The following is a 108806-nucleotide window of genomic DNA, read 5'->3' on the forward strand; positions in this document are numbered from 1 at the left end:
AAAGGTATAGAGAGGAATATAATGCACCCCCAGATCCGGTAATTATTTCACTATATTTTCTTCAGTTCTGTTTTCTCAAAGAAATAGAGGATATCAGAAGCAGTGGATGCCCACCCTTCTGCCCCCTCCCACCTCCACCCTGGAGCTGTGGTGGCCCCTTCCCATCTGTTTCCATGGCCTTTGTTCCTACCTACATGTCCCTAAACGATAAATGGGAGTGTCCTGTGTGCACATTCCTTTTTACAGCCTGTATTGGGGTGTAATTTACCTACAGTAGAGGTCACCAGCCTCGGGTGTACAGCTGGGTCCTGAGTGTACTGCAGTGGGGTCACCACAAATCAGCACACAGGACTTTTCCATCCCAGGATGGCTCCCCACGCACCGCCCCCCATAGCCTCCCCCCCACCATCCTGACTGCTGTCACCCTCAGTTAGCTTTGGCTGTAAGGGGCCTGAACCAGACGGCCTGCGGCTGCTCCATCTGGGTGCTTCTGGCTAGTTACTCCAGACTTTGCACGTATTTCATCCCATACCCTTCTTATCTATCCCTGCTCCTGAGGGCCGGTATTTTGGTGGTTTCACAAAGTGTTTTTACATTTTACAAACTCGACCTGACTGCCTTGCACTTTTCTCCCCGGGGCTTCGCTTAGATTGATCTGGGCAGTGACCTCGGCCTCCCTCGCAGGCATCTTCTGGAGGTCACCCTGCGGGGCCCAGGCGCCTGCCCGCCCCGGCGCCAGACTGTCCAGCAGCTCCGGGGTTAAAGCGCCGCAGACCGACTTGGCTGGGGGCGGGGCGGTGGCGTCCGCGGCGGGTCCCCAGCCCGGGACCCCCCAAGCCAAGCCTCCCAGCCTCCCCGAGGGCGCCCCCAGCCCGGGACCCCCAGGCCAAGCCTGCCAGCCTCCCCGAGGGCGTCCCACCCCAGGGCCCAGCCGCTGCCGGCCCTTTTGAGAAGCGCGTACGTTTCGAAAGGCGCAGCCGCACCTTGGACCCCTCCCGGGCCCCTCGGCACACGGGAAGTTCAGGGAGGAAGCTGAGCGCGGCGCGCGCCGGGCGGCCCGCGGGCCGGATGACTAAGTTTGGCCGCGCGCCCCGCCGCCGGTTGCCTTTTATGGCGGACTCGCCGGCAGCGGACGTGGCCTCCCGGGCCCCCCCACCCACCCCCGGCCAAGGGGCTGAGGGCACGACTGCGAGGGGCCGGGCGGCGGCGGGGGGTTGCGGGCGCTTCCCCGAGGGCCGCCCATCCTCTCCCCCCACCTCCCCCACCCCACCCCTACCCCCGGCTGGCCAGGCCCAGCCTCCCAGATTTACCGAGAGGGAAACTGAGGTCCGGGGAGGGGCGGAGCCCTGCCAAGGTCACATCGCACCACGGCGGGGTGGCACCCGATGACACCCAAAGGCCCTGCTTCCCAGCCCAGGGCCGGGACAAAGATGACACACTCCCAAGGGCGCGCAGCTGCATTTATTGAGCACCCACTGTTTGTCTCCCGGCCTCCAGATTTCTCGGCTTCACAGCAGTCCTTTGAGAGCGGGTTTGGGTCCGCGAACCACAGCCCGACGCGGGCTCTCCCCGGAGGGGAGAAGCAGCTCCCCCTTGGTCCTCCCCCTCACCTGCCCCTGGCTGGCTGTTGTACTTTACGTTTGCGGGGAGATGAAAATCATCTCCCCATTTAACAGATGGTAGACTGAAGCTGTGAGTCCCAGGTCAGGGAGCTAAGTGGCAATGCGAGGGGCCTAACATAAGTATGTCTGGGAGCAGGTACCCCAATCCTAGGGGCGTCAGAACTCACATACGCCCCACACGGAATAGAATTCCTGTGCGTCTGTGCGGAGCTGAGTCGCACCGCGACCCTCGGGGCACGTGTATGGTTTCCTGCTGGTCTTCAGTCCCCGCCCCCGGCCCTGCCACGCTGTGGGCCTCCGTTTGTTCAAACGCAAAATGCGGGGAGTACAGGGGGTCCGGTTTGGAGTGGGGAGCGCGCTCGGGGTGATGGTCTGGGAGGAGAGAGTCAGGGATTTAGAACACCCGGGCGCTGGGCTATGCCCCCCTCCCAACCCAGGGCGCTCAGGCCCGCGACAGCTCCCTGGGGGGAGGGGCATGGGGGGGCGGCCCAGGCAAACCTCGGCGGGGGCCGGGCCTGTGAGGCCAGCGCCCCCTCCCCGGGCGCTCCCAAACCTCGCCTTTTATGGAGAGGAAGTTGGGCCAAGTGGGCCGGGCCGGCCCGAGGGGCGGGGTGGGGACCTGGAGCTCCGGCCCGGCCCGCGCTGGACGCGCACTGGGAGCACCAGGCTTATCTCCGAGCGGCCCTGGGACGCGGGAGGCCCCGAGCCACGGCCACGTGAGCCGCGCGGGCCTGGCAACGCCAGATAATAAACCCCCCACCCCGGCCCCCAGCGGGCCGAGCCCAGGGGAGGCGGAGCCTCCACCTCTGCCGGCCAAGCCTGGCCCTGGCCTTGGGCTCCTACGACCTGCCTGGGGATGGGTCTGCGCACGCTCACCTTGGGACCCCAGACAGTTACCTACCTGAGGTGTCCAGATGGGCTCCCACCCTCTGATTTGACTTAGACACACCCCCTCCCCGCTCCCCTGACCTGGGAGAGTCAGGGCCTCTGTCCTGCAGCTCAGTGTCTCCCGGTCCAGACTCCCAACAAAGCTCTCCTCCACCTTCAACAGCCACCAGCTCCAGCCCTGGCCACTGTACGGGAGGAGGGCCGGGATGGGCTGTGGGATTCTGGGAACCCAGTATTCCACCACATCCGTGTGGTCCAGAGTCCAGCTGGGACCCTGCAAGGCTGGTTTGAGGCCACTGGGCTCCATTTTGCAGGTGGGCACACTGAGGCCCAGAGACAGCAGGGTGTGATTCAGGGTGCTGCGAAGGTTCTGCTCTTCTGTCGTGGGGCCTCATGAACCCCAGCCAGAGGGTCTGGACACGGGGAATGCTGTCCCAGCTATGCCCGAAGAGATTCTCCTGAGTCCCCCCCCAGAAATCGCCAGGCCTTGGAGGGAGTTCACAGGCCCGAGGAGCTGAGCGGCAGAAGATGGGGCTGCCGCAGGGCCTGAAGACCCTGGTCCAGCCCTGCTGCAAATGCTCCGCGACACCCGCACAATCCCCTCCCTCCTCCGGGGTCAGCAAGACCTGGCCAGGAGTCCTGGCGCTGCCCTTCCTAAGGGTGGGGGCCCCTAAGGTCTCTAGGCCCATAGTGGATACTGCCCCTGCCCCCAGGCCTGGGGTGACATTTCAGTGGAGGATAGGGACAGGTGGGCGGAGGTGTGCACGTATATTTTCAGATTCCTGAGCTGGAAGCCTGGCGTCACACCCCGTACACCCTCCGGGAAAGGTGACTGTCATGACTAAGCCTACATATGCCTACAAGTGCCCCTGGATGACAGGGCGAGGCCAGATTCCAGCCCCTGCACTTTGTCCTTTGCTCTCCGCTCATAAGGACCCTGGGAGTGGGCTAGGGCAGAACCAGGAAGCTTAGCTTATCTGCTGATACATGAACACCTTTCTCCTCCTCCCTACACCCCCCCACCCCCTCCCCCAAAACCAACCATGAGCAGGTACCACAGAGAGGCCACTGGCCCCCGGTTCTTCCCTGGAAACAAGAGCAGTTGTAACCACAGCCCAGCAACTCCGTGTCTTTTTTGGGTTTTTTTGGCTGCGCTTACATGGCATGCAGGATCTTCCCGGACCAGTGATCGAACCCGTGCCCCCTGCCTTGGGAAAGCGGAGTCTTAACCACTAGACCACCAAGGAAGTCCAGCTCCGTGGTTGTTTTCGTTTTTTGTTTATTTGAATTAATTAATTAATTAATTTTTGGCTGCGTTGGGTCTTCGTTGCTGCGCGTGGGCTTTCTCTAGCTGTGGCGAGCAGGGGCTGCTCTTCGTTGCGGTGTACGGACTTCTCACTGCGGTGGCTTCTCTTGCTGCGGAGCACGGGCTCTAGGCGCACAGGCTTCAGTAGCTGTGGCACGTGGGCTCAGTAGTTGTGGCTCGTGGGCTCCAGAGCACAGGCTCAGTAGTTGTGGCGCACGGGCCTAGTTGCTCCACAGCATGTGGGATGTTCCCGGACCGGGGCTGGAACCCATGTCGCCTGCATCGGCAGGCAGATACTTTTTTTTTTTTAATAATTTTTTTTTAAAAAATATTTTCTTTATTTATTTTTGGCCGTGTTGGGTCTTCGTTGCTGCGCGGGCTTTCTCTAGTTGCAGCGAGCGGGGGCTACTCTTCGTTGCAGTGCGCGGGCTTCTCATTGCAGTGGCTTCTCTTGTTGCGGAGCACAGGCTCTAGGTGCGCGGGCTTCAGTAGTTGTGGCACGTGGGCTCAGTAGTTGTGACTCGTGGGCTCCAGAGTGCGGGCTCAGTAGTTGTGGCGCACGAGCTTAGTTGCTCTGCAGCATGTGGGATCTTCCCAGACCAGGGCTCAAACCCGTGTCCCCTGCATTGGCAGGCGGATTCTTAACCACTGTGACACCAGGGAAGTCCTCTCCCCCATTTTACAAGTGAGAAAACTGAGGGCCTTTGCAAGTAAAGTGACTTGCCCAGAGTCACAGAGATGGCAGATATTCCCCCTCTTGCCATCTTTCCCTGGCTGTGTGTGACCTTGGGCATGTCCCCTCACTCCTCTGGGCTTCACCTGGATTTGGGGAAACATCAAGGCCCCTGCCTCATGGGGCAGTTAATGGGTAGTGAGCAGGACAGGGCCTGCCTCCTAGAGGCTCATGAAGGGCATCTGGGCATGTAGCGACAGTCGGTCCCAGCTGGGGGCTCACCACCTCACCTCATCCAGGTAAGCGTGGCCCTGCATGAACGTGAGTGAGCTGCGTGCTCCCCATACCCCAGGCAGGTCCCCAACCTCGACTGTCAGCTTTGCTACCCACAACTTAAAACATCATGATGAAAGCTGCCCTTCCTGCCTCTTGGGGTTGCCATGGGATAAAATCAAATTATAGAACATCAGAAAAATGAAAGAGTATCACAGACGCATAGGTTATTATTCTCATTACTATTATTATAATTATTTGTATAGTGCTAGTATTTCTAATACAAACTTCTACTTGGCCAGAGACAGACAGAAATCTGAAATCTGAGGCTACAGAGTTAGTTTTGGAGCCTCCTGGGCCCTTTCATAATGGAGAGCCATCTGCTGAAACATCAGACATGGCCCTCCCCTCTCCCGCTCCCCCACCCTCTATAGCTCCCCATTACCATTGCGGACAAAGTCCCAGCTCCTGAGTTCACGCCAGTCCTCTGAGAACACACCCACCCCAGGCATCCTGGGCGCCAGCAAATCTCCAGACCTGGGAAGCACTTTCCCACCTCCTGGCTGAGTTCCAAGGCTACATTCTTGCTGTGTGGCCCTGCATCTTGCTTTCCTTCTCTGGGCCAAGGTTGAGGCTGACTAGGAGAGGAAGGGGCACCTGACAGCTTTGGGGGAGGGCAGCACAGAGGCCCTGCAGCTGTCACCTGTTGCAGAGTTCTAGTTCCTTGTTTCCAGCCAGTTCTTTGGTGAGTGTCATGGTTCCCCCAGCGCTGGACCCCAGAGGCTGGCCCCGTAAACTTGCGTCTGCAGGGTGTCCAACTTCCAGGAGGGCCTGTTTCTTGCCCTTATGGGCTCCAGAACCCAAGCTTAACCCAGCTATTCGAGCCTACCTCTGACCCTGCCTACCTCAGTCTCCCCACCTGTACAATGGGACCTGAATTCAAGGCCCAGTACATTCCTTCCAAGGGGTAAGGACTCACAGCCCCCGCTGAGCTGTGCTAAGAGGGCTCCACCAACCCCATGCCCACCCCAATCCTGCTCACCCAGTTGGGGTCTTTCTCAGATGGGGCCTCCATGTACTCTACTGAGTGTTGGCCAGAACAAAAATGGTGTTGAGCCCAGATCTCCCCATTAAGGTTTCTATGGACTCAATTTCCAAAGTTCCCAGCCACATCAGATATTTGCAGTTCTCCCAACATACCTTCTGTCAAGCCCCCTCTAAATTGTCTCCTTTGTGAACTCCTATTCATACTTCAAAGCCCAGCCAAAAAGACCCCTCCTGTGGAAAGCCTTGCTTGATCCTTGGGCTGGGTTTCTCTTCCTCCAGTTCAGCTCCTCACACGTTCAGGATATCAAACAGTTGTTTTCCCTGGAGACTTCCGGAGAACAAGGCTCAAGTCTGACCTGTGAGTGATATCAGACACTGGGTGAGTCAGCTGCAGCCCAGAGACCTGAGGACTTCTTGTGACACCCAGCCTCCCATACACCCCTCCCGTCAACATCCGCTGGAAGGTGTGAGCCCTGAGCTGGCCAAACCCCTTCCTCCCCAGGCCTGTTCCTCATCAGCTTTGGCAGTCCTGGGACATCATTCCTGCTAGGGCTGTGCCCACACCCTCCTGGCACAGGGTGTTCACACCCTTGAGAGCCAGTACATCCATTCCTGCGACCTCTGTCCCTTCTGTAGAGAACTGGATCCATCCATCTTCCCTTCCTCCCTTCCTTTCTTCCATCTGAAGATAGATGGCCAAAGCTGGGGTTTCCCTGGTAGAGCAGTGGTTAAGAATCCAGCTGCCAATGCAGGGGACATGGGCTTGAGCCCTGGTCCAGGAAGATCCCACATGCCGCAGAGCAACTATGCCCTTGCGCCACAACTACTGAGCCTGCGCTCTAGAGCCTGCGAGCCACAACTACTGAGCCTGCGCTCTAGAGCCTGCGAGCCACAACTACTGAGCCTGTGTGCCGCAACTACTGAAGCCCATGCACCTAGAGCCCATGCGCCACAACAAGAGAAGCCCCCGCAGTGAGAAGCCCGTGCACTGCAACGAAGAGTAGCCCCCGCTCACCGCAACTAGAGAAAGCCCGCACGCAGCAATGGAGACCCAAGAAAAGGAAAAAAAAAGAAGCCCAAAACTGTACTGACTATACACCCTGAGATGGGGATCCCACAGTGATCAAAACAAATGTGGTCCCTGCCTTTGCAGCATGGAGGGAGAGAATAAACCTATGATCACACAGATACACCCAAGAATCGGCTGTGACGAGCATGACAAAGAAGTGCAGGAGCCACAAGAACCCTGCCCTTGTCTAGGGATCCCCCTGGACCAGGTGATGTTTACACCGAGCCCTGAAGGATAAGCAGAACTTCAAGAAGCAGAAAGGATGTGTGTGGGAAGAAGGGTCCATTACAGACAGACAGAACAGCAAGTGCAAAGGCCCTGAGGCAGGCGGGAGTTTGGTGCTCTAAGGGCTAGAGGCCAGCATGTCTGGAGTGTAGAGTGAGGCTGGCGGGAGCGGGGGGTGGGGGGTGGGGTGGGGGGTGGACGGGCAGCCACACTTCCAAACTAGCTGCCGTCTGGGCAAGGACGCACATTATCATTGTGCAGCTACTTGAATTGCCACAAACTGAACACTCACACGTACCCAGCACCCAGATCAAGAGACATGTGCAGGTCCCTCCATCACATCCTTTCCAGTCGGTCCTCCCCAAAGGGCACCGTTGGCCTGACTTCTGCACACAGATGAACACAGGATCATAGAGAATCTGTTCTTGCGTGTGAAGTGGGATCTCACTGTGGTTTGCATTTGCATCTCCCGGATGACCCGTGATGTCAACACTCTTTTTATCTTTCCTGGCGATGTGGAGATTTGGGTGGCCTCTTGTTTAAAATACCCCTTCATGGGAATTCCCTGGTGGTCTAGCGGTTAGGACCCCGCACTTTCACTGCTGTGGCCTGGGTTCAATCCCTAGTCGGGGAACTGAGATCCCACAAGCCTTGTGGCATGGCTAAAAAAAATAAAATAAAATGCCCCTTCACTTCTTTTTCTCATTCCCCTCCCTGCCTTTCCCCTCTCTTTCTTGCCCAAAGGCTATACCGGTATTCTCTGGTGGAAGAACAATCCAGAAGGAGATGAAGGCTCCCTCCTCCCCACAACCCACCCCTCTTGGGCCCTGCTCTGTGTGTGACAGGCCCGGAGACCAGGGAGAGGCACAGCGCTGCACATGCGCACACATGTCCCCTGTTGGAGCCCCCGCCCTTCCTGCAGCCCCCCAGTAAGCCTGGGATGGATCAGATGCGGTACATGGCCTTCGTGTCACAGAGGCACAGTACGCCTGGTCCAAGTCGCCAGCAATGGCCACTCTGTACTGGCTCCGAGCAGGCCCAGCTCCAATGTGTCTGTTGGCTCACCTGTCCCCTCCCTACAGCTCTGCGATGTAGATGAGTGAGTTTGCCGAGGCCGCCAACACACAACCTGCTCAGCTGTGTCCCCAGAGCGGAGATTTCAGAGCTGGACACAGAACTTTCCACCCACTTCTGCAGTCCCCTGCCTACATGTCTGGGAACTAGGATGACCCAGCCCGGGCCCTGCCCTCCAGGGTCCCCCCACCCACAGAGAGGGAGCAACTAGGGGTAGACAGGAGGCCCCTGAGCCAGGGCCTTTGAGGGACCTGGAGTCCTTCTGACTCAGGGAGGGATGAGGGACCAGGCCCTCATCCTCGTCAGATGCACGTCAGCAGGGCTGCGTTTGGCCAGACCTGGACCACCAGGAAGGTGTGTGCTTCCTGCCAGAAGGAGTAGGTCTTGCACGGCTTCTGGGCTGTCTCAGCAGGTCGGCTTTAGAGCCATCTTGGCCGAGGGGAGCGGGGTCCTGCACCCATCCTGGACAGACCAGCCTGGTACTCCCGGCAGAAAACTTAGCATCCTCCTCGCCATCCTGGCAGCACACAAAATGCGAAGCCCCAGCCCTCCAGGCCTGGGCTCTGGCTTGCCCCATGTGCTGTGTGATGCTGGGTGAGACTCTGCCCATCTCTGGGCCTTGGTTTCCCCTTTGGTAAGTAGGCCGGTGATGGTCACCTTCCAGGCTGTCTGTGACAAGCCCCTGAAAGGTCAGGAAGGCCCACTCAGAGGGCACGATCCACACTCGGTCCTGCTGCCCCTGGTGGGCTCAGGGGTGCCGAGTCCCTTTCCGAGGACATCCAGGGGTGAGGGACAGAACTGAGTCCTACTTAACACAGAGCCTGAAAGTGGATCAGAAAAGGAAGGACCAGGGTCCCCAAAAGCCGGGACGCCGAGCTGACCGTTCTGTGGGGCCTCGCGGTGGGAAGAGGGTGCTATGTTCTTTCCTGGGGTCCCCAGCTGCTCTGGGGCTCCCTTCGCTCTGGCTTAGCTAGGAGGGCACAGCATGCAGCCCCCTGGCCCTGTGCACAGTGGGTTTATCGCTGAGTCCTACCTGGGTCTGGACCAACCCCCCAGCCTGGCCACTACGTGTTCTGGGTCATAGGTGTGGGCACACGTGTCCTCAGGTGCACCTGTGTGCCCCCAGTGCTGGGGTCTCAGCAGCCCAGATGACTCAGACAGCCCAAATTACTCACTGGGGACCTGGGAAGTGGAGGGAACAGGGCCCCTCTGGGGAGGGGGAACCCTGGTTACGGCCCCCGGCCCCCAACAGGGGCTGCTATGCCAGGGGAAACCCCTTCCCCGCCTGACCCATCACACCCAAGCCTGAGATGGGGCTTCTCTGGGCTCGTACAGAACCAGTCTCATGGGTTCAGGACTGTGTCCCAGTGGACAGTGCAGGCCAAGGGGAGGGGCTGGTCCCCTGTCTCCCCGGCAGCTGGCACAGGGCTGGGCGTAGGGGAGACATCAGGAAGCTCAGGCCACCGGGCCGGCTCAGGTTCCTGGCCAGCCCAGCCGGCGGCTGAGATTTCTGGCCGAGGAGGGCCTGGTTACACGGCTGCGCGGCCCAGCCGATTGGGTTTCCACTTGGATGGGCCCCAGGCCCCGGGCTGGAGGAGCCAGCGCTAGCTGAGGAGGGCCCCACGGGGGGCCCCAGGCGCGCCCCACGGCCAAGCAGGGAGCCCGCTCTGCACTGCCCACTGACCACCCTGAGCCTCAGTTTGCCCACCTGAGAACAGCAGCCCCCTGGAGGCTCAGGGACTCAGGGCGCCCCCTCGAGACTGGCTGTGGGCCTTTGCGCTGCTCCAGCCCAGACTCCTGGGTTCCGGTAATCAGTAATTGATTCTCGCTCTCACTGATCCCAGCTGGCTCCTCTGAGAAATGGGGAGATTCCTGCTTGGCCGGCAGGGGCGCGGTGAGCGTTCTGTGTGCGCAGGTGGGTCTGGCTCTGCTTCCGCGGGCCCTTGGGGACTCTGTCTTCCCTGTCCTGTCGCTGATGCGCTGCGGATGCGGGCTTCGCCCTGAGGTAGGTGAGCCTGAGGCTCCTGAGTCACCTCGGCCCCACCCACCCGCCTGCACTTTCCCAACGCCTCCCTTCCCCCTTCCTGTTCCCCTTTCACTTCCTCCGGCCCCTCCAGCTGGGGAGCTGTACCTCCGCTCCCCCAGCTCCCCCAGCTCCTAGGGCATTTCGGAGCCCCTGGCCCAGCCAGGAGGGGAGCCGGAACAAGGCCACCCAGCCAGGAAGGGGCTGAGCCCCCACCAGTGGCCCCAGGCGCCTGGCATGGGAGAGCCCACGTCACTGACTGCTTCTGGTCCCCCTGGGGCCAGACGCCCCCCTGCCCCTTTTCACAGCCCAGGGACAGAGGCCTGAGGCGCAGGGTCCCCTGGCCTCCTGTCTGTGCCATTCCCGTGGGCATGTTTGCCAGCACTCTGGGGCGTCAGGCCCAGGAGCTCCAGAACCCTGCTTGGCCTGAACTTGAAATTGCTGCTGACCCCACCCCACGTGGTCCAACCTGTCCCCCAGCTTCTCAGGCCTCTGTCTGGGGAACCAGAGGAACCTGGCATCTGAGGGATGTCTTGGTTGCCAGATGACTCGGAGCAGGTCACCACCCACTCCCGGTGGGCTGAGGTGGGCCCAGGTGAGAAGTGGACCTCAAAGGCCTCCTGGGACCACAACTGGGGCGGGGGGCATGAGGCCAGATGCCCCCTGTCTGTCTGGACGGCTGTCACCCCAAGGGGCCTCTGCCTCTCAGCACTCAGGGTCTGCCTGGGTCACCTCGGTTCTCATCTGGAGAACGGAGACAGCTAGCCCTCCCAGCAGAAGACTCCAGGGACCAGCAGAAGGGGCTCAGCTGGGTGTGTGTAGTGGGGGAAGCCCAGGGAAACTTACGTCTATTTCTGAAAAATTCAATCAAATAAGCAAGGCTGGGAACTCCCCAGGAGGGTGGCGTTTCTCTGGGTGCCCTGGGGGACAGGAAGAGAGAGGGTAGTTTTTAAGGATTTTTAAAAACACTCCCAAGAAGTGTTGGAAGTTCCCAGTTTCTCCGGAGCAGGGATCCCCCTCGGGCGGATAGCTCTGTCAGGGAGGACAGGAGGCCCAGGGCAGGCTGAGGGGCTGGAGGCTGCCCACTGACAGCCCTGGGAGAGACTCTGGCTAGAGGCCAGGCCAGGATGGGGACCAAGGCCCTGGCTGACGCCCAGGAGAGCACACAGGGCCCAGCCCATCCTTCCCGCCTCCGGGGCCCCCTTCAGCTGGCTGGGCACCTCCTCAGAGGGCCTTCCCTGACTCCCTCCTTCCTGAGAAAATCCGTTGCTTTCCTTCTTGGGCATCAGCACTTGTTCTCTTTGGCTCTCTTGTTTGAGGTCTGTCTCAGGGATCACACCTGCTTTATTCAGTGTGTTGTCTGGTGCTCTTCTTCTCTGGAAGCACGTCTGGCTGGTCGGTGCTGGTGTGTGGAATGCAGGAGCAGTGTGATCCAGGATGTTGAGCTGCTGCCTGTGCTCTTGCTGTGTAATCCTGACTGGGTCAGTTCCCCTCTCTGGGCAGGAAAGCTTACTGCTGTTATGGTAGAGGAGGGAGGAAGTCATAGGCGACTTCCTGGAGGTGGCAGCCCAGAGCTGGCCCTGGAGGCAGAGGCACCCCAAGCCCAGTCCCTCCCAGGACCTTAGGAATCCAGAAGTCCAGAATTGCCTCTTGAGACCATCCTGGGAGCAGGGGACGAGGGCAGGGGAAAGAGGTGGTGACAGCGTGCAGGCCTGGGGCTCAGGACCCCCTGTTGTGTAACCAAGGGCCAGTGGCTGTCTTCTCTGGGCCTCAGGAGATAAGCACTGAGGACAGAGGTGGGACCCAAGAATTTAGACTTTGGAACAGCCTTTGGTCCCAGTCCCTGAGGACACTGCAGGGGACACTGCAGAGGCAGTGAGAGGCCTCCAGGCCCTACACCTGGAATCCCTCACACCAGACTCCAAGCCCTTTTCCAGTCTGGCCTCAGTTTCCTCATCTGTAGCAAGAGGCGTATTTGCTAGAATGCTGCCCATCAGTTGCTCCTCAGTGAGGACCCACAGTGCGCAGGGGCTCTGCCCACCTGGAGCCAACAGTCTAAGGTCTTCCTAAGGTCTCCCCTTCTCTGTCCTGCCTCAGTTTCTTCCTCTGAAAAATGGAGCTTGGTTTCCCCGCGGGTCAGGGCAGCAGTGGGGTCCGAACACCCAGAGCAAGGCGGCCGGGTGGCCAGTTCTGGAGGAAGGTGGGGAGTGGTCCTTTGCTATGGGCTGTAAAGGTCGCCTGGCCTGGAGGCCTCTCAGGGAGGGGAACCGCAAGAGGAAAAAAAAAAAGCACCAGAAAGGCAAGTGAAGTCCCCATTGGCTGAGCCGGCTAAGGGCCCCGGGGGCTGTGTGCCTGCCCCGGTGACAGCTCTGAAAACTCCCTGCAAGGGCAAAGAACCTGTTCACTTCCTCTCCGGAGGTCTCCTCCCTCTTCCTCTGGCCCCTCCACTTCCTCTTTTCCTCCTCTGGCTGCTGTCTCTCTTCAGCTCCTTCTCTCCCGCTAGGCCTGCGGCCCCCACCCCCCACCCCTCCATCTTCCCAGGGTCCTTTCTCAGGGCCTAGGACACCCAAGCGGTCACTTATTCATTCAACAGATCAGAGCCCTGGGGAGGGTATGGTGGGTGGAGATGGACGGACCAGAGACCCGAAAGGGCTCACAGTCTGGTCGGGGAGGCCCAGTTATAAATGCCGGCCCTGTGCAGTGGTCTTGGGGGGAGGGGGGATATGCTGCAGATGCCAAAGGACTCCCTCAAGTAGGGGCCTACTGGGATGGGCCTTGAAGGATGCATAGGAGACTCCCAGCTGCCGCAGACAGAGGGCCGGGAGTAGTGCAGCCTGAGCTCGGTGCTTTTGCCCCTTGGCCGGCCCCTGGTTGAGAAGCGGCGAGGTGGCAGCACAGGTCCTGCTTGGGGACCAGCCTTGCTCTCCACCCCATGTAGCTGCCTGGAGCCACCAAAGTCTCCCACGCCTTGGCCTGCAGCCCTGGTCCCAGTCTGTCTGGCACCCACCAGGCTCAGTGAACAGCCTGGAGCAGCCCTCATCGGCCGGCAGCAAAGAGGGTCACCCACCCCCCCCCCAACCCCCCACCACAGCTCCTGAATCACAGGGTTGGCAGGTCCCAGGGTGGCTGGCCGGACGCCCGTGAATGAGACACACAAGGCCAGGGACAGGGCAGTCCGGCCCCTGGGAAGCAGGGAGTGGACGGGCTGGGAACTTTTGCCCAGGCCCGGGGCGGGGCTGGGGGAGCCACTGAGACCAGATCCCTGGGAATTCCGCTGGCAGGTGGCTCTGAGCCCGTGGGCTCTGCTGTGCGCTGGGAGACGGTCACCCTTTCTACCTGTTTGTGGCCTCTGCAACCTTCAAAGAGCCCTGCCAGCACTAGCCTCCTGCAGTGGGCTGGCCCAAGCTGCCTCTGCCCTGGCCAGATTCCACCTCCATATATGGACGAATCTTTTGCTGGTTTCAACACACGCTCAGTGAGCACCTACTGTGTGTAGCAAAGCCCTGGGCAGACCTGGGGTGCCTGGACACAGACCACGGGCAACAGGCCAGGGCCTCTACCTGGACCACCCTTCCCGTTTTCCCTTGTGTGAAAATTCAGCTTGTCACCACCTCTGAGAGGATGCGTGCTCCTCCAGGTTGGGCCAGATTCCCCTCTGGGGGTTCCATGGCCTCTGGGTTTCCTTTCACCACACAGTGACTACTGTCGGCCACCCTCTGGGTGGCAGGCTCTCCCTGCCGGCCTGACACTTCTCAGAGCAGGAACCACCCAGAACACTGTGGGGCACCCAGGTCTGCCCCAGGGTTTGGTGGAGAGACCCAGGGCAGGAGCAGGTGCAGTGGGAGGGTCTCCTCTGAGGGCAGCTGGCCTTCAGCTACTGTCACTGCCGCTCCACCCCTCACCCTCACTCCTCTCTGGCACATTGTGTGTCCTTCCCCAGTCCTTGGTGGCCTCCAGATGGTCCAGGAGGGCAGTTCAGCTGTGGCTGCACATGACAGACAGACGATGGACGGTGGGCCCCGGGCCCCAGAGCTGTGACAAATGGCCCTGCCTGCCTGCGCCCAGCAGTGGTTGGCAGCTGCCCGGGTCGCCGTCTAACAGCCCAGGCTTGGCCTTGGCTGGGTGTGACCAGGCAGCTCCGAGGCAGCCCAGCTCCATGGGAACAGTTTCTCTGCTCTACAGAGCCCACCACTCCCCAGGTCTGCAGCAGCGGAGGTTTGGAGCCCTTCTCACAGGGAACTTCTAGCCGCTGGCCCCTGGTGGTGTGTGTGTGTGTGTGTGGGGGGGGGCTGCCCTGTCCCTGGGGACTGTGGTCTTGAAGCCCCTGTTAAATGGCCACCAGCCCCCCTTACTCCCCCATGAAACACCATAGTCCTCAGCCCCAGGTCTCTTGAGTAGTAATGTGCCCCCATGGCACACGGAGACCCCCACTCAGCACGCTCAGCACCCCCAGAGGCCCCCCTGTAACCCAGGCTTTCTGGGCAGTGGAGCTAATGTGGACAAGGGGGGTGACTCGCTGCCCACCCCTCCCCCCCAACTGTTCCTTAAGTATGCGCCCACAGCAACCAGGCACCCTCGCATCTGTGCTGACCCTTGCCCACCGGGTCGCTCACTGCTCTGGGGCATCCACACCCGGAGGGTCCCGGGGTGGGGGGACCCGGAGTGACAGGCAGGCCGGGTGCAGGCCTGGCCACGCGGGGCCGGACCGGGCACTGCTCAGCTGGGCGGCGGCCCGGGGCTCGCACCCCACGACCCGCGGGCCCAGCACCCAAAGCCAAAACTCTCTCCCTCCTCCTCTTCCTCAATCTCGCTCTCGCTCTCTACCAGTCCATCTCTCTCTCTCTCTTTTTTTTTTTTTTTGCAAAAGGAGGGGAGAGGGGGTAAAAAAATGCTGCACTGTGCGGCGAGGCCGGTGAGTGAGCGGCGCGGGGCCAATCAGCGCTGGCCGTTTCGAAAGTTGCCTTTTATGGCTCGAGCGGCCGCGGCGGCGCCCTATAAAACCCGGCGGCGCAACGCGCAGCCACAGTCGAGACCGCGTCCACTCCGTCAGCACAGGCCCCTCGCCCTCGCCGCTCCGCCTTCGCCGCCGGTCTACACCGCTACCAGGTAGGGCCCCGCGCCGGCCGGGCCGCTAATGCGCTGGGCCCGCGCCTCCTCCGGGCAGGCAGCGCGCGATCCCGGCCCCGTGGACAGCCTCCTGGCTGCGGGGAGTGGACTCATGCGCTCCTCGCTCGGGGCCGGAGCTGCGCTCGGGGCGCGCTCCCAGAATGTTTCCGTTGGGACCGCGGGTCTTTGTCCGAGCGAGCGGCTCGCTCCGCCGGCGGGACGGCGGGACGGCGGGGCGGCGGGGCAGCGGGGCGGCGAGGCGGGAGGGTGGGTGGGCGCGGCGGGGCAGCAGGGCCGGGTGGGGGCTGGGGACACCAGTGCGCATGCGTGTGCGCGTTAGGCTCGGGAAGCGAGGGCGGGGCGGCCGGCCGGAAGGGGTGGGGTCGCCGCGGCGCGAGAGCGCCTGCGCGCACTTCCTTCTCGCGCCGCCGGCTCCCGCGGGTGTGGCTGCTGAGCGTTCGCCTGGTGGTGCCTTTTGGGCGGGGCGGGGTCGGCGCCCGGTGTAGGGGGGCGGAGGCCTGGCTTCCTGCCGCGAGCCGCGGGGCCGCCTCCAACCCGCGTTTGCCTTTTATGGTAATAACGCGGCCGGCCGGCTTTCTTTGTCCCCAATCTGGGCGCGCGCCGGCGCCCCCTGGCGGCTCGAAGGCGCGGTGCGCCGGAAGTGGGTAGGGCGGGGGCGGCCGCACGGCTCATGGTCCTGTTCTCTCCGCAGTTTGCCATGGATGACGATATTGCTGCGCTCGTGGTCGACAACGGCTCCGGCATGTGCAAGGCCGGCTTCGCGGGTGACGATGCTCCCCGGGCCGTCTTCCCCTCCATCGTGGGGCGCCCCCGGCACCAGGTAAGGCGCCCGCCTCGGGTCTGACTTGGTGGGTGGGGCTCCCCTCTCGGGAGCAGGCGGAGGGAGGGAGGGGGAGGCCTTCGGTTTACTGGGTGAGGGTCGGTGGGGCAGTGCCTGAGCTGAAGGCGCCTTGCTCCTCCCTCCGCAGGGCGTGATGGTGGGCATGGGGCAGAAGGACTCCTATGTGGGCGACGAGGCGCAGAGCAAGAGAGGCATCCTGACCCTCAAGTACCCCATCGAGCACGGCATCGTCACCAACTGGGACGACATGGAGAAGATCTGGCACCACACCTTCTACAACGAGCTGCGTGTGGCCCCCGAGGAGCACCCCGTTCTGCTGACCGAGGCCCCCCTGAACCCCAAGGCCAACCGTGAGAAGATGACCCAGGTCAGTGGCCCGCCGGCCTCGCCTGGGCGCCACCCCCGCACCCCGTTTCTTGCCCTTCTTTGTCACGCCCTTTTTCACTTGTTCTTTCTTCTGCCATTTTCCTAGGACTTTCTTCTCTGACCTGAGTCTCCTTTGGAACTCTGCAGGTTCTATTTGCTATTTCTCAGATGGAATCTTTTTCTCGTGTTTGGTTTTCTGACTAGGTGTTGAAAGCATAAAGTGCTGTGGGTGTAGGTACTAACACTGGCTCGTGTGACAAAGCTGACGTGGCCGCTGTAAAGTGGCCTTGGAGTGTGTATTCAGTAGGTGCACAATAGGTCTGAAGTGAATCCCCGTCCTGGGAGCCCCAGCACACTTAGTCATGTTCCTTGCACTCTTTGCATGTCCCCAGTCTGGCCTCACTGCTCCCGGTGGCTTCCCAAGTGTGACATGGTTCATCTCTCCGTGCAGATCATGTTCGAGACCTTCAACACCCCAGCCATGTACGTGGCCATCCAGGCTGTGCTGTCCTTGTACGCCTCTGGACGCACCACTGGCATCGTGATGGACTCCGGTGATGGGGTCACCCACACGGTGCCTATCTACGAGGGGTACGCCCTCCCCCATGCCATCCTGCGTCTGGACCTGGCTGGCCGGGACCTGACGGACTACCTCATGAAGATCCTCACGGAGCGTGGCTACAGCTTCACCACCACGGCCGAGCGGGAAATCGTACGTGACATCAAGGAGAAGCTCTGCTACGTCGCCCTGGACTTCGAGCAGGAGATGGCCACCGCGGCCTCCAGCTCCTCCCTGGAGAAGAGCTACGAGCTGCCCGATGGTCAGGTCATCACCATTGGCAACGAGCGGTTCCGCTGCCCTGAGGCTCTCTTCCAGCCTTCCTTCCTGGGTGAGTCAGGAGGTCTCATGCCCGCCCCACACGAGGGTCACTCTGGCCACACTGGAAGTTAAGTCTGGCTTCTCTTTCTCCTCAGGCATGGAATCTTGTGGCATCCACGAAACTACCTTCAATTCCATCATGAAGTGTGACGTCGACATCCGCAAGGACCTCTATGCCAACACGGTGCTGTCTGGCGGGACCACCATGTACCCAGGCATCGCTGACAGGATGCAGAAGGAGATCACCGCCCTGGCTCCCAGCACGATGAAGATCAAGGTGAGTGCCTGGCCTGAGCTGGCCTGGGCACTTGGGGGGTGAGATGTGGCTTTGGTGCAGGTGAGCGTGGTGGTCGTCAAGGCAGCTGCCTTGCTGTAGGCCCCTGGTGTACCAGGGCTGGGACCGCCAGAGCCCTCACTGCCTTTCTCTCCCCAGATCATCGCTCCCCCTGAACGCAAGTACTCCGTGTGGATCGGCGGCTCCATCCTGGCCTCGCTGTCCACCTTCCAGCAGATGTGGATCAGCAAGCAGGAGTACGACGAGTCTGGCCCCTCCATCGTCCACCGCAAGTGCTTCTAGGCGGACTCTTAGTTGCGTCACACCCTTTTCTCGACAAAACCTAACTTGTGCAGAAAACGAGATGAGATTGGCATGGCTTTATTTGGTTTTTTGTTTTTTTTTTTTTTTGGTCTTTTTTTATTTTTTTTTTTTTGTTTTGTTTTTTTTGCGCTTGACTCAGGATTTAAAAACTGGAACGGTGAAGGTGACAGCAGTCGGTTGGATGGAGCATCCCCAGAGTTCTACAATGTGGCCGAGGACTTTGATTGTACATTGTTTTTTTTTTTTTTTTTAAATAGTCATTCCAAATATTGTGAGATGCATTGTTACAGGAGGTCCCTTGCCTTCCCAAAAGCCGCCCCACTTCTCCCTTAGGAGAAGGGCCAGTCCTCGCCCGAGTCCACATAGGGGAGGGTGATAGCATTGCTTTCGTGTAAATTATGTACTCCAAATTTTTTTTTTAATCTTTGCCTTAATACTTGTTCTTTTTGTTTGTTTTATTTTGAATGGTCAGCCATCGTGGCCCCCCTTTTTGTCCCCCATCTTGAGATGTATGAAGGCTTTTGGTCCCCCTGGGAGTGGGTTGAGGTGCGGAGGTAGCCAGGGCTTACCTGTACACTGACTTGAGACCAGTTCAATAAAGTGCACACCTTATACACGTGGCTTGTGGCTGGCGTTGTTGGATGTTGGGGAGAAGGCTGGGGTGCTGGGGGTGCTTTGAGGTGCCTCTCACCCTGAAGGGTCTGGGATTGGGTTATGTGGGAGGAGTTAGGAATTCTGGCCTCTAATCCTGTTTAAGTGAATTCCCCGCCTGGCCCTTGTTCCCCTCGGTTTCTCGCTGGGTTCTGAGGTCCAGATGCTGGGAGAGTGGGGAGCTAAGGAGGTGTGGTCCCTGTACCCACCTCGTAGAACTGGGTGGGGACCTTCGTCTCTGTGGGTGCTGCTTCCTCACTGTTTTCTTGGGATAGTGGGGTCTCCCAGGCCACAGGCTTTGTCCTCGCCTTCTCTTCAGTACCTGCGGAGAACCAGGGGCTCTGAGGTTATGGGCGGGGCCTCAAGTTTAACACCTGCCCACTCACCTGGAGTGACCCCGGTGGAAGGGACAGCGCCACCCATCTGGGGCCTGTGGGCAAGGGGATGCGGGGTCGGCAGAGGTGACCTTAGTTGGAGGGTAGACTAGTTGGAGGGTAGACGTCATCCTTTATTGGTGCCCAGTTTCAAGTGCAGATCTGGCCCAGGGGGAAGCAGCCTGGGGGTTGCGGTCAGTTTGGGACTCTTCTCCAAGCCTGGCTGGCCTCCACTCTTGCTAGAAGCTGTGGTTGACATGGAGGGAAAGTGGGTGAGGCCTCTCCCACACTGCCAGAGGGAGTGAGATAAGGAAACTGGCCCCCAAGTCGATCCAGATTTGAGGCCTTGGGGGACCCTCTCCCCTCCATGAACCTGGGGCTTCCCCAGGGCTCCGCTGGGGACGGTGGGAGCTGTGGCCCGTGAGGATGGGGCGACCCACTGCCTCCCATCTTAGGGACAGTGCAGACCCTCAGGCACCTTTTGCGCAGCACCTTGGGGGTGTGTGGGGGGAAGAGGGCTGTTCGACCTCCTGGTGGCTTCAAAAACCAAAGGGGAGCCCACGGTCCCCGGGCTAACCTGGGCAGATTTTCCTAGGTCAGCACATGAAACAGCATGGCAGGTGCAGAATGTGATATCTGGAAGGTGTTCTGTTCCCCAGGGCGTTGCCCTCTATCACCTGGCCCAGAGGAAGAGCACCGAGGATCCTTCGCCCTGACCCTGTGCAGTCTTAGAGGCCTGCGAACCTGGAAGGGAAGTCCCTCCTGGGTCAGTTCCAGCTCTTTTGGTCTAATTCAGGGATGGTGGTCAGCCCTGGGCTCTGGGAGCTGAGAGTACCTACTCTGTGCTGATGTCTTGGACACAGAGCATGCCCTGGAGGAGCTGTCAGCCTGGAAACTCCCCTCTCTCCCTCCCTCCCTTTCTCTCTTCCCCGCTTCCTCCCTCACGCTATTTGTGCTAGGCATTGTGCCACGCTGTGGGATGCAGTGGAGAAGAAACCAGGTGTGTTTCCTGCCCTCACAAGGGGCCCAGCTTACTGGGCAAGACAGAATGAATAGGAATGTACAAGTACCAGTGGTGATAATGAGAAGAAAGAGTAGCGGCTGCGTGTGGTAAAGAACATAGGGTCGGTCTGGGAAAACGGAGACATTCATCACGTTGATGCGTGATGGTGTCACGGGTGTGGATAGACATCAAAGCTCATCAAAGTACCTCAGTGAAGCTGAAAAAAACCTAAGAAATACAGGTTAAAAAAAAAGGAAAAAAGCAATCATCATTTTTTTTTTTTTTTTTTTTTTTAGCAATCATCATTTTGCCTTTTTCCAATAAATAAGGTAATAAAGGACCATAAACCTGGCTGATGGGGGGATGGGGGCATCCGCGGCTCTTGATCAGGAGGCTTTTTCAGACGGCTTCCTGTGGGAGGGGTGCGGGAGCTGGCCACACGACAGTCGCTTGGGCAGGTGGAAGTGTGGGTGTGCATGTCTCAGGCAGAGGCCCGGGGATGAATGGGAGGGTGGATGGGGCTATGTGTCTTTTCTATGTGGCCCTGGGAAGTCACGTTACTGTCCACATGCCCATCTGAGAAATGGGAATGTCAGTAACAGCTGGAGGGGTGCTGTGAGCAGGTGCTCCCTCAGTCTTTTCCTTTGAAAGGAGACACACACTTGACCCTTTAGGTGCTGCTCCCTTCCTCCCGGGGCCACAGCTGGGCTGATCATCTGGGCTAAGCCAGAGGGTGCTGCATTACCTGCCGCCTTCCTCTCAGCACCCAACTTACAGATTAGGAAACTGAGGCTCAGGGAGGACAGGTGCGCTGGCCCCAGGTTACCCATCTTGTAAGTGAGGAAGCTGGAATTTGACCCTAATACCTGTGAAGCCCAACAGGGCAACGGGCCAGGAGAGGCAAGGTTCAGCCCAACACAACCGTCCTCTTGTTTTACAGAACTTCGGCTTCTCCACTCTGACCCTGAGCCACCTCAGCCCTGGGCCAGGAGGCTCCTTGCTTTCTCAGGTGGCTGGCTCCCCCGTGAGGCCGCTCTGACCGCCTGAGGTTCACCTTCTTAAGCAGCTGAAACGTCTCTCGCTGGAAGGTCGCTCCTCTGTGAAGCACCTCCTGCCTGGAGGCAACTGCACCCTAACAGGTGCCCTGAGGGGAGGGGAGTCTTGGTAAGTGCGGGGGCTCAGAACCCTGCGTCGTTCCCTTCATCCTGACGTGTCTTCCTGGATCCCAGCAGTGAGGACACAGGGAGGATGCTCGGATGCTCGTGGTGGCACTGTTGCAGGCCGGTCATCTTCTTTGGGGGGACCTGGGGCTGTGAGGCAGCGCTGAGGGGCCAGTGGCAGGATTGGAACTCACCCTCTAGCCTGGAATCACCCAAGGGACTCGGGATCATTCAGGGCCACGGTTGGCGCCTTCATTCACACATTCACCTTATTCATCATTCAACTTACATTTCAAGCGGCCACGCAGTTCTAGAGGGAGGGGGTTCAGCAGTAGTATTGCGACATTGTCCCTGCCCTCATAGGGCTGCCAGTCTTTTTTTTTTTTTTTCCCCACTGCATCACATGGCTTGTGGGATTTTAGTTCTCCAACTAGGATCCAATCTGGGCCCTCGGCAGTAAAAACGCAGAGCCCTAACCACTGGACTGCCCGGGGCTTCCCAGGGCTTCCCGTCTTGCTGCACTGTCCCCTAGGGGGCCACGAGCCACACATGGCTGTTTATATTTATGTTAATTACAATTAAGAATTCAGTTCTTCAGTTGCACAAGTCACATTTCAAGTGCCCATTGGACAGCACAGGTAAGGAACATTCTCAACCTTGTAGAAAATTCTAGTGGATGGCACCAGACTGGTGGGAGGACAGATGTGGACCAAAAACTCATACTGATGGCTCTTAATTATCCACTGGGATAAATGCCTTCAAGAAATACTTGGAGGAATGGTGACAGAGAATAATGGAACAGTGACCTGGTCAGGAGGAGGGGAAGGTTTTCTGTGGACGGGATGTTGAGAAATGAGTCAGAGTTGGGCTGAGAGCCACCTGACAGAGGCAACAGCACAGGCAAAGGCAGAGGGAGCGCCTTCAGGAGTGAGCAGGTCAGATGTACATATTTCAAAAGTAATAAAATTTAATTTTTAGAGCAGTTTTAGGTTCACAGCAAAATTGAGAGGAAGGTACTGAGATTTCCCATACATCCCCGGCTTGCATAACCTCCTCCACCATCAACATCCCCACTAGAGCCTGAGAGCAGAGTAGAGTGGTACATGTGTTACCGCTGATGAAACCTACATTGACACGTGGTATCACCTGTAATTTACCTTGGAGCTCACCCTTGGTGTTTACATTATACGGGTTTGGACAGGGATCCACCATTACAGTATCATACAGAGCAGTTTCACTGCCCTGAAAATCCTCTGTGCTCTGCCCATTCCTCCCTGGCCTGGTCTCCCTGAGTCCTGGCAACCGCTGACCTTCTTATTATCTCCATAATTTTTGCCTTTTCCAGAATGTCATGTAGTTGGGATCATACAGTCTGTAGCCTTTTCAGATTGGCTTCTTTCACTTAGTAATATGCATTTAAGTTTCCTCCATGTCTTTTTTAAAAAATTAATTTATTTTTTATTATTTTTAAATTTTTATTTATTTACTTACTTATTTTTGGCTGCGTTGGGTCTTCGTTGCTGCTCGCAGGCTTTCTCTAGTTGCAGCGAGCGGGGGCTGCTCTTCGTCGCAGTACGCGTGCTTCTCATTGCGGTGGCTTCTCGCTGCAGAACGTGGGCTCTAGGCACACGGGCTTCAGTAGTTGTGGCTCGTGGGCTGTAGAGCGCAGGCTCAGTAGTTGTGGCGCACAGGCTTAGTTGCTCCACAGCATGTGGGATCTTCCTGGACTGGGGCTTGAACCTGTGTCCCCTGCGTTGGCAGGGAGATTCTTACCACTGTGCCAACAGGGAAGTCCCTCCTCCATGTCTTTTCATGGCTTGATAGCCCATTTCTTTATAGTGTTGACTGCTATTCCACGGTTCAGATGGACTACAGTTCATTTATCCATTCACCTACACTTCTCGGTGGACGCTGTGAGGAAGTGTCACCGAAACCTGGAAAGGCTTGTGACAGAGTGAGAGCAGTGAGGCACTGGGGCTGACTCCCCAGCCCCACACTCAGTGATTTCCAACTCAAATGTTCCTCAGAATTGGGGATGCCCGGGACATGTGAGACTCCTTCCTCATTAGAAAGAGTAAGAGTGGTAGAGGTTACAGCTTCTGTGTATTGAATAAACTCCTCTCTGCTGGACAGTACCTGCATAATCTCATTTCATCAATAATCGATTTGACAAATGTTGATCAAGGGTCTGCTGCAGCCATGCCCTGTTCTAGTGGGGGAGGGAAAATAAACACATGTGCCACAATGAGAGACATACCTGATTATGGCTTATAGGGGAAGGAAAGGAAGGGGTCAGGGAGTCAGGAGAACCTGGGCCTCTGTGAAACCCCCAGATGCCAGCCTGAGTCAGAGTTGGGCTTCATTGTTGAGGTTTTGATAGTAAACAAAAAATAGTGGAAACCCCATTAACACGTGTTTGCCTCAAGTGGCTCCTAGCCTTTGACCTAACCATGAGCTGTGCCTGTTCCCATGGTGGTCCGCCCACAGTTGGAGCCACCAGAGTTCTCTGGACACAAACTGGCTCAACCTGGTGAGGTGGGAGGGAAATGAGGCCCAGGGAGAGTTTGATATGAAGCTTGATGTACTGGGTTGAATAGTGTCCCCCAAAGATTCAGGTTCACCTGGAATCTCAGAATGTGACCTTATTTGGAAACAAGATCTTTGCAGATGTCATTAGTTAAGATGAGGTCATACTGGCCTAGGGTGGATCTTAAATTCATCATGACTGGTGTCTTTATAAGAAGAGGAGCGGGAATTCCCTGGCAGTCCAGTGGTTAGGACTCAGTGCTTTAACTGCTGTGGGCCCAGGGTTCAGTCCCTGGTTGGGGAAGTAAGATCCCATAAGCCCCAGCGGCGTGGCCAAAAAAAAAAAAAAAAGAGGAGAGGAGAGGATACACACACGTGCAAAAGGTGAAGATGGCCCCAGAGGCAGAACTTGGAGTATGTGGCCACAAGCCAAGGAATTCCAAGCATTGCTGGCAACCTCCACAACCTCAAAGAATCAAGGAAGAGGGCTTCCCTGGTGGCACAGTGGTTAAGAATCTGCCTGCCAACGCAGGGTACGCGGGTTCGAGCCCTGGTCCGGGAAGACCCTACATGCTGAGGAGCAACTAAGCCTGTGCACCCCAACTACTGAGCCTGCGCTCTACAGCCCGCGAGCCACAACTACTGAGCCCTTGCACCACAACTACTGAAGCCCATGAGCCACAACTACTGAAGCCCACGTGCCTAGGGCCCCTGCTCTGCAACAAGAGAAGTCACCGCAATAAGCCTGTGCACCGCAACGAGAGTAGCCCCTGCTCACCGCAACTAGAGAAAGCCCGTGCACAGCGACAAAGACCCAACACAGCCAAAAATAAATAAATAAAATAAATAAATTTTAAAAATATGTAAAAAAAAATCAAGGAAGGATTCTTCCCTTGAGTCTTTGGTGGGAGCATGGCCCAGTCAACATCTTCTTCTTCTTTTTTTTTTTTTTTAATAAATTTAGTTAGCTTTAGCTGCGTTGGGTCTCCATTGCTGCGCAGGGGTTTTCTCTAGTTGCGGAGAGCTGGGGCTGCTTCTCATTGCGGTGGACGGGCTCTAGGCATGTGGGCTTCAGTAGTTGCAGCTCGCGGGCTCTAGAGCGCAGGCTCAGCACTCGTGGCGCACGGACTTAGTTGCTCCGCGGGCATGTGGGATCTTCCTGGACCAGGGCTCAAACCCGTGTTCCCTGCGTTGGCAGGCGGATTCCCAATCACTGCGCCACCAGGGAAGCCTCAACATCTTCATTTCTGACTTCTGGTATTCACATCCAGTTCTTTCTTCCCCACAAATTTTTATTAGTAAATGATTTATAAACGCAAAAGGTTACAGGTGAGAGCATATCATCCATACATTAATTTACCCAGAAAATATTTATTCAGCGCCCATGTCAGGGAGCTTTCTAGGTACAGGGCGTTTACAGTTTATTGGGGAGGACAGGAAAAAAAAAAAAAAGGTACAGTAGATCAGATAGTGCAAAGAGTTATGGAGAAAAATAACAGAGGATAAGGTTATTTGTTAGGTTAGGTGTGTGTTTGCGAGGATGGGGAGGGGGTGATGCTATTTTCTGCAAGGGGGTCAGGGACCGGCTCTCTGACAGGTGGTTTCTGAACATTGCAGGCACTGGGACCGGCAAATGCAAAGGCCTAGAGTCAGGAGAGTGCTGGGCCGGCAAGAGAGGGCCTGTGTGGCTGGAAAGGGGCGTGCAGAGAGCAGAGGAGCGGGACATGACTTCGGAGAACAAGTGCGGCCCCCCGGCCAGAATGCCCGCGCTCTACCCAGCCCTCCCGGGTCCTTGGCTGCGCGCCGCACCCAACATGGTGGCCGCGCGGGACTCGCCCGCGAGATAGCGGAAGTGCGTATCGGCGGGCGCCGGAAGTAGAGAGCGGCCCGCCCCTGCCCCGGGTCTCTGTGGAGCCTCTGACGCGCCGGCTTTGAGCATCCCTGGCCAGCCAGGCGGGAGGCCCCGGAGCTGTGGCTCCGGCGGCAGCGGCTCGTCCCGCCCTCGACATGGCCAGCATCGGAGAGGTACGGCAGGCGCCTGTCTCTACTCTCCTCCCTGCCCGGCGGCTTTGGTCCCGCTCGGTCCTCCCCACCCCGACTCCGGTTTCCCTGCGTCCTTTCCGTCTCGCTCCCTTTCCCGTTCCATCCTTCCCGTCCTGACCTCGGCTGGCTCTCAGCTTCCCATCCTGACCGCCGCCGCGGCCCTCACTCCGACCCTGGCGTCGGCCTGGCTTGGTCCTTCCTGCCCCGACCCTGGCCTTGGCCTCGCCCCGTCCTTCCCATCCCTGCTCTGGCCTTGCTACTTGCCCCTTGCCCCTTGCCCCTTACCCCATCCCCCCTCCTTGACCCATCCCGCCCCCTAGGACCTTATCCTGTATCCGAGGGCATAAGCTCTCTCAACTTTCGGTTTTCCATCCGTTTGCCGGTCCCGCATTCCTGATCGGCAGACTTCACCCCCTCTCCCGTCTTCCCCAGAGTTTCCAGCCCCTCTAGGTCTCCCAGGCCCTCTTCCCATGCCCCTGTGCCTTGGCTCAGCCCTTGGAGCTCTGAGACGTTCCTCCTCCCTGCCCACTTCCCTTCCCATCCCATCCCATCCCATCCTGTGTCGCTGAACGTTCGGTTTCAGTCCAGCCCACTTTCCTCTGAGCCTGCTTGTTGTGTGACTTGGGGGGTGGTGGAAGAAAATCCATTTCACCTGGGAGACTTGTGACTCACCCAGAATTTCTTCCCCAGTGCTCCACAAATCTGGGTCCGACGGAGAAACCCACCGAGTTCCTGTAATGGGGTGCAGGGTATTTTCTCTGTAGACCAGGAAATGGGGGATCCGGACAGTGACTAGGGTCTTTCCTTTTGTTGATTCCCAGCTACCTGTTTGTGTACCTGTGTGCACCTGTATTTATACCTGTGGTCCGGGACTCAGACCGTCGAGCGTATTCCCTAAGCCTTGCGGGCTTGCTCGTGCTCCGGCTAGCAGGAGCGGGTTCGGCAGGAGTGCGTGGGAGGCGGCTGGGGTTGCCGACAGCTGTTCTTCATTGGAAGCGGATTTGGCTCGGAAGTGGCCCCTTGATTGAGGGGGAAGGTGTGGGGCCCACCTGTTCGCTGGTAGTAGGATTGAAGGGCCAGAGAGTACCAGCTCCCCCAGGAAGAATCCTGGGGTTATAGCCTGGCTGTGTTAGCAGATTCCCGTTAGTCGCGTGTGCTTGGGCGGGGGGGCTGTCTGGCACCTTGGTCTTACGGGGTCCTGGCGCAAAGGCCCCTCTGTTCCTTGAATCAGATGTCGGGACCCTGCCCAGTGAGGCCTCTTGGCCCATCGTGAGGGTCTTTTGGCTTGAGAGGAGAGAGGGAGACTCTTGCTCTATCCTGGACATGATCAAGGTCCCTTTCTCTGGGACGGTCTAATTATTTAAAAATTTTTTTAATTTTTTATAGATTTATTTTTTAATTTTTGGTTGTGTTGGGTCTTTGTTGCTGCATGTGGCCTTTTCTCTAGTTGCGGTTACCGGGGGCTACTCTTCGTTGTGGTGCACGGGCTTCTCATTGTGGTGGCTTCTCTTGTTGCGGAGCACGGGCTCTAGGCGTGCGGTCTTCAGTAGTTGTGACACACAGGCTCAGTGGGTGTGGCTCGCGGGCTCTAGAGTGCAGGCTCAGTAGTTGTGGCACACAGGCTCAGTGGGTGTGGCTCGAGGGCTCTAGAACGCAGGCTCAGTAGTTGTGGCGCACGGGCTTAGTGGCTCCACGGCATGTGGGATCTTCCCAGACCAGGGCTTGAACCCGTGTCCCTTGCATTGGCAGGTGGATTTTTAACCTCTGTGCCACCAGGGAAGTCCCTGGGACAGTCTAATTATTGATTGATTGATTGACTGAGATACAGTTAACATACTGTAACATTTACACTTTTATTTTATTTTATTTTTTTCAGTTTTTTAAAATTTTTGGCTGCACCGTGTGGTATGCAGGATCTTAGTTCCTTGACCAGGGATCGAACCCACGCCCCTGGCAATGAATGGAAGCACGAAGTCATAACCACTGGGCTCCCAGGGAGGTCCCAAAGTTTACTTTTAAAGTGTATAATGCAGTGGTTTTAAAATATATTCACGAGGTTGTGCCACCATCCCCTCTCTGATTTCAGAGTGGGGGGGTCTAATTTTGAGGGTCCTTGCTGGGCTTAAAATGCAGATGTCTAGGACTGCTCCCTGAGTTTCTGAGGAGTCGGGCTCTGCGTTTTTAATAGCTCTTCAAAAGATTCTGAAGCCGTGGTTTGTTGACACCCAGTTCAATGGCTCTTTCCCTTGGGCATTAGAAAGTGATCCCTGTTCAGGAGCCATTCCTGGCCTAGGGAGGAGACGGGCAAGCAACAAACCAGTACAGTTCACCTGATGAGGCTGGAGGCTGGAGGGCGGCGGGGAGGGTAAGCTGCGGCGGCAGTGGAGGAGAAGGTGAGTTAAATGTGTCTGGGGGATGCTGGAAGGGCTTCCTGGGGACGGAGCCTTTGAGCTGAAGTTCCGTGGCACGTTGGGTGGAGGGGGCAGCTTGTGCAAAGGCTTGGAGGCCTGAGTGCCCTGGGACAGGGGACATTCCAGAAAATGCCAACTGGAGAAGCAGAGGCTTAAGAAGAGGGGCAATGTGAGAAGCATCCCTCAGGTCACTCCTGTGATCAAAAAAACCAAAAACAAAAGTAAAATGTAGGGCTTCCCTGGTGGCGCGGTGGTTGAGGGTCTGCCTGCTGGTGCAGGGGACGCGGGTTCATGCCCTGGTCCGGGAAGATCCCACGTGCCGCGGAGCGGCTGGGCCCGTGGGCCATGGCCGCTGGGCCTACGCGTCCGGAACCTGTGTTCTACAATGGGAGAGGCCACAACGGTGAGAGGCCCGCGTACCGCAAAAAAAAAAAAAAAAAGTAAAATGTAAAATTCCACACACTTGCAAAAGGATGTTGTAATGAACTTCCCTCTATGTACTCATTGCCCATTTTTTTTCTATTTCTTTTTTAAAAAAATCATTATTTATTTTATTTATTTATTTTTGGCTGCATCGTGTCTTTGTTGCTGTGCACCGGCTTTCTCTAGTTGTGGTGAGCGGGGGCTACTCACACACCCCCGCTCGGAGGTGAAGAAGCTCGGAGGCCTCCTCCTTCCCTTCTGGTGGCGGCCCCCTATTTGCTGTTACCTCTGCAGAATTCGCTGCCTTTCCTGAGGGGAAGGTACACGGACTTAGAAATGAAGCCTCCATTCCAGGGAAAAGACTCAACTGTTGCAAACCCAGCACGACTGGGCCTCCCAGGCTTGGCGGTCGGGAGACCGGGGCGAGGGGTGGGGGAACCAATCTGACCTGCTGCCCGGGCGGCTGCTCCTCTCGTCCAGGCCTGCTGCCCTGAACGCCTGTCCCAGGACAGGGGGTGCTGGCCTAAGGACAGCACTGGGGCACAGCATGTGGAGAAGGTGATCGCGTCGGGGGTGCTGAGACTGGACGGAGGAAGCTGCAGCTCACCTCCTGTTTTGTTTTGTTTTTTTTAATTCATGTAATTTCTAGGTGGTTTTGAGAGAAATTCAGTATTCCATACTGTAACTGGAAATGATATGATGCTGGAGTTTCTGGGAGTGTCTTGCCCTGTGTTCTCTTTGCTCTGCAGTGGCGTTCTTACTTTGATAAATCCGCGAATTGGGCATCAGAAGGGGTCAGCCTCAGGCTGCTCAGTGGAATTCAGGCCCAGCTCTTCCCACTTGTGCCCAGGAGCCCTGTATACCAAGCTTGCCTGATAAGGATTGCCCCTGGCCCAGCCTCTCTCTCAGGAGATAGAGTCCCTAGGTCTAGGATGTGGCCTGGGAAGCTGATTTTTTAACAGGTGTCTGGGATGATCCCAGATGATTGCGTCTGGGAAATTTGTCAGGAAAGTCACGTATGGTTCAAAACACTAGACCCCAGGATACAGTGACCCGGGGCAGCTATGGAGCTGGGTCTGATGGCTGCCTTCTGCCCCTGTAAAGGTGGGAGGAGGGAGACAGGATTGAGGGCACTTCGGAAGGAAGGAGGGAAGGGAAGGCAAGTCTGGCTACTGCCTCTCAGGAAGAAGGGTGAGTGGGAGGGGCCGATGCTGTTGAAAGGGTGGGCAGTAATCCGGGAAACCTTTCCCGTCCTGGCAAGGGCTCGGCCAGATGCAGAGGCTGGAGGGGTGTCGCAGTCATAGCTCCCGGGAAACCCCTGGTGCCTGTGTGGGGTGTGCAGACAGGCCCTTCCTCCCTGGACTTAACGGTTGCCATGGCAGCAGCAGGGCTTTCCAAGCCTGGAGGCTTCCATCCATGCAAATATGTATGGAAAAAGAGGGAGGACAGAGGAGGCGGGGCTCGTAGACAGAATCACTGGAAAAGGCAGTAGAAATAGTTCTGGGTGCTCTCCCTCCTGGGAGTTTCAGAGAGGCACCCCGTCAGTGAGGACGTTTAAGGCAGGAGGGGCCCTTCAGGAGGTGTTGGGAAGATACAGGGATTCCTGCCCACCATGGGCTTTTCTTAGAGCATCCCAGTTCCTTTGGCCTTGATTTGGGGATTTCACGGCACACTGACATAGGTCTATCCCCTCTTTGTCTTGGTTGTACAGGCACTGGTCAGTAAGATGGGAAGCCCACATTAGGGCAGAAAACCTTCTGTAGATATTTGCAAAAGCAGAATGAAACAGTAAGATGAGTGGACATCTTACTGGAAATACCAACATGGATTTCTTTCTTTTTTTTTTTCTTTTATTTATTTTATTTTTGGCTGTGTTGGGTCTTCATTGCTGCACGCGGGCTTCCTCTAGTTACGGTGAGCGGGGGCTACTCTTTGTTGCGGTGCGCAGGCTTCTCGTTGTGGTGGCTTCTTTTGTTGCAGAGCACAGTCTCTAGGTGCGGGGGCTTCAGTAGTTGTGGCTCGCGGGCTCTAGAGCGCAGGCTCAGTAGCTGTGGTGCACGGACTTAGTTGCTCCGTGGTATGTGAAATCTTCCCGGACCAGGGCTCGAACCCGTGTCCCCTGCACTGGCAGGCAGATTCTCAACCATTGCGCCACCAGGGAAGCCCCCAACGTGGATTTCTAACCAGGAAGTCTGATAAGTGGAGAGAAGTTGTGCCGTTCCTATTGTTTGTTACGAATCTTGAGATTTAAAAATGTTATTGGTCTGGTAGGTGCTGTTTCTTATTTATTAGGGCCTCATAGTTTCATTTTCTCATTTGCATCCAGCGCTGTCCTGAAGAGCTGATACACGTATCATACACATAATGGTAACTCATTACCCATCAGAGCAACCCTGGAGGTGAAGGCACCGTTGTTATTGGTGAAGACCAATTATCATTGTTTCTTGATGGAATTCACCAGCCCAAGGATGTTTTAATACAGCCTGCCATTAGGGGCAGAGCAGGTGGGGGCAGAACAGCAGCTTTTACAAATGGACAGCCTCGCCGATGGTCATGAGTTGAGTTGGAAACCTGCCAGACTTGTCTGGAGACCTTCAGTAGGAAAAATCTCTCTTAAATTTCGAATCTGTTACTTTTTTTTTGTGGTACGCGGGCCTCTCACTGTTGTGGCCTCTCCCGTTGTGGAGCACAGGCTCCGGACGCGCAGGCTCAGCGGCCGTGGCTCACGGGCCCAGCTGCTCCGCGGCATGTGGGATCCCCCCGGACCGGGGCACGAACCCGTGTCCCCTGCATCGGCAGGCGGACTCTCAACCACTGCGCCACCAGGGAAGCCCTCAAATCTGTCACTTTTGAAGGGCGATCCTGGTGTGCAGATTGAAAGGGGCTTTCGGAGAATGTTGGGGACACTTTTATCTGCAGTTAAGGTTTTTGGTAACAGCCTCTTCTTCCCCATGGACTGTGGTGAAGGCTTCCCTTGCCTGAGGGCCACCCTGGGGGATCCCGTGGAATTTGATGCCCCTTGTTTTCAGGACGCATCCAGCGCCGGCGATGTGCCCCCTGCAGCAGCCGCGGCGGCAGATGGTGCCCACCTCCTGGGCTTCTCGGACGAGATCCTCCTGCACATCCTGAGCCACGTCCCCAGCATAGACTTGATTCTGAACGTCCGGCGCACCTGCCGGAAGCTCGCAGCACTGTGCCTGGACAAGAGCCTCACCCACACGGTGCTGCTGCAGAAGGACTATGAGGTGAGGGGCTTGGGGGTGGCGCTTGGCATGCTGGGGGCAGAGATGGGGAACAACCGAGGTGCCCGACTGAGGCCCCGCACAGCCTGGCAGTGGTGGGGCACTTGCAGGGATGATATGGCAAAAGCCAGGGGCCCAAAAGTGCAGGTAGTGTGCCATCTGGGCCAGAGCACAGGTAGAGCAGGCGCTCTTCTGGAAGGGTCTTGGGCCTTGGCACTGGGCCAGGAGGGAGACTGACTTCCTGGTAGGTACCCAGGAGTGGACGTGCGTCAGTGTTGGGCTTTCCTGTGGAGTTAAGCACAGTTGGAGGCACCACCTCTCCCCACCAGTGGCATCCGAGAGTTCTGGTTGCTCTGCATCCTCGCCAACACTTGGTGGTGTCAGTCTCTTCAGTTTAGCCATTGTGATGCGTGGGAGGTGGTACCTCGTTGTAGTTTTAACTTGTATTCTTTGGTGGAGGATGCTGTCGATTATGCTTTCTTCAGGTGCGTGGGCCATTTGTATATCTTCTCAGAAGTGTCTGTGCAAGGCTTTTGCCCATTCATTATTGTCTATCTTTTTCTTAGTGAGTTTTGGGAGTTCCATATATATTCTGGTACAAGTCCTTTGTGGGGTGTGTTGTGAATATTTTCTCTTATAGTCTGTGGCTTGCCGTTTCATTTTAATTAATAGTGTCTTTTGAAGAGCATAAGTTTTTAATTTTGGTGAGGTCCAATTTATTGAATTTTTGAGTTCATGCTCTTTGTATTCCGTTGAAGAAATCTTTGTGAAACCTGAGGCCATGAAGATTTTCTCCTATGTTGTCTTTCTTCTTTTTAACTTTTTAGAAAATTTTAATTTATTTTTTTGGCTGTGTTGGGTCTTTGTTGCTGCACGCGGGCTTTTCTCTAGTTGCGGCGAGCAGGGGCTACTCTTCATTGTGGTGCACAGGCTTCTCTTGTTGCGGAGCACAGGCTCTAGGCGCGTGGGCTTCAGTAGTTGTGGCACGTAGGCTAATAGTTGTGGCTTGCGGGCTTAGTTGCTCCGCGGCATGTGGGATCTTCCCAGACCAGGGCTCGAACCCGTGTCCTCTGCACTGGCAGGTGGATTCCTAACCACTGCGCCACCAGGGAAGCCCCTCTATCTATTTTTTTAATAGGGTTGTTTCTTTGCTATTGAGTTGTATGAGTTCTCTGTGCATTTCGGATATTAACCCCTTATCAGATATATGATTTGCAGTATCTTTTCCCATTTAATAGGCTGCCTTTCATTTTGTTGCTGGTTCCCTCTGCTGTGCAGAAACTGCTCAGGTGATGCAGTTCCTCTTGTTTCTTTTTGCTTCTATTGTTTTTGGTGTCAGATTTCAAAAAATCATCACTAAGACTGATGTCAAGGAGCTTATTACTACTTATATTTTCTTCTAGGAGCTTTATGGTTCCTGGTCTTACGTTCAAGTGTTTAATCCATTTTGGGTTAATTTTGGTGTATGGTGTAGATAGTGGTCCAGTTTCATTCTTTTGCCTGTGGCTGTCCAGTATTCCCAGCACCCTTCTATGTTGTCTTATAGAAGTTTATAGGTTTAGCTCTTATGGCAGGTCTGTGATCCTTTTGTGTTCATCTCCACATATGCCGTGAGGTCAGGGTGAGGCTCACTGTTCTGCACACAGCTATTCACGCCTTCCACCACTACTTACTGAAAAGATTATCCTGTCCTCGCCGAATTGCCTGCAACCTGGAAAATCAGTTGATGACCTATTTTAAAGATAAACAGAGGCCTTGCTCTTAACTCAAATTTTAGGGGACTTGGAGGGGCTCCTACTGCTGTTGCTGGCTGGGCAGTGATGCCTTTGAAACCCAGAATGAGGTCCCTTAGAGCTCAGTCTCTTTCTGTGAGAGCACTGTGCTCCTCCCTGATGGAGAGCTGAACTTACTCCCCAAAGCGCTGAGGTCAGGCTTCCTGCCCACGAGGGTTCTTTACTGTAGAGGAAGGGCAGGTGCACAGTCTGTCTGGAGCGTTTAGAATGTGTGTCCTTCGTCTGCACAGTTCTGTGTGTGTGCATTTGCTGTAGAGAAGTGATCATGTGCACAAGCCTTGTGTACATGGATGCTGTGTTGTCTGAAGGCCTTGGTGGCCACTGGGCCCCCGACTGGACATACTGTGGCTCCCTAGGCCGTCCAGGCCAGGTTTTTGAGGAGCATATAATGATATGAAAGTGCACGTGACGTAAAGGAAAGTGACAGCGAAAGAACGCTTCCAGGGCGTGATTCCACTATGTGATTTCAAAAAACCCCACCTAACAGAAAACTTCCCATCCTAACCACTTTTTTTTTTTTTTTGGATATGTTAGGTCTTCGTTGCTGTGTGCAGGCTTCTCATTGCAGTGGCTTCTCTTGTTGCGGAGCACAGGCTATAGGTGCTCAGGCTTCAGTAGTTGTGGCACGTGGGCTCAGTAGTTGTGGCGCACGGGCTTAGTTGCTCCATGGCATGTGGGATCTTCCCGGACCAGGGCTCTAACCTGTGTCCTCTGCACTGGCAAGCGGATTCCTAACCACTGCACCACCAGGGAAGTCCTCTAACCACTTTTTTTTTTTTTTTTTTTTTTTTTTGTCGTACGCGGGCCTGTCACTGTTGTGGCCTCTCCGGTTGCGGAGCACAGGCTCCGGACACTCAGGCTCAGCGGCCATGGCTCACGGGCCCAGCCGCTCCGCGGCATGTGGGATCTTCCCGGACCAGGGCACGAACCCGTGTCCCCTGCATCGGCAGGCGGACTCTCAACCACTGCGCCACCAGGGAAGCCCCCCTAACCACTTTTAAGTGTACCATTTCGTTAGCCCTAAGTACATTCACAGTGTTACGCAACCATCATCACTCTTTCCGAAACTTTCTCATCGCCTTAAACAGAAACTCTGGAGCTATTAAGCAATAGCTCCCATGTCCCCTTTGCCCAGGCCTCTGGTAACCTCTGTTCTACTTTCTCTTCCTGGTTTTGCCTGTTCTGGATCTTTCATATAAGTGATCATACAACATGTGATCTTTATGACTGGCTTCTTTGGGCATCATGTCCTCAAGGTTCACTCATGCTGTAGCAGCGTCAGGATCTCATTCCTCTCCATGCCGAGTAGAATTCCACTGCATGGATGGACCCCATTGCCTTTACCTGTTCATCCGTTGATGGACGGCTGGGTTGTTGCCGCCTTCCGGTTGTTGTGAACAGTTCTCCGTGGACATGGGTGTGCAGGAGCCTGAGTCCCCGCTTTCAGTCCCCTTTGGGTGTACACCTGGCTGTGGAACTGTGGGTCACGTGGTAACTCTGTTTGGCTTTCGGAGGAGCCACCAGACTTTTCCACAGGGGCTGCCCCATTTTCCGTTCCCGCCTGGCTGAGGCTCCTGACTGTCGGTGGAAGGTAAGCATGCGGGGGGGGGGGGGGGGGGCGAGGCGCCAGCCCTGCCCTCATTGCCCCTCCTCAGCTGGAGCGGGGCCTCTGCTGCTCCCCCCGTGGCTCCCTGACTGTCACGGTGGAGAGCGCGGTCTGGGGGGCGAGGGTGGAGGAGACGCCGGTGCCTGCAACCCCTCTCTCCCCCCCTCCGCCCACCCACAGGCCAGCGAGGACAAGGTGAAGCAGCTGGTGACGGAGATCGGCTGGGAGATCCAGCAGCTCAGCATGGCCGGCTGCTACTGGCTGTCGGGCAGCACGGTGGAGCACGTGGCCCGCTGCCGCGGCCTGGTGAAGGTGAACCTCTCGGGCTGCCACCTGACCTCCCTGCGCCTCTCCAAGGTTCTGTCGGCCCTGCAGCGCCTGCGCTCCCTGGCCATTGACGTGAGCCCCGGCTTCGACGCCAGCCAGCTGAGCGGTGAGTGCAAGGCCACGCTGAGCCGTGTGCGGGAGCTCAAGCAGACGCTGTACACGCCCTCGTACGGCGTGGTGCCCTGCTGTACCAGCCTCGAGAAGCTGCTGCTGTACTTCGAGATCCTGGACCGCACGCGCGAGGGCGCCGTGCTCTCGGGCCAGCTCATGGTGGGCCAGAGCAACGTGCCGCGCTATCAGCACCTGCGTGTCTTCTACGCCCGCCTGGCCCCCGGCTACATCAACCAGGAGGTGGTGCGCCTTTACCTGGCTGTGCTCAGCGACCGCACGCCCGAGAACCTGCACGCCTTCCTCATCTCCGTGCCCGGCAGCTTTGCTGAGAGCGGGGCCACCAAGAACCTCCTGGAGTCCATGGCCCGCAACGTGGCGCTGGACGCGCTGCAGCTGCCCAAGTCCTGGCTCAACGGCTCGGCCCTCCTCCAGCACATGAAGTTCAGCAGCCCCTTCTACTTCAGCTTCAGCCGCTGTGCCCTGTCCGGCGGCCACCTGATCCGGCGCGTCATCGACGGCGGCAGGGACCTCCGGAGCCTGGCTGGCCTGAACCTCAGCGGCTGTGCGCACTGCCTGGCGCCCGACTCCCTGCTGCGCAAGGCAGAGGACGACATCGATAGTGGCATCCTGGAGACGCTGGTGGCAGCCTGCGGCAACCTGCGACACCTCAACCTCTCGGCTGCCCACCACCACAGCCCCGAGGGCCCCGGCCGGCACCTGTGCCAGCTGCTGGCACGGCTCTGCCACCTGCGCTCCCTGTCGCTGCCCGTCTGCGCCGTCGCTGACTCGGCGCCACGGGCCGACCGCGCGCCCGTCCAGCCTGCCACGCACGCTGTGCCCCGCGGCTTCGGCAAGAAGGTCCGCATCGGCGTGCCGTCCGGCCCCGACCCTTTCTCCGGGCAGGCGGGCCCCCTGCCGTCCTCTGTGTTCTGGTCGCTGCTGAAGAGCGTGCCCTTCCTGGACCGCCTCGAGCTGATTGGGTCCAACTTCTCGTCTGCCATGCCGCGCAACGAGCCCGCCATCCGCAACTCGCTCCCCCCCTGCGGCCGGGCACAGAGCGTGGGGGACTCGGAGGTGGCCGCCATCGGCCAGCTGGCCTTCCTGAGGCACCTGACGCTGGCCCAGCTGCCCAGCATCCTGACAGGCTCCGGGCTGGTCAGCATCGGCGTCCAGTGCCAGCAGCTCCAGTCCCTGTCCCTGGCCCACCTGGGCACGATGGGCAAGGTGGCCTACACTTCGGCCCTCGCGGACATGCTGAAGCACTGCAAGCGGCTGAAGGACCTCAGGTGAGGGCACCCGGCCGCCCCGCCGCGCCTCTGCCGGCCCCGTGGGGAGGCCGGAGGGGCGCACGGCCTTCTGCTCGGCAGTGTTGGCGTACCCGCCGCGCGCCTGCCGAGGCGAGCGGGGTGCAGGCCTGTCCTTCAGGGTCTGAGGGTCTTGGGGGGGTGCTGACAAGGGACCGTGCGCAGTGGTGGGGCTCGGGGGGCGCGGGGGCTCGGGAAGCGGCAGTTGGCGGTGCCCAGGGAGGGTGTGCAGGAGGCAGTGCCGCCCGAGCCTGGCACGTCGTCCTCGTTGCCTGGGCTCTAGGACGCTGCTGCGTACTTGATCTTATTAGTCCTCGTGCCCGTCCCACGAGGTGGACGCTGTTCTTGCCAGATAATGGAGCTGGTAAGTGGGGGGCCGGGAGTGGAGCCTAGCTTTGCGACTCTCGAAGGATGAGTCGGGGTTAGCCAGGAGGTGCAGGCGCAAGGCTTTCTGGGAAAGAAGGCAGCGTGTGTAGAAGCCCCAGAGGCTTACGAACAAGCAGCGCGCTCCGAAGCCAGATGATTCTGCTCGGGGGCACGGGGGCATCGGTGAGGCGAAGGTGCTGAAGGACTTCGGCCCGCAGAGGGAGGGGTCAGGTTCCAGCTTGGAGACGTCCCTCTGGCCTCCCACCTGGACTGGAGGGGCCAGGCGGGGGAGGGGAGATGGAGAGGCGGGCTCAGAAGGGCGCTGCACACTGTTGAGATGTGGCGGTGCCCGGAGCAGGACGGCCGGGCTGACCTGAGGGGCCGCCCCTGGAGAGTGCGGGGGGGTGGGACCCACGGACCTCGGCAGGGCTCCCCCCACCCAGGCAGTTGTCGGAGGGCCACTGGCGATTTCCTGGGCCCCGAAGCGGAGTGATCCCCGGCGACTCGTGCTGTAGAGTGAAGGCTGTTCTCGTGAGGGCCCAGCATTTAGACGGCCAGCCTTTGTTAACCTGAGCCGGATTTGAAAATGTCTACAGATCTGATCTTGAAAAACTGCAGTTTCCTAAACGTCGTGGTGGCCTCAGGCCTCAGCTCTGAGAGGGCTTCGGGTGGGGTAGGGAGTGGCCGCTGGGCTTGGTCTCCATGAGGCTGGAGCTGGTGGGGCAGCCGGGTGAGGGCGGCATTGGGGCACGGGGATGCGCGCGTGTCGTCATCGCCGCACCAGTGAGCACTCGCTGTGTGTCTTCGCTGCGGGCCGGGCACCAGGCTGGGGGCTCTGTGGCGCTGTCTGGCTTGATCTCCTCACTAGGCCCTTCGTCGTTCCTGCTTCATGGAGCGGCAGCGGACGCCTGAGGGAGGAGCTGAGGTCCGCCCGGGTCATCGAAGTCCAGTGCTCGACCTGGGCCCCCGAGCCACACAAAATGGAGACAAGCGTGTCCTTTTCGGACCTCCACTCTCCCCGTAGAAGGCAGGAAATGAACCGGATTTGAGGTGGAGCTTTGCTGCCCCAGCCCTGGAGCCTCCCAGAGCTTCTCTGCCAGGCTGCCTGCCACCCCCAGGGCAACACACGCTGCGGGCCCCCTGCCCAGTCCCTGCCAGCGTGAGGGCTGCGGCCCGGGGTCCAAGCCTGGCCTCCCACGTGGCTTGGCCCCCTCCTGCCCTGTGGGGCGGGGCGCCACCTGTGAGTGAGTGGGGAGGGGCCCTGGCCACAGCCCCTGCCCCTCGCCCTTCACAGGGTGAGCCTGGCTGCCATCTCAGACGATGCTGCCCCTCTTGCCCAGATCGCTCTCAGCTCCGTCCCTTTTCACTGGTTCATCTCCATCCAGTGCCTCCTCCCACCTTGTCCCCTCCTGTGCCTTCACTGTCACATCAGTGGCCTTTCCAGAAGGACTGTTGTGAAGTGAGTGGTCAGTGGGCCATGCGTAACTTGAAGCTGCAGGTGGACCACAAAATACATCCAACAAACGAAAAACCACCAGGTCTGCTGTCCTGTTACCCTGTTGGATTCTCGTGATCAGGAATTGAATGTCCCTTAGTTCGGGGAGCCTGAGGGAGCATTTGAGTTCTAATTTAACTAAACTCAGAACCAGAGAGTATTTCTGGATCTGTCATTTTTGTCCTCAGTGTTTTGGCTTTCTTGCTACCCTCTTAAACCTGGCGCCTTTTCTAACCACGCTGTGGTCAAACCACGTGCTCGTTATTGAGGAGTGTTTGATCAATAGAGAAATCAGTGAAAGTAAAATAAACTTATACATTCACGTAGTTTAAAAAGTCACAGGGCAAAAAAAAAAAAAAAAAGTCACAGGGCTTCCCTGGTGGTCCAGTGGTTAAGACTCCACGCTTCCACTGCAGGGGGTGCGGGTTCAATCCCTGGTTGAGGAACTAAGATCCCATGTGCCTGCGCGATGCGGCCAAAAAAATAAAAATAAGATAAAATAAAAAGTCACAGTGCTTCAAGGCAGGTAATGAAAACTGGCCTTCTCTCTCCAACATCCTTTCTGCCTCAGGTCCACAGTGTCATATTTTAAAATTAATTAATTAATTAATTTTGGCTGCGTTGGGTCTTCATTGCTGTGTACAGGCTTTCTTTCTAGTTGCGGTGAGCGGGGGCTACTCTTCGTCGCGGTGTGCGGGCTTCTCATTGCGGTGGCTTCTCTTGTTGCGGAGCACGGGCTCTAAGCACGCAGGCTTCAGTAGTTGTGGCACGCGGGCTCAGTAGTTGTGGCTCGCGGGCTCTAGAGCGCAAGCTCAGTAGTTGTGACACATGGGCTTAGTTGCTCCACGGCATGTGAGATCTTCCCGGACCAGGGCTCAAACCCGTGTCCCCTGCACTGGCAGGCGGATTCTTAACCACTGCGCCACCAGGGAAGTCCCACAGTGTCATATCAAATGTCTGCTGCCTGCATGGCCACCTGGAGACGGCAGGTGCTCCCAGCTCACCCGGGCTGCTGGATTCCCTGCACGAGGCCTGTGCTTGGCCCCTTCAGGGCTGCTCTGCCTGGAGGAGTGAGGAGTGGGCGTGGTGTCCAAGCTGGTCCCATGTCCCTGCATCTCCTCGTCCAGGAGATAGACCCTAGCCTTGGGTGGAGGCAGGCAGGACCCACGGCAGGGGCCTTAGAGTCAGAAGGCCTGGGTGGACCTTGGGCTGTCTGTGCCCAGGACCTTGTTCAGTAAAGTGGGGCTGTTCAGACCAAAGGGATTCATCCTTATAAGACACTTAGAACAGGACTTGGCACTTATAATACACGTTATGGTTCTTCATCCATTCAGCAAATACATGAGCATCTCTTATGCCAGGCACTGTTCCAGGCACCCAGGACACTGAACAGAACAAAGATCCTTGTCCTCGGGGAGCTTACGTTTTAGTGGGGAAAACAGACCAACAGTCAACGTAAAGGAAGCGTACGGTATGTTAGACGGTAACAGACGCCGGGGAGGAGAAGCAGAGCAGGGCGAGGGATGCCTGGGTGCAGGGATGGCATTTGGGGTACATTTCATGAAGGAGGTGAGCTTTGAGCAGAGAACCCAGGGAGGTGAGTTAGAAAGCAGAACCTGGGGGAAGAGTGCTCCGGGCCAGGCAGGTAGAGTCACATCAGCCGGTACGGTATCCACGGCCCACAGGGTGACTTACGTTTACATGAACTAAAATGAGATGAAACCAAGCATCGAGTTCCTTGGTGGCATCAGCCGTGTCTCAGGTGCTTAGTAACCACGTGTGCTGGTGGCCACTGTGCTGGACAGAGCACATACAGACACTCCCCTCTGCCCAGAAGGTTCTGTTGGACAGAGCTGAGAGCGCAGGGCCCGAGATGGGTGTGCCAGGGTCTCAGGAGCCAGAATGGAAGCAGGGCAGGTCTCGCTGCTGTGCCGCAAGTGGCCTGGGGGCAGCGGCAGGGCCACCGTCAGGGGCACGTCAGACATGCAGGGAGCAGCCAGGCGAGAACGGGGGTTGGGGCATGGCCAGAAATAGCCAGCTTCTGACTTCACGGGGAATCTGCTGATTGATTGGGTGCATGGGATGGGTGCTGAGGCTAGGGGGGTCCAGGCGGTGCCAGGGCTTCTGGCCTGAGCCGTTGAGCTGACGTGGCTGCCACGTGGCTGAGAGAGGAAGGCAGGGGTGAGGCTGCACACGTGTGGGTTGGAGAAGCCTGGACGCCCCCCGGCCCTCCCCCCCAACCCCCAGAGAGGAGGACCGTCCCCCAGGTCCCCCAGCTGGCGCTTGCACTGCAGAGACCGCCCAACAGGATCTGGTCAGGAGGATGAGGACTTGGTAGGAGCTGTCGGGGAGAGGAGGTGGGGGTGGGGATGTTCTGGAAGCTGAAGGGAGAGACTGCCCTTTAGGCTGCTGCAGACTGGCTGCCCCCATTGGCTTGTATTTGTACGTCCGCCACGTGCTCTCCCCGTGCTTACAGGTCTTTGACGTTTTAACAACCTTGGGAGTGTCGATATTATTGTCCCATTTTGCAGATGAGGAAAGTGGGGCCCAGAAGGTTAATGAACTTGCTCAGGAGACACGGCTGGTCTGTGGGCAGCTGGGAGCGGGTCCTGTCTCGTAGGGTCGCTGGATGTCAAATGGGGTAACCTGGTGTTTAGTGGTCACCAAGTGACTTCTGGGGCCTCGGACGTGATCCCTGTGGCCCAGACCTTCCCCCGGGGCAGGGCCGTGTGAGCAGTGTGGGTTTTGTGGGCCGACCTGAGGACCTGACCGCCTCTCATAATGGACTTTCTGTGCGCGCGGCTGCTGAGCCCACACCTCATCGGAGCTGGGTACTGCCTGTTCGGAACAAACACCAGTTTCTAGAACTTGGCCAAATGGCCCCGTTCCTCTGGATTCCTGCCTTCTGTGGCAAGCGGAGCCCGGGGGGATGGAGGGAAAGGAGCAGATGGTGCCTGCCTGTCACACCGCTCCCAGGGCGGCCTCCCGGACAGCTTCCGCACTTCCCTGGTTGGCCTCCGCCGTCCCCACCAGCGAGGTCTGTGAGCTGCAGCTCTTTGCCAGCTGGGGCCAGGGCCGCTCCTGCCGGAACACGTCGTCCCGCTGGGGCCTCACAGGCTCTGGATTTGTGGTGTACCTCGCCAGCGGGAGGATGCCAAGCTGGGCAGAGCAGGGCACCTGGTGAAGCCCTGCCTGGTGGAGAGGGGAAGGGAGAACGTCACCCTGAGTCACCCTGGGCTGCCCCTGACCTTGGAACTGGGGCGGCGTCTGGGCGTAAGCGAGAGGGCTTCTTGGAGCCAGGCCCTGGAGGCTATGGCAGGGCAACCCTCCAGGCCTGGGCGCTGCTCGGAGGGGGGCCTGAGAGGTGGACAGGCAGATGAGGGGCGGCCCGAGCGCCGGTCTGTGCCCACAGAGCCTCTCGGAGAGCAAGCATCGGAGGCCAGACCCTTTGAGGTCGGAAGCCTGAGGCCCGCCCCCCAGGGCGAAGCCAGTCACAGAGGCGCCCCTCTTCCTCTGCCCTGAGCAAAGACACTGCCCGTCCCTCGAGTCAGGTTAGCTCTGCCAGCCCACTGCCCGGAGGAGCGGGGCACGGTGTGGATGTGCCAGCCTCGCCCGCCCCACGAGGCCTGCCCGCCCTGAGCACCCGTGACGGGGGCTTCCTTCAGGGGGAGGAATCTGGAGTGGCTGGCAGGCCGAAAAATAGGTTCAAAAGCGTGTAGTACGCAGCTCCCTCTCTCTCTCCCCTCTGTCTGCTTGAGATCCCCAGCAGGTAGCGCAGACCCGCATCGCCACCTAGTGACCGAGGTGCCGCAGGCCTGTCCTTCCCGCCGCCCGCGGTCCAGCTTCCTCACTGCTGCAGGGACGACTCGTGGGTCAGGGCTTTTCTCCCCCCTCCAGTTTTCGCACTTCCAGATCTGCACAGTATGCTTACCTTAGGATCTTTTAAAAAGATAGAACCAAATAATATGTTCAGACATTTTCTTAAGAGACATAAGCTTCTTGGAACATTCACACCCGTGGGCGAGATGCACTTGCTTACTCTATGGGCCCAGGGGGTTCGGGGGCTCGTGGCCCACAGCTCTGAGAGGCCCGGCTCGTGGCTCCCTCACTTCTTCCCGGTTTCTTTAGGGATGGAATTCATTCAGTGGCGTCCAGCGGGTGAGGCATCGCTGAGCACTGCAGCCCTTGGGGAGCCCTTTCCCTGGTGTTTGTGCCTGAGCAGCCCTGCCCGGGGGCTTCCTTCCTGCTGCACCCGGAACCCTCGATGGGGTGAGGCTTTTCAGAATCATACCCCAGAGAGACCTGCGTTCCCCCCACAGTTTTAGGAGCTTGCTAGAACTTCTGCTTACGTGTAATTAAAATAAAAACGCAGTCTCGCTGCTGCATTTCAGTGACTGGTGGCTCCCGTACCGGATGGCTCCGAACAGACGTGCCGTCACCGCAGACTTGATTTTTTTTTTTAATTAATAGTAATCTTTTATTTATTTATTTATTTTTATATTTATTTTTGGCTGTGTTGGGTCTTCGTTTCTGTGCGAGGGCTTTCTCTAGTTGAGGCAAGCGGGGGCCACTCTTCATCGCGGTGCGCGGGCCTCTTCGCTATCGCGGCCTCTCTTGTTGCGGAGCACAGGCTCCAGACGCGCAGGCTCAGTAGTTGTGGCTCACGGGCCTAGTTGCCCCGCGGCATGTGGGATCCTCCCAGACCAGGGCTCGAACCTGTGTCCCCTGCGTTAGCAGGCAGATTCTCAACCACTGCGCCACCAGGGAAGCCCCGCAGACTTGATTTTAAAACCCCTCACCCGTCCTGTGACTTGTCAGCATCCCCAGGTGTCAGGGCTGTGGAGGCTGTGTCCGAGGCCCACGTGGCTCTCGTTTGGGCCTGTGGACGGCCCCTCACCCTCGTCCAGGTCAGCCTCAGCTGGGACGTCGCTGCGTCCAGAGCGCTTGGGCTCTCCTTCCGCCTGGGGGGGCGGTGGTGGTGGTGACTCTGTCCCCACTGCAGGCCCACCGCCTCTCGGGGATGGGGGAGGGCCGTTCCACTCACCCCAGAAGCTTCTCTCCTTTGATGATGAGATTCTACAGCTGCAGACGAGCCTCTCAGGGGCGTCCCAGGAAGTCACCCACTCGGCCTCGTCAGTTTACGGGGAGAGACAGGCCTCTCGGGGTTCCCTGTGGGTCTCGCACGGAGATGGGGGTCTTGCCAGCTGCCCCGGCCCACCTGGAGGGCCAGTGGCTGTCCCTTGGGCAGAGCTGAGGCTCGGAGAGACCCACAGTCCCGGGCAAGACGCCGTGTTTGTGCAGGGAGCGATTTGTGCAGTGCCTGGGCCTTGGGGGTGGCCAGCCTCAGGGGACAGCGTCACCCCGACCTGAGGCCCTGCTTCCACAGCTCGGGCGCAGCCTGGCAGAGCGCTGTCCTCCCGGGCCGGCCAGCTTGCTCGGAGGGCTGAGGCCCCACGTGGCTGGCACGATGTCCATCAGAGGCCTTCGTGGCTCGTTGAGAGAGAGCCTTGCTGGGTGCCCAGTGGCCACCCTTTGAAGCGTCCTCCTTTTCAGCCATCGGGTTCAGACATAGCCCCTGAACTGCAGTTTCCTGCACACGTGCCGAGATCTCCATCATCCGTGAAGCCCTTCTCCCGCCCGCTGCGGTGCCTGTGTGCCTTCTGCCTGCTTTGGGTGGAAATCTCTGCCTGGCCTCTCCCGCTCGTGCCGCCCGCCTTGAAGCGGCTCTGGCCGGGTAACCGGGACTCTGCGCAGCAGTCAGAATGGTTTTAGAAGCGTCAAGTGAGGCACGTACCTGTCTGAGAAGGACCGAGGTACCGCTGAGTGCTATAAAATAAGGACGGTTCCCGAGTCTGGTGCTCATCTCCAGGGATAACCCTTGTTAATAGGTTTTCTTGTATTTTCTTGTGGGAGGATTTTGGGTAAACAGGATCCACTTTGACCTCTGTCCATGGGACTGTCTTGGTCTTTCTGTGTGATTTATTGCGAAACGATCTCCGTGCTCTGTTCATGCTCCAGCTTCCTCTCCCTGGCTTCTGTGCTAGTGTTCTGGGGCTGCCCTGACAAATGACCACCAACTGGGTGGCTTAAAACAACAGACAGTCACCCTCTCATAGTTAAGAGGTCAGAAGTCCCCGGTCAAGGTGTCGGCAGGATGGTTCCTTCTGGAAGCTCTGGGTGGGGGCCTGTTCCAGGCCTGTCCCCTAGCTTCCGGCGGCTGCTGGCAGTGCGAGGTGTTCCTTGGCTTGTGGATGTGTCACTCCAGCCCCGAGCTCCCTGCGTGTTCCTGTGTTGCTGTGCCGTCACAATGCATCTAAGGAACCGGTCACTGGACCCACCCCAGTCCCATGTGACTTCATCTTAGTCAGCAAAGACCCTGCTTCCAAATAAGGCCATGTGTGCAGGTACCAAGGATTAGGAATGCAACAGATCTTTTGGGGGACCGATTCAATTGCCACGCGCTCTTCTGGGTCTGTAGGCTCACCGAGCAGTCAGAGCGGCGAACGAAGCAACTTGGCTGGGTCTGTGGGCATCTGGTTGCGTCGGGCCTGCAGGGTCTCCCCCCAGATCAGGATCACCAAGGGAGACCCCAGGGGTCTGAGTCCTCACCCGGCACCCCTGGGGGCTGTGGTGTGGATGGGCCTGGGGGCAGCCAGTCTGGGCCCTGGACCAGGAGCCCCGCTCAGCGTGCGTCCATCTCCGCGATCTCACGCTGTCCGTCCTCTCTCCCTGCAGGCTGGAGCAGCCCTACTTCAGCGCCAACGCCCAGTTCTTCCAGGCGCTGAGCCAGTGCTCTGCGTTGCAGCGCCTGTGCCTGGTGTCCCGCAGTGGCACCCTACAGCCCGAGGCCGTGCTGGCCTTCATGGCGCGCTGTCTGCATGTGGTCGTGTGCCACCTGTTCACCGGCGAGTCGCTCAGCACCTGCCGGAGCCTGCAGCAGTCCCTCCTCCGCAGGTGAGTGCGCGTCGCGGGGGCTCGGGCGCTGTTCCTCCCTAGGCTTCCCTGGGGGCCAGAGGTTGTTTCTCAGAGTTAGAAAGTGCTGGGCGGTGATGCAGTGAGCCCCCTGGCCTTTTCTCTGCCCCGGGCTCAGCGTTCTGCGTAGTGGGAGCCCCTCTCCCTCGCGCGTGGCAGGACCCTCTTCCCCATCCAGCCCCTCATGTGTTCCCCTGGCACAGCTGTCAGAGGCGGGAATGTGCATGGTGCTGCGAGTCACCTGCAGCCCTTAGCATCCCGTCCGCTTCCCCATCTCGTCCTTGTTCTGTGCGGGACTCGCTTCAGAGCCCTCGCCATGCCTGGTCTCCTCGGCCTTCTAGGCTGTGACGGGCGCAGCCGTTCCCTGGCTTTCGTGACCTCGACACTTGGAGGGCACTGGCCAGGTGTCCGCGTTTCTGTTGAAAACAGCGCGTTCATCCTACGCGTCTGATTCCAACCCTGCATCACAGGGCTCATCACACTTTGCCCCCCTCTTTCCTCGCAGCCTCTCCCTTCAGCAGCAGACGGCCTGGCTCTCCATTCCCTGAGCTGTGTTTGCTGATTTGTCCCGTCCCCTCGGTGTGCGCGTGGGGCAGCTGCTCTGCTCCTGGGGGGTGGCACCTGGGTCGCCCCATCAAACACCGTCTTCGAACGACCTGGGGCCGGCCTCTTCCCGTCTCCCTCAGCCTGGCCATGTTCCTCGCTCCCACTGCCTCGGACTCCACTTTGCGTTCACCCCACATCGTGCGTGGCTTGCTTCCTTGTTTTTCTGGTGTTCGAAGCCTTACTGAAGTCGGAGGGTCAGGACTCTTGTGAGGGCCACCCTTCAGCCTCCTCCTGTCCCCACCCCCCCGCATTGTCCCCACCCCCCGTACCCAGAGGCAGATGTTCCCGGTTCTCAGTTACCCTTCCTGTGTCTCTTTTGTGGGATTAGCAGGCACACAAATGTTCTCCCAATCCCCTTTCTTATACTCAGTTTGCTTTTTCACTTAATAATGTCTCAGTTCATCCAGCTGTTGCTCATTCTTTTTACAGCCCTGCGTTAAAAAGAAATCCTGGTAAAGTACGCATAACAAAATTTACCATTTTAACTGTTTTGGTTTTTTTCCATTTTAAGTGTTTTCACTATTCTGAACTGAAACTCTGTCCGCATTAAACATTAACCCCCCTCCCCCTCCCCCAGCCCCTGGTGCCCACCCTTCTACTTCCTGTCTCTACTCCAGGGACCTCCTATAAGTATAACCATACAGCATTTGTCCTTTGCGTCTGGCTTTTTCTGTATTGTTTTGACATTTGAGAGACTTAAAAGATAGAAATGAAGGATCATCATATATTGATTAAAATAAAGCCACTTTGGCTCCCTGAACCTCCAGTATGAGTTTACTTTTTAAATTTTAGAAGTCCATCCAAGTATCCACGAGAAGCACTGTTTTGTTTCCCTGTGTTCCCAGCGTCCCTGAATGTGTAATGTTGCACCTGGGTGTGCAGCCTGTGTTGTCCACCCAACATTGTTTTGAGATCTGCCATGTGTGGCTCCCGTGGAGCTAGTGTGTTCCTGCTAAGCGCTGTGTGTGGCAGCCCCCCACGCGGATTCATCATGCCGTGTGTCTGTTCTGTTGAGGGAGATCCTGGTGGTTTCCACTGTTTCTCTGCTCTAGTGAATATCCTCGTGCGGGCTTTCCTGGGTGCAGCTGCGCAGGTCCCTAGAAGCGGCCCTGTAGGGTGTGTTCGGGAGATTGCCCAGTTGCTTGCTCTCCAGGACTGTTCTCCTAAGCCCGGCTTCCCTGTGGGCGTGAGTGTTCTTGGCCCACGTCCTTGCTCATGCGAGACACTGCCAGACTCTCCCGGGGCTACTGGGTGAGCATGTCGTCCTGCCGTGTGAGCTTGTGTCGCGTCTGTTTCCAAGGAGCATCGCTTGATGTGCTAATTGCCCGGTATCGTCTCCTCGTTTGTGACCATCTCTTCACATCCCTTGGGGACTCTACTGTGGGGTTCCTTTCGGGAGGGGGTGGGGGACTTGGGACCAGCGAGCCTGTGCTGCGGCCGCCTGTGCTGGCGCCTGTCGTGGGCCCCTGGCCTCGAGTCCTGAGGCTGCTTCTGTCCTCCCGGCTTTCCCTGCCCACTGTGTTCACTGTTGATTCAGGTTACGGCTGTGGGTTTAATGCCATCCCGCACTGGCCCCCGTATACCCTAAGCTTCCTCTTAAATCTGCCACCTCTCCTGTGCCTTGGTCTGAGAACCTAGGCAGCAAAGCCTCTTGGTTCGTGTGCAAAATACAGCTCCGTGGGGTTTGAGTGATGGCTATGGGGAATCTCCCTGGCGACTGCCAGACGTGAACTTGACTGCTGCGTGTGCAGAAGGTTCAAAGACTTCCTGTAAATGCAGGTCCCGCTGGGCGTTAACTGAGCGAGTTGCCAGATACCTTTGGTCAAGTGAGTATTTACTGTCTGTCCAGCAGGAGGTGGTGACTTGGCTTTGCCTGAGATCTGTAGGGAAGCAGTTCAGTGAGGTGGTGTCCGCAGGGTCCACTCGGGCGGGCTCCTCCACATTCTGTGACTTCTCTCACCTGTGTGCCTCTGCAGTGCTCTGGAGCTTCTCCTGGTCCAAGGCGGCCTGTGTGAGGGCCGCTGATGTCAAGTGCAGAGACCCTTGGGATTTCTGAGCCTTCCAACTCACACTGGAGAAGTCGGGGAGGGGGTGGAACTTATGTCTCCGAATAATTGACTGCAGTTCCCTGATATCAGGTCACTTACCTCTGTCTCAGGTTGACCTCAGATGGCTCATCTGGAGTCAACCGTAGTGAGGGCTGATGGCCGTGCGCCGCTGGCCAGCTCTGCTGACGTCCTTTGAGATGCCAAGGTCTATTTTTCTTAATAAGAGGAGATGGTATTTTTTGAAGACCTTTTAATACACATAATCTACAGTTTACTATTTTAGACGTTTCAAGGTGTGCAGTTCAGTGGCGTCGAGCACATTCGCGACGGGACCTCCATTCCACCTTGCTTCTGTGAACCGAGGCAGATTTGACTGAGTTTCCCGTGTCTCTGCGCTTTGTTTGCATTGAGGGGCAGCAGTTGCTCGAGTGGTTGTGGGGATTAAAAGGCAGAGGGTTTAAAGCAATTTTCCCTCCTTCCGGGGCAGCGCTCCCCGCCCTTTGCCCTCCGTCAGGGGCCTTCGCGGAAGGCGTGTGGCCTTGCCTCTGCTGCTCCCCGCAAACCAGGCCCCGCGTTCCCCTAGTGGGTGAGTCCTGGAGTTTGATGGTTGGTCCAGCTAGCACTTAGATAAGTGCCCAGGATTGGAGTGCAGGCCTGGAGCGGCGCTTCCTGGGGGGGATGTGAGCTGAGCAGGTCGCTAGGGGCGTGAAGCGCTTAGAGCCTCTGGAGCGGAAATCCGCCCATGCCAGCGGTGCCCCTGGCGGAGCGCTGAGGGTGGCCGCCTCGTTGAGGCACGGCCTAGAGCGTCGCAGCCTTCCTCTCCCAGCTTTCCATGTCCCTCGGGTGGCGGGACATGACCACGAGGAGGCCCAGCTGGTCACAGAGTTACAGAAGTGCCCTCGCCAGGGGGTCTCCGGAGTCACAGGGCTCCGGTCACCCTGCCGGACAGTCCTCGTGGTGGCCCCCTGTCCTTGTGGTTTGCTGTTGAGCGTCCCGGGAGGAATCCTAGCTGAGGTTTTCCCCTCCCTGGTGTTTATAGTATCTCTAAAAATTCAGGGACTTCCCTGGTGGTCCAGTGGCTGAGACTCCGCACTCCCAATGTAGGGGGCCCGGGTTCGATCCCTGGTCGGGGAGCTGGATCCCACATGCCGCAACTAGGAGTTCGCATGCCGCAACTAACTAACTAAATATTAAAAAAAAAATTTAGACTCTACGCCTCCAGCTGTTTTCAAGTGCGAATCCCCTTGACTCCACCGGCTGGCATGGCCAGCACATCCAGGCTGGAGTCATCGAATGGCTTTGTGCTCTGATTGTTTTGAGTTAACACTGCATCATGGGTGTCTTTTGTGTCATTCAATAAAGCTGCACGTAGTTATTTGTTATGCCGTTCGCTGTCCGTTACAGGACGTCGTGGTGATTCTGGTCTGGCCGACACGGCTAACTCTGTGTACTCTTGACTCTCCTTCACTTCGGCCTGGGTTTTCCCGGCTGGGGAACCTGGGGAAGGGGCCCGCTCACCGCTCACCGTCGTGTATCCACCCCTCGGTGTCCCCGTTTTCTGCGATTGAGCTGATGCTAAATTTAGCTGGTGGGCTAAACGGGATACAGGCTGTACGGCGCCCAGGCACGTGGACTCTGGGACAGACGGTAGCTGTTTGGAAGACAGGGTGCCGGGCAGGTGGTGTGGCCGCTCCACCCAGCGCTCTCTCCCTCCTGCTCTCTGCCCACTGGGCTGGCGATGGGTGTGTGAGGAGGGGAGCCTGCTTTTCTCGGGCGTGGCGATCGTGACGTCATTGTTGCTCTGCCTGCCTCTGCCCTTGAAGCGGCCGGGAGGAACATTGGTCCTCTTCACCCTCGCAGACCTGCAGTAGGTCACATTCACGGGGGCTCCTCTCCTGGGAGCTGACACCTCCCTGCTGGATGAGTTCTGCTCCAGGGGCTCCGAGACCCGTGTAGGATTCGGTCACTTCTCAGCCTTGAGGGGTGACTTCCTGCAGTGGGGGGACCAGCTTTGGGCATTGCTGGTTTTCCCACTGTGTGTACACGCAGGAGCCTTCTGCAAAGTGGAGGACATCTGAGGTCACCAGGCAGTTCAGAAGAGCTGCGCTTGTGATGGAGAGGGTGGGAGCATCCCTCATGGGCGCTGTTGGCTGATGGAGCTGCTCTGTCGTTCTGACCCTCAGAATCTATCTCAGCACAGGGCTCCAGGCCAGTTGATCGGACTTGGCACTAGGTGTGGGTCGCTGCCCTGGGAGTCTTGTGCTCACTCTTGGTTCTGCTCGCGAGGTCCCTGTCTGCCAGCCTCTTCCTGCCGGCAGCCTGCTCCTGTCCTTGGGGCCTGTGTTCGGTGCCCACGCCAGTGCAGCCTCTCACTGGGCTGGGAGCTCCCTCCTCTGGCCTCTCAGACAGCACACACCTGCCCCTTTCCTAGGGCGCATAGCACTCTCCCCCCAAAATTATTGCGTTCTTTGCATCTCCTGTTAGACAATGAGTTTTTTGAGGGCCAGCGTGCAATAGCTCTTTTTTCCTTCTGGGTGCTCGGTGCACGGTATTCGAGACCAGGCCTGAGGCTGGCGTTGGTTAAGTGGACTTCCTGGGCGGAAGCTGTGCCAGCCCCTCTGTTCCCTGTGTCCCAGCCCTGGCACAGGCCTGGGCCGTGGCGGGTACCCGCTGAGCGTCTGGTGCCGGCTGAGGTGCTGGGAGCCCTGTGCGTGTTGGAGCGTGGCCCCCTTTGTGGGCTCCTCCAGCCAACATTCTTCCAGCTCCTGCTTTGGGCCCTGTCCTGGATGCCAGGGGCCACGCTAGTGCCTCTTCACCAGTGCTCCCTTGGTGCCGGTACTGTGTACTGTCTCTGTTGTTCTCACCTCCAAAAGCCCTTTGAGCTACACGCCCTAAGCCCCAGCATTCAGGTGGGGAAACTGAGGCTCCAAGAGGCCGGTGATGGTGCAGCAGGACCCCAGCACTGGAAGGACAGCGTTTGTGTCCCCTTCAGGCCTTTGCTGCGGCGCAGTGGGGTCCCAGCTGCTTTTCTGCGAGGCGCCCAGCAGGTGGTGCCGTGGCTCACCGTAACCGGCCTGCCTGGCGCTTCCGGTGCTTCACAGCAGGCCCGCATTCCACCCCGGGGGCGCATGAAAAGGAGAGGCTGGAGTTGTCACTTTTTCTTTCTTTTTTAAAAAATAAATTTATTTATTTATTTATTTTTGGCTGCGTTGGATCTTTGTTGCTGCACGCAGGCTTTCTCTAGTTGTGGCGAGCGGGGGCTTCTCTTGTTGCGGAGCACAGGCTCTAGGCACGCAGGCTTCAGTAGTTGTGGTGCACGGGCTTAGCTGCTCCGTGGCATGTGGGATCTTCCCGGACCAGGGCTCGAACCCGTGCCCCCTGCATTGGCAGGAGGATTCTTAACCACTGCGCTACCAGGGAAGCCCCTGTTGTCACTTTTTCTGATGCGTTTCTTTCTTCTCACCCTTTTCCCTGCCTCAAGCTCAGAGGATTATTGAGGCACCTGCTTGCTCACCTGTGTGACATTGAGAGGCCCCCCTGTTTCCTGTGACTCAGCCAGCGGGGCTGGTGTTGTGTCTGCAGTCCTGTCCCTAGGAAGGCGTTGCCTCTCCCCGGGTCAGCACTTGTTTCGGTTCCCATGCCTGCCCCGCGTGGAGATGCGTCTCAGCCGGTGGTCGTCGGCAGATTCTTCTTGTTGTCGTGCCCTCTGTGGGTTTGGCACCAAGACCTGCAGCTCTGGGTCCCTGCACCGCCAGGACCTCTGGGGTGGCGGTGGCCTCAGATGGGCTGCCTCGGTTCCTCCCTTGTGAGGTGAGTTCACGGCAGGCCCACGTGGGAGGTGCTGTGTGTACAGCGGCATCCTGTCAGCGTTCGTTCTCTTGTTTTATCTTCTGGATCTTGGCTTTGCTCTTTCAAGTTTGAAACGTGAGCCTCTGGACCTTTCTCGGACATCCGGTGGCAGGCAGCCTCCGCGAGGCTTTGGAGTGGCTTCCTTCTGCATCTTCCCTCACCTTGGGCCCTTCTGGTGGCCCCAGCGCCAGGCGGGACTTCGTTTGGGCCAGTGCCGCTGAGAGCAGCGATGCCTTGTGGCTGCTCCGGGGAGCAGCTCTCCTGCCGGCCTCCCTCCCCGCTCCTGCCCTGGGAACGCCCTGAGTTCACTGGATTCCCATTGGGCTCCCCCGACCACCTGGCCTCGGGGACACCCTGTCCAGTGAGCAGAGGCAGCCTCTCTGTTTCACTTCCTGTCTCTCCTAGAAACCCTGAGTCACCCTTCCTGGCCAAGTCAGTACCGCCTGACCCACCGAGGGGCCCTGTGGCCCGTCGCGGGGGTGCCCTGGGCGTCTCCGTGCTGTGCACCCAGCCACGCCTCTGCTGTCCACTTTCTCCCAGACATGCAGTGGGTGGGGCGCCCTTCCCAGGGATTTCAGAGCTTTCTTGATTTCCTTTGACTCTCACATTCCTGAAAGTTCCCTTCGAGGCCTCGTGAACTCTGGCCTGGGTGAGGGCGGTGTCCTCACTTGCTTCTCTTTTGGTAGTACGCGGGGTGACACGTGGCATCCCGCTGAGGTCAGACCACCCCCCCCCCCGCCCGCACCCTCAGATCCCATGACGTGCTCACCTCCTGGCCTCGTTGCTCTGTGACTTTGAACCCGTCACTTCCCTCTCTGAGCCCAGTGTCCTGTCTGTAAACCAGCAGCCATTGTCCCTGCTTCCCGGCGCCACTGTCTCCTGGTGGTGGCTCGCTGCCGACTGTGTGTGCCCGCCTTGGTGGCGTTGCTCAGGGTCCCCTACGATCGCCTGGTGGCGGTGCCTCCTCCCCCCTTGACAAAAGAGGCAGCCCAGCTCTGTGAGGTTTGGGGGCGTCCTGGTCATCCCATCTTGAGGGTAAATGGCCCAGCAGGCGTTGGAGGCCAGTGTGGCCATTCTGCCACCCTCTGCCACCTCCTGTAATAACCCACGGTGCCCGGTCCGAGGGGCAGAGGCGCTTACTTCGAGGAAGCAGGATGGTGGGGCGGAAAAGGCTCTCACCTTGACGTGTCCCTGTCCGAGCCGAGCCATCCGGGGTGAGGACGCGTTGGTTCTGAAGCGGGCTGAGCACTTTCCCACAAGGCAGGGCCTTCCCGGGCCGCGCCCTCGGGGGTCTCGTCCGCTCCAGGCCACATGTGTTGACTGGCCGCAGCCCCCTTTCTCAGGAGCGTCGGGAGGACCCCGACCCTGGGGCGGGAGCGGGCTTGGTCCTCCGTCCCCCTAGGCCCAGCATCCCACTGGACGGGGTCACGTCTCTGGAGCCCATGTGGAAATTCCTCCCCTCCCCCTGGACTGCGAGGAATGTGGGCCCACGAAGCCAAGAGGCAGCAGCCCAGGCCTGAGCAGACACAGTCAGCCGTGCTGCTGATGGGCGCCTGGGCTCCAGGGCCTCCCGCCCAGATGCAGTGCTCCCCACCCCTCTGTGTTTGTGTTCTGTACGCGAGTGTAGAACCAGGGAAGTTTACAGATACAGGGATACATTGTTTAAGTCTGGGGCACACTGGGAGCTTCAGAGTTGAAAGTGGATTCTAAAATACAGAGATAGCGTGCTGTTCCGACACCGTAATTGCATTAAAGGGGCAGTGGGACCCCATCTAGGATCCTCAGCTCACTGCCGCGCGGGACAGGTCTCTGGGGTCCGTTTGTCCTTCCTACCTGGAATGGTGATCTGGGAGTGTCACGAAAAATACCAGGCCAGCAGGGTTTCGCTGCTGCAGGCTCAACTGGGGGAATCCTTGGCCTTGACGCAGAGCTCGCTGGCTGGCGAGTTCTGGCTCCATTTGTGGTGGACACCCAAGAGGCTGGCCTGGGAGCTGGCAGGGCTCGGGCCGCGCGCCATGGGCCCCAGCGCAGCAGCCAGCGGGTCACGTCAGGGGCGCCTGCAGCCCCGGCGACTGATCAGTGTGGAAGATGTTCACTGCTTAGCATGTCCTGTGGCCAGGGCTGTCCAGGCCACCGAGGACGGGGCGAGGGCGGTGGCTGCACCTGCTGCCGGGCACGTGGCCTCTTCCCACCGCCGAGTAGTTCTCTAGAACAGGAATTCTTCCGTCGTCACTGGAGCCCCTCATTTTCCAGGTGAGGTCTCTGGGGCTGGAATCACCGTGGCTCTGAGCAGGGAGCTGGGGCCGGGCCCGAGGCTTGGATCTGCGGTCAGGCTCCAGGCTCCTGCTGCTGTTCACACCGCAACAGCACGGAACGTCCCTGGGGACCTACTGGTCGCCAGGCCGTGCTTCGCACTCCTGGGTCCCTCCCTCGAGGACGACGTAGGGTGGCTGTCTTTTCTGTGACGAGAAACGCAGCTGTGTTCTGTCGTCCTGTCTCTGCCGTGGTTCACACACCTCCCTTTTCTTAGGGGTCGCTTGGAGGATTGATTCCAGCGAAGGCCTGGGGACAGTGATGCCTGGTGTTCCTGGCTTTGGGCTGTGGAAGACTGGCATGAGTCCCCAGCTGGCGGCATCAGCCCCGTGGGAGGTGAGGGCGGACGACGTGCGGCGCCAGGTCACCAGGGTGGTTGTGAGCGTTGGGCATCTCTCCATTTCTCTGAAGGCAGATTCTGTTCCTTCCTTTTAAATTTTTTATTGTGGTAAAACATTTATAAGATAATAGTTACCATTTTAGCCATTTGTAAGTATACAGTTCAGTGGCATTAAATGCTGTGGTGTACCTATCACCACAGTCTATACCCAAAACCTTTTTATCGTCCCAAACAGCAACTCCATATGCGTTAAACAATACCCCCCTTCTCCTCTTTCCCCCAACTCCTGCCAAGCACTGTTCTGCTCTCTGTCTGTGACCTTGACCCCTGTAGGTACCTCACAGAAGCAGAATCCTACAGTATTTGTCCATGATGTCTGCTTTATTCCACTTAGCATGATGTCCTCGAGGTTCGCCCATGTTGTAGCAGGTGTCAGAATCCCTTCCTTTTAAGGCCGAGTGAGATTCCAGCCTGTGGATAGGTCATATTTTGTTTGTTCTGTTGACACTTACTGTGGTTTTCAACTCATATTTTTTGTGAATGAAGTTGAATATCTTTGCGTGTTTTAAAAAATCATTTACAGAAAATGACGAACTAGGAGAACCATCTACAGGTCCTGTCACTGCCAGAGGTCGGATTGTCCTGGCCTCCTGCCTGCCCAGCAGTGAGGACAGGACCAGTAGCACCGTTCAAACCAGGCGGGGGTCTGAGGGCACGGGACAGGGGTTGCAGGTGATTCTTAACTGAGAGAAAGCACCCAGCCTCCCCCGTGAGAAAACCAGGAACTAAATTACAGCGAACAACTCTGTTTCTGGAGAGTTCAAAAGCAGGCAGTGGTCCGCTCTGGTAGGGGTCGAGGAGGTGACTGCCAGGGGGGCCCAGGGCTTCTGGGGCGTGGCTGCTGGTCCCATGGGGCTGCACTGCCCGGGGTGCACTTCGGTATAACGTTTTCCACCCGCTCAGGCAAAGCCTGCTTGTGTTAGTGGAGGGAAGAGACCAGCCCGTGGCCCAAGGTAGGTGGGCCACCTCTGTGGATCGGAACGCACACGCCTGACCCAACTAAGCTCCCGCCTTTAGGCTTCGGTTCTATGGACGGGCTTATCCATGGGGTTCACATAGAGCTCTTCATGGCGGTGCTGTTCGATTTAGCAAAAGATTGAAAACAACCCAAGTGTCCATCGGTAGGAGACTGGGAAATAAATTATGATGCCTCCAGTTGATGGAATGAAATGCAGCTGATAAAAGAACAGGAAGCACTTGGGGTCGCCAAAGGGAATCTTTCAAAGTGTGTCTCAAACAAAAGCAGGGGCGTAATCTGTTTCTCTGCTGGCACGTGCATAAAGTGTTTCTGGAAGGCTACGAGAAATCTGTGTTGTCGTTCCTGGGGATAGGCCCTGACAGCGTCTTGTGGGGGAGGGGAGGAGCCCTGGGGACATCCCAAACCTGCTCCTCTGTCTTCTGTTTTGTCCTGGCCTTTGTCCTTCAGGCCTTTCTGGTGACAGAGCCTCGCACTGGAGTTACCGGCTCCAGGGGTCAGGCCCTCGGATTTACAATCCTGTCCCACATGGGACCTGGGGGCCACATCGGACCATGACAGCTGACACCGAGGGTCTCTCCCACCCCCTTCCTCTGCACGAGGGCAGATTCCAGGCTGCTTCGAGGTGCCCTGTGGGTCCCAGCAAGTTTGGTGGGGAGCTGAGAAGGGCGCACCCCACACGCCTGCCCAGAGCATCATCTGAGTTCTGTGAACCTTTGATGGATGTTTTATTCTTGGCTACCGCCCGCCTCTGTGCTTTTTTTTTTGTGGTACGCGGGCCTCTCACTGTTGTGGCCTCTCCCGTTGCGGAGCGCAGGCTCAGCGGCCATGGCTCACGGGCCCAGCCACTCCGCGGCATGTGGGATCTTCCCAGACTGGGGCACGAACCCGTGTCCCCTGCATCGGCAGGCGGACCCTCAACCACTGCGCCACCAGGGAAGCCCCTCTGTGCTTCTTGAAGATAGTTGTTATAGTGTGAGTGGCTTTTCTGACTTTGGCTTTTCTGTAAGACCTTTATTTGCAGAGGAAGAGGCTGTCAACTTTAATTTTTTTTCTAATTTCTCAGGCAAAGAAACAAACCCAGCAGGTGTTCAGATCTTAGATGACTGACAGGCTGCGTCCCCAGCCGGCCCCTCCCAGAGCCCTTCCAGCTCTGCGGCACCTGCAGGACCAGGTGCAGAGACCAAGGTCCCCGGGGCCCCCTTCACGCACTCGGGGGGCGTCGGGCTCAGAGCTGCTGCCAGCGTGGTGACTGTGCAGGACACCCCTTTCTGTGTCTTCCGTGCAGTGGCCGGGCCTGAGGTCCTGCGGGCTGCGGCTGCCGTGCCCTCTGCCTGTGTCTGTGACGAGTTGGAGCCCAGCCCTCCTGGCCAGGCCGGTTCTCTGCTCCTCCACGATGGTAACAGGCAGGCGTGAAGCGGGCCGTCCCTCCCCGGTCCCCCTTCCCTCTGGTAGCTCTGCAGCAGCGTTCTCGAGGCCCGTTGGGGCAGGCGGCTCGGCCGACTTCTCGCTGTGGCCCTGAAGTGCTGCCCGAGCCCTTTGTGGGCCTGCCTTTGCAAGTGTAGAAGTGTTCATGCATTTTGACCCAGTGGCCCTATTTCTGGAATTGATTCTGAAGAAACAACTCAAAGCACAGTTGTGATTATGCTGTATTAAGTGATGTTTATCCATACGATAGTTAAAGGGCTCCCTAAGTTGCGTCCCCTAGGGAAGTGGCCAGGCAGGTGTGGCGCCCTGCTGGCCGGGCGGGACCATGGGAGGAGGTGGTCGCTGGGTGTTTTGTTGCTTTGGGGGTGGAGTGGACACACCCTGAGGACTGGAAGGAAATTCACCAAACCTGACTCAGGTTGCCGACATTTTGAGACGTGTCTAGAAAGAATATGCTCAGCACGGCGGGAGCGTGTGCGGCGCTCGGGGGAGGGGCTGTTAGAGCCGCTGGGCAGTGGGATGCGGTGGGAGGCCCCTGTGCTCTCCTTTGCGCTTTCTTTATAGTATTTTCTCTCTGAACAAAACAGTGCCTTTTTTTTTTTTTTTGCGGTACGCAGGCCTCTCACTGTTGTGGCCTCTCCCGTTGCGGAGCACAGGCTCCGGACGCGCAGGCTCAGCGGCCATGGCTCACGGGCCCAGCCGCTCCGCGGCATGTGGGATCTTCCCGGACCGGGGCATGAACCCACGTCCCCTGCATCGGCAGGCGGACTCTCAACCACCGCGCCACCAGGGAAGCCCCAAAACAGTGCCTTTTTAAAAAATAATTAATTTAATTAATGGCTGCATAGGGTCTTCGTTGCTGCACCTGGGCTTTCTCCAGTTGTGGCGAGCGGGGGCTACTCCTCATTGCAGTGCGCGGGCTGCTCATTGCGGTGGCTTCTCTTGTTGCGGAGCACGGGCTCTAGGCGCGTGGGCTTCAGTAGTTGTGGCGCGTGGTCTTCAGTAGTTGTGGCTCACGGGCTCTAGAGTGCAGGCTCAGTAGTTGTGGCGCACGGGCTTAGTTGCTTCGCGGCATGTGGGATCTTCCCGGACCAGGGCTCAAACCCGTATCCCCTGCATTGGCTGGCGGATTCTTAACCACTGCACCACCAGGGAAGCCCAAAACAATGGGTTTAAAACAAGCACAATCTTGCTTGCTTCCTTGGAGGCTCAGAGAAGGAAGGTATTTTGGGCAGCTGGCTTTTCAGATAGCCGAAGGCCCCATTTTAAATCCCCTGGTGTGTTTTTAACAGCCTCAGGTAGACAGTTTTCTTCAATGTGATCTCCCTTCCGGCTGTTATAAATGGCAGAGAGTAAGTATGGTTGAACTTTCCTGAACCTCTGTGTTTTTGAAAGCCCTGAGTCACCCTCAGACCCTTCGGGAGGGGCGTCTCCACGGTGGCGTCTGCAACTCGCTCTGCAGGTTTCAGAGCGAGTGAGCGGCCCCTGTCGCGGGCTTAGCGTGTGAGCTCCGTAAATCTTGCCTCTGTCGCCCCCAGGTGGGATCCAGGCTAGCACGGTTGCAGGGGCAGGGCTCTGCTCTCTCTGCTGCCCAGGATGGCATGGGGGCAGCTGAGTGCAGAGCTGGGCCTGGGGAGTGCGTGCACGGGAGGGTGCCCAGGGAGTGGGGAGTGCGCCAGGAGGGCACGCACGCCTGTGCCTGAAGGTGAACCCATGGACCTCGCAGGTCTGGCTTTGTGCTCGTGACTCCAGGCCAGAGGCTGCAGCCTCGGGTCTTTAGTGATGTGATTAGCCCTGGTCAGGGGAGTGGTCCCAAGAGGTGGCCTGTCCTGCTGGCGGTCATCAGGCTAGTTCTGAATGTGGGTAGCTGGAAGGAGTTTTATTTTATTTCATTGTGTCTGTTTACCTAAATCTCAAACTATATTTGAATCGCACAAATGAACATTAGAACACATGTGCAGGTGACCCAGCAGAACCCGCGAGCTCTCGGCCCGCACATGAGCCCCAGCCGAGAACTTGCCTCCTTCCGCCGGCGGAGCCCCAGCCCTGCACTCGGAAGGGAGTGATCGCGCTCTCTGCCTTTGCCCCTTGTCCACTGCCTTGTCGCCGACTCCAGGCTTCACTCTGGGTGGGGACAATGAGGCTGCAGCTGGGGGAGCGCGCAGGCTCCTCGGGCCGGGGAGGGGCTTTACAGAGAGGCGGGTGCGGGCGAGGCCCCCCAGCCCTGCCCAGGTCGGAGCCGACCCAGGTGCCCACCCCGTGGAGAAAGCCTTGAGAAGGAAGTCGGTTTGATTCTAGGGCGGCCCCTCCACCCTGCGTGCACGTCGGCGGTCAGGGCGGCGGGGAAGGGACAGCACGCCGCCACATTCCTCGCTTTGGGTGAGAAATTAATCCCCCTTCAGCATCTTGACAGCAGCTCATTAAGAGCCTCAGGATGGCAGGCAGGCAGGAGCCTTGCACGCACATCCCACACCTGAGGGTATTTTGTTTCAAGCAGAGTAGATCGCACAGAGGGTTTGCAGGTGAGGACTTGCCGGTTCACGGTCACAGACGCCGCTGCCGGGAGCAGAACGCGGCGCACAGAACCGGGAGGTATTTCCTCGGCATTTTTATTGCCAAAACATGAAGTTTTATGAGTGCCTTTCTGGCGTTCATTTCACATATGTCGTAAATCCAGCAAATCCAGCTCAGTGTTGCTGGGGGGCCGGGGGCAGGGGGAGGCTGGGACTGCGCTTTCCTCGTTCCCTGAAGCAGGCACGGGACTTGGGACCTGGCTTTAGCTTTGGCAAATTGTGTGGGCACCTTCCTGCCTCTCGCCCTTTGAGCCCCACGGGATGGAAGTCTCTCCCATGACCAGAGTCACCTCGGGTTCCAGGTGGGAAGGGGGAGGGTCACCTCACTGGCTGGCCACTGGGGCCAGCTCCGGTGTGGGGCCTGGCCTGGCAGGTGCTCCGTGGATGTCGTCTCACACCCACGGGGTGGAGCCTGTCGCCCGTGGGTGTGGAAGGTGAGAGGTCGTCTGACAGTTACTTGTCACGTGTTCCTTGCTTTGGTCTCCTGGCAGAGTGGCTGCCTCACCTGACTTGGGCGTTCATGTCCCTCGAGGGTGGCCTGTGGACATGCGGGTTTGGCCGCCTGTCCCCTCTCTCCACTCCCCTGCGGGTGTCCTGGCCGTGGGGCCTCCAGTGACCACAGACGCTGTTTCTGCAGCCCCCTGGGTGTTACCCTTCAGGGACCCCCGCTGCCTGGGAAGGCAGGGGCCTGCCCCGACGGGCTGCCCTCCTGCCTGCTCCCTGGAGCCTCAGCGTGAAGGGGCCCTGGAGGCGCATTCCAGTGTCAGCCGCTGCTCTGGGACACAGCCTGACCCTGGCCACCTCCACGCCCTGAGCCCAGCCTCCCTCCCTCCGTCCCTCCCTCCGTGGTCCTGCTAACAGCCTGCCTCTGGTTCAGTTTCCAGGCCGAGCGGCCCGCGCTGAACGTCGTCATCTTCCCTCTGCTCCACGAGGGCCTGACCGATGTCATCCGAGACGTTCCCATGGTGCACCTGGACGAGGTCACCTTATTTAAAAGCAGAGTGGCTGAGGAGCCGCCAAATCTGTGGTGGTGACAGGAGTGGGCCCCCACCGGCCCGTCGCCGCCTGTGGCCGCTGCGTCTCCGTGGCTGAGGAAGCAGGACTGCCCCGGTCAGGTGTGTGGCTTCCGGCCTTGCCACGGCCGCCGCGGCTGCTCCCCTGCCCGAGGACGCCGGATGCCCGGTGGGTCACCGGAGGAAGGAAGCCCCCTCCCCAGCCCTTAGGGGCCTCCTCTTGTGAGGAGTCTGTGCTCAGTGACGCTCTGGCTGAGATGCGTGAGGCAGCGGCGGCAGGGTCGGTTGTCGGGCGACCTGCGGGCCTGGCCGGCGTGGTCTTGGGCTGAGACACCCATCGCCAGGACGCTGACTCCTTGGGGGCCAGGTCCCCAGAGCACCACGTGGCCCCACGGCCGTCCCCCAGCCCCCAGGAGAGGCCCTGTGCTCCTGGTCACCTGCCTCGGGCTCTGGTGGGCGGCTGGGAGCCCGAGGCGGGGGGGGCTTGCAGGTGCTGTGGCGGATTTGGGCTCTCCCCTCCTTCCAGTTAACCCATTTACACCTCTGGTGTGCGTCCAGCCACGTGACGTCAGACAGGTTCGGGCCAGCAGCGGGCTGCTGGGCAGGGAAGCTGCAGGTCCCTGTGAAGGTCTCTGTTTCTGGGGAAACACGGATAGACCTGCTTCATTAGAAAACCTTGAAATATTAAAACCCAGAAGGGATGTGTGGGGCTGGAGGAGTGATCACATTACCCCGTTTCAGACAGCTTTATTTAGCACTTTAAAAAAATGCAACGCAGCTATTCCCAAAACGAGGGACGTCCTCCCAGTGTCCTGGGCCTCCCGCCACGTGCCGCCCACTGCTTCTGCCTTGTCAGCCGCGAGACTCCCCCAGAGCCGTCATCCCTGCGGCTGGTGGGCTTCTGAGGGGCCCCAGTTGGGTTCCCTGCACCCAGCGTCTTGCCCCAACGCTCCCGGTGACGCTCCTGGAGACTTCCAGGGAAGGCTGAGTGGCGTCGGGGCGGCTTCCAGCCGGGGGTACCTGGGTCTCCGCAGAGGTTGCCTCCCCAGGACCCCAGGGACTGGTCCCATCTTGCCCCGGCCTCCCTCTCCCTCTGGGCTGGGGGTGCAGGTTCCCCAGGCCCTCCTCACCGCTGCGGCCCGTCTCGGCTGCCGTCCACTCTGTGGCCCCCAGCCCAGCCCGCTTCCCACTCTGTTCCATGTGATGGTCGCCTCGTGTCGTATAGTGTGTCCTATAGTTTGCCTGTTGCAGGGCCCGGTACCTGGACCCTGGGCCTGTGTTCGCCTGCCCTTCCCTGGGTTCTCAAGGGGCAGACAGTTCAGCAGTCCCCGCCCTGCCAGGCCGAGGGGGTCCAGGAGGCCTTCCGATGGTGGAAGTGCTTGGAGGGCCAGGGTCTCGGGACGCACACAGGCCCCCGAGTGCTCCAGTCGATTCTCCCTAAGCGCAGTCTGTCTGGCGGCCTCCACCCGTCCCCGCGGCCCCGGCCCTGCTCTCACCTCCCCGCAGCACCGGGTGGAGCTGGGTCTCCTCCCCCTGCGCTGTGGTTTTCTTGCCGAGGGTGCAGTTGTCTCCTCTCTGGAGCATGGGGTGCCCTCCTCCCTCCCTCCCCAGCTTCCGCTGGCGGCTCTTCGCCTCCTGCCCAGAGGGACCTGTCTGCTGCTGCCCCCCGGTGGGACCCCCACCAGACCTGCAGCCCTCCCCTCCGCAGTCCTGACCTGGCCTGAGAGTCACAACCGGACCCGCCCCTCTGGCCATGCAGGCCGCAGGCCAGGCTGCCCTGGGCCATGGGGAGACAGGGCCAAGGCCCTCGTTAGGGCCACACGCTGTAGATGAGGGTCTGAGAGGTGGTGGGAGTCCCCCACCCCATTTCTGGGCATGTCTTTCAGTTGCGCCTTGAGACCACCGGGAGGGTGCTCAGGAAGGGTGATGTGGGGACTGACTGCTCGTTGCCGTCACAGCAGGAGCGTGGCCAGTTACAGCCCGACCGGCAGAGGGACGTGGCCCAGGATGGGGGCAGGTGGTCTGGCCGACCCCAGGACCCCTGGGGCCCTGGGTACACGTCTCCTTTCGTCCAGAGCAACCCGGGCTCAGGCCAGAGGATGATCGTTCCATAAGAATTTATCCACAGGCTGCCATGGTTTTCGTGCTCTGGCCCGGATGGCCTGTTTTCGTGAGCAGGCAGTTTGAACCAGCAGCGTCGTTTATGCCAGCAAGCAGGGCTGGGAGGGGCCGTTCACGAGAGGCTGGGGCACGAGCTGACTTGGAAGGCAGCCCCCGAACAGGAGGCCTTGTATCTGTAGTGTCCCCCTCAGCCATCCTTTCCTTAGAGCAAGAATTTCCGCTGCTTCTCCACCCAAGACGGATCCACCAGATGTTAATAATGTGCTTATTCTCGCTAAGTGCATTTTGGCACCGGTGTTAATTGCAGCTTATATTCTGCAGCATTTTATGCTGGGAAGAGAACCCACCCTAATGGTCCCCAATTGGCAGAACTGGGCTGTTAAGCGACGGACCATATGCTGCCTGCTGAGAGGGGCCTGGTCAGCACTGGCGCCTGCGCGTGTGTGTGCGTGTGCGTGGTGCGTGCATGGACGTCTGTGCGCCTACATGTGTGAGTGTAGTCTGCTGTGGACGGGCTCTTGTTCCTGGTGTGCACGGTGTGTGTGCACGGTGTGTGTGCGCTGTGTGTGTGCGCGCTGTGTGCGTGAGGCAGACACTGGGGGAGGTGGGAATGAGGGAGGAGGGGATCAGGGAGATCTCTCTGTTAAAAAGAGAAGCCCCGGCCTCCTGAGGCCGCCGCTCTGCCTGGGGCCCCTCCTCGCCCCCAGACCCCTCGGCCCCGCCTGCTCCCAGGGCTGCGGCTTTGCCACCGCAGCGTCGGCAGCCTTGCTGGCCGCGCCTGGAGGTGCTCCCCCAGGGAGGCTTCCTGAGCCTGAGGAGAGCAGAGACCCGCAGGCGCCCTTCCCTGCTGTCGGCCGCTTCTCTCTCTGTCCCGTGCGAGTGTTTTTATTCCCGAGCTGAGGGGCTGGGTTAAGGGCACCTCACTCTCATACAACAAGGGGACGGGTTTCATCCCCACCCGTCAGCTGCCCGTCCGAGGACCCAAGGAGGCAGGTCCGAGGGTCCCTCCTCCGCAAGGCCCCCGAGGGCCTCTCCACTCAGGCCTGGGACGACGCCCCTCCTTGGGCAGGTCAGCAGGGCTGGGTGCTGAGGGTGACACGCCCTTAACCCCCTGCGCCAGGATCCAGAGCTGCAGGCCGCTCGGCCCAGGGGGCAGAGCTTGCCAGGGGCCAGGGCTGGGTAAGTTGGCCAGGGGATCTGAAGTCAGCAGTTGCAGCCTCACTGTGTCAGGGGCCTCCCTGGGTGCACGGCCTTGGCGGGTCTCAGGCCCCCCTCCCTCACCCGACCCCGCCTGGCAGGAAGGGGACCTGCCCTGATGGGCCCACCCTCGCGTCCTCCTCTGAGTGGCACTGGAGCAGCCGGCAGCCTCCTGCTTCCTCTCGTTCTCACTGTTCGTTCCTTTAGGATTTGAAAATTGCTGAGACCTTGTGGGAAGCAGTAAGAGAAGTTCGTGGGTGAGGATGATGCAGCGCGGCCGTGGCAGCAGGCTGCCACGGCTCCAGTCACAAAACCCGAGGTGAGGGGGACGTGGACGCTGCCACCTGTGGTCCTTGTGGCCTCAGCCCCAGTCCCCCTCCCCCCCCCGACGGGATGGGGTGAGGTTGTGCCGAGGGGCTCGGGGATGGTCGCTGGTCTTGTCTGCATCTAGGGCGCAGGATTCCACTGGGCGTGATGAACAAGTACCCACAGGAATTCAAACAAACTGTGGGTCCGACACAGGCCAACCAACATCGTCTAAATTACTTTCTAAAGCTCTTTCAAAAGCCAGTGAAGTGTGAGGTTTTGCATTGATGTCATAGGGTCAGGGCACCCAGTGCACCAGACTCCAAGCCGGCCGGCCCCAGAGGCCTCCCCGCCATGCCCACTGCGCTGGGGGGGGGTACGAGAGGTGAGGGTGCTTTTGCACATGTGGCCGTGGGCACGTGGCACCCCGCAGCCACCCGCGGCGCTCAGCCCTGGGACCGCTGCCCTCTGACCGTCGTCCACCTGCCGGCCCCTCTGACTGGACAGTCTTGCTTGGCACGTTACCAATGGGAGGAAGGGTGAGGTGAGTGCCAGGGTTTCTCACGGCATGCGCGTGACCAGGTGCTACACGACCGAATACACGTCACCTGCCTTCTGATGACCGACCTCCTTGTCCTCCGGTGAGGCCACTCCTGAATTTCGCGTTCCAGCTACATTTTGAATGGGTATTTTCATGTAAATTTGTGGCATGTGAAAAGTTTCAAATAAAGTGGACCTGATTTAGAAAACCTGTGTGGTCCTTCCAGCAGGGGCGCGCCCTGACCTTTCCTCTGCGACCCCCTCTGCAGCCCCGGAGGGCGAGCTTAGGCAGTGGCGCTCCGGTCACCCGCTGCTGTTCAGGTGTTGAGGACAGAGTCTGTGCTTGGCCCCTTGGGGGTCCCTGGATGGAGACGTGAGACCCAACGCGGGGCACCAGGCGCTGCCAGGGGCCATCAGCAGGCGACTGCTGTGAGGAGGGGCGAGGCCAGGATGGGGCTGGCGGGCAGGGGGGCAGGGACACTGGTGTGGCCCGAGGCTGCTCCCCGCACAAGGGCTCCGTGAGGCTGGCAGAGGCAGAGTCGGCACAGCCCTTATCTGGGGCCCGTGGGGACTGAGTCAGTTTCATTTTTATTTAATACACATATTTGTAGTTTTCAACTGTGGTAAAAAGTACGTAACATAAAATTTACCGTCTTAACTGTTTTTATGTGTACAGTTCAGTGGCATTAAATAGATTCTCGTCGTCGTGTAGCCATCACCACCGTCATCTCCAGAACGTTTCCATCTTCCCAAACTGAGACTCTGCCCCACTAGCCACTCCCCTCCCCCGCCCCCAGCCCCCAGCACCCGGCCGTCTACTTTCTGTCTCTATGAACCTGGCTCTCCTGGGGACCTCATATAGTTGGAACCATGACAGCATGTGTCCTGTTGTGACTGGGTTGTTTGCAGCCTCAGTTTTAGGCAGATACTTCCTCCACCAGACCTGGGTTCTGGGAAGGGGCTCTGCCCGCAGCCAGAGGGGGATGGAAGGTGGCAGTTGAGGCGGGGATGCCCAGGGCAGGCGTCTGGGGAGGAGTGGGTACCTGGACTTGGGAGGCGCCGTGGGACAGAGGTGGGCCCCAGGGATGCTGCAGGACAGAGTGACAAGGGCAGCGACCGTCAGGTGGGCCGAGGAGGGCTCACTGATGCCTCCTGAGCCCCCGGTTGGTCCTCGAGGCCAGAGTCGCCTGAGCTGCAGCGGCAGCGTGGAGACAGGAGTCTCCGTCCCTCCCAGTCCTGCCTGAGCCGGTCCCCCAAGCCTGGTGCACACCCATGGGACTCCCCACCATGGTTCACTTCCGCCCGGGAGCCAGGGAGAAAGCTGAGGGGACAGTCCTTCAAGGGGTCAGCAGTGACCTTCCCGAGAGGGGCAGGACCGACCCTCTGCCCTGCTGTGTCCAAAGGCAGCAGCAGGGGGAGATCAGATGGGCGTGCGGGTAGGAGAAATCCCGGGGGCTCTGCTTCACACACGCGTGAGACGCGATCATTAGGGTGACGGGTAAGTGGGGAGGGGGAGAAGCAAGGCTGAGGGGACTCCATGACAGACCGCCCCGACTCCAGGCTGTAGGGAGCCTTTTGGAGATACTCGCAGCGTCCGTGGGGCAGGGACAGGTCCCAGCGACGTGGTCCACCTCTGTCCCACCATGTCCGGAGCCTCTTGCAGGGGCTGGATCTTCTGGAAGCAGCTTCACTCACATGTGGGGTGGTTGGTGCTGGCTGTTGGCCGGGATGCCCACCTGAGCTGCGTTCCCGGCCGTGGTAAGCACCACCCAGGAGGGTACGGCGGGGAAGGGGCCGCAGTCTGGGTTGGGGGTCAGGGAGGCCTCTGCGGAAGGGTGGGCTCTTCCGTGTCCTCAGAGCAGGCCTCTCTCTCAGCGAGGACCCGGTGTCCCTTGTTTGGCGTCTCTCCTTGGTCCTCCCCGTGCGATGGGCACCCTCTGGGTTTCAAGCCTGGCTGGGCCCCGCCCCGGGGTCTCCTCCACGAGGTCCGCATCACGCTTGTCACGCGGCCGCTGGCTCTTACGTTGAGCTGAAGCCCCGGCTCCCGGGCTGGGGGAGTCGATGGGGAAGGTCTAGGAGCAGCACGGCCACTCTGGGCCCTCACCGGGCGCTCCTCCCTGCTGGGGGCAGGATGGTGGACAGATGCGAGGGGCACAGCCTGTGCAGAGGGGCCGCCGGGGCTGGGCTGTTCACCGGCGGCCGGCGAGGCCCAGGGTGTTGGGGGCTCCTGCAGCCCCCTGTGCAGCGTGTGCAGAGCCCGGCAGGTGCTGGGGGGTGCGGGGCGCCCGTTTCCAGGGCTGGAGGGGCCTCTCCCAGGTGGGCAGTTTTGCGGGGAGTCCTCTCGCCACCGCAGGGCGGGCAGGGGGGCTGCCCCTCCAGAGACCCGCCATCAGTCACGGGCCTTCACATGTGTGCACACACCCAGCGTTCACACACACTCATGATTACGCTCAACATGCATTCACAACTGCACACAGATTCACAGACGCACTCCAACACACACGCTCCTGGCCGTACCCTCCTGCGCACACCTGACATTCACACACTCACGCTTACAGTCACACCCACTCTCGCAAGTCCACAAACAGCCCCATATTCGTATTCATATCACACACTTAAACCCCACCCATCGCACACACTCACACGAGCACTTGCATGATTTACACGGGCATGTGGTCACACACTCGGTCCCACACCCACACTGATGCCCCCCCACATTCACACCCATGTGTACACACGCGTCCACTCACATACATACATTTGCACACACACGTTGATACCTGTAGCATTTGTCCTCACACCCATCCACGCATTCACGTTCACGCCCAGTCACGCTCAACGTTCAGACGCACACTCCAGTTCCCTGTCGCTTACACTCTCACACATGCACTCACACTCGTGTAACACGCACACGTTCACACACCCACACAAAGGGACTGGATTAATTTTATACACCAGTCAGTTAACACAACCAGTTCACTCGAAGGTAGACTCTTCTGTTATGTTCATCCAGGGAACTTGAAAAATTCCGAGAGGTAGAACAAAGGGGAAGAGAAGTCGCCGCTGTCCTCCGCAGCCGGAGAGAACGTCTGCTGACGTTCTTGTTAATGTCCTTCAAGCCTTTGTTCCCTGCTTTAAAAACCATCTGTAGCTGTGATCATCCGATTCCCGGTGCAGCGTTACGCTCGCCACGATGAAAGCATCTCGCCTGTGTTCTCCCGGACTCATCCTTTTAATGATGAGGCTTTGCTGTCACAGGCCCGCTGGTCCCCCACTGTCGGACAATTAGGTTGTTTCTAATTAGTCAGTCTTCCAAGGAAAGCAGCCCTGGACAGCCTTGTGCTGGAGCGTTTTTCTATATTTAGAATTATTTCCTTAGGAGAGACTCTCGTTAGTGAAATTTCTGGGTCTAAGTGGGAATTTTTTAGGGCTGGGAGGAGCTTAGAGTTGTATTTAGGGAGTGGGTTTAGCATCTTTGCACAGGGTGACAGCCCCCGTCTCAGTCCCTGGCTTCAGAACGTGGAGGTCAGCTCCCAGCTGCTCCCAACCACGGGTGTTTTTATTTGCTACGTTCCCTGATTTCGAATGGACTAATCCCCCAGGACGTAAATGACTTCTAAGGCATACAAATGAGCAATGCAGATAAACTAAAATTAATACATTGAAGATGACGTAAATCCTACCGAACGGTGATTCCCCGCCATTTGCATTTGTGTCCAGGGAGGGCAGTGACCTCCAGCCGGGTATTCCAGGATTGAGGAGTGTGGTCCCAGCCAGAGCCCTGGTTCCTCCCTCCCACTCACTTCGTACATGGGCTCTGGGCCTGGGTCCTGGCAGCATCAGGCCCGGGCATCTGCAGAGGTAGAATCTGGTCCCCAGAGACGTCCACACCCTAATCCCCAGATCCTGTGACTATGCTAGGTTACTGGCAAAGTGGAAGTACGTTTGCTAGTCAGCAGGCTTTGAGATGGGGAGGTTATCCTGATGGGCCCAATGGGATCACAGGGGTCCTTGGAAGTCCAGGAGGGAAGCTTAAGAAGGATTCAGCCCTACACTGCTGAACACCATTCAAGGAATGCAGGTGGCCTTGAGAAGCTGGAAAAAGCCAGGACGTGGATTCTCCCGTGGAGCCGCCAGAGGGAACACGGCCCTGGTGACACCTTGACTTTAGCCCAGGGAGACCCGCGCCAGACTCCTGACTTCCAGAGCTGCGGTAATTGGCACCATATCAGCAACTAGAAAGGGACACAGCGTCGGGGGCTTCTCTCACTCCCTCTCCCATCTGTCCTGCGCTCAGCCCACCAGCAAATGAGGGAGGAAAACAGGTGACTGAAAGAATGGCTGGAAGGAAAGGCAGGCACGTTTCCTGTGGGGGGAGGATTTCTCCTTGTGTGTGTTATTAATTCTCTTCTTTTTCCAGACTTTCTACGATGGGCACAGATGAAATTAATTCTGAGATGTAAACAGAAAAACACACACATAAGAACGTAATTTCATTCAAAAACATATTCTAGGATGAAGCTCTCAACAAGAACAGATCGTCTCCGGATCTATTAAAACAAAAAATGTTCACGGTATATTAGTCCCAAAGGCAAGTAGCGAGATCTTGTATATATGTATGTATCTATTTTGGTTGGGAAAAAAGTCCTTACCAGGATAAGTTTGTGCAGAGCAAAATGTGGACCAGCACAAGGATGCACCAGCCATTAGTGGCGGGGTCTTTGGGGGAGTGGGCTACCCCAAATGAGGCTGGGGGATTCCCTGGCAGTGCAGTGGTTAGGGCTCTGCACGTCCACTGCTGGGGGCAGGGGTTTGATCCCTGGTCGGGGAACTGAGATCCTGCATGCTGTGTGGCATGGCCCAAAAAAACAAAACCAAAAACAAACCCAAAAAACACATATATTTCTTTAAAAAAAAAGAGTCTGGGTCCTGTGAGAAGGAAAGTTTGGGCAGTTCAGACCATCGCTGGGGGTGGAGAGGGGCCCTCCTTAAATCAAGGTGGGGTGAGGAGAGCCCAGAGCCAGCCCTGGGAGGGGGGACCAGGTGCTCCTGCCTAGGTCTGGGGGTGAGAGCGTTTCGCAAAGCCTCGGTGGTCTGAGGGAATTCTTCAAAGACACAGCCTGGTTTTCAGCAGAGAAGCCATAAGCTTTGTGCATGGTTACCTTGCTCTCCAGAACAAACCAGGGGCCTCAGCTCCCTCCCCACCAGCCGTGGCCTGCCCACCAGCCACCTGCTCCAGGCCCTATGCTAGAGGACACTCAGTTTCAAGCCACAAAGCAGTGCTACCCTGCTCGGCGGGGACGGCGTGGAAGGCCTGCGTTCGTTTTAACATTTTCTTAAAAAAAGAAAAAAAAAAAAGTACAGAAAATCAGAGAAAACAAACAGCTTGATGAGTTGGCATAAATGTACCGAGAAGCAGAGTTCCGACACTCCAGCCATGACCACCTCCCTTGCACACCAGTCCGAGCGTCGCCTCTGACACCGCAGCTCCGTCTCGCAGTTTCCTTGCTGGGTCTAAACGTCCTGTCCAGAGGGTCCCATCCATCCCTTTCTTTCCTGAACAATTGATATTTCGGAGAGCCTAGGCCGGCTGACCTGGTGAACTTCCCACGTACTGGCTTTTGCTGACTGCATCCCAAGGTGCCATTGTACCCGGTCTGTGTTTCCTCCAGGTGGGCAGCTGGATCCAGAGGTTTGATCAGACTCGCGTTCATTTCTTCATCGTTCACAGTTATTCTTCTTCACTGGTTTTGATTTTAAGTGTAATTTTTGAAATAAGAATGTATTCATGTGGTTCAACAATGAATAAAGGGACTTCCCTGGCGGTCCAGTGGTCAGGACTCCGCGCTTTCATTGCCGTGGCCCGGGTTCAATCCCTGGTCGGGGAACTGAGATCCTGGGAGCCGCATGGTAGGGCAAAAGCAAACCAACCAATGAATAAATATGAGAAGATTCCCAGTGAGAAGTCCTTTCTTACTCCTGTCCCTCAGCCACCTAGTTCATACCACGCATTCCTCTCTCGCCCTCAGGGAACCACTGCCTTAGTTTTCTATGTCTCTTTCTAAAGTTTCCTTATATACAAGCAAATATGGATATATACTCCGTCCCTCCCCCGCTTTATTAAACTACCATAACCCTTTTTAATTGTACAGTTTCGTGGCATTAAGTGCATTCACGTTGTTGTGCAGCCGTCACCGCAGCCCATCCACAGAAGTCTCTTCATCTTCCCAAACTGCAGCTCTGTCCCCATTAAACACTGACTGCCCATCCCCCTCCCCCAGCCCCTGGCACCCACCTTCTACTTTTCTTCTCTATAGTTGACTGCTCTAGGTCGTTCCTGTAAGTGCAATCATATAGTGCTATGGTCTGAATATTTGTGTCCCCCCAAATTTATATATTGAAATCCTGACCCCCACGGGGATGGTATTAGGAGGTGGGGTGTTTGGGAGGTGATTAGGTCATGAGGGCAGAGCCCTCACAAATGAGGTTAGTGCCCCAGAGAGATCCCTTGCCCACCAAAGATGTTAAGATCCAAGTATGTCAGAGCTTTTCAAAGCCCTCCGTAGACATCTCATTCCTCAGCTATTTGGTCAGTCTGTTACCTATTTATTACTTATTTATTTATCTTTTATTCTGGTTAGTCTGTTACTTGCTCCAACTGTTATTCATTGCCTCAGGCAGCTGCAGAATTAAAACATTTGCTTGGGACTTCCCTGGTGGCGCAGTGGTTAAGAATCCGTCTTCCAAAGCAGGGGACACGGGTTCGAGCCCTGGTCCAGGAAGATCCCACATGCTGTGGAGCAACTAAGCCCCTGCGCCACAACTACTGAGCCCGTGTGCTACAGCTACTGAAGCGCACGTGCTGCAACCATTGAAGCCCACGCGCCTAGAGCCCGTGCTCCGCAACAAGAGAAGCCACCGCAATGAGAAGCCTGTGCACCACCACGAAGAGTAGCCCCTGCTCTCCACAACTGGACAAAGACCCAGCGCAGCAACAAAGACCCAACACAGCCAAGAATGAATGAATGAATGAATGAATGAATGAATAAATAAGAGTATTTCTTTAAAAAAAAAACGCTTGTAATTGTTTTAGATAAATGCCCCTCTGTGAAAGGCTTTTTAGCACTGAGTGAGCTCAGAGTTAGGTTAAATAAAGGTAATTTTTTCCAATGGGGTCTTCCATGGAACCACCAGACATGTCCAATAATGCCAGTTTTGGGGGAATAAGGGTTTGGAAGAGCCTCAGATCAGTTCTGCTACTTCTGGGGCTGGGAATGTGGGCTGTTAGTTTTCAAAGCTGAGAAAGGGAGGTGGGATAAGACAAATTAAAAATCCACCAAGCTTGCTCTTCCTACTGAGATTCAGTCAGTTTTCTTAAATAAACACACTCCAGGTTGCTGCAAGCCTCTGGTTAATTTCCAGAGCTCTGAAGAAGTTGATTCTGATTTCTGCCCGTTTTTTTCCATTGATTTTATGAGGAGTGAATTTTTTTTTTTTTTTTTTGCGGTATGTGGGCCTCTTACTGTTGTGGCCTCTCCCGTTGCAGAGCACAGGCTCCGGACCCAGCCGCTCCGCGGCATGTGGAATCTTCCCAGACCGGGGCACGAACCCGTGTCTCCTGCATCAGCAGGCGGACTCGCAACCACTGCACCACCAGGGAAGCCCGAGGAGTGAATTTTTGAAGGTTCTTACTCAGTCATTTTTGTTCCCATCACCTCCTCATTCAGTTTTGACAGCTGCGTAGTATTCCACTGGATGGTGTAATATCATGTATTTAACCCATCTCCTGTGGTTGGACATTTAGATGGTTTTCAGTCTTTTGTGATTACATGAAATGCTACAAATTAATCACTTGAGTATCTGTTATTTTACACATGTGCATGTATCTATAAAGTAAATTCCTTGAAGCAGAATAGCTGCATCAAAGAGTATATACATTTGTAATTTTGGTAGATACTGCTCAAATTGTCTTCCACAGGGATTGGTTGAACCAATTTACATTCCCACTAACAATATACGAGAGTATCTGTTTCCCATAGTCTTGCCAGTAGAGGGTGTTCTCTAACTTTTGGATTTTGCAAACTTGGTGGGTGAAAAACAGTAACTCAGTGTAATTTTACTGAGCATTTCTTTTATGATCAAAGTTGAACATCTTTTCAGGTATTTTATTTTATGTATTTACTTTAGTTGGCCACACCGTGCGGCTTGTGGGATCTCAGTTCCCCGACCAGCGAATGAACCCGTTCCTTCGGCAGTGAAAGGGCAGGGTCCTAACTACTGGACTGCCAGGGAATTCCCATCTTTTCAGGTATTTTAAAGGCCACTGGGACTTTCATTTTTCTGTTATTTTTTCTTACTGATTTATAGATACTCTCTGTATTAGAGAGATGAGGGCCTATTCTTTTTTTTTTTTTTCTTTTTTTTGGGCTGTGCCGTGCGGCTTGCAGGATCTTAGTTCCCCGACCAGGGATTGAACCCGGGCCACGGCAGGGAAAGCACTGAATCCTAACCACTGGACCTCCAGGGAATTCCCGAGTACCTTTATTTTTATATAAATAAACGTGTGCTTCCCAACACTTTTTACTTCTGGCACGTCTTGCTCTCAGCAGACCCAGAGACAGTTCAACCCAGATGCTTTAAGCTCCCACACTGGCTGCTTCTGCCCTCTAGGGGCAAGGCTGGGAACCTGCGCCTTCCTTGGGGACTTGGCTGTCTGAAGAGCCAGGCCCAGGGACACACATGGGTACCAGTTGTCTCCTGTTGGTTGGTTACACTTTTTCCTCTGCTGGGGTTTGACTTTAGCGAACATTGACATGTCCCTCAAAATCCAGAGGGCTTTGACATTGGTCTAGGAGGGTTTCTCCCTGGTCCTGGCCCTGCCAAACAGAATGAACCACTTCTTTTCCTACACTACTTCTGTACCTGTTCAGACTTTCCCTGTTAATTGCCATTATCCTACTGAATTCGTTGTTTTTTTTTTTTTTTTTTGCGGTATGTGGGCCTCTCACTGCTGTGGCCTCTCCCGTTGCGGAGCACAGGCTCCGGACGCGCAGGCTCAGAGGCCATGGCTCACAGGCCCAGCCGCTCCGCGGCATGTGGGATCTTCCCGAACCGGGGCACAAACCCGCGTCCCCCGCATCGGCAGGGGGACTCTCAACCACTGCGCCACCAGGGAAGCCCGGTTTGGTTTTTTTTTTTGAATTCGGTTTTTAAATGTCTTTTTTTTTTTTTCTAATAAAATAATGTTCATTTAGGACTTCCCTGGTGGTCCAGTGGTTAGAACGCGGCACTTTCACTGCTGTTGCTTGAGTTCAGTTCCTGGTCGGGGAATTGAGATCCTGCAAGCTGTGCGGTGTGGCCAAAAAATAAAAATAAAAAAAAATAAAAAAATGTTCATTTGGAAAATCTAGTGTGGGTAAACAAAAGGAAAAATAATTCAAGTCCCAATATTAATAGTTTGGAGTACAACTTTCTAGCCTTTCTCTTTGGAGTAATAGTGTATGTATATATTGAAAAAATTAAAATGGGATTATACCCTACAAACAACTTTGCCCAATGTTCTTTTTTTTTTTGTGGCTGCGTCGGGTCTTCGTTGCTGTGTGTGGGCTTTGTCTAGTGGAAGCGAGCGGGGGCTACTCTTCGTTGCGGTGCGCAGGCTTCTCATTGCAGTGGCTTCTCTTGTTGCGGAGCACGGGCTCTAGGCGCATGGGCTTCAGTAGTTGTGACTCGCGGGCTCCAGAGCGCAGGCTCAGTAGTTGTGGCGCACGGGCTTAGTTGCTACATGGCATGTGGGATTTTCCTGGACCAGGGATCGAACCCGTGTCCCCTGCTTTGGAAGGTGGATTCTTAGCCACCGCGCCACGAGGGAAGTCCCCAATGTTCTTTTTGATTGTTTGTTTACGTGGTGCACATGTTTCTGCCTCACATAATCTTCTGTGCCGTGATTTGTGACAACTTTAATTATTTACTCGAGTTATTAACTGATCCCCAATGTTTAGACATCTAGATTGTTTCTAGCTTTTTGCTTTTGTAAACAGTGCTGCAGTGAGCGTTCTTATAAACTTAATATTTGTGCATAATTTTTTCTTCAGGACAGAAAGCAATTTTAGAAATAAAATGTCAGGGTCTAAATATGTTTAGAATTTGAGGTGTCAGTACACACTGCTTTTGTTCACCCCCAGAAAAAACAGACACCATCTCCCCGGTAGTATGGCTTCGTATCTCGTGGCCCCGTTGGCTTCTCTGTTCCTCCGGGAATGGTAAGACCCCCCCCTCCACCCAATGGGAAGATGCTGCTTAGTCCTCCCTGTCTGAGCGCCCAGGCTGGGCACGGGGTGGGACTGTTTGTCGCAAGTCAGGCTTTGGGAACCCTCGTGTCTGTAAAAACAAAATCTGACGCTAGGGATTTTTGTTCCTAAAATGTGTTTAAAGTTCTAAATGTTAAAACAAACCAACAAGCAACCACAGCAAACCCTGGATGCAGCAATGCCGTCATCCTCACGTACATCAGCCTGTCTTTACGTGGGTGTGGGTTGTACAAGGGCCGAGAGGCCGCTCCCGAGGGTCAGTGACACACACCATGGGGTGCAAGAGAAAAGAAGTGGTCCAGCCCCAACACTGCTGCCGTCCCGTTCTCCCCCCACCCCTACCTAGCAAGGGCAAGGCTGGCGCAGGGCCGCTCTATACCGCTTGCAGTCTGAGCCCCTTGTGTTCTGCATCTCCCCAGGCCCAGCGCACAGTAGGTCCCGAGTAATTGTGTGGGGTTTGGGGGCCTGGCTGCGGGCCCCCAGAATACGCTGAGACGCGAGCTGCCAACCCCGCTGGAGGTGAGGGAACTGGGCCCAGACCAGGCCCCGGGGCGTGGGGTGAGGGGAGGGCAGCCGGAGCCCCCCGGCCCGCCGGAGCCCCCCGGCCCGCCGGAGCCCCGCAGCCCGCCGCCCCCTGCAAAGGCCCCCATGGCCCTGGAGCATTTGTTCTGCGGCTGCAAAGCTGTTTTTCTTCTCCCTCTACCCCTTGCCCGTTATTTTTTTCTTTCTTTTTGGAAGCAGTGCTCTTTGGAGATAATAGTGCTTCTGGGAAACAAGGCTGAGAGTCTTGTTTGTTCAAAGAAAATATTTTTCTTCCACACACAAGTGCTATGTTTATGCCATAAATCGCCCTCCTCTGCTTCTGTCCTCCCGCCCACCTTTCTTCTGGCATCTGTCCCCTCTTTGCGTTGGGCCCAGGCAGGGGGAGAGCACAGTCACTACTGCCCCCGCTGTAGGGGGGCTGGGGGCCCGGCGATGCTCTGCTTGAAAGGGGCTGTACACCCTAGAGGCCCTCCCTGATGGATCGCAGCCGGGTCCCCCGCCTGCGTGGGGGGGGTTCTCCCCAACCCCAGGGCTGCCCGTCAGAGGCTTTGCGTATGTTTGAGATACTTGAGACGTGATAGGGAGGGGTGTGAGGGGGCCTTGAGGCGGGGGACCCTCTGGCCTCCACCCTCTGCCTGGGCTTGGGGGCGCCGTGGTAGCGGATCCCAGCAGTGCCACAGCCCCTTCCTGGCTCCACTCAAGGGGGGAGGGGCGAGGGCACCATCCTTGAGGAGCAGCTGCCGCTTCTTCCCCCTGAACGCGAGCTTGGGGGCGGGGGTGTGGGCAGGGCTCTTGCCTGCTCCAGGCCCTGTGCCTGCCGGGCGCGTGGTGTGCAGCGTGCGTCTCTCCTGACCTCTCGGAGCCCACAGGCGGTCACCGTGCGTCCCTGCCTGCTCGCTGCCCAAGGGGCTTGCCTGCCCCAGGCACTTGGACAGGCCTGGGGCCTCGCTGGCCGTGGCCCCTGTGCCCTCCCGTGCGCCCCTGGGCCCTCCCGTGCGCCCCTGGGCCACACGCCCCGTCACCCACGCACACTTGTTTCTCTGTTCACCTGCTTGTTTCCAGGACTTGGCTGTTACAAATAAAACCACTCAGAGCGTTCACGTGCCAGATTCTGTGTGGACGTTTGCTTTCATTTCTCTTGGGTAAATAAATAACCCTGGAGGAGAATGACCATATCATGGTAGGTGCCTGTCTAACTTTGTAAGAAACCGCTGAACTGTTTTCCAAAGTGACTGCAGCATTTACGCGCCGCCCAGCTGAGTGTGAGCGTTCCCACTGTTCCACATCCTCCACAAAACTTGGTGTAGTGACTCTTTCATTTTAGCCATTCTGGTGGGTGTGCGTATCCCCTTGTGGGTTTTGGTTTTTTAATTTTTACTGGAGTGTAGTTGATTTAAAATGTTGTGTTAGGGACTTCCCTGGTGGTTCAGTGGTTAAGGATCCGCCTTCCAGTGCAAGGGGACGCAGGTTCCATCCCTGGTCGGGGAACCAAGATCCCACATGCCGCAGAGCAACTAAGCCCGCGCCGCAATGAGAGAGAAGCCCACGAGCCCCAGTGAAGATCCTGTGAGCCGCAACTAAGACCCGACGATAAATAAATAATAAAAAAAGACAAATGTTGTGTTAGTTTCAGGTGTAGAGCAGAGTGGTTCAGTTATACATACACATATATCTACTCTCTTTTAGATTCTTTTCCCGTATAGGTCATTACAGAGTATCGAGTAGAGTTCCCTGTGCAGTAGGTCCTTATTAGTTACCTGTTTTATATAGAGTAGCATGTACATGTCAATCCCAGTCTCCCAGTTTATCTCTCCCCCCTCTGCTTGTGGTTTTCGTTTGCATTTCCCTAGTGACTAAGGATGTAGAGCATCTTTTCATGTGCTTATTTGCCGTCAGTGTATCTTCTCTGGTGAAGTGTCTGTTCAAATCTTCTGCCCATTTTTTACAATTGGGTCACTTGCCTTGCTATTGAATTGTAAAGTTTTTTTGTTTTTTAATAGCTGAACAAATCATTTGTCACATATTACTTCTCTCCTGGGCAGTGACTTGCCATTTTGGCTTTTTAACATAATGTCGTTTTAAGAGCAAACTTTAAAAATTTCTTTTAAATTGAGGTCCAATTTACTGATTTTTTTTTTCTTTTATAACTTGGCTTTTTGTGTTGTTGTTTTTCAGAAATGTTTGCCAAACCTGAGGCCACAAAGATTTTTCTCTTATGCTTTCTTAAGAAGTTGTGTGGTTTCAGTGCTTCCATGTAGTCCTATGATCCCTTCTTTTTATTAAGTACATTCACATTGCTGTGCAGCGATCACCACCCTCATCTCCAGAACTTTCTCATCTTCCCAAACTGAAACTCTGTCCCCATTAATAACTCCCCCTCCCCCTCCCCCAGCTCCTGGCAACCACTGTTCTACTTTCTGTCTCTATGAATGTGATACTCTGGGGACCTGACATAAGTGGAATCACACCATATTTATCCTTTTGTGACTGGCCTAGTTCACTCAGCATAATGTCCTCAAGGTTCATCCATGTTGTAGCATGTGTCAGAAGGTCCTTCCTTTTTTTTTTTTTTTTTTTAAAATCATTTATTTATTTGGTTGCACCAGGTCTTAGTTGCGGCACGTGGGCTCCTTAGTTGTGGCATGCGAACTCTTAGTTGCGACATGCATGTGGGATCTAGTTCCCTGACCAGGGATCGAACCCGGGCCCCCTGCACTGGGAGCATATTGTCTTATCCACTGTGCCACCAGGGAAGTCCCCAGAAGGTCCTTCCTTTTTTAAGGCTGAAAAAAACATTCTGTTGTATGGATGGGACCACGTTTTGTTTATCCGTTAATCCATTGCTTCTACCTTTTGGCTACTGTGAATAGTGCTGCTGTGAACAACTATCTCTTCAAGTCCCAGCTTTCAGTTCTTTTAAGCGTATACCCGGAAGTAGAATTGCTGGATCATGTGATAGTTCTGTATTTAATTTTTGAGGAAACTCCATTGTTTTCCACAGTGGCCACACCGTTCTACATTCCCACCAACAGCGCACAAGGGTTCCAATTTCTTCACATCCTTGCCAACACTTGTTATTTTCTGTTTTTGTTCTTGTTTTTGCTAGTCGCCATCCTAGTGGGTGTGAAGCGGTATCTCTTTGTGGTCTTGATTTGTATTTCTGTGATGTTTAGTGATGTCGAGCATCTTTTCATTTCCTTACTGGCCATTTTTCTGTCTTCTTTGGGAAAATGTCTATCCAAATCCTTACCCGTTTAACAATCTTTTTTAGTTTTTTATTTTTTTTCCTTTGCCCATTTTTGAATCCAGTTTGTTTTTGTTGAGTTGACAATCTCTTCCTAATCCTGTGCTTGACCACCCTCGGCGGTCCACCCCCCGGAAATCGTCACCTCACCGCTGGGCTTCCCTCCCTCCTTCCTTCCGAGGTTGCTGGCTCCGCAGACCTCTATTCCTGCCACCTTGTTCACACACAGGAGTCACCTCCTCCTCTTTCCCTGGTCCACGCAGGCCTGGGGAACTTCACTTCATGCACTGGAGGCCAGATGGGGTTTAGCTGAACAAAACACAATCAGCCAGTGAGTGGGAATCTCCACCTTCATGTTTTTCCATCTAACACGTTTATTTAATGTCAGCTAGGTGTGAGACGTTGAGCTCGGATATTCAGTTGTGGGCTAAAGCCTATCTTCCAGAAGGAGCAAGAAGATGCTGTGCTGGCCGGCTTCCAAAATGGCGTCCAATGTTCACTCCCGTGGGGTCCCCTCCTGTGCTGAGTAGGCCTGACCTGAGTTCCAGGATATTGCAGAAACGATGGAGGCTAAGTCAACAAAGGCATTCCGGGGGACTTCCCTGGTGGTCCAGTGGTGGAGGCTCAGGACTTTCACTGCCAAGGGCCCGGGTTCAATCCCTGGTCGGGGAGCTAGGATCCCGCAAGCCGCGCTGTGGGGCCAAAAACAAACAAAAAAGACATTACAGCTCAGCCTCCCTCCCTTGGGTCACTTGCCCTGGGGGAAGCCAGCTGCCATGTTGTCAGGGTGCTCAAGAAGCCGTGTAGAGAGGTCCACATGGTGAAGAACTGAGATCTCCAGCCAGCAGCCATGAGGGTGACCCATCTTGGACGTGGAGTCTCCAGCCCAGTCAAGCCTTTTGATGACTGAAGTCCCAGCCGACAGCTTGACTGCAGCCTCGAGAGAGAGCCTGGGCCAAGGCACCCAGCTAAATGCTCCTGGAGGTCTTCCGCACGGAAACTGTGTGAGGTGATAAATGCTTATTGTTTTAAGCTGCTATGTTTTGGGGTCATTTATTGTCCAGCAGCAAATAACACCGGCAGATGTCTATATAAATAACTATTCCAGGGAATTCACTGGTGGTCCAGTGGTTAGGACTCTGCGCTTTCACTACCGGGGCCCCAGCAAACTAAGATCCCACAGGCTGCACGGTGCGGCCAAAAAAAAAAAGAAAAACACTATTCCAAGGTAGGGGGTGATAAAGGTGTCACCTGAGAGGGACAAATAAACCCTTATAGGATTTGAGTGGTGGGAGAGGTGTTTTCCACATATAGGAATCAGGACAGGCTTCATGGAAGAGGTGAAAATGACTACTGCTACAGCTTGGAAGCTGTGAATTCAGGACTTCCCTGGTGGTGCAATGGTTAGGAATCCGACTGCCAGCGTAGGGGACACAGGTTCGAGCCCTAGTCTGGGAAGATCCCACATGCCGCGGAGCAACTAAGATCGTGCGCCACAACTGCTGAGCCCGTGTGCCACAACTACGGAAGCCCGTGTGCCTAGAGCCTGTGCTCCACAACCACAACAAAAGCCACCGCAATGAGAAGTCTGCACACAGCAGCGAAGAGGAGCCCCCGCTGGCCGCAACTAGAGAAAAAAGCCAGCACACAGCAACGAAGACCCAACGCAGACAAAAAAAAAAAAAAAAAGCTATGATTGTCAGGGTGCTCAAGAAGGAGGAGGGTTGAGGATGAAAGGAGAGAGAAGTGGGCAGGAGGCAAGTGACAGGTATCACCCCATGTGTCTTCAGCTATTGGCCTTTTCGTTTTAGGAGTGTTCTTATGATCATATTAAATTTAAATAGCTTACAAGTATAATAATAGTGGCTTATATGTATGGGCTACTCACTACGGATCAGGTGTCCTTTTAAACCTCCTCTCGCTATTAACTCATTTAACTCTCACAGCCTGTGAAGTGGATGCCATCATCTCCCCCATTTTTAACCAGCTGACCACCAGCTCTCACAGTAACATAGGCCCCCCTGGGACACTGAGTGCCCTGAAGGTTTTGCTTTTGTTTTTTGTCTTTCGGCTCTTTGGATCAGCTGTACATTTGATCCGGCAACTTCTGTGCCCTGGTGCCAATTATGTAGTGGACCAGAGCTGGGCCAAGGTAGAGCCCTGTGGCCCATCTCTGCAGACCTGTCTCCAGAAGCAGCCCCTAGTAAAATCCTAGCCCCAGCCTGAGTCTCCAAATCAGACGTGCATTTGCTTGTGAATGTTTTCAGAGCGCCCTCCCCCATCCCCGGGGACAGTCAGCGTTGGCATTTCTGCTCTGTTAAGACAGTTCATTATTTCTGCACAGGTGGGTTCCTCTCTTCTGCTCCCCGCCCCTCTTGACCCCCAGATACTTAGGGGTGCAAGCTCTCTGGAATGAGAATGGCCTTGGGGAGCCCTGGGCCTGCGTGTGCCCAGCTGTGTTCTGGGGGGGCAGTGGGGGCGCCCCGGAAACACTGGGCGCTTCTCCCCGTTGGCTCACCGTCGGCTGCTGTGTCGCCCGGCAACTGGCTGCCCCTTATCAGCTCCCAGACGCGCTCCAGCCAAATCCCGAAACGGCCCCACCTGTTTTTCAGTTTGTGGTTTAGGTTTTTTATTTTATTTTAGGAAGTGAAATGAACAACACTCATTCTGGAAGGGGAAGATAAGGCTCGGATCCGCCAGAGCGATGTCTGCTGGAAAGAAATCTCTTTTAACTTGTGGGCAGTTTTCCAGTGCGGCTCGGGTGGTGCGGAAGTTGGCGGCGCGCTCGCTGAGAGAATTGGACGGCGGGCCGTGGGCGCGGGCCAGCCAGGCGCAGCGGCCGGGGTGGCATTCCACTGGGCCGTGGCCTGGAGATCTGGTGAGGGAGGGGCCAGCCCCCATCCCCAGGCCAGCCCCCCGCCCCACCGCCCCCTGCTCCCAGCCACGTGGGGCATTTGTGGGGCATCGCAGGCCTTTGCTCTCCGAGGGCTACTTTTCCTAGACCTTCTGTTGCTTTTTAGAATATAGCTTGATCCCCCCTGACACTGGAAAGTCATTTTTTGCTTTATTGCCATCTGGAAACTGTTCTGCTGTCTGGCTTCTGAGGTGTTCTCATCGCTATGTTGAGTCTCTGGGGGAACTCATTCCCACTCCCTGCATCAGGATGTGTGTGGGAGCAAATAATAGAAAACCAAGCTCAAAACAGCTTAACAATAAAGGGAATTTATTGTAATAAAGAAATGGTATGTAGACTTCAGGTCAGGATTGATCCAGCAGCTCAGATAAGGACTCAGTTAACAGCTTAAGGACTCAGTTTGGGATAGCTACTGGCCAACTGGGCCGTGGGATTCCCTATCTATTCCTCCTCCTGCACCAGTCGCTATGACCAGGGGGATGAGAACACCCTGGTTTGCTTAGACCAGTCAGGGCCCACCCGAACCATGGGGCTACTACAGAATGGGGTGGGGGTAGGACAGATTGCATTTGAGGAGCACACAGAGTTCCCTAAATCCTTTTCTGATACACAAGTGTAATGACTCAGTAGTGGATCTGACTGGAATGGAGCTGATCTGAGCTGTTCTCTGACTGTCAACCTACAAGTCTGTGTGTTCTCAGAAGGGACAACCCTGCTCTGAGCCTCGGCACCCGGTGCCACCTTCCCCATCTCAGGCATCCACCCCTGCAGCCCACCCCCCGCCGCCCAAATGCTCTCCTCTGCCATGGCTGTTTCCTTTCAGATCTTCCAATACTTGACCCACCACAGGGCCTTTGCACAGACTTCTCCCTCTGCCTGGAGTGTCAGAGACACACAGAGAGGGAGGGAAACAGAGAGAGACAAGGAGGCAGAGATAAGTCAGATTAACAGGTTAACAGAGGTGGAGAGAGGAGGAAAGAGGCCAATAGCGAAACAGAAGGTGAGAAGTGGAGCCCGGGAGCCCAGGTTGGGCTTCTGACCAGTCTGTGGAGCATCTCCGAGCCTGATGTGTGGCCACTGTTTGTATGGCTGTGGCTGTGGCTAGACTTGGCCAAGTTCCCCTGACATTCGGCTGCCTCTCTGAGCGGAGAGGGTGGGGAGGGCCTGGAGATGCTCAGGGCCGCCATTTGAGTGATGATTGGGGTGGGTCTGTGCTGTGCGGGGGGACGAGAGAAGAGGGTTGGTTCCAGCCCTTCCTCCCCCACCACTGTGGGACCAGCCTCCTTTTGGGGCCCACTGAAGTCTCAGGGACTTTCTGGGCACCAGTGCAGGGACCACCGCCAGGCTGCTGGGAGCAGGCGTTGGACCAGACCCCCAGGGCAGCTGGGCTTCCCCGGCACTGAGTGGTACCCAGGGCTCGGTGGGTGTCAGAGGAAGGGCTGGTCCTCCCTCTGCCACCAGGGTGTGGCATCACCAAGTTGTCATTCAGATGGGCCCGACCTGACAAGTGCAGATGGGGGACCAGCCCAAGACCCTCGGGAACCTTGGGGCAGGACCAGGGCACCAGCTCCTGAGTGCTGCCCCTTCCTTTCAGCCCCTCTGGCCCACGGCCCCATCCCGAGGGAGAAGGTGGCCCAACGTCTGTAACCAGACCCTGCCACTCTGAGGGACCACCTCAGGGGTCTCCAGACCGCCCCTTAGTCTCCTCCTTTCTGTGTATTGAGGTCCAATGCAAGGCCCTGGGGACAGTGGACCCTGGTCAGTATTGCGCATGGCGTGTGGGGTCAGGCTTATGCCAGGATTGGCCTGGGTCTCCCTGTCATCCCACAGGGCGGGGCAGCAGGCCAGGGAGACCCCCGGAGCGGGGGGAGGGGGCCAGCGAAGGTGAAAGTGGGCCTGGGGGAGGCAGCCTCATGAGGGAAGGGCTGAAAGGGCACCAGGTCAGCATGCACCTCCCAGTGCCGGCCTGGGTTCAGCTCAGACATGGCGGGGACCCCTAACCCTCACCCTAATATTTTTTCGGGCCATGGCAGTGCCAGGGGGTACCTGGCAGGGGGCAGGACAGTCCTTTAGGTGATGCAGGGCCCAGGGAGGTCACAGCTGGTGGAATGTTCTGGAAGGCTTGGCTGATGGGACAGAGGAAGCTGGGAAAGCGTTCTGGAGAGGGGGCTCAGAGCCCCAGGTGGGACCAGCAGGTCTGTGTGGCCCAGCCTGAGGGAGAGTCTGGGCCATGACAGGACACGTGTGGCTGCAGGGCCGTGGAAGAGCTGGGGTCCAGGGCTGGGCTGCGACAGAGGCCCGGGTGAGGGGTGATGGGGCCCAGGTGAGGGGTGATGGGGCCCGGGTGAGGGGTGATGGGGCCCAGGTGAGGGGTGACAGCTGCCTAGGTAAGGGGTGCTGGGGTCCAGGTGAGGGGTGACAGCTGCCCAGGTGAGGGGTGCTGGGGTCCAGGTGAGGGGTGCTGGCGTCCAGGTGAGGGGTGACAGCTGCCCAGGTGAGGGGTGCTGGGGCCCAGGTGAGGGGTGATGGGGTCCAGGGCTGGGCTGCGACAGCGGCCCAGGTGAGGGGTGACGGGGCCCGGGTGAGGGGTGACAGCTGCCCAGGTGAGGGGTGCTGGGGTCCAGGTGAGGGGTGCTGGCGTCCAGGTGAGGGGTGACAGCTGCCTAGGTGAGGGGTGCTGGGGCCCAGGTGAGGGTGTTGGGGCCCGGGTGAGGGGTGACAGCTGCTCAGGAGAAGGTGACAGGGGTGACAGAGTGAGGACGTAGAAGAGGCTATGGAGTGAGGTGGGCAAAGACCAGAGCTACCGAGGAGGGGAGACCCAGAGGAGCTGGGGGAGGTGGGAGCCACCCCCCGGCTTCTGGGGGTCCAAGTGGGGTGGGAGGGGCCACTGTGCCTGAGAGGAAACCCAGACGCCTGGGGGGAGATGATGATTCAGTTGGGGGTCCCAGTTGGGGCCTGGGTGCAGACACCTTGAGCTCTGGGGAGCATCAGGTGAGAGAGGTAGGAGTGGGGGGGGCAGGGGGCACAGCGTTTAGTGCGAGGAATGGAAGCTGTCCCTGGGAGAGGAAGCCCGCTGCTGGGGGGCCACTCGGGCCTCCACAGCCCCCACCATGCCGCTGGGCAGCCGCCACCCATCCGCCCCTTGCTGGAGGGCTGGGAGACACAGCTGGGGTTGCTATGGTGACGGGATAAGTGGCCAGCAGGTGTCAGCACAGCCTGTAGAATCAGGAGAAGCAGGTGTGTGTGGGGGGCACCCATGGCCTCTCCCAGGGGCCTCCTCTGACTGCCAGGAGGGACCCCTCCAGCCCTGCCAGGCCCAGAGGGGCCCTCAGAGCCGCCTCTGCGTGAGCTTGGGAGAGCCGTCCTGCCACCACCATGGGGGTGCATAGCTGGGGACAGCAGGAAGCTGGGGTGGGGCGCGGAGGGGGCCCTGGGAGAAGGTTCTTCCCTCCACAGGCTGGTGAGCACCGAGGCTCCGTCACCGTGGGATCCTGGGCGGGCGTCGCGCTCCGGTTTCCCCATCTGTAAAACTGCACCGAGGAGGGCGGTCGAGGGTTTGCCTGGGTCGAGTGCCCAGTAAGAGGGGCCGCCCTCGCTGCCCCTCGGGGCGTGGAGGCGCGTCTGGGTCAGAAGCCGCTTTGCCCCAGGAAGCGAGGTGCCCGTGGTGCACACACAGGGCACACGCCCTGTGCACACACGTGCGGACGGCCACGTGGGCATGGTCTGCAGTTCACTTTCAAGGTTCCCTGTTGTGCAGCAGCGTCACTGAGGGGGGCCGGGGAGGCCAGGGGCAGCGGTGGCCTGGCTTTGCTTCCCCCTGCGGCGCCCCTCTCTGAGCCACGGATGGGTCTCTGGCCCCAGGGCTCTGTGGGAGGCCCCCCAGAAACCCCTTCGCTCCTTCCCCCAGCCGCGCCACAGGACCAAGGCCATGTGACGGCTTGATGGGGAAACAGAGGCCGGGCCTCTGGCGAGTGGAGGCCAGAGCAGCCATTGCACGCTTCCCGCTGTAACTGGACGGACCCGCGGGGTCAGCTCACTGCCGCTCTTCTCTCTCCCCTCCCCCAGCCCTCCCAGGAACGCTGCCAACGCCGCAGGGCTGAGGCCGGCTCTTTCCTAGACAAAGTCTCAGCTGCCTGCCTCCATTCGCTTACTTTATGCAGAAGCGAGTTAAAGAGGCTGCGGAGGGAGTCGGGTGGGTGAGGGCTGCTTCCCCCAGACTCTGCCTCTCGGGGGCGGGGGTGCTTCTGGTCTGCGGGCCTCTGTGTTCCCTGGGGCCCATCTGGGACCCGGCTCAGGTGGGAGGCCCAGCTTTCGGCCGTGTGGACCAACCTCTAGATCCCCAGCCAGAGTCCCGGAGGACAGAGGACCATGTCTTCCCCTCCCCGGCCACGGAGGGGGGCTGATCTCCTGGGGGTCCCAGGCCTCCCACTGTCACCTTCCTGGAGCACCGTCCCCTACCCACCCGCCCTGCCCGTGCCCCTCCGGGCCCTGCTTTCTTCCCAAGGCCTCCCGGCCCGGGCCAAGCCCTACACTGCTCTGCGCCCAGACACAACACCCGAAGAGCTGTGAGCCTGTCGCTCGGCTGTGGGCCTCTCCAGGGCGCTGACCTTGTCTCCAAGACTATATTTTTCTGATTGTAACAGCGACTGCTTTCACTATAGAAATGTTGGAAAACACAGAAACATGTAAATAGGAAAGTGGATAAGGCTGGGTCCACCCCTGCCCCGGCTTGCGCTGTGAAACCTGGTGAGGGGGGCAGGGCAGCCAGAGGCTTCTGGTGGGGTCTGCTCCCCGCTTTCCCAACTCCTTCAGCTGCCTGAGGCCCCTGCAGCGCACGTTGGAAGCAGCAGGGAGAAGGTTTCCCTTCCCCCTACCCTCAGCAGATTGAAACACACGGCGTTTGGAGGGAGGCCTCCCTGTAAAACTCCAGATCATGGCAGACGTGTCCCAGACAGGCTGCGAGGGAGACAGAAGACTCAGGGGGGCTCTCAGCCATCTCCGGCCAGCGAGGGGGCCCTGAGGTGCGTTTCTTAGGGCCCTACGGCTCCACCCACCTCTCTCCCCATCCCCCATCTGCTCACCCACCCTCTACCCATCCACCCTCTACCCATCCACCCACCCATCCACCCATTCACCATTCATCTTCCTCCTTCCCTCCCTCCCTCCCTTCCTTCCTTCCCTCTTTCCTTCCCCCCATTCGCCTATCCAAGGCTGACTTCTACTGTTTTAGATCAGAGCCCAAGATAAGGAATTTTGTGCAAGGGCTCCAGCGAGGGAGGGCTCTCAGGGAAAGCCTTGAAGGCAGTGCGGGAGACAGGAAAGGGCAGGGGGAGATGCCCAGCAAGAATGTCCATCTTTGCCGGGGAACTATGGACCTTGAACGGCCTCGTGCTCAGAGTTGGCACCACCTTGAGGCTGGAAGTCAGCCGTTTGAAACCACATGTGAGTCCATCATTGGCTGTAGGAGTTTCCTGGGGCTGCCGTAACAAGGGACCGCAAGCCGGGTGACTTAAAACAACAGAAACTGGTCTCGCAGTTCTGGGGCTACAAGTCTGAAATCAAGGTGTTGGCAGCCCACGCTCCCTTTGTAACTGTAGGGGAGAATCGCTCCTGCCTCTGCCAGCTTCGGGGCGTGGCCGGCCATCCTCAGCATTACTTGGCTTGTGGACGCATCACCCCGGCTTCTGTCTCCGTCACCACCAGTCATACTGCCTTAGGCCACCCCCAAGACCTCACCTTAATGTTCTGCAAAGACCCCCTAGTTCCAAATAAGGTCACATTCGCAGGTACTGGGGCTGGTTCAACATATCTTTTTTTTGTGGGGAGACACAAGTAATCCCACAACACTGACTACAGGCTGCCTCAGCTCGGGCCGGGGGCTGAGCAGGGCTGTGTAACTTCTCAGGAAAGTCAGGGCTCCTTGCTGGGCGGGCAGTGCAGGGCTGGTTCTCTTGAAAGGTGTTTTGTTTTTGGGAACTGCCAGGGAAATGGGGCTCCTGTGACCCAGAGCACCTTCTGGGGGGGGTGAGGGGTGCCTAGGGCAGCCCTGCATGCCCCCGCCCAGCCAGGCCCCGGGGAACCTGCCGCCTTCCTTCTGTGCTCCCTGATCCCCCCATCTCAGAGCCCCCTGGGGGCAGGAACCCACTTTCAGAGGCCATCACCCGCATATTTATTAGAGGAACATCAGAAAGGACAGATAATGCCAGAAAAAGGGGAAAAACCTTCAACAGACCACCAAGCTTTCCTCCTCCCCTGACACGCTGCAGCCTGAGCGTCTGTCTGGGCATTCTCTTCCCGGCTCCTTCCTTGGGTGAGAAAAATGAAATTGAGTTCAAAAAACTGTTTATGGGAAACAGATCCTGTGCCCAGAGCTGGCTGAGCAGTGGGACCTCAGTCCCCAGGAAACCTCGGGCTGGGGTGGGAGGTGGCATTGAGACCTCTGCCCCCCACCCCCTGTGGGGTCATCCTGGGCAGGCGCGGCGCACGGGGCCCCTGGAGTTTCCTGGAGCTGTTGTAACACGGGACCACAAAGCGGGTGGCTTAAAACCACAAAAATGTGTTCTCTTGCACCGTGGAGGCCCAAAGCCCAAGATCCAGGTGTCGGCAGAGTCTGTTCCTTCTAGAGGCTCGAGGGAGAATCTGGTCCAGGCCTCTTCCCAGCCTTGGTGGTGGCCGGCAGCCCTTGGCGTTCCTTGGCCTGTGGGTGTATCAGTCCAGTCTCTGCCTCTGTCTTTACACACCCCGTGTGTGTGTGTGTGTGTGTGTGTGTGTGTGTGTGTGTGTATATGTGTGTCTTTTCTGTCTTTTGTAAAGACACTTGTCGTTGAATTTATTATTTAAAATTATTATTTTGTTTTTGTTTTTTTTTTCTTGCGGCACGCGGGCCTCTCACTGTTGTGGCCTCTCCCGTTGCGGAGCACAGGCTCCGGACGCGCAGGCTCAGCGGCCATGGCTCACGGGCCCAGCCGCTCCGCGGCATGTGGGATCTTCCCGGACCGGGGCACGAACCTGTGTCCCCTGCATCGGCAGGCGGACTCTCAACCACTGCGCCACCAGGGAAGCCCTAAAATTATTATTTTAAATTAATTTTTATTGGAGTGTAGTTGATTTACAATGTTGTGTTAGTTTCTGCTATATTATCGTTGAATTTAAAGCCAGCCCTAAGCAGGACAATCTCATCTTGGTATCCTCATCTTAATTATATCTGCAAAGACCCTCTTTCCAAATAAGGTCACATTCTGAGGCTCCAGGTGGGCATCTCTTCTGGGGGGACACCGCTCAACCTGCTCTACTGCTTGGCTGTGGGCGGCAGGGTGACCGAGCGGCCCAGGATGAGAGGTTGCCTGGATGCAAGATATCCAGAGATAAAAGTGGGGTGGTCTCGGCAGACTGGACAGGTAGATCCCAATGGCCTTGAGTGGCGGCTGGGTTTTGGATTTGATATAATCAGTGGTGGCCGACGCTTCAGGCTGGGCTCTGGGTGGGAGGAGGGGCCCCCCGTGTGCCCAGCAGCCCCTCCAGGAGGGACGCATGGTGGGTGCTCACCTGCTGGGGTCCAGGGCACCCCACGCCCTGCCTGTAGAATAGGCAGCCAGTGGGGACGTTGGGGATCAAAGATGGGGGACGGGAGCCCCGGCACAGGGCAGGCACAGTCCGTTGTTCCTGTGGGCACCGCGGGAGATACCGGGACTCTTGGGAGCCTCCCCCTTGGGGCTTAAAATGGTCCCAATTAAAGTGGGAAGCTGGCATCGCCTCGGGCCAGGAGCTGGCCTCTTCCTTGGCAACCTGGATGTTTTTAAAGCCCCAGAAGAGATTAGGTCTCCAGGGACAACCTGGTTCCAGGGGGAAAAGAACCAAGTCATACTCCCCATGCTGCCCTTGCCAGGCAGCCGGCTTCCCGCAGGAGCTAAACCTGCCCCTACATCTTAGCCCTGTGAGGCCAGACCAGGGGTGAGGGTCAGTCTGTGCTCCGGGGGCTCCTGGGGACAGAGACAGGGTTGGGGGAGCACAGCCGGCTTTATCTCCAGCCCCTGGAGGCTGCCACAGTGCAGACATCGATGGGGTCGAGTGTGTTCGGGCCGCTGGCCGTGGGTCCTGGTGACTTGGCATGGGGTAGGTATTATGGGATGCTGGTGGGGTGTGGGGAGGCAGCATCACTGAGGCCATCAGGCAAAGTGCCCGTCGTGGACGTTGTCAGTGCCCACCCAGACTCTCCCAGCCTTTTCAAAATTAATTAATTAATTAATTATTGGCTGTGTTGGGTCTTCGTTGCGGTGCGTGGGCCTCTCATTGCGGTGGCTTCTCTTGTTGCGGAGCACGGGCTCTAGGCGCTCAGGCTTCAGTAGTTGTGGCACGTGGGCTCAGCAGTTGTGGCTCACGGGCTCTAGAGCACAGGCTCAGTAGTTGTGGCGCACGGGCTTAGTTGCCCTGTGGCGTGTGGGATCTTCCCGGACCAGGGCTCGAACCCGTGTCCCCTGTATTGGCAGGCGGATTCTTAACCACTGCGCCACCAGGGAAGTCCCTCTCCCCACCTTTTTTTACATTTTTAAAAATTGTGGGACTTCGCTGCTGGTCCAGTGGTTAAGACCCTGCGCTTCCACTGCAGGGGGCCCTGGTTTGATCCCTGGTCAGGGAAGTTCCACAAGCTGCGTGGTGCGGCCAAAAAATAAATAAAAGTGATAAAATCTATGTAACATAGAACTTACCGTTTTAACTCTCATAAAGTGTCCAGTTCAGGGCATGAAGCACATCCCCACCGTGGTGCAGCCGTCACCACCGTCACCTCCAGAACGTTCATCTTCCCAAACTGAAACTCTGTCCCCATTAAACCATGACTCCCCGTCCTCTCCCCGAAGCCCCAGGTGACCTCCATCCTACTTCCCGTCTCTGAGTTTAACCTGAGATCCCTGACACCTGCGTTTTTCTCGAAGGCCTGCCGGTGGATTACTGCAGCTGCTTTGACCAGGGGCAGAGCCGGGTCCCTGAAAAGGTCCCCCCACCTCCCAGGCAGCCTGAGCCAGTAACTGGCTGGGCTGGGGCAGGGGGCGGCCCTCCCTTGGGGCGCAGACAAGGCAGGCTTTTGCCTGCAGCCTTGCCATGGCTTGTCTTCTCCCTCTGTCCAGGGACTGGCCGGTGAGCCGAGGGCACCTGAGTGTACACAGGTCAGGGACCAGGGCTGCACGCCCGCTGGGTGGCCTCGGGTGCGCGGGCCTCATTTGGGGAAAGGTCGGTTGGTCTGGACACTCTACGTCTCAGGGCCTTGCCCGGCCCCTCCCTCTCACCAGGTTGGGCAGCAGGCCCAACTTCCTGGGCAGTGAGTGGCCTCCTCGAGGCCTGGGGGTGGTGGTGGGGTGGTCAGGCCTCTGCAGACACACCTGCCCCATGACCCTTAGTGTCCTGTGGCCCTTCTCTGCCAACCACAGTCCCTTGGGCGAGGGACGCTGGGGTCCTGCTCACCGCTGTGCACCCCCTCCCTGTCAGAATAGGAGCTGGACACACATTTGCTGAGGGCCGGACTGACTGTGGAATTTCCTTTACTCCTGGGTGCTCCCACTTTACAGACGGGTACACTGAGGCCCAGAGATGTGGGGTGACCTGCAGGCGAATCAGTGAACTCAGAGCTGTGCAGCCCTGGCCTGGGCACCAGAGCTTTAGGCCCCAGGGTGGAGCTGAGGTGGAATTTCGGGCACAGGGCGGAAGCTGGAAGGCATTTTTAGGGGGGACGAGGAGGGGGTGGAGGTACTGTGGTGCCCCCAAGGCAACTGGACCCCTACCTGCCCCAGCCCCGCCATCAGGCCTCTGGGACCCCTGTAACTTCAGCACAGCGCCCGCTCCCCTCCCTTGCTGTCTGCTCAGCGGGAGGCCTGTCTCCCAAAGCTGAGGAAGGCCTTTGAATTCCCTGGTTTCAGATCTGGGAGGCTGTGTTTTAAGTCACAGGATTCCGGCCCTTTAATAAGCATGTTGGGGTCCTTGTCTCTGCTCCTGGGTGGAGGGGGAGCGGGGCTGAGGCCACACAGACCTGGGTCTGGCCCAGCCAAGCAAGGGCTCCCCTCTGCCCGCCAGCCTCTGTCCCTCGTCTTAGGACTGACTGGCCTCTGGGCCTGTGGGGGCCTGGGGGGCCTTGGTAGGGGGAATCTGATGAGCTCCCAGGGCACACGCCCTGCCTGCTGGAGGCTGCGTGCAGGAGGTGTTCAATGTGCTGACGGCTCCTGCCTCCTCCCTGGCTCCTGCCACCCTCTTAAATCCTTGCTGCTCCCCAGTTCCCAGTAAGCTCTCAGACAGGAGAGTGGGCAGGCAGGAGGGAAGAAAGACAGAAGCAACAAAGTTGTTACAAGCGTGCATTCCATTCATTAATTCCTGCTGCTGCAGCCTCAGCTGACAGCAGAGCGGAGGAGGGGACTGCAAGGGGCTGAGAGGGAAGGGAGGGCCAGCAGTGCCCCGCTCCCCTGAATCCCCTTGTTTCAGCATCATGTCCTGCACTCCAGGGAGAGGACATCACCTCTGAAAGGTGGTATATTCAGCCCCATTTTACAGATGAGGAAGCCTGGCCCCCGGGAAGCGGAGGCCCAGGGCTCCCTCCCTCCGCAGCCTGGCTGGCCTTCGCAGGGACAGCTCGCAGACTGTGGCAGATTGAATTGTCCAAAGGCAGCCGCCGCAATTCTTCAGGCCAGGGGCTGAGCCCTGACTGGATGGAGACGGTCATGAAATTCACCTGCTCTGACCAGCGAGCCGTGTAAGTGCAGTCACGTGACCCCCTTCTGGCAAATGGGACGTGCGGCAAAGTCGAGCAGGGGTGAGGGGGAGGTTTTCCTGCCCTGGTGAGAAGAGGGAGAAGCAGTGCGAGTAGTTTTGCTCCTTCCTTCCTGTCTTAGGACATTGTCTTAGCTCGGGTTCCCCAGAGGCGGACCCTGAGACAAGGGTTTGAGGGCAAGTGAGGGAACCCCTGTAGGGAGGTGGGAGGTGAAGCAGGAATAAAAAAGGGCCAATGAAAGGAGTGTTAGGTGACCGCCGTGGGCAACCAGAGCTCAAGCCCCCGGGAGACAGCGAAGAGCGCACACCTCTGAGCTCTGCCACCCAAGGGCGAGGGAGCAGGACGCTGACCTGATCTACTGACTCCCATCCGTCAAGGTGTTAATCCCCACCCAGTCAAGCTGTGGGCGCTGAGAAGGCCCTCAGATGTGCTGATGCTGGCAGCTGGAAGTTCAACTGGTCCGACATACACCGAAATGGTAAGGATAACGAGACGTGGGATAGAATGTCTGGAACTTCAGCAGCCGTCTTTTGATTCTGAGGCAGTGGCCAAGAGAATAGCGTTAAAGTCGGAGGTGAATAAGCTGCTGATCTAACCTACCTCTGTTCCCCTGACCCAGGCTGCTGCCGCTTTTTTTTTTTCTTTGCGATATGCGGGCCTCTCACGGTTGCGGCCTCTCCCGTTGCAGATCACAGGCTCCAGACGTGCAGGCTCAGCGGCCATGGCTCACGGGCCCAGCCGCTCCGCGGCATGTGGGATCTTCCCGGACCAGGGCACGAACCCGCGTCCCCTGCATCGGCAGGCGGACTCTCAACCACTGCGCCACCAGGGAAGCCCCAGGCTTCTTGTTATGTGAGGGCGTCAGTGCCTTTTTTGCTTAAGTTGTTGTTTTTTCCAGTAACGTAGACTTTATTTATTTATTTATTTTTAACATCTTTATTGGAGTATAATTGCTTTCCAATGGTGTGTTAGGCTTAAGTTGTTGTTAGTCGAGTTTTCCGTTACTTGTAGCTGAAAGCATCCCGAAGAATAAAGAGAGGCTCCGAAAGGGTAGAGGCCTCCCAGGAAGGTCCTCTTGCCCCAGATCTTGCGTAAGCTTCTCACCCCCTGGGAGCCCTCGGAGGACTTCCTTTCGTTGTCCAACTCTGATTCCCCACCATGGTCACCCCACGGGGGCTGGGGGCATGGAAGATGCCTTCCAGATGAGGACAAGCTTCCTTCTTTTCCTGAGCTGGCTGCCTACAGCTGCTCAGCATGGACATGACCTCCATGGGGTCACACCTGCGAGGCACCTGCCACGGGCCCCACATGCCTGTTCCCACGCACACCCTGTTTCGATACAGGTTTGGGCCGCATCCCGAGGACCCGTCCTGCTTGGCCGAGCCCAGCCCCCAGCTTGGGACTGGCTTGTCTGGGTCAGGGTGACATTCACAGGATTTACACATGGCAGAAGTCAGTCAGAGGAGACAGAGCCTAGGCTGGTGCCCCCGGGGCCCGTGCGGGGCCAGGTGTCCATCCTTCAGCTACTGGGAAGTCCGGAGGTCCCAGGGAGGGCCAAGGTACTGGCAGGTCAAAGGGACTCGGGCAGTAGCTCTCCAAAACCTGGCTCAGGAGTATTTTATTTTATTTATTTATTTTTGGCTGCGTTGGGTCTTTGTTGCTGCACGCGGGCTTTCTCTAGTTGTGTCGATGGGCTTCTCGTTGCGGTGGCTTCTCTTGTTGCAGAGCACGGACTCTAGGCGCGCAGACTTCAATAGTTGTGGTGCATGGGCTCAGTAGCTGTGGCTTGCGGGCCCTAGAGCGCAGGCTCAGTAGTTGTAGTGCCCGGGCTTAGTTGCTCTGCAGCATGTGGGATCTTCCCGGACCGGGGCTCGAACCCGTGTCCCGTGCATTGGCAGGCGGATTCTTAACCGCTGCGCCACCAGGGAAGCCCCAACTTAGGCGTATTTAAAAAATTTAACCATTGGTTTGCTTGGACCCCATGAGCTGCCTGTGGTCGAGGGCAGAGGCTGGGGTCATCTCGTGTAGGAGCAAGCTTGGTCCTTCCTGTGTATGGCAGGTGCGCCCACCTGTGTGCCTGAGAGCCTCCCCCTCCCCCCACAGGAGGACTTCCGGGTACCATGTGGCACCTGGAGGCCAAGTGGAATATGGCCATTCCTGCCCCAAGACACCCACAGTTGTCGGGCAGGGGACACAGGCGTCCAGGCTGGGACGGGGCAGTGAGGGGCCCTGGGAGGCCAGAGGAGGCGCCCACAGAGGAGGGGTAGCCTGAACTCAGAACCATCCGAAGAATGCTTTTGTGGGTTGAATTATGTCTCCCCCAAAAAGGTATGTTGAAGTCCTAACCCCCCACCCCTGTTATCGGTGCGTATGACCTTATTTGGGAGTAGGGTCTTTGCAGAGGCCATGGAGTTAAGATGAGGTCATTAGGGTGGGCCCTGATTTGGTATGACTGGTGTCCTTGTAGGAAGAGGAAGAGGCAGAAACACGGGAAGACCGTGTGATGGGAGAGGCCGAGGTTGGAGCGATGCAGGCGTAAGCCCAGGAGCACCAGGGGGCGTCGGGCATGCCCAGAAGTGGGGGGAGAGGCAGGAAAGGGCCCCTTGCAGGTTTTAGAGAGAGCAGGACCTGCTGACCCCTTGATCTTGGACCCCTGGCCTCCAGACTGTGAGCGAGCGCACCCCTGGGGCTGGAAGCCCCCCAGTGCGTGGGACTAAGTTACGGCAGCCCCTGGACGCTGACCCAGATGTGCAGGGCGGGCTGGGCAGAGGTGGGGCCCGCTCTGGAGTGACCTCCACTGGCTTCTCTGGGGAGCAGGTGTGTGAGCACGCACGTGTGTGCATGTGGGTCTCGGCTGTGCTCTGGGAAGGCTCAGGTTCTCCGCGTGATGTTTAAATACCAACATCAAAGCAGCCTGAGAGGAGCCAGGCGGTCAGGGCTGCAGACAAAATAAAGGCCTCGTGGCTGCTACTGAAGCCAGGCCCCTGGGCAGCCTGTCCTGGCCCCAGCACCCTGCGTGTGAGACGCTGTGGGCTGGGCAGGTCGTGGTGGGCGTGGCCGTGGAGAGAGCGGCGGATGGGGGCGTGTCTCTGCCAGGAGCGCAGCCACTGGGGCCGGTGAGAGACCCCCGACCCCTTATGGCTGGCTTTCTCTCCAGGATGCTGGCACGTCAGACTGGCGTGCATTTGCCCAGCCGGGGAGTGGGTGGAAGGCACTCGGCCTGGCCTGCCCACCGTCCACCCATGTTCAGCATTAGCTCACACTGGGCCCAGAGGCTGTTCTGGTTACGACGGCTATGCTACCAATTGGTACAAGATGTAGCAGCTCAGTACTTTTTTTTTTTTTTTTTTTTTTTTTTTAATTTATTTTAAAAAATTTTTGGCTGTGTTGGGTCTTCGTTGCCGTGCGCAGGCTTCTCACTGCGGTGGCTTCTCTTGTTGCGGAGCACGGGCTCAGTAGTTGTGGCTCGCGGGCTCCAGAGCGCAGGCTCAGTAGTCGTGGCGCACGGGCTTAGTTGCTCCGCGGCATGTGAGATCTTCCCAGACCAGGGCTCGAACCCGTGTCCCCTACATTGGCAGGTGGATTCTTAACCACTGCACCACCAGGGAAGTCCCTCAGCACTGTTTTTATTTAGCTGAGGATTTTGCGAGTCAGGAAATCAGGAAGATGCTCACCTGGGCAGCTCCTGGCCTGGGGTCTCTCGTGCGGTCGCAAGGTGTGGGTCATCTCAGAGCTTGGCAGGCCCGGATCCAGGAAGGCCTGTGGGGCCGGCAGGTGATGCTGGCAGAGGCCTGTGACTGCTTCCGGTCCAAGCACTCACAGGCCTATCTTGGTTCGGAGTGGGGACTCACATTCCACCTTCTGATGGGGTCGTGTTTTAAAACTGACACTGGCCACAAAGAACTTCCCTGTGTGGGGACGGCCGTTTGCATTGGCCCTCATTCTTGGGTTGGCTGGGTCCCTGCCTACCTTCCCGGCCACACTCCAAGCTCCTCTGGGTGGAGAGTCCGGTGAACGTGAGCTGGGAAGAGCAGGTCTCAGGAGGCTGGTCCAGCTGGAATTGTGCTGGACCAGTTTCCTGTGGCGCCCAAACAAGTTATCACAGAGTGAGTGGCTTAAAACAGGAGACATTGGGCTTCCCTGGTGGCGCAGTGGTTGAGAGTCTGCCTGCCGATGCAGGGGACACGGGTTCGTGCCCCGGTCCGGGAGGATCCCACGTGCCGCGGAGCAGCTGGGCCCGTGAGCCATGGCCGCTGAGCCTGCGCATCCGGAGCCTGTGCTCCGCAACGGGAGAGGCCACAACAGTGAGAGGCCCACGTACCGCAAAAAAAAAAAAAAAAAAAAAAAAAAAACGGGAGACATTTATCCTCTCATAATCCTAGAGACCAGAAGTCCTAAATCAAGAAGTTGGCAGGGGGACTTCCCTGGTGGTGCAGTGGATGAGAATCCGTGCTCCCAATGCAGAGGGCCGGGGTTCGATCCCGGTCAGGGAACTAGATCCCACATGCATGTTGTAACCAAGAGTTCACAAGTCACAACTAAGGAGCCCGTGTGCCGCAACAAAGGAGCCTGCCTGCTGCAACTAACACCCAGTGCAACTAACTAAATAAATATTAAAAAGAAAAAAGGAGTTGGCAGGGCTGTGCTCCCCCTGAAGGCTCCCCCAGCTCCTGGCGGTGGCTGCAGCCCCTTGGCTGGTGGGTGCATCACAGTGGGGGGACGCTCTTCAACCTAGGAAGTTGCTGGGGTGCCTGCTGCCTTCTACCCACTGGCCCCCAGGAGGTAACTGACTTGCTTCTCGACTATAGGTGTTTCAGGGACCCCACCTCAGTGCCTGCCAAGTAATTTCCTTGGAGAATCCTCTGGTTCCTAGCTCTTTGGCTGGCGCCAAGTGAGATAAGCTGGGAGCAGGTGAGATAATGATAAAGGCCTCTGGGCCTTTGCCCAGGCTGCGTCCTCCGCCTGGAGAGCCCTTTCCCTGTGCGTTTTCTGCAACCACCTTCTAGGGCCACTCAGACCTTGGTTCAGGGGGTGTTACAGGCTGAGTTGTGTCCCCCCAGAATGCAAAGGTTGGAGTCCTAACCTCCGGTACCTCAATAATATGACCATACTTGGAAAGGGGACCTTTAATGGGGTAATGAAGGTACAGTGAGGTCCTTAGGGTGGACCCGAATCCAGTATGACTGGTATCCTTTTAAGAAGAGATTAGGACCCAGATGCACACAGAAGGCCGACCACGTAAAGACACAGAGAGAAGACGGCCATCTACGAGCCAAGGAGAGAGGCCTCAGAAGACACTAGCCCCGCCGACACCTTCGTCTTGGACTGTCAGCCTCCAGGCTGTGAGAAGGAAGTTTCTGTTGTTTAAGCTGCCCAGTGTGTGGTATTTGTTACAGCAGCCTGAGCAAACCCATGCAAGAGTGTTGGGAAAAAGTGAGATGGATCCGGACACACAGACAAGTAAAGACATTCTTCGTCTCCTTTGGAGGTCTGGCAGGTGCAGAACAAACCCCCAGAACCCGTCTGTAGGTCTAGGCCGAGGGGAAGATCAGGAAGGGCCCACACTGTGACCAGCAGAGACCCCGGGGTCCCTCCCTTATTCTACATACACCTGTTGGAAGTTTTTTTTTTTTTTTTTTGGCTGTGTTGGGTCTTTGTAGCTGCATGCGGGCTTTCTCTAGTTGCGGCGAGCGGGGGCGACTCTTCGCTGCGGTGCGCGGGCTTCTCATTGCGGTGGCTTCTCTTGTTGCGGAGCACGGGCTCTAGGCGCACGGGCTTCAGTAGTTGTGGCTCATGGGCTTAGTTGCTCCGTGGCACGTGGGATCTTCCCGGACCGGGGCTTGAACCCATGTCCCCTGCATTGGCAGGAGGATTCTTAACCACTGTGCCGCCAGGGAAGCCCTCCTGTTGGAAGTTTTTACAGAAGCGTGTATGACGTTGTAATTGAAAATGAGCACAATTTAAAAATGCTGCATTCTGGTGGTCTAGCGCTTAGGATTCTGGGCTTTCACTGCCGTCGCCTGGGTTCAATCCCTGGTCAAGGAGCCGTCCCACTAGCCATGCGGCACAGCCAGAAAAAAAAAGCTCGATTCTGCATTCCCTGCCTCTGGGACGATGCCCTTGTTGTTGGCACCCCAGGCTATGTCTGGGGCTTTCCCTGCAGACCCCACAGACTGAGTGGCTGTTTCATTTTGGAAACACCTACTTAGTTAGTACTGCTATGTGACAAATGACCCCCACACCTAGTGCTGCAAACAATCATTTTATTCCGCTTGTGGATTCTCTGGGCCAAGGATTTGGGAAAGGCGCAGTGGAGATGGCTTGTTTCTGGTCCATGATGATTGGGGTCTCAGCTGGGAAGACTCAAAGGCTATGGTGATGGGAATCATCGGAAGACATCTGTCCGGTGGCTAGTGATGGCAGGTGGCTGGGACCACGCCTGGAGCTGTTGGCTAGAACACCTCCTCATGGTCTCTCTCTGTGGCCTGGGCTTCCTCACAATATGGCGGCCACAGGGTATGGGACATCTTACATGGCAGCTCAGGGCTCAACAGGTAGTGTCCCAGTGAACAAGGCAGCAGCTGCCACTCAGTGTTACCTCTGCCACAGTCTGGTTACAAGCAAATCACAAATCCAGATTCAAGGGGGGGCATAGGTCCCACCTTTTGATTGGAGACATGGCCAAGTTCTAGAAGAACATGGAGGGAGATATTTTTTGATGTTTATAGAAGCATCATTCTGATCTTTGCCGTCCTCTCCACATTCTCCTTTTGTGTGTGTTTGTCTGTGTGTCCAAATTTCTCCTTTTTGTAAGAATGCCAGTCTTCCCGGGTTAGGGGCCCACCCTACTCCAGTGGGACGCTGGAACTAATGACGTCTGCAGTGACCCTATTTCCACATAAGCTTGTGTTCTGAGGTATGAGGGTTGGGTCTTCAACCTATGATTTTATTTGTTTTGTTTGACCACACTGGGTGGCCTGCAGGATCTTAGTTCCCTGACCAGATTTTGAACCCGGGCCCCGGCACGGAAAGCAGCAAGTCCTAAGCATTGGACTGCCAGGGAGTTCCCGACATATGAACTTTTGAGGACAGAACTCAGCCCATAACACAAGGCCAGGTTGTCGGAAAAGGTGACACACCTTTGTTCTCTGAGACGCTTGCTTTTGGAACCTTGAGCCACCACGGGAGAACTCCTGAGACGTCCACGTTGCGGGGAAGCTCCCACCACCTGGAGGGGCTGCGTAGGTGGGTTCCCGCCCACGGCTCGGGCTGGGGTCCCAGCTGACGGTCGGCATCTACCTTCAGGTGGTTCCAGCCCCCTGGCCTCCAGTTATTCCAGCTCTCAGCTCTTAGCAGCTAAGCTTCAGACCTGATGGAACCTTCTGGTTCCTCTTCTCCTGTTCCACTGGGTCTCCACTGACCTCACTGTGCAGGGGGCTGTGGAGGCCTGGTCCTTGGGGCTGCCCTTGGGGAAGGGGCTTTCCTAGAACAGAGTGGGGGCCTGGGGCAGGGAGGATGGAACCAAGGGCAAGTTTCATCTCCCACTCCCCGTCCTCTGTCTAGGGCAAGTTGAGTTTAGTGAAACTCACGATGCCTCAGTAATCTGTGACCTCGGAAGACGGGGGCTGTGTCTGTCCTGCGTGTGACTGAACACCCTTCCCGCACCCCTCCCACCTCCGGGCCTCTGCTGAGGCTCCCACCAACTTGGCAGGGCTCACTGAAGTTGGTAGGAATCTTGTAAACTAGTTGCTAAACACAGCTACGACTAAAAGTTAGGTGATAAAAACTTACAACTAAGTAAACTGTATGGAAAACAAAGATGGTGAGGACTCAAAACTCATCATTTCCTAATTATTTTCCCAGTTTACTCTTTTCTCTGCTTTTGAGACGGTTTCCATTTGCTGCATCTGTAAATACACCACATAAACGTGGGTCACTGCTCATCTCTGCCCAACTTCTGCGTTCAGTGGCAGCTCAAAGTTGGGAGTATTTACACCACGGAGATTGGCAGATGCTACAAATCAGGGCTCCCCTCCTGTCCGCCCCTGAGAGCCATCCACCACTGAACGTTTACCAGCACTTACCAGCCGCTGCGGTGGTGCCCACAGGGCGAGTCTGGGCGGTGGGTGGCCTGGGGTAGAGGCCTCCTGTGGGTTTATGAAGCGTAGCCTCAGAAACGCTTTTCAGCTTGAACCCCACGCTTTAGTCATCTGTTGCCACGTGAGAAGCCATCCCAATCCTAGTGGCTTTACTGCGACGACAGTCATTTATTTCGCTTGTGAATCTGTGGCTTGACGGCTCTTGGCAGGATCGGCTCGCCCCTGCCCTGCGTGGTGTCTGCTGGGACAGGTCCTGGGGCTGGACACTCACCTCCAAGGCGGCTCACGTGGATCCAGGCTGGTGACCGGAGGTCGCCTTCCACGTGGGCGCTCCTCGGGACTGCTCGGGTTTCCTCACAGGGTGGTGGCTGAGTTCCAAGAATGTCACCCCAAGAGGCAAAGAACAGAGGCTGCCAGCTTTGGAAGGCCTGGCCCAGACCCGGAATGCTGCCCATCCTGTCGCGTTCTGTCGAGCAGTCAAGGAGGCCACAGCCTCGAGGGGAGGAGATGGGAACCCCACCTTCCAGCAGGAGTGTCAAAGGATCTTAGGGCCACGTTCTCACATCGCCACCCCCCTGGCCCTTCTGTTCTCGCTTCTCATTTCCTTTGGCACTGCTGCCTCCTTCCTGGGAGGTCTGCAGATGGCCCCCAGCATGCCAGGCTCGGCCAGGCAGTGGGCGACGACACCTGTGGGTAGCGATATGCATGGTTCCCAGGGCCAAACACTCACGTCAGAGTCCACTTTACAGATGAGAAAACTGATCCGGACCAAGATCACAGAGGTGGGATTTGTTCCCCCATCACCCCGCTTTGTACCCCATCCACGTCCCCTGTCCCCAGTGCCTTTGGGGACCGTGACCCTTCAGGCTTCCACTGCCTCCAGCCAGACTTAGCTTCCAGAACATTCCGAGCCTCCTTTGCCTGGTGCTTGGGGGCAGCTCCCGGCTGACGATGAACTGAGCTGACACGTAATTTGTACCTTGTGTATGAAGATGCAGTTGTTGCCAGAAGAGCACTGAAACTCTCCGAGAAGGATTTCTATGCCTTCAACACAGCACCAATAAAATGAGTTTGAATAAATACCACTCAACCCACTCAGGCATGAAGGGGAAAACATATACCTAAAATCATGGGAGGGACTTCCCTGGTGGCACAGTGCTTAAGAATCCTCCTGCCAATGCAGGGGACACAGGTTCGAGCCCTGGTCCGGGAAGATCCCACATGCCATGGAGCAACTAAGCCCGTGTGCCACAACTACTGAGCCCACGTGCCACAACTACTGAAGCCTGCGTGCCTAGAACCTGTGCTCTGCAACAAGAGCAGCCACTGCAATGAGAAGCCCGCGTACCACAACGAAGAGTAACCCCCGCTTGCCGCAACTAGAGAAAGCCTGCACGCAGCAACGAAGACCCAACGCAGCCAAAAATAAATAAACAAAAAAATAAAAAATACATATACACATGGAACAGTTCTCACAGAACACCTACTAAACGCTAGCAGAAGACCTCAGATACCTGAAAGAACAAGAAAGCTCTCCATGGGACTTCCCTGGTGGTGCAGTGGTTAAGAATTTGCCTGCCAATGGACAGGGGACATGGGTCGAGCCCCGGTCCAGGAAGATCCCCCCCATGCCATGGAGCAGCTAAGCCCGTGTGCCACAACTACTGAGCCCCTGCACCCTAGAGCCCATGCTCTGCAACTACTGAAGCCTGTGTGCTCTGGGATCTGCGTACTGCAACTGCTGAAGCTGGCGTGCTTAGAGCCTGTGCTCAGCAACAAGAGAAGCCACTGCAATGAGAAGCTCGTGCACCACAATGAAGAGTAGCCCCCGCTTGCTGCAACTAGAGAAAGCCCGCGTGCAGCAACGAAGACCCAATGGAGCCAAAAATAAATTTTAAAAAAATAATAAAAATAAAAACTAAAAAAATAAAAAGTTTAAAAAAATTAAAAAAAACACCAAAATAAAAAAAAAAAAGTCTTAAAAAATAAATAAAATAAAATCACTGGAGCTGGGCTCCTGTGGACCGAGGTGATAGGGCCCCGCTCCTTGTGGACAAGCCCAGCTCATGGGCAGGAGGTCAGCAGGGCCGCAATGTGCATCCCAGGGCCACTGTCATCTGTGCTGACCCAGGATAGCCAGTTGCCTGGGATGGGAGGCCTTGCCTGACTCTCTCCCCTCCCACAGGCCCAGCATGCTCTCTGTGAGCCAGGCAGACCCTGCTGGGGGCCCTCTAAACCTTAGCAAGGCTGTTCTTCCAGTGCCTGTCTCTGCTTTCCCTGCCTAGTAAACTTCTATTCATCCTTGAAAACCCTACCAAAATGACGTCATTCCACTCATTCATTGAGTGGACATTCACTGAGGTCTACTGGGCTGGGCATGGGGGAGAGAGTGATAAGAAAGCAAAGGGCCCCTGGCATGGGCTGTATTATAGACTGAATGTCTCTGCCCCCAAAATTCGTATGTTGAGCTCCTAATGCCCCAAAGTGATAGTATTAGGAGGTGGGGGCTTTAGGGAGGTGATTAAGTTTTGATGGTAGAGCCCTCGTGAATGGGGTTAGTGGTCTTGTAAGAGAGACCCCAGAGACCCTCTGTCCTTTCTCTCATGTGTGGACACAGTGAAAAACAGCTGTCTGTGAACCAGGAAGCGGGTCCTCACCAGACACCAAACCTGCCAGTTCCTTGATCTTGGACTTCCCAGCCTCCAGAACTGGGAGAAATAAATTCCTGTTGTTTAAGTCACCCAATCTATGGTATTTTTGTTACAGCAGCCCAAGTGCACTAAGACAGGCTGAATTTCCCCCCCATAATTCATATGTTGAAGTCCTAGCCCTGGTACCTCAGAATGTATTTGGAGAAGGGACCTTTAAAGAGGTAATTAAGTTAAAATGAGGACATTAGGGTGGGCCCTAATCCTATAGGACTGGTGTCCTTATAAGAACAGGAGATCAGGACACAAGCGTGCACAGAGGGATGACCATGTGGGGACACAGGGAGAAGACAGCCGTCTGTAAGCCAAGGAGAGAGGCCTCAGAGGAAACCAACCCTGCTGACACCTTGCTCTTGGATGGCCAGCCTCCAGAACTGTGAGAAATATATTTCTGCGGTTTAAGCTGCCCTGTCTTTGTTGTGGCAGCGCAAGTGGGCTGATACAGCCTCTTAGGCTTGTAGGGATGACAAACACGTAGGAGATGATTGTAAGAGGGGTGATAGGGGCCTTTGGGAGGGAACAAGATGGTCAGAGATCTGTTTTTCACCTCCCTCCCAGGAGCACCGGTCCCATCCTGTTTCCTTTTTTTTTTTTTTTTTTTTTGCGGTACGCGGGCCTCTCACTGTTGTGGCCTCTCCCATTGCGGAGCACAGGCTCCGGACGCACAGGCTCAGCGGCCATGGCTCACGGGCCCAGCTGCTCTGCGGCATGTGGGATCTTCCCGGACCGGGGCACAAACCCGTGTCCCCTGCATCGGCAGGCGGACTCTCAACCACTGCACCACCAGGGAAGCCCCTGTTTCCTCTTTTTTTTTTTTCCCTTTCATCCTACCCAGTTATGTGGAGATCTTTCTTAATTTATTTATTTTTGGCTGCACTGGGTTTTCATTGCTGTGTGCAGGCTTTCTCTAGCTGCGGCGAGCAGGGGCTACTCTTTGTTGCGGTGCGTGGGCTTCTCATTGTGGTGGCTTCTCTTGTTGCGGAGCATGGGCTCTAGGCACGCGGGCTTCAGTAGTTGTGGCACGTGGGCTCAGTAGTTGTGGCTCGTGGGCTCTAGAGTGCAGGCTCAGTAGTTGTGGCGCACAGGCTTAGTTGCTCCACGGCATGTGGGATCTTCCCGGACCAGGGCTTGAACCTGTGTCCCCTGCATTGGCAGGCGGATTCTTAACCACTGCGCCACCAGCGAAGCTCCTGTAGATGTATTTTTTTAAAAATTTTATTTATTTATTATTTTTGGCTGTGTTGGGTCTTTGTTTCTGTGTGAGGGCTTTCTCTAGTTGCGGCGAGCGGGGGCCACTCTTCCTCGCGGTGTGCAGGCCTCTCACTATCGCGGCCTCTCCCGTTGCGGAGCACAGGCTCCAGACGTGCAGGCTCAGTAGCTGTGGCTCACGGGCCTAGTTGCTCCGCGGCATGTGGGATCCTCCCCGACCAGGGTTCGAACCCGTGTCCCCTGCATTGGCAGGCAGATTCTCAACCACTGCGCCACCAGCGAAGCTCCTGTAGATGTATTTTTGATGTATTTGTTTGATGTATTTGTGGGAGGAGGTGAGTTCTACGTCCTCCTACTCCACCATCTTGACAGGAGCTCCCAAGAGATCTGGGTTCAAATCCCTTCTCCATCACCATTCAGCCCCATGACCTTGGCCGCGTCCCTTCCCCCACCTGGGCCTCTGTTGCCACATCATAACAAGATCCCAAGACATAGCAGTGCTGTTGCCCACACCGCACCTGAGCAGACCAGCAAAGGCTGTGCAGTAGGACCTCTGGGCCTGCCAGCTGCAGCCTGGGTGACCCAGGCAGAGGCGGCCTTTTCTGAGCCCCTGTTGGCCTCCTGGGGGTGGAGATGACGTGGCTGGAGCAGGGTCAGCAGGAGGTGGCTGTAGGAGGGGCCCTCAGAGGCAGATCCCTGCCATCAGGATGTAAGTGCAGGTAGTTTACTTGGCGGGGGGGCAGCCCAAGGAAGGCAGGGGAGTGACATAGGCAAGGAAACACAGCCAGAACAGGGTGTGTTATTAGTTTTTTTTTTTAATTAATTAATTAATTTATTTATTTTTGGCTGCGTTGGGTCTTCATTGCTGCGCGTGGGCTTTCTCTAGTTGTGGCGAGCAGGACACTCTTCATTGTGGTGCGAGGGCTTCTCATTGCGGTGGCTTCCCCTGTTGTGGAACACAGGCTTTAGGCACGCGGGCTTCAGTAGTTGTGGCACACGGGCTCAGTAGTTGTGGCGCACGGGCTTAGTTGCTCCGTGGCATGTGGGATCTTCCCGGACCAGGGCTCGAACCCATGTCCCCTGCATTGGCAGGCGGATTCTTAACCACTGCGCCACCAGGGAAGCCCCGTTTGTTTTTTTTTATATAATTTTTTACAAATTGAAGTATAGTTGATTTACAATGTTGTGCCCATCTCTGCTGTACAGATATAGACATCCTGTTTTTAATATTCTCTTTCATTATGGTTTATCCCAGGAAATTGGATATAGTTCCCTGTGCTATACAGTAGGACCTTGTTGTTTACTCATTCTAAATGTAACAGTTTGCATCTATGAACCCCAAACTCCCAGTCCATCCCCCTCTCTCCCCCCATCTCAGGGTGTGTTACTGGGCTCAGCCTGCCAGGGACCCGGAACCCGGCAGGGGAAGCGGTTGACCTCACTCTAGTGTCTGTCAAGCGTTGCTGGGTGGGCAACTTCACTTCCCGCTCCTCCCAGCCTGCCCTGCGTCTGACCAGGGGAAGCCCCCCAAGTCACAGCAGGTTCTGATTGCAGGCCCTCCGATTGGGGGATGTGAGCACTGCCCCTGCACCCCGAGACATCAGTCTCCCCTTCTGCATCATGGCTGGCTGGAGGACCCCAGTCCTTCTGCAGGAGGGGCTTTGAGTTGTGTCCTGGAGCTGAGATAAGGCAGAGGGGCAAAGGCCCAAGGTCAGTGCTGTAGGTGGAATTGTGTGTTGCTCAAAGATAGGGTGAAGTCCTACCCTCTGGAACCTCAGTATGTGGCCTTATTTAGAAATAGGGTCATTGCTGATGTAATTAGTTAAGATGGGGTCACTCTGGAGTAGGGTGGACACTTAATCCAATATAACTGGTGTCCTTATAAGAAGAGGAGAAGAAACACAGAGACACACACAGAGAGGAGACGCCACATGAAGACACACAGCCTTGTGACAACGGAGGCAGAGATCGTAGTGACGTAGCTTCAAGCCAAGGAATGCTGAGAATGCTGGCCGCCACCAGAAGCCGGGAGCGAGGCCTGGAGCAGACGCTCCCTCACAGCCCCCGAGAAGGAGCCAAGTCTGCTGACACCTTGATTTTGAACTTCGGGTCTAAACTGTGAGAGATAAATTTCTGTTGTCTGCAGCCACCTAGTTTATGGCCATTGTCATGGTAGCTCCGGACAAGCAACAGAGTTGGCTTCGGTCCTGTCCTGGTCGAGAAGCGCTAGGGCAGTGGCCTGGGGACAGGGCTGACCACAGTCCATGCAGTGCCAGTTGGGAAACCGTCCTTTCTTGAGCACCTGCTTGGTACCCAGCCCTCACTCGTAGAGGGTGAGGCGCTGGTCACCTGGGGCACGGGGCTTCCAGGCCCCCTTGGCTACCTGAGCGCCTGCTAGCGTTCGGAATGAGCATCTCGGGGCCATCTGCATGGTCAGTGTGGGCACACACACTCTCACCTGATCCCAGGAAAGGAGGTTCATTCAGCTCTACTTTACAGACAGGTAAACTGAGGCTCAGAGGGGAAATGGCATGTGAATGTCACACACCAAGTGAATGGCAGAATCAGAACTTGGACCCGGGTAGGCTGACTCCACAGTTCCCTCCTGTTTCCTCCCGTGGTCATTCAGTCACCACCCCCCAGCAAGGACAGCCCGGCCAGGGACGCACAGAACTGAGTTCAAACCCCGGCTTGGAAGGGGCAACATTGTGTCTCCTTTTCTGACCTTCCTTTGGAAGTCACAGTGTCACTTCACGTGTCTGGTTAGAGACACAAGGTTCTACCTCCACTGGGAGGAATGTCAAGGTCACAGATTAGAAGGGACACTTTGTGTGGCCATCCTCATAGATACAATGTGTCATGACAGCCACTCCCACTCGGGGAGCCAGGCCCCATGCCCCACAGTGTGGCATTTAATCATCTGGAACTGGAATTGTGACCAGTGTGGGCAGGCTGTTGAGAGAGACAGAGAGACAATAAGAGAGAAGGAGGAGAAAGAGGAGGCGGGGGAATGGAAGGTGGAGGAGCGATTGGAGAAGCTGCAGAGTTTGTGGCCAGTACAATCACCCTGGTGAAATTCTGCCTTTCGGGCAAGGCTGTGTGATAAATTTCATTCATCAGTCATTCCTCAGGTCTGATTAGATCTTGCCCTTAGAGAAGAGTGTGACGGGTAGACAGCTCATCTGCAGTCTGTTTTCTGTCCAGCATTACCATCTCTCCCCATAGACTCCTGGGGCATTGCCTCTTTCTTGCTGCAGATGTGAGGTTGGCCATATCCTACCACATAGAGAAAATGGATGTTTGTAGGAGAGAATGGGTCCAATGGAGAGGGAATTATAATTGAGAGGGAGGGGGCAGTGTGTGTCCTTGATCCATCCATACCTGAAGGTGTTATACTTCTGGGTTTCCTAGTTGTGGGACCCACTGAAAACATCTCTTTCTTGCTTTAGGTTGAGGCCCTGCATGGTCTGGCTCTTCCCACTGCTCCTGGGCCTTCTCCTTGGCAGTGCTCACCACCCTTAAGAGTTCTTTGTTAACCAACTGTCCCTCTCACTGGACTGTAAGCTCCACGAAGATAGGACTCTGGTCCACTGTGTTTACCAGTTTATCGTCAGGGCCTAGCACAGAGCCTGACCAGTGAGTATTTGTTAAACATAAGTGGATAAATATAAGGAACGATAAATGCTCTGGCAGTGAAAGTCCTCTGTGCAATGATCCTCTCTTCCCTGTGATGGCCTCACACTGAGGTGGTCAACTCAGGAACTTTAAGCGGCCTGGGCTGCTGAGTCACCACATGGAGTTCAGCTGCCCTGGAGGGTTGCCCAGGCTCAGAGCAGACAATGT

At 57.0% G+C, this 108806-nt stretch overlaps 2 protein-coding genes and 3 long non-coding RNA genes across 10 annotated transcripts; 3 read left to right on the forward strand and 2 right to left on the reverse strand.

Annotated features, from left to right (window-relative positions):
• Positions 1-2475: 2475 nt before the first annotated feature.
• Positions 2476-12514, reverse strand: LOC105747956 (uncharacterized). Of its 4 annotated transcripts, XR_007472028.1 has the most exons (5): positions 11540-12496; positions 11047-11120; positions 9886-10177; positions 5963-6165; positions 2476-5400 (listed from the first exon to the last, which is right to left on the reverse strand). It is a non-coding gene; the product is annotated as an uncharacterized LOC105747956 (long non-coding RNA). The 4 variants fall into 4 exon arrangements; XR_004482825.2 differs by lacking the exon at positions 2476-5400 and having other exon boundaries at positions 5817-6165; positions 9886-10192; positions 11540-12514; XR_004482824.2 differs by lacking the exon at positions 2476-5400 and having other exon boundaries at positions 5817-6165; positions 11540-12511.
• Positions 6470-9879, reverse strand: LOC125961375 (uncharacterized). The gene is made up of 2 exons (XR_007472030.1): positions 6706-9879; positions 6470-6655 (listed from the first exon to the last, which is right to left on the reverse strand). It is a non-coding gene; the product is annotated as an uncharacterized LOC125961375 (long non-coding RNA).
• A 2647-nt stretch (positions 12515-15161) lies between the features above and the next one.
• ACTB (actin beta) lies at positions 15162-18632 on the forward strand. The gene is made up of 6 exons (XM_004268956.4): positions 15162-15306; positions 16019-16147; positions 16296-16535; positions 16986-17424; positions 17510-17691; positions 17848-18632. The coding sequence occupies exons 2-6, from the start codon at positions 16025-16027 to the stop codon at positions 17989-17991; spliced, it is 1128 nt and encodes a 375-aa protein (XP_004269004.1). The 5' UTR covers positions 15162-15306; positions 16019-16024; the 3' UTR covers positions 17992-18632.
• Positions 18633-25508: 6876 nt separating this feature from the next.
• FBXL18 (F-box and leucine rich repeat protein 18) lies at positions 25509-71022 on the forward strand. 3 transcript variants are annotated; one of them, XM_033426637.2, is made up of 5 exons: positions 25509-25751; positions 31633-31848; positions 35425-36968; positions 45583-45801; positions 69610-71022. In XM_033426637.2, exons 1-5 carry the CDS (start codon positions 25734-25736, stop codon positions 69650-69652), a joined length of 2040 nt encoding a protein of 679 aa, XP_033282528.1. In that variant the 5' UTR covers positions 25509-25733; the 3' UTR covers positions 69653-71022. The 3 variants fall into 3 exon arrangements, with proteins under 3 accessions (XP_033282528.1, XP_004269005.1, XP_033282531.1); XM_004268957.4 differs by lacking the exon at positions 69610-71022 and adding an exon at positions 60890-62669; XM_033426640.2 differs by lacking the exons at positions 25509-25751; positions 31633-31848; positions 69610-71022 and adding exons at positions 31860-35229; positions 60890-62669.
• Positions 71023-76105: 5083 nt separating this feature from the next.
• Positions 76106-80322, forward strand: LOC125961376 (uncharacterized). Its single transcript, XR_007472031.1, has 2 exons — positions 76106-78589; positions 78805-80322. It is a non-coding gene; the product is annotated as an uncharacterized LOC125961376 (long non-coding RNA).
• Positions 80323-108806: the final 28484 nt, after the last annotated feature.

This window comes from Orcinus orca, chromosome 16, assembly GCF_937001465.1.
Source record: "Orcinus orca chromosome 16, mOrcOrc1.1, whole genome shotgun sequence".
Classification (NCBI taxonomy): Eukaryota; Metazoa; Chordata; class Mammalia; order Artiodactyla; family Delphinidae; genus Orcinus; species Orcinus orca.

Bases quoted from the DNA above. Each gene is read 5' to 3' on its own strand.
- ACTB (XM_004268956.4), top strand. From the start codon at position 16,025: ATGGATGACGATATTGCTGCGCTCGTGGTCGACAACGGCTCCGGCATG. The intron at 16,536-16,985 runs GTCAGTGGCCCG...CTCTCCGTGCAG, and splicing joins ACCGTGAGAAGATGACCCAG to ATCATGTTCGAGACCTTCAA. The intron at 17,692-17,847 runs GTGAGTGCCTGG...TTCTCTCCCCAG, and splicing joins CCAGCACGATGAAGATCAAG to ATCATCGCTCCCCCTGAACG.
- FBXL18 (XM_004268957.4), top strand. The intron at 31,849-35,424 runs GTGAGGGGCTTG...GCCCACCCACAG, and splicing joins TGCTGCAGAAGGACTATGAG to GCCAGCGAGGACAAGGTGAA. The intron at 45,802-60,889 runs GTGAGTGCGCGT...CCTCTGGTTCAG, and splicing joins CAGCAGTCCCTCCTCCGCAG to TTTCCAGGCCGAGCGGCCCG.